The 141,555-nt window shown below is 42.3% G+C and overlaps 5 protein-coding genes and 1 long non-coding RNA gene across 15 annotated transcripts; 4 read left to right on the forward strand and 2 right to left on the reverse strand.

Annotated features, from left to right (window-relative positions):
- Positions 1 to 1,770: 1,770 nt before the first annotated feature.
- On the reverse strand, positions 1,771 to 20,503 carry URB2 (URB2 ribosome biogenesis homolog). 5 transcript variants are annotated; one of them, XM_074863104.1, is made up of 10 exons: positions 20,460 to 20,503; positions 20,009 to 20,168; positions 18,639 to 18,815; positions 13,558 to 16,936; positions 11,457 to 11,617; positions 10,155 to 10,265; positions 8,991 to 9,233; positions 7,832 to 7,922; positions 6,049 to 6,188; positions 1,771 to 2,519 (listed from the first exon to the last, which is right to left on the reverse strand). In XM_074863104.1, the coding sequence occupies exons 2-10, from the start codon at positions 20,132 to 20,134 to the stop codon at positions 2,322 to 2,324; spliced, it is 4,626 nt and encodes a 1,541-aa protein (XP_074719205.1). In that variant the 5' UTR covers positions 20,135 to 20,168; positions 20,460 to 20,503; the 3' UTR covers positions 1,771 to 2,321. The 5 variants fall into 5 exon arrangements, with proteins under 5 accessions (XP_074719205.1, XP_074719209.1, XP_074719207.1 ...); XM_074863108.1 differs by lacking the exon at positions 20,460 to 20,503 and adding an exon at positions 20,421 to 20,438; XM_074863106.1 differs by lacking the exon at positions 20,460 to 20,503 and adding an exon at positions 20,336 to 20,401.
- Positions 20,504 to 20,707: 204 nt separating this feature from the next.
- On the forward strand, positions 20,708 to 43,077 carry TAF5L (TATA-box binding protein associated factor 5 like). 4 transcript variants are annotated; one of them, XM_074863115.1, is made up of 6 exons: positions 20,708 to 20,859; positions 25,783 to 25,927; positions 30,770 to 30,874; positions 33,710 to 34,434; positions 40,443 to 40,908; positions 42,971 to 43,077. In XM_074863115.1, exons 2-6 carry the CDS (start codon positions 25,786 to 25,788, stop codon positions 42,976 to 42,978), a joined length of 1,446 nt encoding a protein of 481 aa, XP_074719216.1. In that variant the 5' UTR covers positions 20,708 to 20,859; positions 25,783 to 25,785; the 3' UTR covers positions 42,979 to 43,077. The 4 variants fall into 4 exon arrangements, with proteins under 4 accessions (XP_074719216.1, XP_074719213.1, XP_074719214.1 ...); XM_074863112.1 differs by lacking the exon at positions 42,971 to 43,077 and having other exon boundaries at positions 40,443 to 42,450; XM_074863113.1 differs by lacking the exons at positions 20,708 to 20,859; positions 42,971 to 43,077 and adding an exon at positions 21,137 to 25,316 and having other exon boundaries at positions 40,443 to 42,450.
- A 25-nt stretch (positions 43,078 to 43,102) lies between these two features.
- On the forward strand, positions 43,103 to 79,021 carry ABCB10 (ATP binding cassette subfamily B member 10). 3 transcript variants are annotated; one of them, XM_074863110.1, is made up of 13 exons: positions 43,103 to 43,180; positions 61,607 to 61,807; positions 62,160 to 62,362; positions 64,032 to 64,166; positions 65,815 to 65,961; positions 66,732 to 66,867; positions 69,308 to 69,403; positions 73,838 to 74,047; positions 74,334 to 74,413; positions 75,746 to 75,926; positions 76,170 to 76,213; positions 77,754 to 77,788; positions 78,396 to 79,021. In XM_074863110.1, exons 1-13 carry the CDS (start codon positions 43,111 to 43,113, stop codon positions 78,685 to 78,687), a joined length of 1,830 nt encoding a protein of 609 aa, XP_074719211.1. In that variant the 5' UTR covers positions 43,103 to 43,110; the 3' UTR covers positions 78,688 to 79,021. The 3 variants fall into 3 exon arrangements, with proteins under 3 accessions (XP_074719211.1, XP_074719210.1, XP_074719212.1); XM_074863109.1 differs by lacking the exon at positions 43,103 to 43,180 and adding an exon at positions 50,833 to 51,184; XM_074863111.1 differs by lacking the exon at positions 43,103 to 43,180 and adding an exon at positions 51,334 to 51,508.
- Positions 79,022 to 82,992: 3,971 nt separating this feature from the next.
- Positions 82,993 to 119,778, forward strand: NUP133 (nucleoporin 133). The gene is made up of 26 exons (XM_074863116.1): positions 82,993 to 83,232; positions 85,696 to 85,814; positions 86,618 to 86,721; positions 87,774 to 87,881; positions 89,598 to 89,729; positions 92,288 to 92,458; positions 93,078 to 93,233; positions 93,323 to 93,393; positions 93,954 to 94,101; positions 94,940 to 95,087; positions 95,767 to 95,924; positions 97,051 to 97,142; positions 99,498 to 99,661; positions 102,547 to 102,641; positions 102,772 to 102,996; positions 103,951 to 104,073; positions 104,520 to 104,619; positions 105,609 to 105,851; positions 107,068 to 107,201; positions 108,773 to 108,931; positions 110,338 to 110,473; positions 112,314 to 112,432; positions 113,916 to 113,996; positions 115,986 to 116,050; positions 118,394 to 118,482; positions 119,530 to 119,778. Exons 1-26 carry the CDS (start codon positions 83,048 to 83,050, stop codon positions 119,664 to 119,666), a joined length of 3,462 nt encoding a protein of 1,153 aa, XP_074719217.1. The 5' UTR covers positions 82,993 to 83,047; the 3' UTR covers positions 119,667 to 119,778.
- On the reverse strand, positions 112,245 to 120,493 carry LOC141941056 (uncharacterized). Its single transcript, XR_012628195.1, has 2 exons — positions 120,406 to 120,493; positions 112,245 to 112,490 (listed from the first exon to the last, which is right to left on the reverse strand). It is a non-coding gene; the product is annotated as an uncharacterized LOC141941056 (long non-coding RNA).
- A 3,353-nt stretch (positions 120,494 to 123,846) lies between these two features.
- ACTA1 (actin alpha 1, skeletal muscle) lies at positions 123,847 to 126,370 on the forward strand. Its single transcript, XM_074863117.1, has 7 exons — positions 123,847 to 124,136; positions 124,216 to 124,356; positions 124,494 to 124,818; positions 124,957 to 125,118; positions 125,333 to 125,524; positions 125,625 to 125,806; positions 125,953 to 126,370. Exons 2-7 carry the CDS (start codon positions 124,228 to 124,230, stop codon positions 126,094 to 126,096), a joined length of 1,134 nt encoding a protein of 377 aa, XP_074719218.1. The 5' UTR covers positions 123,847 to 124,136; positions 124,216 to 124,227; the 3' UTR covers positions 126,097 to 126,370.
- The last annotated feature ends 15,185 nt before the right edge of the window (positions 126,371 to 141,555 follow it).

The raw sequence follows: 141,555 nt of genomic DNA on the forward strand, positions 1-141,555 counted from the left end.
TGTCCTTTTTATAGTAGGAGTTTGTTATTTTCATCACCCCTGTCCATGTGAGTCAGTTATACATTTTCATTTCCAAGCTGAGTCAAAATGTATAAAATTTTAAAAGTTAATATTAATGAAATAAAACAGATATCAACTCAAGTAGTTTATCCCCTGTAAAGCAATGAGTAAGATATTATTTACTCTGTGGTCTACACTGAGAAGCTTTTGAGCTATGTGTGTGGCTTGCAACCATATGGCTACATCAGGGGAGCCCTGACATTTACACGCCAGCGATGCTACCTCACTTCCTTCCTCCCCTACTCCAAACCTAGCTTGCCTTTTTTCACCGTTCTTTCCAGATACTCTCCCAGTGCTCATAACCTTCCTTCATTTTACTAGCATATTAACTGTCTCCACCCTGGAGACCTCCTTCCTTTGGTGCCCATTTGCCTGTACCCAGCTCGCAGACACTTCCCTTCTGGGACCTATTTCACTGTCCCACTGCCTGGTGGGGCAGCAGTAATTGCCCTTCCCAACGCTGGCCCACATCAGCTTTTCAGCTTTGAAGTCAAATACAGAAATGGCACAGTGGTGTAGAGGGTCCAGCTTGGATGGAGTTAACTTGCTTCGTAGCAGCCCATATGGTGCTGTGCTTTGCATCTGTGGCTAGAACAGTCTTGATAATATGCCACTGTTGTGGCTACTTCTGAACTTGCACAGTATCAAAGCTTTCTCTCCAAGCTTCTTGTTCAGGACATGAGGAGCATCACCTCCAGTGTAAAGGATGAAGTTTTGCCAGCACAGGAGGCTCCACATGGCAAAGATGGATGAGGTGAGCAGGCACCAGCTGGAGTTGCAGAAGTAGCTGCCCCAGGGCCAGGGGCAGGCACTGCCCACGAGCTGCCAGTGGACACCCCTGCCAGGGACCTGACACCACGGCCCAGCCAGGGTCCCAGCGGAGGTCAGCCATGTGCCAGAAGTGCCCTACCAGGGCCACAGACAGCGGGACGGCACAGAAGGAGCATCAAGACAGCGCTGCCATGCCGTGCCATGGCCCTGCCCTGCCTGCCCTGAGGTCGAGGTCCAGCTCCACTTGCCGCAGCCCCCCCAGAGCCCTGCTCACCTCCCTCAGCTGTGCCATGTGGAGTCTCCTGCTCCAGCCAAACTTCCCCCTTTGGACCTTGTTATGAGGCAGATGGACCCAGTAAAAATCCACATTCCAGGCTTCCTCTGCCCACCCCCTACCTATAGATTTAAGCAGATAATCACATGAGAGTACTGAGTTCTTACTACTAACCTGCGTGCATGTGTGAAGACTGTTTTACCACTTACATAAAAGTTTAGATCTTTAGCCTTTATCATTTTCAAGAAAATAAACTTCTTTAGCTAATGAAAGGGCACTATTTGATAAAGCTTCTTACAGACTCAAATGTGATTAATTTACCACAGCTTATTAAATTACTGTCAGCTGAGCTACAATAAGTCCAGGGCTTGCTCTTAACCTAGAGTGAATGCAAAGCAACAAGGCTCAGCTTAAACCAAAAAGGTCTCAGATAGGTCTTGGTACTTAGCGTTTGTCACAAGCTAAAAATGTACACTGAGAGCGACCACAGCTCAGATGACTAAGTGTAATTGCTTAATGACAGTAAATCGACCAGAGCTCTAAGTAGTCAGTCTTTCTGATTATCAGGAGATCACAGGATAATACAGTGGGGAAGGAAATTCAATATAGGTCAGACCAGGTTGCTCAGGGCTGAACTCAAGAGCAAAACCAATCAAGCAAAGAGATACAAACTTTCAAATTTTTTACTGTATTTTCAGTTTTGCACAGTAACCTACCGTGCAGGTGTATAACATTCAGAAATTTCTTCAGTAACAAAATGTACAGTAACAGGGTACAAAAATAAACACTTTACCTGCTTTAATTCTGCTTACCATGTAAGCGAGAGCAGAGGAGTTATAACCCTCACCGGCTTTTACACCAGACTATTATTTCCCCAGAAAAGCACCATGATGTGCCAAAGCCTGAAGTCTGATACCTGCCAGACTGCAGCGAGCTCCCCAGGGCTCCCAGCGAGTTTGCCGGGGGCCAGCACCAGCGCAGCAGTTTTGCCCTTTGCGGCACGCAGCAGGACCAGATCTGACAGCACATCCTCCCTCCCCATTCCCCTTTTTCCCCATTATGAAGGCTGGCTGTACAGAGAGAGATGTAATCCATGTTTAGAGGACCCTCTTTGGATTTGATCTTATTAGTCATCCCAAACCAAACAGCAACTGAGGATTTTTTGAGCACTGCAAGATCAATTCATAAATGATTATGCAGCATCAGGCAGGATTCATCATGCAGTATACTTTTCCTCCCCCTGTTTTTTTGCTTTGTGGTAGTGGTTGTAATCATTATACAGATCCTTAAAGACCTCCCTTACACCTGCTGGTAGTGACACATTTAAGAACTTGATGTCCCGTTCAATGCAAAGGTCAAGGATGTGATATATTCCTTCTGTGAGATGTTTCTTCACAGCCGGATGCAAAGTCACCTATAAGAAGAACAAAACTGCATTAAACTTGAAGACAAAAAGGCAAGAAAATACCCTTTCCACAGTTGGTATACATTAAATGCTGACAATGTGTTATCCAGTGCATCAGACCATCTGGAACAGACCATTAGATAAAATCCAAGATTTTGACTTGTGCAATATTTACCTGATTTTTGCAAATATGGTTTGCAGAACAAGGATGGCCCTTGCAATAAAATCCACAAGAGTGCTACTATATACATTGCTGCGGAGGCAAAGACAGTGATCATCCTGGAATCACATGGAAACTCCTCAGCAGAAAAACTGTAATTAACAAATCCTAAAATACTTGCCCTGGATTACACATTTCAGTAGATTCTGTATGTCTCATATTAGCTGTACACTACTGAGCCTCAGTTTCAAATGAGCACTTCCTTTACGCTACACTATCATTTACACTGGGTAGTCAATCAATTTTAACTTATCACTTAACAACTTGATATTTATCAGCAATTTGTAGCCAAGAACTTCAACATACAAGCCTTAGTAAGAGAAGCCTTCAAAAAGCTCAGGAGATGAGCACTGCCTTGATCTGTTTTAACATCAGGAATCAGGTACCTTACCTGAAGTCATGCAGAAAGCTGAAAGAACACAAGGAAGGACTCAGTCTCAGTGCCCTGCTCCTGCCGTTACCCCTCAACCCCACAACCAGCACAACTGCCACCACAACCAGGAACATCAGCGCTGACTCTGGAGTCCTCTGGTGCTCCAGGGTAACTGAAATTTGTCCTGTGCTCACAAATCACTTGCTAAATACTTCACTGCCTGAAGCGGTGCTGGCCTCTGGCATAATCACATTATTTTTGCTGCAGAACCACTCTTATCTTTGCTGAATCCCAAAATTAGCTTTACGCCTCCAGACCTAAGCCTCTGCACTCCAGGCCTAATGAAAATTACATAAAAAGCTGTCATTAAAATTCAGACTTCTTTCTTCCTGAGGCAACTAATAAACTTTCTGCTAATGAAGTGCACTCCTAATCACTGTGACAGGCTCCTGCTCTCTTTCTGCCCTAAATGCAAAACAGCTAATATATTTTATTAGACCTGCTAACATAGCTGGGAAAAACATATAGCAGACATTAAGGCACATACGCTTTTCTTTGGATCTGTGTCCCTGAAGAGTTTGCGTGTCCAAAAAGTTGTCATTTTTCTCCCTCTATGTCAGTTGATCTATCGTCTGCTTTATAACAGGTGTTATTTCTCCCTACACCATGCACTGAAGTAACAGAAGAGTTGAGCATCACAGCTCCCAGTGAATGCACTGGGCTGGGCTCTCCCTTCATAGGGCAGAGAAATGCCTGAAGAGAACAAGGACAGGAAAATCCACAGCTATTGACAAGATGGACCAGATGTCCTCAGATACCTCAGAGCTGCAGTTAATGGAACTGCATCCCTCACACCACAAATTAATCTGGACCCATGCCTTATTTGGGCCATTCTTGCTTTGCAGCGCAGTTTCCCATAAACACCCTCCAATAACACTATGGGAAGCAGAACCAAAGATTTAAACAGCTGCCACTACTGGCTGGCAGTTAATTATGCTTGTAAGAGTTTTATGGTCTATATAGTTAACACAACCAATTTGTCAAGCATTACAGAGCTCTTGAAGTGAGACATTAAATGTGTGAAGAGGTATTTCAGTATTGCTGAATTAAGCAACAGCTCATAGACAACGAGGGAAAAGCACTGTCAACAGTATGAAAGAGGCTATAGATGCCACCCACTCCAGCAAGGAATCTTTCTAGATTAACACAAAATAATTCATAAGGGTATTTTATTTCCTGATATAAGGAGGAAGCACCGAGAGAACATGTTACACAACTACTCTAGGAGTAAGTGACTGTTCAGGCCAGTAGCTTTCACCAGTTTTAGTTTGCAGGCCCTTAAAAGGGTTCCAGTAAGTCTGCAGATGCCCATCTAAAGATTTCAATCTACCAACATGTTTTTCTCAGTTACCTTTGATGGACCCCCAGGGTCTTCAGATCACAGGCTGAAAGCCACTGATCTGGACTCAGAAGAGATGAATGGTTAAAGGAGTTTTTCTCTCCCTCTGCAGAGCAACATGAAAGATGTGTATGTGCCTCCCCTAAGACAGGCGTGCTGAGGCCTCCCCTTCCTCCAATATCCATCAATTCACACCAGTCTAATGAGCAAATAAATCATCACCTACTTGTGATCTATCTATTCTGTCAGACAGAAACACCCCTTTGTCAGAGCCTCTAGTGGCTCACTACACCAATTCTCCTTTCCACATCCAAAGGCTCCATGCATACATTACTGATCTGTGGTTTCAGCTATCATCCATCACTTTCCATTTCCCAGTGAAAGTACTGCACAAAACTTTCCTAGAAGTCTCATGAGACCTTGTGCTCCTGCTAATACTGAGATAAGTGTCCTTTCAACTTGAAAAGGTCATGTGACAATTCAAGTCAGGCTTTCTAACTTACATTCAGCGATTTAGATTACAGAGTTCAGAAATAGTTAAATAGAGCAGAAGTAATATTAATAGTAATTTGTCCCTAGTATTTGCTGAACTACTACATTTACTATGTAAACAATAACCAGTTTACCGGGAACACTAAATAACATGGCTAAAAACTGACATATCCCATTGTTTTGCTCACAAACCTTGCAAAAAAGATGGGCAATAGAGAAGACAGCTGAGTTTAAACTCTGTTGCACTGGTTACACCATAATCCTTCAGAAACACAGCACCAGTTAGGATACTTTTGTGGTAAGAGAGCCTCAAAACAAAGACTAAAATTCCTTTCTGTATTTCAGCCCATGCCCAGGCCAGAGTCACAAATAATCAATTTGCAGGTACTTGCAACACAAGCAGCATTCAAACCCTGGTGAAATCTAAATCCATTAGGCTGAACAGAATGACAGTTTGAACTTAGGTCTGGATGTGAGAAGCTACTGACCTGGCTCTGGCACCTGTAACAGCAGGAGTAGTTGTTTTCTGTAAAGATCTGAATGGTATCTTTGGTACAGAATGAGAATTACTGAAAAGCTAACAATTCTCCAGCTTAGCAACATTTTTTCCATTCACTTACTTATTTAGACCAGATTAAAAAATAGTTTTCTGGAGAATTTTTCTCCATTACTCTGCCAGATGGGGCCCTAACTGCTATCAGTCCTGGACAGCTGAGACTAGCTGGAAGAACCACCTAACTGCCACATGAAAAAAAAAGCAACAACCAACATGACAGAAAAGCAGAGCAGTTCTGTAAATAGGCATTGCATTGTTTTGCCTTAAAAAAAACACAGCCCGCACCTTCAGAAAGTTTTCAGGAGCTGGATAAGAAAGATTCTCAGAAATTCTTGCTCAAAATAACAGGGAGTCTGGATCAAACCTGTATCCCCATGACACACAGCAATTTTTATAACTTCACAGATTTTACAAAACTTAACACAATTGCCTTTGGAACAGGAGCTCCAAAGCCAGCACAATACCATGGCACTTTCAAGATGGATGAGAACACATTACCTTCTGCAATTCAGTCACATACTGAGCCACAATGAAAGCAGAAAACACAGTAAAGTCCTCCATTTCTGCAGCAATATGAGTATACATCCGTTCCACCAAGTGCGCACACTTCAGTATAACTTCAAACTCATCTGTGTTGCCTGAAACAGAAAGTGAGTTGCAGCCTGGCATTTGAGGCTTAAAAACACCAGGAAAAAAAATCAAAGAATCACCCAGTCTTCCGTGATTCTTGAACTAGATGAAGCCAACACCAGCTTGCCCATTTTATCTTCTTTTCTTATCAAGCCACAGCTGAGAGGTCCCCCACACCCCTACAATACACCACATTCATCTTTTACAATGGTTATTTTGTAAGAGCACACTGATTCCAACTCCACGTGCACTGCAAAGCAAAAAGTATTTGTTATAGATGCTGAAGTACTAAAAGCAGCAGCTCTGATCCCTCCCACGATTCAGTCCCAACTAGTGCTGTGGAGGAGAGAACAAGGAGACAGGAAAATTACATCCTCTACCTACAGAAAATCAGAACATGTCTCTTAGAAACAGCATAGTAGGAAAGCTTGCTGATGAGATCTATTATGTGGAATATAGCAGCAAAAGCCACATCACTGGAGATATTTAAAGTGAGACTGGAGACATCACCTGAGAACTCACTCTGCAGGCAGAGAATGAAGAGAACTAATACAAATGAGGGAGAAGGGAAATCTATAAATTACTTTCATGCTATCTGTTATGAAAATAGAACAATCCTGCAAAGATAAACAGCATGTTTTTCAACTTAAGGATGCCGCGTACCTGTAATTTTCGTGTGACCCTTGCCTTAGGTAAACATATTGCAGAAGCAAGCAAATTCTCAAAGTTTGGCCCCAGTTTAATGCACCTTTTCCTCTATCACTGAGCCTCTGTTAGTATATTCCTCAATGATACACTTACATTTGCCCGCAGTTATGGGCAATGTATCAGCTGAGATAAATCTGAACATGTCATGAGCTGTAGGACATCAGTGGAAAGCTGGGATACAACCAGTTGCAGGCCAAGAAGTCAACTTGTCTCAAAACATCACCACTGGTAATGACAGGGTATTTGTGTCCTCACCAGCATAATGCACAGGATGACTACTTAGTCACCGAGAACATCTTTGACTTGGCTACTTTGACAACACAAATTCTTTAATAACCTCGAGTAATTTATTTTTTTTTTTGCTCTTCCTTTTGAGACAATTAACTACACTAATTCCAAATCCTTAGCCATACAGATGTATCATCTAATTCCAAATGATGCTTCAGATATGTGTAATGTTCTGGCTTTATGCTTAGCATAGAATGGTGACAATTCAGGTCTGTAGTAAACATAGTTTCAGCCTCAAGAAGCTCCATTTAGTAGGACTGATTTGGGGCTATAACTCAGGCATACTAGCATGTATTACTAGCCAGCATGCTTTCAGGCACAGGGGTTGATAGGAAGGGCAGAAATTGGGCCCAGCAAGCCTTACCAGTTGCTGTCTACTTGCCAGCCAGTCAGTGAAGAATACTTTATTCACCTAAAGCAGTGCTGTCTGCATGCAGCTCCACAGGAGCCCCAGTTATCTTTGTAAGCCCACGATACTACAAAGCTCATCCTCTATATTCCATAAAGGACAGATAGGGCTAACAGTTTTAATGCCACAGCTAGGTTTTGAAGACTTTGCTTCTGGTGTCAGGCTGCCCTGTTCTGCATCTCCTCTTCTAGAATACACAAAATTACAGTGTGTATATATAACATAAAAGTGGAAAATATATGGTACCTCTGTCTCCTTTCTGACGTCCTTCGTGCATCACAGAAACAACTAGACGATGGAAACTGTTCAAAAAAGATGGTGCTGCTTTCAACAGTACCTGCAGAGACATGAAATAAAAACACCTGAGATTATGCAGTAAAGGAAGTGGAGAGGGTGAAGGTACACCACCCCATAGTCTGAAGGAAATCAGTTCATGTGAAGGAACCTATTATAGAGCTGTCAGGAACAGAGACTATCTTTTCATTCTGCATCCATACAGTACCTAGCACATGAGAATCCTGGAGCAGGATGGCAGTCCTGGCCATATTCAAACATAAATAACAAGTAAACATCATATTAGAGTTACTTCATCTCTCCAAAGCAGCATTTGATTTAGTACCCTAATGTCTAGGGAATCTGTTCTTGCTGGTAGAGAACCCGTGTAGCCAGACAGATTCACAGAACACAGGGTTCAGTAGCACTACAGATCACTGCGTGAAAACACAGATCACTGTGAAAACAGCCTGCATGAGCAGCTTTCTACCACAGGTTTTTGCAAGGGCATTTTAGCAATGCATACTGCCTTGCTTTTCAAATTTGCTATTTCGCCATCTTTAACTTTCTTCGCTCTCAGTCCTAATACAAGTGCATGAGGCCCCTTTGCTTTTTTCTTCCACCTCTGCCTACATATTCCATGTAGGAGTATCTCCAACCCTGTGCAAGTCCTGGCACATCTTCACCTTCCCATGCCACAGGGCTGACAAGAACACCAGGATGGTACAGTGTTTCAAGGTCACCAACTTCTAACATGTCTAAGCCCTATTTTAAAAGGACTGAAGAATCTTGATGTCCAGTGAGAATGAGGTCCTAGAGCCTGAGCCATTTGTGCTTCTAGAAATCAATCACTAAAACCAGGGAAAGTTTTATGCTAATCTAGCATCAGATGTTGATAAGCAATTTGCTGCTAGAGACCCAACAATGCAGGCATAAAATGAAGGAGGAGAGCAACAGAAATGATGGCATTTTGAGATTCCCAGCCTTTTAAATGACAAGCAGTACAAAGCACTTTCATAGTATCAGGACAAATTATTTCAAAACTGCTATTAAAAAGAAAAATTCTCATCATTGGCCTCTGTGTTGGTTCTTTCTACCTTTTCCCCCTTCTCCCACCCCTTCACAGATATACCTTCGGATGACACTGCACAATAGAGAAGAGCACTTCATGGACTCCCAGGAAGACACTGCGATACTCTTCTGTCTTCACATGATCCAGAGGGACTGTTAGGAGAATGCTGAATGCCAATGACACATGGTGTGGATTCAAGAGAACCCCTTCTCCTTGCCTTAGCAGAGCTGCTACTGTCTCTAAAATAGGTACAACTATTGTGGAAATCAGTGACTGGTCCTGACAGGCCTCTTTGGTTTGCATCTACAAGAAGACAGGAAACAGATAAGGAGTGCATTAGCCACATAATCACTAGCATTTGCACACCAGGGAACCATAATACTCTGACTTGAGTCCATGGAACTAGACTGGTGCAAGCTGGCTTGGCAGGGAGACGCCTGCACTTCAGCCATTTTCATGCAGCTGTACCCTGGTCGAGGATGCATATGATACATTTCAAGCCAGCACTGTTGTGAATGTGGAATTGTAATGACTCCCCAGCCCCCTGACAACCAGCACCTCTTTGCACCTCCTCCCATGAATCAATTGATGCAGTTATCTCCTTTACAAGCATGCAGACCTATCAAAAAAAGGCAGTAATTGCATGCTCACGATTCCCAGGCATGCAGAGCCAACCTCTGACAAATTCTGGTCTACAGACACCGTCACCATGAGAGAAGAAAAGCCTACATCACTGTGTTTATATGCTGTACAAATGAAGGACAGGAAACCTGGGTTTGGTCATTTTCAGTTAAGTTTCCCATTCATAATTCAGTGAATCGATATTATTATTTTTTAATATGAGCACTTTTTTCTTTTTGTTTTGCTGCAGGTGGCTTCTGCTGCGACATGTGGCTGACAGTTACCTTCTCGTTTGGACAGGAGGAAGGACGGGAGACTCTGACTCTCTTCTCTGCAGCCTAACAAGTTTCTCCCAAGCTCCCGATTACATGGTGCAGTCCCAGAGAATTACTGATAGTAAGAAATGGATGACCTACACACTGCACTCACAGGATGAGATTTACTTGATGCAGGAACAGAGAAAGGGTCTAGACAAAAGGTGAATCTGGTATGTATCCACAACTTTTTTGTTCCTGTATGCCTCTGTGCATGTTAGATGTAACTGATACAGACTCCAACAAATAAAAGGGACAGGTAATGAAGTTACAATAAAGAGATACTTACAGCTAAAGCTGTGATTATCTGTGGGCTGGCAAACCAGAAAGCTTTCTCTTTGTCTCCACTTAATGGGCAGCTGAGCAACAATTTGGTTAGCGTAACAGCTGACAATACTTCCTGCAGAAAGCAGACTGATGATCAGTCACAGGCACAAGATACACTGGCTCCTTTCAAGTACAGAAGAGCTCTTTTTTGAGCATCACCAGAGCCTTGACACATGAAAGTCCTCCCACCAACACATCTCTGTGGAAATTGTGAAGTAAGCAGCAGCTCAACAAAATTCAATATGCTGAGCAGCACTGGCCCAAATGTACTGCACGCCACATTTATTTTAGAATCAACTTACTGTACAGAAAGGCTTATGTGATTTTTAAGAAAGGAAAGCCTTCTCCTTCAACTACCACTAGATAACAGAGGGAAGCAGAAGGAATACAGGAACACCAGTACACGATATGCCACGAACGATGCATTTGGCAGAAGGGCTTTTTTTACTTGCTGGCTGTTATGACAGACTGATAAAAGAAACATATTACAAGCTATACTCAGGTGGCAGGAATGATATGCACAGTACAGGAATTCCAGATACACTTACGAAAAGACATATCAAGAATTGATGCAGCATATCTGTGTCTATTTCTGACAAGTAAGACAGATCCAGATAAACCCCCAAGTTTAATCCAAGTTTCATTTTCAAGTCACTGAGCTTTCTAGAGAGGGTACAGCTGGATTTTTTGCCAGAAGTGTTCCATATGTCACCACTGCTGCTTAAGCTGCTCTGCAGAAAGGCATTGTATTTAAAAAGCTACTGAGTGGTATCTGGTTACTACAGAGTAAAAGCCTTTATAGAGACAAGTAGCAAAAGCACAGGTGCAGTTTTGGTTTTACTTAAAAATGCCAGCATTTCTAAAAGTGCCTTTAACCCTAGTAAGAAGCGCCACAGGCAAGCAAGGGTTAAACTCACTGACTGCTAGTATGTGTTGTGCAAGAGTTCTGATCAGCAAGAAGAAAAAATTTCAGCATGGCTTGGAACATCACAGCTGTGTGACTTCTGTTGACAACACATGGAATTAAGACTGCTGAGTCCTTAAACTGAACAGAAAGTTTTTCCAGTAGGTTTCCATGATCTTTCCACCTCTCAATTTATATCCAGAATGTAACTCAGCACAGTCACCAAGCCCTTAACCAGGTAAATGAATTTGACCTGACCACTGAACATAAAGCAGGAAGAGAAAAAAAAATATTCCAACAAAACTTTTTCAAGACACAGAAAACTGAAGAAGCTGACAATAAACTAAGCTCGTGCCTTACTTTAGCATTCTGTTGCCAAACATTCCTCATTTCAAGTCCCTGCAGCACCAGCCTCATTATGGTATAAAACTCCTCTGCAGAGCAGTTTCCCAGCAGCTGGACAAGTACCTCTGTCAGCTCCTCCTCCATGCTGTGGATCACCTGGGTTGTGATTGCAGGACCTGCATATTCAGGAGACACAAGCATGCCTTAATCAATTCCCAAGACGGGGACTTCCACAGGTAAGAACAGGGCAAATTGAACCTTAAAACAGCTCTTGGTACCTTTTTAACAATCAAATGCATAGAGAGCCCCATGCTTTCCCTTTACCTCCTTCTCTAATAGTGCAATGAACTGCTGTTCTGAAGTATTTCCTACCCTAGGGTTCACAGAGCAGTCAAGATACCAATAAAAAGCCTTCAGCAGTATGGAAATACTACAGGAAAGTGCGCACAAGCCAAGGGAGTAGGCTCAACAAGCCACAGGGCTTTAATACAAATGCTGGCCAGAAAGCCATCACAAGTCACAAAAGCATTAAGCCGACAAAGTTTAGGTCTCTGCTGACCGTATGTCACACTCCACACTTACTCAATTATTAGGCAGTAGGCAGTCCTAGACTAGCTTATATCTTAACTGATTCTGAAGGCTCATTTTTTAGTTCCACAAGTATCCACAGGATCTGTGGCAATACCAAGTCTTCCTCAACAGGAATCCATATTTCATGTTACTGAATACTTATTTATCAGAAATTCTTACAGCTTTTTACAATGATTAATTATGTCTCCAGGCTAAAGCACTTTACCAATCTTACAATACTAAAATGAGGCATAGGATGAGAGAGAAAAGAGTCAGCAGAAAAATTACAGCAATTGAGACGTCCTCACGGTCCCTAGTTTTAATGTGAAATCCCTGCTCTTGGTGCCCGTACTGAACCCCACAATGCTGAAGGATCAAAATGCAGGCCGGGGAAGAGCCAGACTAAGCCTCTATCTATGTGTAAATTCTAGCTCAAACTCAACTGCGCAAATTCAAGATCATATTTTCTGCGGAGAGCTGTGTTCTGTTCTTAACTACCTAATGCCAACATAAACATTGAGAACATGACTGTAGTTCACTTGAGCAGTAGCCTCCAAAGTGGGGTGCACACAAGACAATCCATCAGGGTGCAGGAATTATAAATAAAATATCTTTAATAAATAAAATAAAATGTAAAAAGTGTTTATTTCATCTTTATCTCATGCTTTTTAAACTTTGTGTATGCTTTGTAATGTACGTAGTAGACTAGTAGAGTAGCACACGCATATAATTTATAAACATATATTGAGGCTGCATGCTCAATTTATTTTTTTTTTTACTGATAGGTGTGCACAATCAAAAATGTTTGGAGACCACTGCACTAGGGCATGCTAATAGTAAGTTTGACAAATTCCATCTGTCTGAAGAAGTCAAAGAGAACAGTTACACCTGTGCTGCATTTAGTTCCTCTCTCTTTCTGAATGAGACAATATAAAGGAGCCATTAGGTCACACAGCTGGCAGGAGAGGTTTTTCATATCATTTCTAGCCCTGACTCTTTATTTCATGGGGGTCAAGGGCCTGGTCTGCCAATCTCATACAGACTTTATCAGAATTACAGGTGTTCAGCATCCTTAACAGTTAGGTGAATTTCATTGTTCTATAACCTCACTTATGCGGTACAAAAATAGATTAGTATTTTACTGTAAGGTCCCCCAAGATCCTCGGATGAGACATATCAGATCTGACCTGGCACACATCAGCTGCTTCAGCGGGGTCCTACTACACTAACTACACGAGTAGGACACTGCACCTTCAGCCCTATGTCCAGAAGTATTACGTGTCAGCTACTGTCAAAATGCTCTACAGGGATGAGTAACTCAGGACCTCAACTTTATTAAGGTGCTTACATCTTCCAGAAGGTCATTACCAAATTAGATGGTGGCTATGGTCCAGGTACTACAACACCGGCTCCTTGAAAATTTTCCTGTTATGCATTTATAAAAGGATACCTACTACTTTAACACAAGTAAATAGATACAGACTTTACAAAAAGCTGTATGTTTTGCTAAATTAGCAAAGAAAGTGGAGAAAGGGAGTTTTCATACCAGTGAGAAGCTTTTTTATAGCAAAAACAACCACGAGCGCAGTTTCTTTTCCAGGATACAGCTCTGGCACGGAGCAGAAGACTGTTAGGAACTGCAACGCAGACTGAAGGAACTGCAGATTACTTCCTGCACAGGGCAGCTCTTTCAGTATCTGAGAGTAAAATTTTTGGTACAGTTTAATACGGGGTTGCTCCAAAAACCCACTGGGCTCCTTCTGCCAGCCCTTCCTGACAGCACGGCTCAGATCTGCTTTGAGAAGAGTAGTGACAGATGGTATGAATGCTACAGGCAAAGGCTGGTTTGGGGTGTTACTCTGAAGACCGTGTTCGACAGTTCTGACCATCTGCAGAACTACTGGCTCCAACAGAGCAGACAGCACATCCGCAGACTGCAGCTTCTTTTCTGGCAGCTGCTGAAGGTAGAGCGTGACGACGTGACACAGTGTGGTGAATGCCATGAGCAGTAACTGCCCAGCTGCAGGATTCCAGTTTTTCCCACCTTTGCTTTTGGCTGCACCAATGTCTGGCTTGCAGCTCACCAGGAAAGACATGAACTTTTCTAAGTTGAGCCTCACACTTTGCCTTCTTTCAATAATCATCTGAAGAAAGTTTTCCAAAAAGGCTTGGACTTCCTGGAGATACTGTGCCCAAACAGGAACAGTCAAGACATCGGTGAAGAATTTGCTAGCTCTAAGCTGTGAGGTCATGACAACCTCAAGAACATCACTGGCATGAAACACCTTAAAAACAGAGCTGGCATTCCTGCCAGCTTGCAGGCACCTCAGGAGGTGAAAACAGGTACTTAAAAACTTCAGCAGTAACTGCTTGCTGCAAGAGACACTCGCCTTGGTATTGGCTAGCAGGGACAGCAGCACCAGAAAACACCGGGTACAGTCAGAGGGAAGAAGACTGTCTAGTTTCAGAAGAGAAGCAATTTCTAGCAAACCCAAGCAGTTTTCTAGCTGACTTTCTTTCAGGATGACAGGGCAGCCATTTTGTGCTAACAATACTATACACTGGGCAACTTTCTCCAGTGTTTTCCACGGCAAGCTGAGCTCATCCTTCAGCAGTTTGTTTTCTGACAGTGCTTCCAACGGGTCAACAGGTCTGAAAGGAGCCAGGATTTCTTCATGCCAAGGGATACTACCTGCAGACAGCTGCTGAAGTGGCAGATCTACTGAATCCCTGGCAGCAGCAGGCAGCAATCCAGTGAACTGACGAATAAGACTGGTCAGAAAAGCACAGTGCAGGACCTTCATTTCCGGGAGAAAGGAGCTATACATCAAACCAAGAGATACATTTCCAGTGCTGATGGCAGACTCCTGGTCTGTGGCAGCTTCCTGAGCTTTGGCCAGTACTAATGTCTCTAGAAGTACATTTGCAATGTACTCTACATCTTTCAGGGAAATATATGGCAACAGGATAGTTAGGTTGGAGATGACAAGGTGCCAGTGTGCCGTGGGGTAGGTAAGATCACTTATTGCACTGATATCTTCATCCCATGGTTCAGATTCTCCCCTGCTCATGCTGGATCTCCCAGACTTCAGGATAAAAGCTGCAGCATGCTGCAAGGCCTGTAGGTCAGCTTTGGTCTGCATTAAGATCATCTTCATTTTCTGAAGTGTGAGTAGTTCTAAGCAGTATTTACTAGTGGAGGCAAAACTATTTGCAAGTTCCATGACTCTCTCCCAACACTGCTCCTCCACACCAGGGAGGAAAGCTGAAATGCCCCAGTGCCTTGCAGCCAGTTCAGTAACAGCACCAGCCATTTCAGCGGTAGGAGACACATATTTACTGCAGCTAACACCAAACAAAGTGTCTACTTCAACCCAAGTGTAAACAAGGAGGAGAGCAGAGTCACTAGCCTTTCTTAGCCAAAGGTCTGACTTCTCTTCCTTTCTTCTAGGAGCCTGCAGCAGCTCCATCAGCGGCTGAATTATTCCCTTCTGCATCTTTGCCAGCAGACTCTGAGTGCGAAGGACCACAGAGGAAGGAGTGACATCATCTAAGCTCCTCATGTTGAACAGAAAAGCGTGCAGCACCGAGCTCACCGACAGCAGCTTCAAGGCTGTGTCAGCTGACCCTTCAAGAGCAGGAATGATAAGGGTCTGGCATTTCTCCACGAAGAGACACAAAATGTCCAGAATCTGGTTGGGTGGCAGTTCAAGGAGGCACTCACGAAGCTTTACTGTCAGGCCCGCAGAGAAGACGGGCAGCCTCAGTTCATCAGCAGCTGGCCGGCAAAGGACTGTCAGCACCTCCTCAAAGAGCCGTGGGAACTGTCGCAACTTGGAGTAAGTCTGAAACATGGTGCTGATGAGGGCCTCCTGGGGCTTCTTTGTACGCTGCTCGGAGGCCTTGGCATCAACCCAAGTCGAGGCCACTAAGTCATCCAGGTCTGGCTCTACTATAAGGTGGTTTAACGACATCAAGAGTTTGAGACATCTGAACCATGCAGGGATGGAAGCTTGGGAGTGTCCTATCAACATCTGGGCGAGCTTGCGGTAAAACCCAAACTGTACCTCCTTGTGCCGGATACGGTCACTGGCAACATTATAGATATCACTGCTAAGCACCAAATTCAGAAGCTGTTCCAAAGCGAGCAGCTCCATGCTCCAGTCCGCAGGGGAGAGCGTGTCCTCCCTCATGCCCTGCTGTATGCCAGAGAGCCTGAGACAGCCAAAAAGCCTGCTGAGCATGTGGAAACACACAAGGTGATTTTCTGCCTTACAGTACGCGTCCAGAAAGAGCTTATACAGCAGGGACACCGAACCCGCCACGACAGCTCCATGGAGGGCAGGTTCACAAAAGCCACTGCCCAGCTTGGTCTGCACTGTCTTGACTGGTAGCAAAAGACTCTTCAAAGCTCCTTTCTTCTTCTCCTGGACTTCCTGTTCTGGCAGCAGTTCCTCTTTGTAGGATGAGAAAAGCTCAGGCGGGAATAATGCAGCCTGCAGCAAAGTTTCTACTTGGTTTCGGATTTCCCTGCTCAGGTGCTGACGCACATGGTTGTCATCTGCTTGTGTCCAGCTCCTCGCAGTCAGCAAGTGCCTCAGGAGCAGACATGGCTGGAGCAAGTGACTTGACACTTGCCCAAACACACGATTTGGGTTGGTTTGCTGCCTCTGGATCAGGAGGTACTGAGCAAAGGTAAGCTGGAGGACGCTGAACAACTGGGAGCCCACAGCATTGTCAGAAGCCAGCTGCTGACATGCCAGCTTGGACAGCTTGCTGAGGAGATCAACCAAGAGCTCACACTTTGCTGTGTAAATGATGGAGAGCGAAGGAGTAGAAAGGATGCCACTGGAGCAACTCAGTACTGTGCCAATGTTTTGCTGTGTTTTTTGAGAACAGGCTTCTGATAACCTTTCATTTATGACCTGAAGATTAGAAAGAAAGGAAGGGGAAAAAAAAAAAAAAGTCAATTTTGCACACAAAGATAAAGCTCATCATAATGAACCAACACCACCTTCTGTGAGCTCTGGCTGCAAGAAGGAAGCAACAGGGACCTGCCAACAGCTGCTGCTGGGCCTCTCACATTGTAGGTCTCAAACTAGAAGTTCCTCTGGCCAGAACTGTGTCTCTGCATTTGTCTGCACCACAGGATGAGTGGGGAAGCCCTCGTTCAGTACATGTGCTACTGGCAACACTGTTAAGACTGACCATACTCAATCCTAATAGTTGATCCTGCAGAAAGGGAGTAAGGGTAAATTTCCTCCCATCTCGCAAGGTCCCCAAAATTAAGCTCCAAACAAAAAAAACCCAACAAACCCCACATAACACATGTCCCACCTTTGATCCAGGAAGCTTATTCAGTAAGAATATCCATGACTATATGTCATCTTTATATTTTAAAAAAAGCCATTTTGCCGTGTTGTTATCTGGAATGTGAAGAACCATTCTCTATCCTCTTTGAGGGATACACCATTCCAAAGAATTAACATTTACTTGAACTTGCACTTCCCTTTCTTTTCTCAAACTTTATGTCAATTTCCTATGGTTTTCTACTTTGACCACCTTTTTATTTGCCACTCCAGCTAATCTTGTCAGAAAACAAATTCAGTTGCAATTTACAAATCTGCCTCTATACCAGAGTTAAAAACCTCATCTGTCTCCTTACTCCTTGTAGTGGGTGGTCCATCTCCTCAGCTCAAGCCCCACTGGACTAAAACAAATTCTTAAATTCTTTCCAGTGGACCCTCTACCACCTCTCTACTTGGTCTTTAGGGTATTCTGGCCTGTACCTCTCACCTAATCTTCAACCAGACAGGTTTTCACACCCAGACCACGTTTACATTTTGCAGACTTTCTGCGTAACATCTCTGAAGCACAGATTTCATCCAACCAATTCTCTGTACTTCACAACTTGATTTCTGCAGGTAAAGGCAATCTTCTCCTGCTTTCTTCCAACCAGATCACAACTAAAAGGGTCATTTTACCAGTCATTTTGACTGCCTTTACAGCCATCTGCTAATTCTGCTCTTTCTGTAACCAGGAAGCTGAAGAAGTTATACTTTCTGGTTCAGTTCTAAACTCTAACTGAAGTCTCCCCCATTCACTCTCAGCTGAGGGTAAAATAATGATATGACTAAGATCAATAAGATTCGGTGCCACCATCAGTCATCCTAAGAAGCTGCGGGACCTGCTGAACAGCACGCCACAATGCACAGGTTCTCAAGCCAAACACAATGATGAGCCCCACAGTGGGGGAGAATCTCTCCCTCCCTAAGACTCCCAGGCAAAATGTCAATATAAGCAGTAAATAATACAGAAGAGCAACATACGGAACTGAGCCTTTACTCACCTATTGAAATACTTAAAACGCTTCACTCTCTGATAGTTTGAAAACACCGAGAGGAAGATTATTATTAGAATGCCTTGCCATTTTCAGCCTTAGTGCTGCACAAATACAAACTGTATTACAAAGCAGAAATAAAGGAGTTTTTAGTAGAGGTCCCAAAAGCCATCAGAGTAATTATTATATATTTCGTGAAATACTCTATACTGTGAGGAAGAGTCATGTACTGTAGAAGACACACACTGCTATCCAGCATGTTACAAACTATCCACAGTTTTAGTTACCTGTGCAATCGAGAAACTGAGACCTATTGTCTTCCCGCTCTTTAAGAGATTCTGTAGTCTTTTACTATGGATAACGTTGTCTAGATAGGCCCAGAGCTTCTCAACAACTTCATCCTCTAGTTCAGGTTTCTTATTGTAGTATGAAACTAACGCATGGCTCACCCAATCGAGTAATACCTGTTAACAAAGGGAAAAGAAGTAATCTTTAATAACCCCCATGCGAAAACAAGACAAAAGTAGTACCTATTCACAATTACAGCAGTCACCTTGAGAACTGCTCTACATCCAAGCAGAAGAGACTCTGAACGAGCAGAGAAGTCCACCCCTGTAGGTTTCAATTCCTAAGAGCTTTCATTCTAAATCCAGTGTCAGCCCTGTGCTCCCCTGTATCACCCCAAAACAGGTTTCAGGAGTCAACATCCTAAGGCCCTTTCATCAGGACATAATTCTAACAGTTGATACTGAATAGCAAATGTAGTCTTTTAAATCAAAACTCAAAAGAATCAGATGGCTTTAACTTCCTGACAATTGCTATTCCTTTCACATCCTCCTCTACACATGTTTGAATTTACTACCTAGAAATTCAGGCCTAGGAGTCTGGATGTGTGCGAACTGGAAAAGCTTGAAACCTACTCATTTAAATTGTTGATTTTAAAATAAAATTACAGTGTATGGCTAGGTTTAATCTTCTAAGTAACCTAAATAACAAAAACTCAAAACAGGGATCTCGAGTGGTGCAAACCCTAGACCCCACAAAACTGCTAGGCTGGAGGAGCAGCACAAGACACCCCTCACTTGGGGAAACACTAATCAGACCTTCAGGAAACAGGCTCAAAAGAAAAGACTTGAGGGGAGAGGGTGGGTTCCCAGCAGAGAACACCAAACCGCCTTTCAAGGAGAAGCCCGTGAATCCACAGGGCCCTCTTTGTTTGGACAAGTTTAGAGGACCAGAAAACAGGCATCTAGCTACAGTCAGTTCTCCCACCCTTAAGTTGTTCTTAACTATGACTAGAAGCATCAGACTTTAGAAGGTCCTGTATAGGATGTAATAACCAATGCTAGTGACAGCTCTCATCTATCTAGGAGACAGAACACAAGTACCACCCTCTCCGTAAGAAAGACCTTCTTCCTGCCCTAAAGCAGATCTTTCTGCTGAAGCAACCTGAAAGACAGCGTTATGAAAACATTTCATATAACCTCACCGAAATCAAGAGCTGCCCACAATTCCACACCAGAGGTATATCTGCACTGCTACCTAGGATCAAATGCTTAAGCAACTAGATCTGGATTTTATGACTCAATTCGTCCCCAGCAGCAATTAACTATCGGGATCTTTTTTCTTTTGCTGCTTACCATTTAAAAATACTTACTTGCTCCTTATTAGGAAGCACACACTGGTGAGAAATCCACGCAAAACGGGCTAGTTTGAGTTTGTCTTCCCAGGAAGTCTTGGCGCTTTTCAGCTTCAGGTAAATCCCAGAGTAGATGGCTGCCATGGGGACAGCACACGGGAGAGGCGCAGAGACACGACTGAAAGAAAGGTCGGACAAGGAGAAGGCGGTCGGACGGGAAGGTGGCCCCGCACCCCACCTGTCCCGGCGGCCGCACGCGCCCACCCGCCGCTCAGGGCCCAACCGCCTCCCCCTCAGCAGGCCACGCCGGGGCCCCGCACACCCCCGCTCTCCCCTCTCCCCGACCTCTCGCCTTCCCCCCCTCGCGGGGATCTCACCCCCGCCCCCCGCCGCCGCCGCCGCTCCGCTCCGCTCCCGCCCCGGCCCTCACTGTCCCGCCGGGCCGCGCCGCGCCTCACGCTCCACCCACCCTCCCCGCCGACCTCTGTCCCCGCCAGGCAGCGCCAGCCGATCGCTGATCCCCAATCGCGGGAGGCGGCGGGGGCGGGGAGCTCGCGCCCATTGGCGGCCGGAAGGCGCCTGCGCGCGGAGCGGCCCCGGCCCCGTTCCCCCCCCCCCGCCCCCCTCCCGTGACCGCCCGCCCGCCCGCCGCGGCGTGTGTCAGCCAGCCATGGAGCGGCCGCCGCCAGCCGCCGCCGGCCCCCGGGCGGCACCGGCCGCGCCAGCGCCACCACCACCGGCACCCAGGGGAGGCGGCCGCGGCGGCGAGCCCGCCGGCAGCGCCTGGCGCCGCTGGGCGCAGTGACAGCGCCCCCCCGGCCCCGCCGGCCCCCGCCTCCCGCCGCCGCCGCCGCCGCCTGCGATGCTCAGTGAGTGGCGGGCGGGTGGGGAGCGGGGACCGGCGTGGGGCTGCAGCCCGGGGGCCGGGGCGGGAGGGAGCGGAGTGGGGGGCGACGCCGGCCGGCCGGCGGCGGGAGCGGGCCCCGGACGCCCCGCCGGGCCGCCTCGTGGCGGAGGCCCGCAGGCCCGGCCCGGCCCGGCCCGACAGGCGGCTCCCGGGAGGCCGGCGGGCCCTGGGGGGGGCGGGTCTCGGGCACGGGCGCGGCCCTCGGGGCGCCCCGGGTGAGGACAGGGCCGGGCGCCGTCCCTGCGCCCGGAGGTCTCGGGGTGGGCTTTTCTCATTAGAGTCTTTTTTTTTCTCCCCCGAAAAGTGCGTGGGTTTAATTAGCGGCTTCTTATCGCACCATTTCTCTTCCTTTTTCTTTTTTCCTTTTTTTTTCTTTTTAAATCCTGACAGGGGAAGACTTTCACTTTCGCGTTCCTTCATCGAGCGCCCCTCAGCTTCCCGGGCGGCAGCAGCCCGGGACGCGGCCGGGAGGGGCGGGCGGCCCCGCGGGGCTCCCGCCGCCGGCCTCGGTGTCTCTCCACCAGGGCCTGAACACTAGCGGGGCTTGGCCGGGCAGCTCGGCTGCGGGGAGGAAGGGCCGGGCCGGGCCGGGCGGGGTGGCGGCGGCCGCCGCTGCTGTGCGCTGCCGGTGTCCTGCGGGCCGGGGCGAAGCGCGTCCTGCCCGGGTAGCGCGGGGAGGATCGAGCGGGTGAATCGCGCCGCTCGGCGCTGCCTTCGCGGGGGGGAAAGAAACCCCAGCGTTGTGGAACTGGCAAAGCTTCGTCCGTGGACGGTGAGCCAAATCTAGGTTCAGCGCAAGTGGATGCAGGCTCTGCTAAAATCACAGCTGTTTCTTCTCTGCCTCTTCGCGCGAACGCGGCTGCTCGGGCAAAAGCCTCCTCCGTAGTTCCTGCTGCCTGCAGCACTTTTCCGATTTTGCACCACCACCACCCTGCCGCGTCTCCATGTCGACTTGTCATGTTTACTTGCATTTTTACTGAATTGCAGCCGCTGCACCTCTGAAGTCCCTCAGCTCAAGGCTCACCGTTATATTCGTATCGGTTTATCCTAACCTTGTTCTGAAATTTTGTAAATCTTAGATTAACTTTATGTCGCAAAATTAAAAATGAGGTGATTTGGTATTGTTGGTAGGCTCCAAATTTCACCTGTAGTGCTAAGAGATAAAAAATGGTGCCTCTCTATCCGCAGTTGAGGCCTGAGACAGTTCTTAGTAGAGAATATTCAGAATGTTCTTTTGTGCGTTGTTTTATTGGTTTGTTGGAGGGGGTTTTTTTCAGGATTGCTTGTCCTTGGTGGTGCTCTCTAATGCTCACAGGTCTTTCCTTGGCCTGTTGGAAGGAGGAGACTGCTGTCCCAGCATCAGGACAGGAATGCAGAGTCTTTAAAAGCAGTGTTTCCAATGCTCGTGTTCAAGCTCTTTTTCATATGTCTATACTGGTAATATTTCAAGACCGTGGAATCTGCCTAAACCTGTACCCGAGATGGAGCATAGGCAGAAATTAATTTCCTTGGCCCAATGCTTAGTACACAGCTAATTTCCAGCTTTTTTAGGAAAGAGGAACTGGTGATGTGTTTTTTATGATCGGCCTCTCCTCTGAGTTTCTTCAGTGGTTTTTGGTTCCTCAAAAAAATTTAACCTAATATTCTTTTTTTTTTTTGTGCTCCAATTTGTGACGCTGCAGAAGGTGCTGCATTGTAGCTGTGCAGACTGCTGATGTGATCTATCTTCTCTTTCCTTATGTATTTTGCTTATCAGTAAAAATAGTTAATGGCGTTAGTGTTTATTGTTCTGTCTGGCTGTTTGAGAAGAATGAGGCAGCTGGGACTTCTGAAAAATTGTTTCAAGCTTTCTGCAGGCATGGACAGGGATCGCGATATGCTTTCATTTTGTTTCATATTTTGGAGATTATCTTCAGTGATGAGAGCTAGAGTCTTAAAATTGATTGGAGGTTAAAATGCCAGGCTTGTCTTTTTTGCCTTTAAATTCTTCATCATTGACCTGTTGTGTACTGGCTCAGCTTGAATCCAGTTAAAGGCATTTTGGCAGACCATCCGTATGTTTATTTTATGATATACTCTTAATTTTGATGGTGTGATAAAGAATGTTTGTAGGAATGTTGGTTTTGCTCTTCTTGCACTTTTCATGGATGCTTTCTCTGCTCCTGTGACACTGCTCTTTGTAATGCTGAGGGTGAAGTATAAAGGCAAAGTGAACAGAGAAACAAAGACCTGAAATGAAAGTGGGGGTTATAGTGTGTCTGATGCCAACGGGTGTTTGTTGGTGAAGATACATTTCCTGCAAGGTAGTTCCTGTTCTGTCACCTGGGAGTTAGGAAAAGAGATCTCCTTAAGATACTGCTCCTAACACCCACTACTGTGACTGCTGGGAGGAGTATACAAGGTATGTGAAGAGAGCAAGAAACTGTACAGATTGCATAAAGCAGCTGCAAACACCACCTTGGTAGCCTTGGAAGAAACTGGGACTTCAATGTTATCCCCAAAGCTCTGAAAAAGCTCAGATTTGAATCATCTGCCAGCAACTCGTCTTTCCCAGGCCCTTCTGTCGTGCTGCTGAAATGTCCAATCCTGATGTTAGACCCAGGCTACTGGGTTTTCTGCCTATCATTTAAAATATATCATTTTCTCTGTTGGTCATCTGCTCGTTCAGCAGCTTGAAAAGGCTGATCTCAGTGCTCCTCTTGTTTGTCCCAGTCATTTCAGGGGGTCCTCTGGAGTTCTGCATCTTTCACATGCCAGTTCTCGGTTTCTCCAATCCAGTGCAAGTTTATGAGGAATCATCTGAACATGAATGCTGTGCGATAATAAAATAAAAAAGGGTTTTCTCACCAAATCTAACCTAGCACAAATTGATCCTGTAACTGAAGCAAAAAAAGTACAGGCAAGGATATTTCTAGATGCTCTCTCTTTGCAATTGAGCCACAGACCTGAGGCTGATTTGCACAGTTCTGACTGGCTAAACCACTTCAGAAACATTTAGTTGAATCTGTTCCATGCCGTTTTGGGAGTGAGTTTCTTTTGCATTACAAGCCAAATACAACAATCTTGATGCAAACTCTCTGAAACAGTTTCTAGACCTGAAATAAGCATCTATGAGAGCATCTCAAATATAATTAAGTTGCTCCCCAGACCTAAACTGTTCGGCAGACTGCATGCAAAGGCATTAGTGTGGACCTAGGCAAGTCACTTGTACACGAGTCCATGCTGCTGACTGAAATGCAGAATGGTAACATAATACATTGCGAAACTTAGTTAAGGGTGTTTTTTAGGAGGGTGCCAAGATGCTGGTCCATCAGTGTCCACCGTTTTTCATGGTCTTCATTAGAATTCTGTCTTTCCTACAGTTTTGTGCAGCAGAAAAAGTGTTATATTTGAGACTTACACTATCTCAGATATAATTTCTTTAATTGCAAGGAAGATGAAAAGGAAGTTTGCTTTTGGAGTGAAAAAAGTTGTGGTTGAAACTCATGATTTTAATGGGTCTATCTGGAAATGCTTTGAAAACTCCACACCTGTTGATGCCCCTTCCACACCCTCAACAGTTATTTCACCTGTGATGGAAGTATTTTTAAGGTTTTTGCCAAGGTGTATGGGTTTGCAATTCCACCTATCTGTTTAAAGTAACTTTTGCTGAAACGTTGCATCCCCCTCCGCTTGGAACTTCACAGAGGGTTTATTGTTCTAACAACGGGATAAGCACTGAAGTGTGCATGGGTATTAGAAAAGGCTCACTTATTATCATATTTTTACAGCTGTCATTTTGTTAGAAATACAGTTCTTACAATGGAGGGAATTACAAGGGCATCCTTGTCTGTCTCTCTGAGAAGTTGTGTTTCATCGGATTTTAACTACTCAAACCAGAAAGCATGTGCAGTTGTAAAACACATGCAGGTCATTGGTAGTGGGGCTGTAAGGTGTGTAACTATCTTGAGGCTGGCTTTACCAATTATTCTGGTTGAATAAAACTCTTGCTTAGTTCTGCTTTATTTAAAGCCTTTCAGGTTATCTAAACTTCTGTGTAAAATCGATGGCTATTGCAGAGGATTGGTGGCAGTTAGGGACTACTCAAATAGCAAGGGAGCTATTGCATTCATCTTACTGTGGTTCTTTTATTACAAGCCAGAGGCTAAAAGCTAGCATCGGGCTCCTTTTGGTTTTGAGATACTACTAAGTGGTGTTTGTGAGGACAGCTTTCAAAATTTATATAAAGGAAACTTCAAAGGATTTTCTAAAACTTCTGTAGGAGGCAAGTCTAGATACATGGGGGCAGGCAAAAAAGGTAGAAAGCTCTTTTGTTTTTAATTTACCTGTTTTTTTCCTGGGGACTTACCTGACTGAAGTGGCTGAAGTCTGGCTCTAAGTTCAGGCGATAAGCTATTGTTTCTTGGACTCCCCAAACAGGTAAAATAGGTGTGCTATTTAAAGCATGATGATTCTGAAATTTCCTTCCTGTATATTATTTTTTCTTTCCCTTGACTCTTCTGGTATCGTTTGGTTGGTCAGTCAGAGGAATCAGAAAACGACTGAAGAATATCCAAACTGCTACTCTAAAAAAGCAAGGAGGAGAAATGTTCCCTTTCTGTGAGTTAGTTTTTAACAGAATCCAAGACATAGCTCACCACTTCAGTTTTAGTCCAGAATCCTTAAAAGTATTTTGGATTCCTTGGTGAAATTAGTAGAATTAGACAGCAAAATATCTTCATGGATCTGATTCAAAGTATCTAGTTACGCCTTAGTACTGAGAGGCACATGCGTAAAGATTTTCTTTCATACTTCAGCAATGAAAATACTGAGCCATTTGTTCTCTGTCAGGCTTAATGTATACCTACACAGTAAGAGCCCCATCATGTCTTTCTTTCCTTTTGAGGTCATGAAACGCGTACGCACAGAACAGATTCAGATGGCAGTGTCCTGCTACCTCAAGCGCCGTCAGTATGTGGACTCAGAAGGTCCCCTAAAACAAGGGCTGAGGCTGTGTCAGACTGCTGAAGAGATGGCAGCTAATCTCACAGGTAATACCATCATATTTTCCATGCATGTTTCTTGGCAGAGTTGTGACAAGTGTGATTATGTATAATGGTAACTACATGAATTTGTCTGCACATACGGACAGCTCTCCTTTTGAACTAAAGAAATTTCCCAGTGCAAAGTTGGCGTGAGTTATGAACTTCTGAAGAATGTAAATGTGGATGAAAGTGTAACAAGGTGAAATTCATGGTCAGTGAATCAGCAGGCTGAAACACCAGGTCATGTGGAAAATGCATGTGTTGTATCCCAAAGAACATGAAGTCTGGTGAGCAGTGGTGCTTTGGGATAGATGTGAGAAGAACCTAGATGAAGAATTAAGCAGAAGCAGGAAAATCTGTTGTACCTTTGTACTCCAGAAGAGCTATATCATGTGAAATGGAAGTGATGCAGGCTGTTTCTTTGGCCTAGTCAGCTTTCTAGTTGTGAAAGTTCAGCTCTTGTCACTTGAGGAAAAACCCACCCCTTCAGTGGATGAGACTGATTATTTCCCTGCATGCCCCTTCTCCTCCTTCTTAAAGGCTTCTGAATCCTGCTACGCTATTTGCTGTTCAAACCCTGTCTGTGACAGTCTTCGTTGTAATTATTATTTTTGTTGTAATAAACTGAGCTACTGCTTGAGCACATATAAATATTGATATGGATGCAAGCCACATGGAGGTTATAAAGATTAAATTTACTTGTAGAAGTAATAGAAAATATTGGGCTGATCTTTGGGTAAAGATGCACGGAGGAAATGTTTTCTGATAATGAAACTGATTAGATTGTGACAGTATCCCAGGCTAAGAGTGGGTGGAGACCTTAGTTACTTGTGATACGACTCAATTTGACAAAACATTAGTTGCTGTATAACTCTGTGCTTGTAGCTAGATAAGACTGGATGCCAAAAGAGCTCTTTCCACCTCTAAGAGTATTTTGTCATAGTTAAAATCCAAAGATGAGTGACTTGTGGGTAAATGTCCTGAAGGAACTTGGATAATATTTCTTTATTAGAAGTGAGTTACATTTTCTTAGTACTTTTCATTTCCTTGCTGTTTTCAGAGTAACTATGAGAAGTTTGTTGAACTCCCTGAAATAATACTGGGGGAGATGGGGAAGAACAAAATAAAATGCTGAATTGTTTTTGATAGGAGATTTTATGGGAGAGGTCAGTACCAGGTCAGTGTTGAAATGGGATTAGAACTTGGGACAGGAGGACACAAGAGATGAATTGGATTGCAGGCCCTTGCATTTGCATATAGCATCATGCAGAAAAAAGTGGTTTCAGTGAAGAGTGTGAATGAGTGTGTGATTGGGTTTTGTCTTTTTACTGATCTCCCACCAAGTGTTATTACTAAATTTCTTCTTATTAGTCTGTATCCTCTTGCCAGTGCAAGGGTTTTGTGGCTGGTGATTCAGAACTTAGTCATCAGTTTTCATTAGGACTGAAAATGGTCTGCTCTCATGTATTCAGCTGCTTACTACTTCTTGTCAAACGTGCTCATAGTAAGCTGTCAGTGAGTATGCTGCAGTTCCATGAATGACTGTCAAAAAGAAAAACCCAGTTTGTACTTACCCCGAGTACTTACAACAGAGGCTTCTGAAAATACTTCCTGCTGCAGTCAGTTTTGCAAACTGAATAAAAACTGACTAGCTTCTAAAGCCTGCATTGCTTTATTTTGGGGAAAGCTATCGAGTATTTTTTTCTGAAGATGTTTTTACTCATTCCTTAACAAAACTCACCTTGCTTTTTCTATTCAGCTCTTTTCTTTTGTTTAACTTTTAAATTAACCAGCCTGTAAATGGGAGAGTTGCTTGCTTCTGTCTCCAGTTCTGTGATTTCTTCTTTCACATTGAAAAGTGTCCTCTGTTTTTGGTTTTAGTTTTGTTTCTCAGTTTTACCTCAGCATTTCTTTTTGTCTTCTTCCAGTTCAGCCCTTCTCCATTGCTTCATGTACTTGCTATATCTGTACAGCTCTGTTTTCACAGAATCATAGAGCAGCCCAGGTTGGAAGGGACCTTGAAAGATAATCTGGTCCAACCTTTCATGGGAAAGGGAACCCAGATGAGATTACCTAGCACCCTGTCCAATTGCATCTGCAGTAAAATGCAGCACAGAGCTTCCTCGTGACTATCCCATAGTTCTGTAGAAAACTAGAATAATATTTGAGAACAGAATGAATGACCAAGGAACAGGTTCCTCTAATATTGGTACATAGGACTATCTGAAATAATGTAAAATTATATGTTATCATGCTGACATAGAAAAGGAATTGGTTGCTGTTAAACAGCGTTTACAGTAGCCCCACGTTTGTTAGCTGGAAGCGATGCTGCTTGTAGCCAACACTCAAGACCAGGAGGGTACTGTCCATATCCCTGAGTTCCTGACTTAGGAGCAAGTTCCTTTGAATTTGCTGTCAGGTTGCATAGCTAGCTGCAGTTACTGGAAGTGAAGCCAAAGAGCAGGTGTTTCCAGCAGATGTTCTTATGACCACTGGGGAAGGTGGAAAAGAAACTATGGTAGATTTATTAATGTATGAGAAGGATTTGGCCAGTGGTTTATTTCCATCAGGAGGAAAATAAGCCTGAAAATTTACTCTTGTTTTGGAATCAGTTGAGCTCTTGATCTTTTTTGCAGTTCTGGTTGGTGTAAAGTTTTGGGAAGGGAAAGAATTAGAATTTGAACTTGTTATAACTGTCTGGTATGTAGGGTTCATTACCATTTGCTAGATGGGAGCAAGCTCTAGCACCATTACTGAAAGAGTAGGGCATAATGATTTTCCACTCAGACTGTTCCAGAGTAGGTAGCCAGAGATGACGCTGCCCTCTCTGAAACATGAAGTACATCTTAATTTTGGAATTAAATTGCTTATGTAGAGAAAGTTGAAAAGGTGGCACGGAGGGAGCAGTTCATAAAGCCAAGGACAGTAAGTTGTACTTGCATGGCACAAGCAAGGTGTCAAGTCATTCCCATTGCTGCTGAAATGAGGCCACCAGAACTCTGTGAAGAGTTGATCTTTGTATGAAACCCTGTGACACAGCATAAAAGACAGACCCTCATATTTCTGTTTTTCTTTGCTTTTACAATGAGTAGTACGGGTGGCATTAGAAAGTGTCACTAAGCATTTTTGAGTTACTATGTGTATGTGCATGCAGTTTACTTTTTCTCATGCTGAATATTTATTATATTAAATTTTAAGTCCAAATAGCAGAGTTTTTTACTTTAGCCATTAAGTAATTCCAGTATGGGAGCCTGGAGTTCTTAATTAGCTTTGAGATTCTGAAGCAGCCAGGCTGTAGAAAGCACAGCCTTTCAACAGGTTATATTTGTTTATTTCTAAACTGATTTGAGAGAAGATAGGGTATTGGTGCTGGAATCTGTATTTGTTTTTTCCCATGAGGGGATGATAAGCACAGGCCAGCTCTCCGTTTCCAAAGGTGAATTCAGCTTGCCCTGGTAAACAGACCTCCTGTATTTCCACAAGCCCCAGGAAGATAGACCAATGTCTTACGGGGGGGGGGGGGGGGGGGGGGGGGGGGGGAGCGGCAGAGAATAGCAACAGGCTGCCTGTACACCATGTGCTGATCTCTTTCTAATTAGAAGCATTGAGAGGAGCTGGAGGCTGGCCTATCTTGCTTTAGCATGTGAACATTTGATGATGTTGTTTATAGACTTCCAGGGCTGTCAGAGTTTTGCCTCTGTGCATGAGCCAAATACTGGAACAAGAAGCGATCAATCAGGAGTAGGAAGGCAAAGAGAGAGGATGGAAAGCGGTGGGGGGCGGGGGAGACTGAAAGAAGTTGAAGGAGTTGAAAGTGAGAGTAATGAAAATAGGTTTTGTGGAGGGGAAAATAGTTATGAATTTTAAAAAAAGTAGAAAAGGAAAATCGTGAAACTCCTTGCCCTTTCATGCTCTTAGAAGAGCAGGTGAATAAACATATTGGTTATAATTCTGTAAGTTGTGTTTCTAATCACTGGTATTTGTATATGCTTGGGGTATGTTGGTGGGTGTCTATAAACTAGCACAAAGTCCCCTGTTGGATTCTGAGAGGTTAGCAGAAGAGCACAGGTTTGGTGCCAAAGAAGGAGAACCCAATCCTCTTTCTAAATAGTTCAGAACCACTTTTACCAGAGTTGATACTGGTTCTGAAAAATCAGTTTAATACTGTCCCAGGAGACCATAACAACTGGGTTTGTGATCAAATACCAGCTGCCTTTTAACCTAAAATCCCCAGGGAGGAGGAGGACACATTTTGATTAAAAACTACTTAGAGATTCGATGTGTTTTCACCACCACCTCTGGGAGACTAGTAAATGATAATGATTATCATTTGTTGTAAGACAATGATTGGGACAAGGAATTTGAGACTCTGAGGTATTGTCACTGCAGACCTTCTGTCCATAATGGTTGGTGGGTCCTGCTGAAAAAGAAGCTTTGTTTTGGAGAAAGTTTGTAGATTGCACTCAGAAAAGATGAGCACAGCAGAGTAGTAAAACTACCGAGTATCTTGTAAAACTGTGAAGGAATCTGTGACAGTGTTACTCTGAAATTCTTGGGAACTTAAGGTTGTATTTGAAAACTTAAAAATGTATTCTGGGGTGAGCAGGTGGGTTGCTGAGATTTTTAGGGTTGGGTTTTTCTAAGCTTTCAGTATACTGCCTCATTCATGATCTGTCTAGGTTGTTAATCCCGTGCTTGGATACTTCAGACTATGTCATCCCTGGACAGTTTAAAAGATGAAATGTCATCTTGGTGACTGCATTACCTTGGATTTTATGAGAAGTTTTGTTTCCAGATACACATGCAAAACTCCTTAAATCCCTATCTAATTTTTACTTTATTCCACAGTCCAATCTGAATCTGGTTGTGCCAACGTTGTGTCTGCAGCTCCCTGTCTGGCAGAGCCACAGCAATATGAAGTACAATTTGGACGATTACGCAATTTTCTCACAGGTAAGTATCAGGAAGCAAGGAAGAGGAAAGTAACTTTTTTTTTGTCATTTCAATGAGTAAAGGACAATATAATAAAATTTCAAATCATGTCTCTAAAATCTTGATTTCTAGCTTTGAGATTTCAGTTACTACAATTAGATGCATTTAGTTTTTCTTTTTTGTTGTTTAAGTGTCAAGTACCTTTGGCTTTTGTAGGTAGCTGACTATTTGCTCTTGTTCAAGCATTTGGCCTTTGTACATCTTATAGACAGCAACATACATATACAGGACAAGAAGGAAGATTAGTGTTTTATGTGAAAGGCAGGTAATTTAGAAATGAGTGTAGTTATTTGCTGTCTCCTAGTTTAGGCTTTTTAATTTTATTCATAATTGGCTTGTTTTTATGATGGTCTAGATTTTTAAGGGATAATTTGTTCCCTTAAATTTATCTGTACTGGCTTTGAGACTGGAGGTATATGACAAAGTAAAAAAAAACTCATTCTGTAGTGTGATGCAGAAGACAATCACGATTTTTCTTTTTTTATTTTTTTTTTTTTAATAATTAAAGGAAAAGGTACTCCTGGGAATGTCTTTATTTCTTCTGTGAGTCTCAAAGGTGGGAAGAAGCAAGCAGGTAGGAATTTTAGAGAATAGTACCAAGGAAAGTGAGGTTGCCACTCCTCCTGCCTTCAGGCACATCTACATTTGTACAGTGTAGGGATTTGATCCCAGTGTGCATAACACTAGGATTAATATTTCTGATAGTTGTTGAAGGGAAAGGGAAGGAAGAAGACAGAGGCAGAAAATACTGATGTCTTAGCCTTGCCACCTAGAGCAGTTCAACACCATTGCACTTTAGTATTGGAGGTAAATCTGTATGGTTTAAGAGATTTTTGAGAAGTATGATTTCTCTGTTCAGTGTCTTAAATACCACTTGGAGAAGTGCTAGGCGTGGTTTTGGTGTTCAGGTTGACTGTTTTCATCTTTTTTGTCCCTTTTGCTCAGTTTTGATTTCTTACACATGTGAACTGCTTGTTTCTGCAAGGGAGAAACCTGCCAGCCAGCCGCAAGGCACAGCAGGACACTTCCTGTTTCTGTGATGCCTGCCCCCAGGCGTACTGAGGACTGGGCAAAGGGACTAGGACCACTGAATAATTTAGGAATTGCTCTACAAGTCTCCAGTTCAACCAGCTGCTCAAAGCAGGGCAAGATCAGAGTTTGATCAGGTTGCTCAGGGCCTTGTCCAGCCAGGTTTTGAAAATCAGAAAGTGTGGAGATTGCTCTGCACTTCTGGGTGCCAGCTGCAGGTTGGTGAAAAGCGATTTGATGAAAATTTCCCTTGCAACAGTTTGCCTGTTGTCCTTTCACTGAGCACCTCTGAGAAGAGGCTGGCCCCTTTTCCTACATAATATCCCACTGGGTACTGAAGGCATACCCTTATTCTTCTTCAGGCTAGACTGACCCAGCTCCCATAACCTATCTTCATGTGTTCCTGGGGAATGTGTTCTTTGGTCCTGTTTCTGCCATCCCACCTCTTTCCTTTTCCCCCCACTGCAGCATGAGGTCCTTCCCCTTGCATTTCTGGACTAGAGAACCTGCAGAGAAAGGAGCATCTGCTGGCTGCTTAGAGCTTTTACTACATACAGACCACTAGTTTCACTGGCTTTGGCCGCATTTTAGTGGGACAGAAAGGAGGATGATGCTTAAGTATGCAAATATGTATGTATACACTGCACTGCATACACACTCTGTAGTTACTCATATAGAAATGGGAGAGGCGCACAGTATGGACCAGAGAAAGTCTGGAAGAGTGTTCCTGAACAGGAGAGGAAAAATAAGCTAATGGAAAGGGGAAAAAAAGAATATGCATTGCTGAGTGACAGGAGGGAAGACCAAGTTGAAAAGAAACAATGCTGTTTGAAGACAAGCAATGCTGTTTGAGGATTAGCAGTTCCTGGTTTGTTCCAATAATTTGGACCATTTAGGTCCTCCAGTAGTTTGTTGTTGTGGCCCTGTACGTTGCTGTGGTGTCCTGCGGCAGGGCTCCACTCCTTACAATTCCCTGCAGCCATCTGAGCATGGGGAAACAGCCCCCGGAAGCTGGTGAAGGAGGGGTGGAGCTGTTGCACAGATTAGTCTCTGCAAGGTACAGTACAGCCTAATCAGGAGTTTGTTACACTGTGTACTAGGAATTACTGCTGGGATTTGCCTTGGCAGAGCGAGGAGGAGAGAGAGAGAGAGAAAGCCTGCATATGAGCAGGCACAGAAATAAAACAAGAGCACAGCATATTGCAGTACATTTTGGAAACTGTAGCTTCCTTTCCACTGGAGACAAATCAGTTCTATCCAGAGCACCACATGCAAGCTTTATTGAAGCTGAGAGGGGGGGTGAAAAAGCCACCAAAGTTCAGGCCCGCACAAGCTAGGTAAATAATTTTGACTTAAACATGTTAAGTACTATATTAAATATGAGTAAATTTTAAAGTCCATTTATTGCAATAGACAGAGGACACAGTTTTTCTTCTTAAGTAAACGGGAAAAATTCAGCCGTCTTTTTATGAGGTGGTATTCTAATAGTTGGCCCACACCTAAAACCAGTTTTGAAATACCTGCATTTTGTTCTGACAGGGTACCTCACCAACTTGAAAATCTCTGTTCAGATCTGTAGTAGGTACTGTGTATCCCCTTGAGGTGACAGAAGAGGTTCACTTAAATGTGCCAACAAAAGTCTCCTCTTGCTTACTCTCTGATGCCATTGTCAAGGCTTTTTGCAGTAATTGTCCTTGCTCTGTTTTATTCCCAGTAGAAAGTGGATTCAGAAATCATTTCAAAGTTTGTTGCTGTTTTTTTATATAGATTCAGATTCTCAGCACAGCCATGAAGTGATGCCTCTTCTGTATCCCCTCTTCGTCTACCTCCATCTGAACATGGTCCAGAATGGCCTAAAAAGCACAGTGGACAGTTTTTACAGCCGCTTCCATGGCATGTTCTTGCAGAATGCCAGCCAGAAGGATATCATTGAGCAGTTGCAGACTACCATGACTATTCAAGATATCCTGTCCAACTTGAAGCTCCGGGCTTTTCTGGACAACAAGTATGTCATCCGCCTTCAAGAGGACAGCTACAACTACCTTCTTCGCTACCTCCAAAGTGACAACAACAACGCCCTGTGCAAAGTCCTGACCTTGCACATTCACCTGGATGTGCAGCCCGCCAAGAGGACTGACTACCAGCTCTACGCCGGTGGGAGCTCCTCACGCAATGAGAGCAACGGCCTGGAACCCAGCGATGTGCCGGCTTCCATTCTGCAGAACGAGGCAGCACTGGATTTACTGCAGGATAGCATTAAACGTGTCAAGGATGGGCCCCCTTCCTTAACGACCATCTGTTTCTATGCCTTCTATAACACGGAGCAGTTGCTGAACACTGCAGAGATTTCACCAAATAGCAAGCTGCTTGCTGCTGGGTTCGATAATTCATGTGTGAAGCTGTGGAGCCTTCGTTCCAGAAAGTTAAAATCTGAGCCCCACCTCGTTGATGTGTCCCGCATCCGTCTGGCTTGTGACATCCTGGATGAGGAGGTCTGGATACCTCTTCCCCCCCCCCCCCCCCCCCCCCTTCCCTTTCTGCTGAGGTATTTTGGGCATGCATTGTGGAGTATCTACTAATGTCTTAGGGGTCTGTGAGGCTCTTCTGCGACCTGTCTGCTTTGACATGCAAATTTTATAAGCCTGCTCTTGTCCTTGTTCTTTCCTGCAGCCGCTGTAAATGCTGCACTAAGGTGCAATGAGTTTGTGCTGGGGTCATAGTTTGTTAGTCTGAAGTGCTGATCACCCTCCTCCAGCTGTCCTTGAACAGATGGCAGTACATAGGCAGCCCAGTAAGGACAGGTAACTAGAGAAGGCTCCCTTCCCTGAGGAGCATGGAGCCTTCCTATGGATGGGAAGATGAAACAAGGAGAACCTGGCAGTAAAAACACTGTGGTGAGTGAAAACTAGAAGGAAAGCATCTCAGAACAACCAGTCAGAAGGGTGGAGAGAAGGGGAGAGATGCAGGAAGAGAAAAAGACAAAGTAAGGAAGGAGCCAAAAGAGTCTGATCTGAGGCCTCAGGAAGAAGGAGGGATGCCTAAGTGCAAAACTATTTCAGGAATCACCTTAACCTGAGGTGAAGACTTAGCATGGAAAAATTATGTAAAATGTCTCTGTTAAGGAATCTGCAGTGTAGAAACTTCAGAGGCTTCCCACTCTGGAGTGCTGGAGACAAGGAAAGGGATGTGTGCGCCTTCACATGCCAGGCCGGATAGCATCTTCTGGTTTACTCTTTTCTTGCCTTCTAGTCACGCCCTTCCTCCCCTCTCGATACAGCTGCCCACGTAGCATCTTATATCTCGTTAGAGATCAGAATTTGTGACTCTTCCTTTGTTTAATCACTCCCCTCTTGAAGAAGAAAAAAAAAAAGTCTCATTTGTTCTTGTGTTGAGTGTTTAACAGGAGAAACATCCTTTTTTCCCAATGTTTTTTCTTCTCATAAAAAATACCTAGTGGCAGGGTTCTGTTTATTTTGGAAGAGTGCAGAGAGCTTGCTGTATGCAGAGATCTGTAGTTAGGGATTGCTTTGTTAGGCAGCTTGAGAACCAGAGGCAGGCATCCAGGTGAGGTAGCACAGCAGCATGCCCACTGCTTCCCAGGTTAACCCCTTCTGCAGAGAGCAGATAAGTGGGTCAGACTAGCCCAAGATGGAGCTATGGACTTGTTTGCTTTATAAGCTGCAGGAGTTCATAGGACACGTGACTCTGTATTGCCTGTCATGGAAACCAAATGTCAATAACCTGCAACAGAGGACAATTTCTCTGGTAAATCAGCAGGTCACCTCCTTTGGCTCCAGACTATAGAAAAGTGAGATATTGCCAGGTTATCAGGAGCATGTATTGCCTTTTTTTGGCACGTAAGCACATACTTGTAGATCGTACGTGTATTATGAAACAGCCGTGGAACCTTGAGTACAAATGGCTCTTGCTGGCTGTTTAATATTTTGTGTATTGTGCAGTATTTGTGCACAGGTCTAAAACCAAAAACTGGTCAAAGACCAGCACAGATCAAAGTCATCATTGCCCTGAATAACTTCCACCACTGACAAAACAAATGGTGACCTGATCAAGAGTTCAAAGTTAAGGGAGGATAACCAGCCAGAACACACTGCTGGTTACATGACTCAAATGCAAATGAAAGCCTATTGACTCCAAAGAAATAAATTCCAGTATCTGGGAGCCATAAGTGAAAATACACAGGCACCTGTGGGGTCACAAGTGGGAACAGACCAGCACCCACTTGTGTGCCATGGGCACGGAAGCCACAGATAGTAAGACAGACCAAACAAGACCACCCTGGCTGGGCTGCAGTCATCAGTAATGTGGACAGGGGCTGTGTTTCAGACTGTCACTGCAGTCTGATCAGCAACAATTCACAGCGATAAATCTGATGGAAACTTTGACGAACAAAAATTCTGAATGTGTTTGGACATTACTTCAGTGAGTTCTATAGAATAACTTGTGAGGATGTTAAACTTGGCTGGGTTTTGTAAGGGTTCTAAATTTTGTTTGGTTGATTTCTGTGTTGTGTAATTAGCTTTGGATACTGTATTTAAATAGTAGTGCCTGAAATAATTAATCTGCAGCTTGGTTCATGATTTGCTGCAAGTATATAGGTCCTTCTGTTTATGAAGATACAGAAGTCTAAAACCATGCTAGTTCCAGTGGATCTTGTTCAGGGTGGCACTAAAACTACACTATTGGGTTTTTTAACTCTTCTTGTATGTGTGTGTGTGTATATATATAAAAATGAGGTTGAGACTTGGCAAAAGCTTTAGGGAATGACTTTTTTCCTAGTTCATGTAAAGCCTTTGTGTTGCTATAGTCAAAATTGTCTGCTAGGTGTAGTTGTGAATTTTGATCAGTGTGATGCCCCAGTGCACTTCACCAATGTTGTCTTGCTTCTTGGAAATAGGAGAAGATTCCCATTTTGGGATAAAGTAATTCTCTTTTCTTTATACTAGCATCTCACAAATGCCACTTTAGTCTCTCTTACTTAAGGTCCAGTATAAAAATGCAGTTTTGCAGCTGTGCAAATGGGTGTATTGTTTGTCTCTTCACAATTTTGCCATGCTCATCAGTGGTACTACATAAATCAACCACAGAAAATAATACGCTCTGTTCCAAGCCACGAGAGTGGCAGCCTTTAAATTCCCTGAAGACTAAGACTTGACCCCATTCAGCTCTGCTTCTAAGGTCCTGCTTTTAAGTGGCAGTGGTCCTTCAAGTGGTAACGAGCAGGGATGATGCTGACCTTGGCGGATGGCAGATGGGAGGGAATTCTGGGAGGAGCAGTAAGAAATGTCCTGCAAAGAGAGCCATGGTATCTACTCCCTCATCTTTCCCTGCTAGGAGATCCCTACTGTAGGCAGGTAAGAGATCTTCCCTTTTGACATCCTAAGAGCACTGCAGGATGAGAGAAACGATGACACCCAGGGAAACCTGTTACTAGTTAGAGGGAAAAAAAAAAAAGGGGGAGAGGGGCTGAGATACATTTTTATTTTGAGGTTATTGTTGCTTTTTGAGGCTTACTCATTCCCTTGAGGCTTGTGCTGGGTGGAAGATCAAGATAATTTTTGTCAGCTGGATAATGTTTGCTGCTCACAAGGTTAAATGCATCAGCAGTAAATTTTTCTGGGTCCAAATGACTGGCATGCGAAATCGATTACTGATGTAAGTAATAGCTGAGGAGTTGGGCAGTCTGTCCATAGGTCTATCATTTGGAAGGTGTCCTGTGTAACAAAACATGCCAACATTTTTCTTCTTCTCAGTTTCTCAAAAATGTCATTTGGGGGAGTCTTGTACTTTCTCAGGAAGATTTCCTGTTCACTGTTGAAGAGTAAATTTAATTTTTTTTTTTAGCTCATTTTAGTAGTGTTGGTAGGTTTGCCAGTTCTGTTCTATTACTTAAAATCTGGTTTGATAGTTCTTCTTTACAAAATTGATAATTCAAATAATAGAAGGTAGCTTTTAGTGTGTATGTGTGTAGGTTACTGATTAAAATAGACTTATAGAACTTAGTTGCTTAGTTTCTTGTCCATTCCAAGGAAATACAAATCGTTCATGCTAACCTGCAGCAGCAATCACTTCAGAAGGAGCTAATGGATATCTGGGTAGTGCCCAGGTATGTTATATCCAGGCAACATATTCAGTGTGTGAAATTGGAATCCTGAAAAAATATTATGAAGAGGGGTTCCCTGCCTCCCTGCTGACTTATAACACAGGTTGTAACCTTTCTGTAGCTGCTGCAAATGCTCACCTATGTGGTAGTAGCTGTGGGATGCAAGGAAGAACGTGCTTGATCTGACAAAGACATGAACCTTGGTTCTGCAAGGCAGTAATTTAGTGGCTGTGCTTCCAGCTGCTTTGTTAATCTGGTCAGCAGACTAACTTGGATAGGGAAGAAATGGAAAAATTTAGTGACTGAGAAGCGTTATAGGTATACTGTTTTCACTGAGCTATAACAGCAGTATGCAGTTGTTATGCTAAGTGGGTGTCAAACAGAAGTCAAAGATAAGATTTGCTACCTGTTACGGTATATAAGTGTGGTTTTGAATGCTGCAGAAGGCATTGTCAAATAAGCTGCAACTGTAATAAAAGAAAAGAAGGGTAAGTGCTTGTAAGAGAGAAAGAGTATGTGCTTGCAGACAGCCCAAGTAGCCCTGTATGAATTGGAAGGCATAAAATTAAGTACCTGGACTTACAGAATTTACAGAAACTATGGTACAATACAGGTAACTTGAGTGGGCTTCCACTGGGAACTTGTCAGGAATCTTATGGTCGTAATTAAGTAGTATAAAATGCTGCAGGTATCAGCTTCTCTCCTTTAATGTGGTAACATAGCCTAGAGATGCTGTGGATTCCAGCAAGCAATGCTCTATCTGAGGTAGAAAAAGCAATTTGAATAAGAATGGGGCTTTGCATGCTAGAGCCTGCAATTTCTCTCTGCCTCACCTCTATAGTAGAGATGAAGTTGGCTCCTAGCCACATCATAAAACTCCCATGGGCACTGACTACTCTGAAGAGAATTAGCATTGCTAAACACAGCTTGCTGCCTACTACTAAACATGAAGTTGAGATGGAGAAAGGCAGCAAGCAAGCTAGCTAAGTCAGTATTTGCTCACCTCTGATGTGAGATTTGAAACCACTGGAGGAGAAGGGCTTTCAGAACTATTAAGACTACTAAGTCTGAAGCAAAACTGTCTGTGGGTCCTGAGGTCAGAGGGTTGGGAGATGCCGCGTCAGCTAAGAGAGCTGCTCACCAGCACAGACTTCTGCTGGTCGTCAGCAGTCCGGCAGCCCTGGGGAATTGGGTTTCCTCTCGGGGCAGGAAGTGCTCCTTTGGCAGGAAACGGGCCAGTTTGCGATGATAAAAGTTAAAGGGGCTGCTCACAAACAAAAGGGCGTTGTGTTGAATTAGATGTGCAGAGATTGTCGGTGGATGAGTGTTACTGGTTCACTACTGAGGTAAAGTGTCTGCCTGACAGTCCTGAGGAAGGGTGGTCTTGAGCTACTACACAGGTGCACCCCAAGCCATGGCTATCTTGCACTCTGCCAGTGAGACCCCAGCTTGTCAGGCAGGGGCACTCTCTTGAGTTGAGATTTGTTGATACTTGTGCAGTCTGTAGCCTTTGAGTGTCGAGAGGTGCTATTTGACTAGTCTTTCAGAGACTCTTACCCTCCATTAGGAGATTCCTTTAGCACAGCTTACTGAACGTCTTTAAATGTGAAAGCCTTCACTTATTGACTATCTGCCCTGCTACTTGAATTGGAGAATTACGGGCTAAAAAGGTTTCCAGTGCCATCCTTTTTGTGATTATTCATCATCTTCTACCCCAAAATAGATCCTTTGACCTAAATAAGCTGCATACATTTGCTGTTCTTGAAGGCTGTTCTTGAAGGGTGAGGATATGAACTTGCATGAAGAAATAGATATTACGGCCTTACTGGGTTTCTGTTCATGTGTGGGGCTGAGAAAGAATGTCCAGCAGACAGCTTGTCAAATATGCTCTGTCTTTCCATCTCCTGCCTTTTGTTTAAAACATCTGTTTCTTTTTCTCTACTGTGAGATTCATTTCCAATAATGACCACACCAAAAGAGCAGATGCCAAGATCTGTTTCAACATCTTAGTCAAAAGTTTAGTAGAGTGGATAGGGAATAAGCATATGTTTTAGCAAGTGGAAAATGTCATAAAATACTTCTTTTTTGCCCCTATTTGCATACAGTCCCAGGTTAAGGTGCCTTCTGGAGCTAGCAGAGGCTGCCCAAAATGAAGATAAAATCTTTATAGAAAGTCTTATCTCGCCATCTCTTTCAGCGTTAACTTAGATGTAGCAAATGTGCTAGCAACATTTGTGTCTGGAGTTGCACAAAATGTGCCACCTCTAAAATAACTTCTTCTGTATTAACACCCACCTGTTTTCCTCACAGTAGTTCCTGTGTTTGTTGAACAGATAAACATACTTTCCTTTTTCGTTTCTTTTTCTCCTCCGTGACCAGGAAGAAGAGGACGACAGTGCAGGCACAGAAATGAAGACCCTGAGAGGACACTGTGGACCTGTGTATAGCACGAGGTTCCTTTCAGACAGTTCAGGACTCTTATCTTGTTCTGAGGACATGTCCATCAGATACTGGGACCTCGGAAGTTTTACAAACACTGTGTTGTACCAAGGACATGCCTATCCTGTCTGGGATTTGGATATTAGCCCCTGCAGCCTGTACTTTGCCAGCGGTTCCCATGATCGCACTGCAAGGCTCTGGTCATTTGATCGGACGTACCCGATGCGAATATACGCAGGCCATTTGGCGGACGTAGACTGTGTCAAGTTCCACCCCAATTCCAACTACTTAGCAACGGGCTCCACAGACAAAACTGTGCGCTTGTGGAGCACTCAGCAAGGCAACTCGGTGCGTCTTTTCACCGGGCACCGTGGCCCCGTGCTAGCGCTTGCGTTTTCTCCCAATGGTAAGTACCTGGCATCAGCAGGTGAAGACCAGCGGCTAAAGCTGTGGGACTTGGCATCAGGAACTCTTTACAAAGAACTGAGGGGGCACACGGACAACATAACCAGCCTTACTTTTAGCCCTGACAGTAGTTTAATTGCTTCAGCGTCAATGGACAATTCAGTCCGGGTCTGGGACATTCGGAACACTTACTGCAACGCCCCTGCAGATGGGTCTTCCAGTGAACTGGTTGGTGTATATACCGGACAAATGAATAATGTACTGAGCGTACAGTTTATGGCCTGTAATCTTCTTCTAGTGACTGGAATTGCACAAGAAAATCAGGAACATTAATTTTTTTCTTAGGGAAGCGGGTGGGTGTATTGAATGCCAGAGTCCATTGCAAGCTGAGATTACTGACTGTGAAACACTTCTCTTTCTCTGCCCCCTTGAAAGGCATGCTCAGAGTGATGCAAATGCTTTAAAATGTCTTGCCCACAAAAAGATCTGTGCTGTTGAACAGAATGAGGAAAAAAGGAGGAGTGATGAAAATACGTATACATTCTGATCTTGTACTTGTAGGGATGGGGAAAGGGGGAGTAAATCCAGTAGCTTGGGGAAACCAAAAGCCTGGTCCAGACAAGTGAAACTGCCAACCAGATAAGCTGCTGACCTGCACTTAAATATCCTGCATTGATTGATGGGCACATCTTACCTACTGTTAACTGAGGCTTGAGTGTGTGGAGAACTACTGGCCCAGTGTTTTTTGTTCTGTTTTGCTTTTGTTTTCCTGGTATTGCAGAGGACCAGCATTTTAAGACCCTTCTATTAAAAGAACATCATGTATTTTCTACAGTGATAGTGGTCTTAAATATTACAGCTCCCTTATAGCACTTCTGGAATATTTTGGACTAGCTATGTAGAAAATATCATCTTTTTTTTTTTAGTAAAGGGATGGAAATCTGACCTCAGTTGGGGCCCATCTCTGCGTTGTCATTTGGGTTTGGTTCCTGGTACTAGCTGTGATATTTGTATTTATGTTCCATTAATTAGGAATCTTTCTGAATCTGGTTGCACTGTGTTTTGAGGGTGGGAGGACAGTGGGGGTAGAGCAGTGGCTTTAAGGGTAATAAATGGCTTGCCTTGTCTGGAGGGAGGGCACAATAGAACTGAAGCAGCTAAGTTTGGACTCCTAATGGAAACGGGGCATGTCAGTCCACCACTGTACCCCACAGAAATATTTCCGTAAATGGAAGTTGGCAGTCTAGGGAAGGGGGGATAGGGAGAGACAGACACACAAAGTGACATGGGAAAGAATAGTATTACTAAATTATTGTGCATACACAGAGGCAGCTCTGCCAGTGTTGGATTTTTCTCAAAATGTTGCAATATCAGTTTCATGAACACTTTGTGAGATAAATCATCAGCATTTACAACAAGGATCCGCGGAAAAAGCACGTTCTAGTTTGTCATTTGGAGAGATTAAATATTTCTGCTTTCTGGAAAGAGTTATTTTGTATTTTGTTTTCTATTAAAAGCATTTAGTTTAAAAAAAAAATAAAAATGGCTTGGTCCCTTTCTGGGAAACTTGCTCTGACTTGCATGGGAAGGAGAAGGTAGGAGCATGCTTCTCCTACACTGCTTGAGCCAGAGCCCGCTTGGCACTTGGAGGCTGAATCTGGTGGTCCCGCTCACGTGGTGCATGCTGTTTTGATATCCCCCTACTTGCTTTCCACAGAGCTGACTTGGCAGGTCATGGAGTATGGTATTGACACAGCTTTGTAGGTCAGCTGAAATGCATGTGGGCAATCTGGGTACCCTCCCGGAGGTTGACGCTGTGCACCAGAAAGCCTCATTCTGTAGCACTGCATGACCTTTACTTTGTTGTTTGATGTTCTAAAATGCCTCTTTTGAGTAAAGGCACAATCCTAATGTCTTCTAGACAGGCTGTCAGTATTAAATGATAATTCCTTTCAGCTTCCCTCAGACCTTTCGGACTTCTCACGAGAGAATTCTCTTGAGAACATCCAAACAGTCTAAGAGTTTAGATGATAGCTCACAATTGCCTTTTTCTGTCTGCTTAGGTTGGTAAATGACCAAAACGTTGTATCAGAAAAGTGTTTGACCTTTCTGAGATTAGTAACAGCGTGTGCTGTGGCTCAACTCTGTGAGTACCAGAAACCCCTCTGTACGCTTGGAGTTGAATGGAGCTGCAAAACTTCTGATGGCTGGATATCAAAAGTGTGAAGCAGCTCAACAATCCCAGACCAAGATTAGGCATTTTGAAAAAAACGGTATGGGAGATGGTTGTATTGCTGATGCTTTGTGCTATGCAGGTCTCTAGAGAGACCTTCTTCAGATCTGTTGAGCTGATACTGCTCACCAGACTAAACGCGTTGCATTCTTCAAACTGCAGTAATCTCTATGGTTTTTGAGTGGTTTTGCTTGATTCTGTAGATTCTAGCTCAAAGATTTCATTGTGAAATGACTGCTCTTGTATCATAGCAAAGTTTCGAACTGCTTGGCTGAATGCCTGTGTGAATACCTAGGAAGGATATGGCTCACCAGTGTTCACTGGAACTCATTTGCTGTTTGTTGCCATATGTCCTGAGCAGTGTTTAGAGAGCAGCTGGACTTTTGGTCCTGAAGCAGAGCAAATAGCAACCAAAAGTGGGGGGGAAATTAAAGGTGAGATGGGTAGACAACAAAGTTTCCCTTACTTCTACAGTGGAGTTGGACTTTTTATTAGTTGGGTTATTCTGAAGTATTTCACATACAAAGTGACAAGTAAGAGTAAAGAGACTTAGGAAGCAAATCCTGTTATGCATACATAGGCTAAAAAATGTGATTTCTGAGGTGTTAGAAAAAAACAGTATCGCTAATGATGCACTTAAAACCTATAAACTTTTATGTACTGTGTGGACAGTTTTTGGTGCTTGTGGAATGTAAATGTTTGAAGGCAAGAAACCAGGAAACAATCTAGACTATGAGAAATGTCTGAAATTGATTGACAGGCTGAATTTCAAGGCAGAACTGGGAGGAAAGTATGAGTGGGAGGAAGGAATACCATTAAGTCTAGCAAAATTTGGACCATAATCTCTATTAACTGTGTAGTTCAGAAATGTCTGCATTTGCCCAGACCCCTTCCCTATTCTATTTTAAATATATATCATAAAAACCACAAAAGCATTTGAGTTAAACACTCAAATATTAATAAGCGTCATAGCAGGGACTGTTGCTGCTTGTGAGTCTGTGTGTAACGCAGTTCTCAGTCACATAGCTGGGTACTCCTTCCCCCGCAAAGTTCTGCTCACTTCATGCACCTTCTGGACGATGCACAGTGCACTGGGCACTGCATGTGACTAACGGCCAGTGACTAACAGGAGATGCTCGGAGAAGGAGGGCGTATAGCCAGCGATCCTTCCATTGTTTACACACTCCTATCTTCTCATAGTTACTGTTTATTGGTTTGGGGTTTTGGGTTTTTTTTAAGTAGACCTCCAGAGCTGCAGGCTATGTATCTGCAATAGCTGCTGATGGATTTAGTTTCCGTTAATTTTGTCTCATCCCTTTTATTAATCAGCTCTATGCTTGTAGCTTCCACAATTTGCTGCAGCAAGAAGTTCTACACCTTGATTTTTATAAGGGGGAAAAGTATTTCCTTGGTTTTAACATCTGTTATCTGATAATTTCATTCTGTTCCCTAACCTCTTCAATTGAAAAAGGCAATCAACAGCAAAACACCCTTTCAAAAAGTGTCAGGTAGATACAGACAAAGCTGAGGTACACATCCATGGGTAGTTACTGAATACTGATGAAAGAAGGGTATTTGCTCTAATAAACAAACTGCTACACCCATTCACAGGTCTATGTTAGAGTTGCCCTTCCCACTTTCAACACTGGCATCTCCTAAGCAGCATGCTGCCATGCTGTTCAGTCTAAACATCTTAACTTCCCAAAAGGTGAAATTCATCCTATTCCTCCCCATTCTGGTTCCTTTGTGAAAAAAGCTATCTCTTACAAGTGTCTTTTAAGTCTAAAAACATTTTACACAAATTATATTTCCATTAACAGATCCTTTGGGTTTGCCAAGAAAAATAAAAAGGACTTCAGGCCATTTTGCTAACCTTGTTTCAACTGTTGCTGACTTTGTTAGTCGTCCAGGCTCAGTGGGTTTTTCAACAAAGTCCTGAAATGGCCTTCATTCTGGGTGGTGTTTAGTTGCTCACAGTGAGCCAGGCTCTAAAACTGTACCATTACAAGACACCAATGTGACAGTTAAATTAACTGCCTGGATGTCCCTCGCCAAAGACCATCCCGTCATGCTGCATGTTAGCTATGAGGTTTTTTTTAGAAGTACTGGATAGGAGCCCAAACTGACTGAAATAACTCAACAATGCTCTACCATGCTCAATGTATTTCAAGTATAAAATACTGGCAAAATTTGTCTCCAGACTGATCATGTTTTTTAACAATTTTAAACATGCATCTAGCTTTCTGTTTCCTGTACAGTGCTATACCACAGCACTGAGCAGCAGTTGTACAGAGAAGGTGGTATATTCTAACTGCCCAGTTTAAGACAAGGCATTATCCACTATGTCTGTCATCCTGCAGAAATATTCTCTTGAGACAGTGAAATTCTCGAGCAAGGCAGCTCTGGAAGCTATTTCTATAACTTGATATCATAGGTGTTGCTCTATAACTAAAACATGCATCCTGTTTTCAGACAGAAGGGATCAGCTGCATTCAGGTAAACGAGGAAGAAGAGTTCTTCAGAAGATGGCTTCCTTGGTAGCCCAGCTTTCCTACTTAGTCCAGGTCTTTGCAGTTTCTTTTAGGATAAAGTTGTCTTCTCTTTGCAGAGGTTTGTGATCTTCAGTGAGGTCATGATCCTCTGTTTATGACAAGCCTGATAACAAAAATATTTTAGCATATACAGCCAGGGGATCAGCTAAGAACAGGGCTTTATGGTGTCTGGTGCTCTACAAGCATATCAGCACACGGGCAGTGCTCCTCTGATGCTGCCTGAGAACAGGAGGAAGAAACCACCAGAATCCCTCTACTGAGCTGTCAAAGGGAGAGGTGTACTGGTATCTCCAGCTCTGGAGAAGAGGATGGGAGGTAGCACGGAAGCTATGAGTGTCAGTGTATGAGACTAGGATCATGATGGTGTCTGCTTCTGTTTCTTTGCTATCACTTCTTCCCCGCAACCAGTAGCGATGCTTCTGTTCACACTGCTACACATCATGCAACACCACCAACTCCAGCAGCTTTGGAAGGGTAGCAGGGCTGATCAGGCAGCTGTTGAAATAATGAAGCTGCCTTCCTTGCTCCTAAATTCTTTGTAAATATTTCCTTAATCAAGCCTGGCTTTTGTTTTGGGTTTTGTTGTGTTTTTCTTCCTGTGGCTTAAAATTGTTTAACAGAGGTAGGCTGTAGCATACTGAAGTACCTGTTTCCATCTGAGAGAAGCCTTTGATCTTGGCGTATTCAGGGAATATCTTGAACCCCCTGCCCCTAATTTGGAAGGTGCCAGATCAAACTCTGTTTTCTCTTTTACACTTAGACAAACGAGCTACCTAGACAGCAGTGAGCGCCATAGTTCTGTTCAGTGGCACAGCAATGCTCTTGCTGAGGCAGCCAAAGGCTGGGTTGCACATGAGTCTCAGGAAGTTCCTAGAAGTGATGGATAGAGGAGAGGAGGGTGGACTCTACAAGGAATGAGGCCTCTAGATAACAAACCGCTCTTGCCAGAAGGAGTTTTGTTGTCTCTGGACAGCAGTGATAGTGCCTGTCCACTCTGATATCTGCTTTAGGCCAGCCCTTGGACCTGGCTTTGCAATAGCTAGTGATGCTTCATAGTTCACCGAGAGGGAAAGGACAGTGCAAATAAGGGCAGAAACTGCCATGTGCTTGCTGCAGTGATAAACTGGGGTCACGCTGTAAGACAACCCGAGGCAAACTAGTGCCGAGTGCATCTGGAGGATGGTCATTTGTTTAGTATCCAGGAAAGCACCGCAAAACCCGTGTAATGACAACTTGCCCTTTAAAAGTAGCACAGATCCTTCTGGATCTGCATGTAGTTCAACACCAGACAGCAGCCAAGCCCAAACCATTAGCTCAGGCATCCTGAGGTCTGGAGTTGAGAGAGCACATGCAACTTTGTAGTATTTTAGGTTAACACATCACAACTTCAACCCATTGCTAGAGTTGAAATGGGCCATATTTGCACAGCTTTCATTCATTTTTTTGTATTTGCACAGCTTTTGCTCTTTTTTTTGTATTGGTAGACAGCTTAACTGGAGACTTAGGCGCTGGACTGCTGTTGCTTTTGCCATTTTTGCTTAAGGCAATAGCAGAGCAATCTGCATGTGGTAAACAAACTGGAAAAGAATAGTCAGAATTTTAGGTGCTCTCTTCCCTCCTGGCAACTCCACTCCACTAGTGCAAATACTTCATGGCCACTTAGGATGACTGTTTAGCCATCTGTGAGTCTAGGGGTTGTTGGAGTGTTTTACACTATTTTTTCCCCACAAGCAAAGCCTAAACCAAACTGGAACGTAAAGCTCTGTTGCAACTTCCCATCACCTTTGTCAGTCAGATCTCCTCGTCCTGAAGGAGGTAGGGGGTGCTTGGCTTTCTCCTTTTTTTTTCAAATTACTTATCCATAATTCTTTATTACTTCTCCAGAGTCTCTCAAGAGAAAACATCCTGTGTTCTCCAACAGCCTCATCCTGCAGCTAGAGCAGGAAATACACAAGTGCAGAGAACTTGCCTTCCTGAAGCACTGATAGTGTCTGTATGGATTGTTTTATTGCGAGCACGTGGTGCTTCTTACCTGCAAAATTTTATCGAGAGATGACCTCGTGCATCTCGGTGACATCTATGTGCAGGGATACTAGAGCCCCTGCCCTGCACACCTGCGCTCTTCCACTGTGCACCTGGCAGTGGGAACTACATGCTTCAGTCAGGCTTTCATTTCACGATGGAGGTATTTCATTTGCCTTCTAATGGCACTGTGGAAGAACATATATTGTGGGATTTCAATGCTCTGTGTTGCTTTTGTGTACTGCTTGCTTCGATCGATGCAAGGTCTTTTGTCCTGCAGTGCCCAGTTGTTTCTCCTTGCAGATGCAGAACAGGCTACAAAACTATTTCATGCAATAACTAAATATAAATTTAGCATTTGCAGTTTAATCTCCAACATATGACCCTATCAGATTTCATACTCCCAGTCAGATAATCTGGTGATGGCACAGGTTGGGCAGGACAGCCTGCAGCACCTGAAGTTTTTCTGGAAGACATAAACTCACCTCTGCAAACTTTCCTGAGTGTGTCCTCCTTGCAGTGCTTGTACCTGCCTCTCTTTCACCTCTCTCCTCCCCTGCCTTTACTGGGTTTCCCCTTTGCACCTTCTAGCACTCTGCAGGGGAAGAGGGCCCAGGCTGTGGTGGGTTGGGCAAGAGCCCTGGCCCTCTGTATTGCTCCGAGGCCCGAGGTTTGCTCTCTGTACTGCACCCCAGACACCAATTAATCCCCAGCCCCTGGAGGTGTGGGGGGTGCCCAGTCTGGAGCTGATGTGGGCGAGGCGGTGTGTCCCCACGGCCACAGGGAACGGCGCTGGCCCCCGGGGAGCCCCGTGGCACGCAACCTGCAACAGCGTGTGGCTCCTCACAGGCCACAGCAGGCTCAACTAACCACCCCTATTAAAAAAACCGCATGTTATTGGGTCCTTCCGCCTTTTACAGACTATCTCACACAGTTTTGCCCCAGAAAGCCCCATTGTGCGGGAACACGGGTTTGGTCGGGCCAAGGCCGCGGAGGGGCGCTGACCGGGCCCTCTCCTCGCCCGCGGCAGGCGGCAACGCGCTGCGCCGCCTTTTCAAACGGGGAGCAAAATAACCAGAAACACTGAAACCGCCCTGAACCTGGGGACGGGGGGGTAGTTCAGGTCAAGATTCCCGCCCGCCCCCTCACGGGGCGGCTCCGCGCACGGCGAAGCCGAGGTGTCTCCCCCTAAGGCCGCGCCGGGCCGGCACAGGGCGGGCGGGCCCCCCCGGCTCGGCCCGGCCCGGCCCGGCCCGGCGCAGCTCCGCCCCGTCCCGCCAGTCTCGCTCCTCTCCCGAGCGATCGATTGGTTGCGCCTCTTTTTTCGAGGCCGCTCGGGGAAGCGGCGAGCGCCAGAAACGTCCCGCGGGCTTTGGGCGCCGGGAGGCGGCGTGAGAAAGCGCCTCATGCGCTGCCCGGCGCGGGCGCCGTCCTGCCCCCTGGCGGCCACCGCGGCGCGGGGCGCTGAGGAGAGTGCGCGGCGGCCCCTCCCTGACCGAAACGTTGGGCGAAGCGTTGATGGAAACGCAGGCGCTGCTCGCCGGGAACCGGCGATGCCGCTCCCCAGACGCCCGTGGAGCGGGTCGGGGTAAGCTCCCACACGGGCACCGCTCCCAGAGGCCTGGCGTGAAGCGGGGTCAGTTGCGGCCCAGAGGTGCGTGTGCCTGACACCGGTCACCGTGTGCCACCCCGCGCCTCGCTGCTCTGCTCTCCAGGGGCTCTGTTCACTTTGGTTCTGTGAGGCACCTCGGGCGCTGGAAAATGATCACGGGATTTCACTTAACTATACAGTTCCTCTTCGCAGCCTCGAAGGACAGCATTGTAATGGGCAGGGAGGCCAGGTATGAGAAAGGGGGAAAAACAAACATCTCGGGTGAGGCTGCCCTGCCACTGCCCTGGCAGCGTGGGTCTCAAAACGTTTCAGCCGTCACCTGAGGGCTGCGAGGAAGATACATGCTAATTTACTCAAATATCAAGGGAAAGAGCTCCGACAAGGCGGTGGTTTTCCCAGGATGAGGCTCCTTCCCTCAGCATGCTCGCTGGGTGTGCTAACCCCTCAATTTGCCTAAATACTGGGAATTTGGCTATATCATTTGTGGTAGCAAAATACTTTTTCTCCTGAGCTCTTAATACAATTTTACTCATTTGCAGACTTTAAAGCGTGGTTGTTCAAACAGTGCTCTTGCAAAACAAATCTAAAACAAAGCCAATGGTAACTAATTCACAAAGAAGGTTGACTCAAAATTTTAAAAACAAAGCGTAGGTACCCCTATCCCTGGCTCCCCAGTGGGGAAAACAGGACAGCAGGGTCAGTTCCCTGCTCTGGCTTCCAGCACCCCACTGCCTCAGGAAAGCTGCGTCAACCAGTGACTCAGTTTCCTTTCCTTAAGCTTAGGGGCAGCAGATTCTTTGGAAGATGGCTCGTACCCCGAGCAGTAATACGTGAAGACGACAGTATCAGTGAAGGGCTGTTCATATGGATCCTGTAGGCTCTAGTCTGAGCCAGAGTGCATAAGGCCTGTTCGTATGGACCTCGGAGCCACCAGCCTGAGCACGGGGTCGGGCAGGTGGTGCCTCTGACAGGCAACTCTCCTCTGGCTGTAGATTATCTAATGCCTAAACCAAGACCAAACCCCCGCACAGAGGCAGGCCGTGCTGTGTACACGGGACCACGAGGCCGGCTGGAGATGGCCTCCCCTGGCGTGACCCACGCAGGCCTGGGAGGGAGGAAGCGGGGAAGGGAGCTGATTCCCTGCTTCCTTCTCCCGGGGTCGGGGGCCTCAGCTCCCGGGCCCCCCCCAGGTGGGTCTTTGCCGTCACCGCGCAGGGCAGGGCAGGCTCGGGCGCCATTTCGGCAGGCCGCGGCCCCATCCCATCCCCTCCCTGGGCCGGGCGGCGGCAGAGGGCGCTGGCTGGGGGTCGAGGCGCGGCCCAGTGGCAGGGAGGAGGCCGACAACCGACCGCAATCTTATCAGCGCGCCGCAGGCCGGCTGGGGCTCGGGCCGCCGGCTGCCGGCCCATGGGCGGCGGCGCGGAGGCGCCTCCTCCTGTCGCAGACCCGCGCGGCGGGGACCGGCTGCAGCAGCAGCAGCAGCTCCGCCGCCGCCGCGCCGGCCGCATGGCGGGCTACGCGCCGCGCCTGCCCTGGCTGCTGCCGCTGCTGCGGCGGGCGGCGCCGCCCCCCTGGGCTCGGGCCGCCGGCGGGGCCGCCGGCCTCCGCGCTCCGCCGCGCCCGGCCAGCAGGTGCGGGACGCCCGCTCCGCCGCCGCTGCTGTTGCCGCTGGGCGCGCCGTGCTGCCGCCGCCTCCTCCTCCCACCCGCGGCGGCGGGCAGCGCACCGCGCTCCCTGAGCGCCGCCGCGGATGCGGAGCCGCCGCCGGCGCCGCCGCGGGGGGCTCCGGGCGCCCCGCCGCGCTTCGAGGCTTGGAGGCTGCTGGCCCTGGCGCACCCTGAGCGCTGGAGACTGACAGGTACCGGCCGCGGCCCGGGGCCGTCCCGCCGCCGCGCCGGGGGCCTCCCTGGGCCTTTGTCCGAGCGTGGAGGGGGCGGCGGGGCGCCGCGGGTGCGTGGTGCTCCCCGGCCCCGCCCGGAGGGTTTCCTGGGGCTGAGGTGCGCGACCGGGGTGGGGGCCCTGCCCTGCCCAACCGCCTGCCCCCGGCGCGGGAGGCACAGCCCGGAGCGGCGGGGGGAAGGAGAAGGTCGTATTTCCCTCCCGAACCGCCGCATCTGGTAGCGTCTGGGCACAACGTGAAGGCTTTGAGCGGGCATTTGATAACGTGTAAAACGCTAAAAACGTGCGTTCTCCCCCCATCCTCCTCTTGCCATCTCATAATTTGTTGTTGTTTTGAAGAGAAGGCAAAAGTTTTGGAAGTTCCAGAACTCTTCCGTTTTGGTAGTACTGTTGTTAATGCCTCTATGCATGTTCAGTGCTGGCTTCTTCACAGGCAGCCTGCAATCAACTCGGGCCTGAGACTGGAATTAAGTAAAAATGGGAATCCTAAGCTTTTTTTTTTTTTAAATACATTGGAGTTCTGTCTCCCAAGAATTTCTTGCCTAAAATTTTTATAAGATGATTTGAAAACGATTTACTTACTTTTAATGATTATGTGGCAAGCACCATGGTTGTATAAATTGCACCCTAAACAGTGATACCTGATACCTTATCTACAAAGAGTAGAAACAAACTTTTCTTGGCATTGCTTCTCATGGGGATAACAGAATAGTAGTTGTTAGTAAGAAAACAATATCAAATTATTATGTGCTTTATTTTTTTTAAAGCCACCTTTATTGGTGGACAGCATATGTGATATCATGGCAGTGTGAGGCCTTTGCAAAAACTTAGGTAGTTCCCACGGAATGGGTAAATGATGCTCAAGAGAAAAGAGGTGAGGTAGTTAGACTTACAGAAAGAAGTGGTTTTGAGAAATAAAAAATACTTCGCACAAGATTTTATTCACAGTGGGTAGTTACAGAGCTTCATTACATGTTGGCATGAGATAGCCAAAATAATTTGAATCCAAATAAATTTTTTTAAGAAATTATGTCTGTGCCATGAACACCTGTTTTATGCAGCTAATACCACTGTTGGGTGTGCAGAATAAAAGCAGGGGAAAACTGCTGGGACAGGGCTGGATGGAGCAGGGAAAAGGTATAATGTTCAGTAAGGCTTCGGTCTTACTCAGGATTATTTTTCTTCATTGGCTTATAGACTAAAAAGTAGAAGGTCTTTTGCCGGTAACTGATGTTCAATCTATTCAGATTTTGGTGAAGAAGTGAGTATCTGATCGGATAGATTGCCTGCTGATTTTACAACAAAGTTCTTTGTTTTTCCCATTGAAATTGAAACAAATAAGTTGGTTATTTTAAGGACTTAAACTTAATTCACTTTAATGGATACTTGCTATTGACTTGTTTATCACAAGCAGGGTATGGTATACTTGCTTGTAATTATGTTTTAAAATAGGGCTAAGCATCCTTAATTTGTGCAGTCTGCTGATGGTTTTATATAAATCGACTATCAGTTACTAAAAATTAGCTACATGCAGTTTTCTCTTTTGAGATAACAAAATGGCCTGAATTTAAAAAAAAAAAACAAAAACCAACATAACAACTTGATATCAAATCATGAGGATGGAAAAAATACGCAAATGTAATAACTGCTTTTCAAAGTTCTGCTGGTCTTGGTTCTGGGAGAGGAGTGAATTTATGTAAAATTTTTCTTCTTTATTGACACTCTACCTCAGGGAAAACTTTTGTTGTTGTAATTAAGTGGGAGGATGGAAAAGCTAATGAGGAAAATGCTTTGGGACATTACAGAATGCAGCAATAACAAATATGGGTAAAATGCCTTGTAGGTGACTGTAGGGAAATCACATCTGCCCGTTGTATCTAAAAGACGTTTTGTTGCTGTTGCATCTTTGTACTGAGAAACTTAAAAACTCAATATCTCTGTTCTTCCTGCATTTAAAGAAAGAGGAAGGTTAATGGTTTCACTGTATGAAACAATGAACCAAGGGTAAAACATTCAATTTCTTCTTCAAGGCCACATAACCAGTAAGCAAATGCTGTGGGATCTCTTCAGAGGCTTACAGGTGCTGTTTTGTTCAGCAAGAAAGTTGAGCTCTTCCAGATCTTTTGCATTTAATACAACCAGTAGTTGGTAACATAGGTGCATGGCATTACCACTGTGGCGTGAAGTGATACACACCTTTTCTGTGATTCCATGTGGCGTGGGTTGTGATACTCTGCTCGTTGTGGTTGTGCACTGAAATTTGCTGTCACAGAAGGTGAAGTGGTTGCAGCGATGACACTGGAGGCCTGGGGAGCAGAGGATGATTTGTGAGGAAGTTGAGCAAGACTAGGTTCACCCAGTCTTGGTGCAGTGGGGAAGTGGTGTCAGCTGAGGAGGTGCAGGAAGAGCAACCTGCTCCAGTTGTGACTGGCACCAAAAGAGAGGAGGGTTGCATCTCGTTTTACGCAGGGCCTGTTCACCATCTGCTGGATCAGGAAGAAGAACCAGTGTGCTCTGTCCAGAGGTTGCTGTGTGCTGGCATGAAGCACCCCCTGCAGTATTCTTACAGAAGGAGGTTCTGACCCTCCAGAGGCTGTTAGGCATGAAAATAAATGTACCGAAGATCTTACTGCCAAAAAAAAAAGTATCAGTATATATGTTCCATGTTTCATCTTCAGTTACTTCTAGAGTTGGGTAGAGCTGTGAATACATTTTAAACAGGACATGTGTGTTTAATTTTGCTGTTCTTATTAACAGTGGTAAAAAGATGGCTAAATACTATGATGAGAATTCACTCTGTTAGTGGCCACAGTTTTGTGCAGAGAAATTAGAAGCTTGTAAATTCTGTAATACCTCCCAGGTTTACTAAAAGAGGGAGGTAATTTTAGGAATTCTTCAGCTGATCCTGTGCAGTCAGGTCAGGTAAACCTGTGTCTTCGGTTAAATTCAATTCCCAGGGAAGAGGATAGAGCTATTGTTTAAATTATTAAGTCCCGCTGTGTGTGCGAGGCCACAAAAATGCCTTTTCAAAATTATCCCTTTTATTTCTTCCTGCCTCCTTGTTTCTCTCTGTGAGAATCTTTCTGTTGCACTTTATCCAAACCACACTCGAAGGAAACAATAGTTCTATTGAATTGTAAAGTAAGCACAAGGAACTCTGAAATTTTTAATCCAATAGCAAAGTGTGCCCCTTCCCTGTATAACAGTTCATGCGCACTGAGAGAGAAGGTTTGTTTTGTACATGGGTCTTCTCTAGAGATGTGCAAGAAATGTAATTTCAGAAGTTTTATTTTAGAATTTTGGGCATAATTTGTCATAGTTGTTTTCCTATTGATTAAAATTTGCCATGAAATCAGGAGAGCACTGCCTTACTCATCTGATTTTTCTGTACTTTGAAGTTACACCAGGTGATGCACTTTCTCATCTTTAAAGAAATACTGGATTGCTGTAAATTTACCTTTTTTAGTTTTTATAGGTATTCATTCCTTAATAGAAACAATTCTTAAAAAAAGGCATTTTTTAAAAAAAAAAGTACCTAAGACTACCTGAATTTTTTTGGTGTATTCTTTGTAATATAGTTCAGAAAGTATTTTAATAATTAATTTGATTGGGGATGATTGGGGTAGTGAGTGACTTGAGTTCTTTTGTACAAGATGCAGATGGAAATGTAGAACACATTAGCTGTGAGTATTGGCTGCTAGAAAGTCATGCTTTTGGTTATTTATACTTGTACAAGCTGGCATTTCTTATGTCAAGTATTTGAGGGAGTATTTTTGAAAACTTCAGTTATTTTAGGAAATTAAATCGACCAGATAATAGGTATTTAGTTTGTAGTAACATTTAAATGGTTCAATTTTGAAACTTTTGCTCTTCTAAGCTTTGTGGCATGAGTTTGAACATCATCAGACAATCCATGCACTGTTAAGGATATGCTTCTCCCCCCTCCATTTAAAAATTAATTGTAAGCCAGACAAGTGGCATCTCTCTGAAAAATCAGTTTTCATACGCCCACTCCAACCTTGACAGTAAGTCAAATGAATTCTATAGTGTGCATAATGGGAACGAAGCTAGTGGGAGCAGAGAAGGGGCTTATGGGCACTAGAATACCTTTCTCTGGATTGGACCCCAGTCTTGTAAATCTTCCTGTTTCTCTGCTGTCACCCAGTAGCTGGGAAACACCTGGCCAAAATTTGGGTTCATCTGTCAAGTCCAAATACGTGGCCACTGTTTTTTGTTACTGTATTTAGTTACTGTAAAGTGGTTCTCATCTGAAAGCAACTCAAGAACCACACTTAACTTGGATTTTCTGAAGACAATTCTTGTGGGTTTAAAATCGCAATTCCTATATGTATGGGATATGCAGGGGTACTGATTGTTTTCTCATGTACAGTGTGCCTTTTGTAGAAATCAAATAGGCTATATGTTTTTTTGTTGTTTCCCCCCCTGGTTTTTCTTCTGATTTTTGTTAGTGTTTGGTATGAAACTCACAAAAGGTCCAAGCGGCCTTGTAGATTTATCACTAAAAGCTTGCTTTTCTGTGGCTCGTTGGTGACAGTTCTTATTTTAAATTGGTGGTGAACTGTTAATGAAGCTACTTGGGTAAGACATTGCAGAAATGGTAGCTGCTGACCACTGTGATCACTTAACGTGCTTACAGTAATGTTTTGGCTGCACTATTTGTGTAAATTATGAAGACAGAAGGAATACTAGTTAGATTGGTCTAACATAAAGATTGTCTTCTACACAGGGTAAATAGGAACAAGTGTTTCTTTTAAATGCATGGTAAAAAAAAAAAAAAAAGCAGCTGTACTCTCTCCTGCAAACCTAGAGTTATTTTACTACTTTCCAACATTTGGTGATTAGAAACCTGGCTGATTTTTGTGGCTGAGGAGAATCACTATCATGAGAAAATACAATAGAAATTTTAAAATGCTTTGTCTTTGAAAGGAATTTTGGAGTTTAAATATCTTCAACTGAACTCTATGAGTGCATAATTAATAGTTTATGCTATTTTAACATGTTGTGATAAAATACGGAAATTAGTAGTGTTTTCCAACTTTTCTGAGTGAGTGCTATACTTCTGCTGTATCTGAACTACAGACTAGTGCATTGTCCTAAAATAGTAGTCCGGGGAAGCTGTTGAACACTTTCAGAGGATTCTAGCCTGGCTATATGAACCATCCTTTTATTGTGGGTTTTGATAGGATAGTAAACTTTTAGAAATAAAAATGATAGCATTCCCCTTCCCCCCACCCTGAATTGCTTTTGCATTTAGTGTGTGTGTGTGTGATGAGGTTTCCAAATATTTTCCACAATGGCAAAAAAAAAAAAGTGAAAAAGAAAAATTTCAGTGGGTTCTTAAACAGGCCTGTTTGTGTCAAGCTGGTTTTGAGTGTCTTAAAAAGACTAGCTTGTGGTACGGTTTTGTATTGATAGTAACTTGTGAAATAGAGATACCATTGTTCTTAAGAGAAAGTGAAGATACTTGCTTAGAGTCGGAGTAAGCCTCCATCTTTGCTTTCAAGCAGAGGTTTTGCACAGCTCTGCATAGGCCTTCCATCAGGCTGTGTGCCTTGCTACCTCTTCCTCCTCCTCTCTTGTGCAAAGTGGCAGTCGTATTTGCTCTTCCCTTTCTTGGGCTTCCTCAGATCACTGTGTTCTCTGCCTGAAAGAACACTTCTGTTGTTAAATATCTTCTCTGAAAGCTCTTACAACAAACCCTCTATAGCCTAGTCTGCAAAGGCTCCTTGATATTTTGTTTGCTCCATAGCAAAGGACTCCTGGCAGGTCTATCCTGTTTGATCATAGGACCCTCACTGAGGAGCTACCAAGGGCGATTTCTGTCAGTCCTGAACACCTCATGACTCAAAGAACAGACTTTCTTCAGGGTGATAGACTTCTTCCGTAAGTTGCATTGTGTAAATGTTCTGAGCATGAGGGATGCCATCAGCCGATACTCCAGGGCTTGCTCCCGTGCTGGTATCTTGCTGTGCCCTCCAAACCCTGGACATTGGTCTTCATCTTGATATACTGTCTCAAAGGTATTGTTTGTCTCTCTTGTTTAATTCTGTCTCGCAGCAATTTTCTGCAACTTAATTTCTCTAAACTGTTGTATAATCCTGGTCAGTCAGATGGCCCCCAGTATGCCAGCCTTTTCATGAGCTGTCTTGAAGATATATTCAGTAAGTTGTGCAACTGTATTGTTATTGTACCAAAGAATATAATAGTCTTTGCCATTTGAAACCCAAACTGCTCTTTCATGCTTAAAAAATAACAAAAACCACCACAGATTCAACAGCCACATCAATCTGTCTATAGAATACTCCTATAAATGTTTCTAAAAACTGTGATCATCACTGGAAATAGTAACTTGCAGGACTCAGTATGTTGACAATACTTGCAAATTAAGACAACTCCACTCAGAAAGCTAGCAGCTTTCCAAGATGCACCAGGAATGCAGTATGCAACCATGCTGTCAGACATGAACTGTATTTTTTTCCGAGCACTGTATTACAGTTGTTATTAATAATGTAAGGAGGACAATTCTAAAAGGTGGTTCTTGCATAATAATAGGTGCAGTCTGGATGTCATGTATGAATTTACTTTAACACAGAAAGTAAACCACACCAGTTATACCTAACCTAGAACTATACAGAACATCCTTAAGTGCTTACGGTGTACTCTGGAAGCAGATTCTATCTTGAAATAAATATTTGCAGAACTGACTCTTTGCAGGGTTGATACCAGTCCTTCAATCTCCCTATATTAATCCAAAACAAATACCTTGTGGGCCAGGGTTTACCAAACGAAATGGACTTTACCTAACCAACACCTATAAAATTTATCAGTGCATCTTTTTCCCATAAAAGAACAACTGAAGAGTCCGATCCCTAAGCATGCACATGATAGAATGCATTAGACTTTATTCATCGCTCCAAATACTCTTGTGGAAATGAAGTGTTAAACTAAAAAAGTCACTGTGTATTAGAATAAACTGCACAGATAACTAGTTAAGGTCAGACATTCTTGATTACTGGTAGATGGGTACTTCTCACAAATCCAGAGCTTGTTTTCTGACCTGCCAGCACTGATCTTCAAATGAAACCAGTAAAATACTTAAAAGATTCTGGGAGGTAACATTCATAACCTTACTGAATAGTAAAAACTAGATAGTTTCCTGTTGCTGTGTTACCGTGCACTGCCAAACATCATCATCACCTCATTTTTCTGTCCTTCATCCCTGATTCATTTGAATGATCTTAATTCATCTGAGGTCAAATCTTTATGTATTTGTGTTTAAAATAGCCCTTCCCCGAGCATGCTTGCAAGCAATTATTTGACTTTGTACACTTTCACATACTGTACAGGATGAGAAGTAAGAACCAGCAAAATGAGAAACTTTTGCTGTCTTGGTGGTGTTCTTGCATGTAGAAAATTGGTTTACGACTCTTTGGAGACACTTAGTCCATGTTCTGAAGAGAGGTTTGTGATAGCTCTGCCTAGATACTGCTTGTAAACGCCCTGGTTTGTCAGTCGGTGACCAGTTCCTCACCCCTGAATACATCTACATTGAAATGAAGTTGCAGATCTGCTGTCAAGAAGCAAGCTCACATTAGCCTTAACAGAGAGCATGTTGATCTTAATGGTGATAAAGGCATAGCTTTCTGCAGTGATCTGGATTTCTGTGCAAGTAGACAAGCAAAATGTTTGCCTAACATTTCCAAGAGGACTGCTCAGCTGCTCCTGGAGCAAGCTTGCCTTGGCGTCGCTTCTGTTGCTACTTTGATGTAACACTAGTTTTGTAAGTTCCACTGCTCTGCCTCACACCTTCTTTCTTTTCATCTCATAGTCTGCAAAACAGATCTACTCTATAAAATTAAGCTTCCAAAATACACTCTCTTTTTGACATAAAACAGAGTAAACTGTGTAAAACTAATACTCTAAAGTTTACTCTGACCTTTTTTCTGTGAGTAACAAGGCTTCAGTGTCACTGAAGTGTCTTCATATCTGGTAGCTGAACACCTCGTACTCCTCCCTTTTGCCAGTTATCACAAAGACAGCTCTTCTTTGAATGGGGGGAGAGAGTGAGTGTTTGCTGATTCCTATTTCTTCAATTACTCAACAGTTTAAAAAGAAAGAAGAGCAACAGCTTGGCATCTGTGCTATTTTCTAGTTCTGCTGGTATAATAATGAAAGTGAGACTTTCAATTAGGAAACCTTATTTTGCATGTGATTTGTGATTAAATTAATAAAGACAGATATATTGCTTAAGGAGAAAATTAAAAGTTGTATCTGGATTATATAAGCTTTCATCTTCAGGACTGCATTGTTCTGATATATTATTGACACTTTGTCTAATGTTTAAGTAGCTCAGTAGTCTTCAGTTTGTTTTATGTACTAGTATTTGCTTTTAGTTCAGTTGAAGCTGTTGGAAGTAATTACAGTGAAACCCATGCTAGTTTGAATGAAGATGAGCTGAAGGTAAATTCAAGCCAGGAAGGCTGTACCGCTAGACAGAGACATAGGGGATTTTTAACCAAACAGACCTCTTCCTTCAGTGAACATTTATATATGCAGTTTATGTGTCCAGTTCCATCCATAACGGAGAAATTGTCTGGACCAGTGGAGGCTGAGCTGCAGTGCAGCACTGTGCTTATTGCTTTTGTCCATCTCCAGCTGCATTATAGACCAGATTTTCCTGACAGGAGATGACCTCGCTTTTGTTGGATTTTTCCCAGCTGCTTCACAGCTTGAACACACCAGTGCAGGCTGCCTGTTAATAAGGTCACTCATTCTTACAAAGTTTTAGCTAGTAAATAATGTGCTTATGAGATGTGTCTATGGCATGGATCATGTAACTTCGCAGCAGGAGGTCTTTCCCTTTCTACTCTGGTTACTTACAGTTTCTATAGCTTCAAGTTAAAGATCCAAGTCCTTTGTCTTTCACATGTTTGCTGGCCTGAGTGTTACACAACGGTAAGATCCCAAACAGATCTTGAATCCAGGTTGGATACAATGGCAAGTATGAAGCTTGTTTGGGCAGCGTGTGGGGCTCTTCCAGGGCTGCTCAGGGGCGCTGCAGTGAAGGTGCAGAGAAGTGTTTGCTTCAGGGGGTTGCAGGTATGCAGTTTTTGTACCCTGAATTCTTTGTCATAAATGCACAGCTGTATTTACACTTCAAGTGAAAACTGAAACAAAGCTTTCCATGTGTGTGTGGAGGTGGTAAGCAGCATCAAACCATCTGTGACAGATGTTAGAAATACTGCTTACAGCAGTGCACTGTTGGGCAGCTCTCTGCTGTCTTCATCATAGAAGTGATACAAGCTCAGTGGAGTGGAACTAAAACGCAGGCAACTTCAGGATTTCCCATACAGTGTCTTTTTGCCTTTAAAGGCATTACCTACTTGTAGTTCTGTAGCAATCCTATGGATGGTTGCTTTGAGTGTGGGGTTGGCTGTTGGAAAATTACACTGTATAAATAGCATTGTTTGTTGTGGTTCAGTGGTTTTCGTATCAAGTTTGTTCAGTTTTCAATTAAGATGAGTGTTTTTTCTAGCTCTCAGCTTTCCAAGCTTGGCTTGCCTTTTCAGAGTCAAGCTGTGTCTTGGCTCAAGAAATGTCTTTGCAGATTAAAGTTCAAAAGGCTAAGTCTTGGTCCAGTGCAGTTTTCATACTCTGTGATAACAGCGTCAAACCATTACATGGGTTGTTCTGTGGGTGATCTCGGAACTGTAATTAAAGAGCTCTGCTCATCAGCAAACGTACTTCTAATTCAAACTTAGGCTATTTTTCTTTTAGACCAACAATAGTAAAGAGTAAAACAAAACAAAGGTATATAAATTTTGCCAGTCAAGAGTAAATCAAATCCCTTTTTGTTGGTTTTTTTCCCCCGATAAAATTGCATGGTTTAGATGGTTCTCAGATCAGATCTCTACTTCAGTCCATTGCTATCTCAGAAATAGACACTTGGAAGCTCTAATACAGTAACAAGAATGAATAATAAAACCCAAACCAAACAGGAGTTGAAGGACTGTGTGTGATATATGGAAAATTTGGTAACTGTCATGTTCTCTAAGGATGATGTCTGTGAAAAATTAAACTTGTTGGATGGTGGTGTGGAAGGTTAGACAAGAGAAGCAATTCCAGGACTGTGATTGTATACAGAGGCTTTCAGGATCTTAAAATGTGCCTTGCCTAAGTTAATTTATACAGTGACTTAAAATATCCCGTTCAGAACTAGACCTAAAAGAATGCTGATTATTTAATACTGGCACTCGCAAGCTTAATAGAAATTTCAAGTGAAAAATTATTTTGTATGTACTATTAATGAACTTGCCCAATTTGGAATAATTTTCCTTTCCTTTTCCTTGTTGATTTGCAGCTGCTGTTGGCTTTCTGACAGTTTCCAGTGTCATTACCATGTCAGCCCCTTTCTTTCTGGGGAAAGTTATTGATGTTATTTATACAAATCCCAGTGAAGACTTCACTGACAGCCTGACCAGCCTGTCTGCCTTGCTGAGTGGAATCTTTTTATGTGGTGCTGCTGCTAATGCTACTCGTGTCTACCTCATGCAGACTGCAGGTAAAAACAGAAGCAAAAAGTGGTACTGAGAGTCATGTTTTTTTCACAGTGTCAGGATATCTAATGATCTGAAATAAATTCTTGGCACTGAGAGATTCCTCTTGGAATCGGTAGCTTTTTTTACCAGATCAAAGGTAGACCAGTAGTGCAAAGATAAGTATACTGGAATGATTGTTCATTTTTATCTACTGTTACGTGACATCTTAAAGCTCACTCTCTTCTGGTATGTTCTGTAATTCTGGTCTGTCTGTAATGTGACTAGTTCAGTGCTGTGTAATTCTGTGATTGCTATATTGTCAGTGTCTGTGTAAAGTCTTGTGTGCCATGCTTGACTGACTTCTGTTTCTGACAGGACAAAGAATTGTGAAACGTTTGAGAACAACCATGTTCTCCTCTATTCTGAAGCAAGAAACTGCTTTCTTTGACAAGACCAGAACAGGAGAGCTGATAAACCGCTTATCTTCAGATACAGCCCTCCTGGGCCGTTCTGTGACTGAAAACCTTTCAGATGGGCTCAGGGCAGGAGCGCAAGCATCTGTGGGGGTTGGCATGATGGTATGGTGGTCTCTTCCCTGCTTGTCATTTCTTGTAGTTGCAAGTTGGTTTCAATTCTGTTGGGTAATGTGGAAATGTGATTCAGTTCAGAAACTTGTGTGTTCTTGGATACAAGTGTATTTCACTGGTTATCTACAATAACTTCTATGTACTGCATTGCAATACATCATGTGCCTGTAGCCACTTGATGTTTGCTCACAAGCCAGAATACAGAGAATGAAGGTTTGAAATGAGCTACTGTTACTGTCCAAATGTATCGAGCAAAGTATAGTAGGCAAATAGCTTAACTTCTTACTGAAGATACTAATATCAGTGATAATGTTCCCACAGTTGTAGGTAAAATAGGGTGTGAAGGTCCTGATGTAAAAGTAATTTAAGTTGGTTGATTCTGGTTAAGGCCTAGGTGAGCAAAGGCAGCACTGAATATCAAACTACTGCTGAGGATTTTTACAAGTGTTAATCTTTCTGCTTTAGTCTGTCAGTAAAGAATATATTTAGGTAGGAAGCGTGTTAAAGGCGGCTTCAGTGCAGTGCATCAGATAATATTCCTTGGTGGTCAGTTGGTTTACGTAAAAATCTGGCTTCTCTTGATGTTTTTTGTGGCATTAATTTTGTTATGCTTATCTGAGAAAAAATATGTTGGTGGAAGTTATCTTAACTGAAGGTATGGTAATTTCTGCTGTCTACCTGGAGTTAAAAACAGGTAGCAAAAAGTCTCCTCATAAAAATAAGCTTCTAATATTGATGTTATTAGAAACTGTTAAGAGTTTCCACTGTGAAGTTTTAAAGCATTAGTACTTTGTCACTGTTAAGAATGATGGCTTTCTGTATTTATCTAAGCAAATAGTCTCTAAGGTTTTATCTTACCATAGATTAAATGGAATAATTTTATATAAAGTATTCTGCTCAAAAATGCTGCCATGACACAGTGTTAAAAGGTGGATCTGAAAGCTTTCCCAGAAAGAAGAGATTATTATGGAACAATTATAAAGCCTGTCAAATTGATTTTTAATTTTTCTGGAGATTTTTGTTTTCAATACAGAAAGCAAGATGAGATGAAAACACATTAGATGTAATTTCAATAAATCTTATGAAAAGAACCTATTTAGGAGCTTTGATGATGATTGTTACACGTGATAAGGTTTTGCAACAGTAGTTTAAATCCATTATTCCAGGTTATGAGCATTCGTGGGTGCTAGGGAGCACTGATGATTCCATCTGTTGCTCAGTTACCCATAAGTAGTATACGATATTTCTCTACTCAAACTTTCTGTATTACACCATCTGTTTAAAAGTTGTGAAAGCACTTCAGAAACTATATAATAGCTTACGTCTTTCAGCGTGCCTGAGAGATTTCCTGGTAGGCCTGTTTACCGAGGTTAAGATACTTGGCTAAGACCACACAGTGAACCAGTGAGAAAACTAGAAATGAAATCCAGACTGCTTTGCTTATAATCCTTTGCTCTAACCATGGGATACATCTCAAATGCTGTGGAGGAGTTGATATTTTTGCCTGGAAGAAATACAGTGTGATAAATGAAAGCATGGCATCACTAAATTACAGTCCTACTAGTTTTAGAAAACTCTAGTGAAGGAAGTTGCACTTCAGTACTCCAGTGGCTATTTTTAATCTGAACGCTAACCCCTGACACATACCTTTTTCTTCTAGTTTTTTGTGTCTCCTAGCCTTGCTGCATTTGTTCTGAGCGTTGTGCCACCCTTGGCTGTCCTGGCTGTGATTTATGGAAGATACTTGCGAAAACTTACTAAAATGACCCAAGATTCTCTTGCAGAAGCAACACAGGTAATCTTTTAATAGACGCTTTCTAGTTAACTTCAAAGTTGCTCTAGTGTGTTTAGGTTAAAGTTGCTTTAGTGTGTTTAGGTTAATATCTCTGAAGTTACAGATCTTCTGAAGATAATTGTACTGTTCATGGCCCTAAGCCATGCTGAGCCTGTAGTTTTGCACCTGAATAGGCTGAAAGATAAATGTCAGTAACATTTATTCATAGATCTCAAAACCAACCATGCTTTGGTTGTCCATAACAATATAATGTAGAGGTACAAGGCCTTGAGAGTTTGGAAATGTAGGGAAGGTTAAGGACGTTAGGCTTTAGTTTTGTGAGACCATAAAAAAAATCAACCTACGAAGTCCTGTGTAATTTGGTAGCTGGGTTTGAAAGACACTTTTCTTAGGCTATGGTTATGAGTTTGAAGCCATCAGAAGCATCCTAGATGCATCTGTCTTTTAATAAAACTTTGCTAGCAAGTCCTCTGGAATAAATCCTTGATGTTTGACCTTATTGTCAGCTCTTTAATGTTTATGAGGCTTGACATTTCTTAAACTTCTCTGGGTATCTCAGCACATACCCAGATATTTGGGAGGAAAGTAGAGGAAGCTGTTGCTTCTAAAGAGGCTGTTGTAGGGGTCCTTCATTGTGTTTGCTGACTGCACTGAATATTGCAAAGCACTATCAGAGAATAGTAGTGGTAGTGACCTTTTCCTCACAGGCTGAGCATGGGGAAACATCATTAAAAAGCATAGAAATAGAATTAGGAAAGATCTACTTAAAACAGCCACAGTTGTCAGCTGTTTTAAACTTGGACTGTTCTTTGTAGAAATTCTGCAAAATGACTGTGCAGAAAGAAGATTAAGCCCTCTTCTGTTTATCTTCCTCATCCTGTGTTGAAGGGAAGCTCATGCCTTTGTAAACCAGGTGTGGGACTTCGCATGAGCAAGCAATTTTAGTGTTGCATTCAAATTTTCAGGTTGAATGGAGGATGGAAGGAGGAGAACTCTATTTTTTTATATCATATTTTTACTCAGAAAAGGGATCCTTGTTTTCTGTAAGACCATCACAGTGTCTATTATCAACTTAGTCTAATTGGTTACAATTGAGGTAATCTTAGAATTAATACTTTGCTGTTCAGAAGTTAAAATACTGAGTTGAAATGAGACGTTAGTAGTTGAGATAAATTAATTCCCAGTGTTGCTTTGATCAAATAAGTGGAATTGTTTCAGGAAATAACTGCAGGATTTCTTGCTTGATTTAGTGTAGAATAGAATGTTCTTTATTTTTTGTCCTCGCCACATTGTTATTACAAGATATTGTGAATAATAATCTTCTTTTTTGTGGTGTCCACATCAAATTAAGGGGTTTTTTTAATCCTAGTTTTATATTTTTCTATCTCTGCTAAGACTTAAGGCAATCTTGAAGTTCTTTTTAAACTGCCTGGGCATGCAGTTTACTTTTAACTTAATAGAATTAAAAAAAAAAAAAGAAGGGGTGGGGGTGGGGAAAGGAGAGCATGAGAAATTTTCCAGTGTTATCCAAAGGAATGTATTTGGAGATCAGTGTAGTGATATTGCTTTAGCTTTCAAATGTTCTGTAGTATGAACACATCAAATTGTGTGTCTGTGTGTATTTGTTTTGTTCTTTGCTTTAATGTAGTTAGCTGAAGAGCGTGTTGGAAACATAAGAACAGTTCGAGCTTTTGGGCAAGAAGTGGCTGAAATGGAGCAGTATACAAATAAAGTTGATTATGTGCTACAACTGGCTAAAAAAGAGGCACTAGCTCGGGCAGGCTTCTTTGGAGCAGTAAGTATATTTTGATGAAAGTGAACCAACTGTGTTATGCCAAGGGTCAAATATTTTAAAATTCATTAAATACTTACAAATCTGCAAATAAATGAATTGAGCGTAAATTGAATCTACATAAAACTGTGGGAAGACAACTTAAATCAGTCTAAATTGCTGTGAAACTGCACCTCAAGGTACAGTGGTATGATAAAGCCAGTTTAAGCCTCTATTTCTGCCCCACACCCCATAGCTTGGTATTCTTTATCTGAGCCCATACCTCCTCTTCAAGGAACTAAACCCATGGAAACCTTCCCCCAGCCTTAGCATTTTACAGGTTTGGCTTCCTGATGAGATGAGCATCAATGTGAGGGAGGCAAGGAGTGCGCAGGTGGGGGAGGGAGGCTGGGATTGCATTTTTCCATAACAGCTTGCAGTGAGTTTGTTTAATAGTATTCTAAAAGTGCAAAATAGCTGCAGACTATCAACTCTAATCCTTTAATGATAGTTGAGAATAATGTTTGGTGTTCCTTTCCATCTTGGGGAAAAAATCAAAAAAGTTGCTTGCTTTTTGAATGCTTGGATAGGGCACGGCAGTGCCACAGGATGTCTGTCTGTTGGCTTGGTTTGTTTTAGAATTGGTTTTGTTCAAATTTAACTCAGTCCTCCAAAAATCTAGATATCCATAGTATGGGCATTCTTTTAATAGAAGGAAAATTCTGAAACAACATTTTAGAGGATGAAATTTCAGATGAATGTGACAAAATCTGCCTTTTCCTCTTTTTCCTTAGACTGGCCTTTCTGGAAACTTAATTATCCTCTCAGTCTTATACAAAGGAGGATTACTAATGGGCAGTGCCTACATGACAGTTGGTGAACTCTCATCTTTCCTAATGTATGCTTTCTGGGTTGGAATAAGCATTGGAGGTATGGAATGAGAAATTAGATTTTCTTCACTTCAAAGCATTGCATTCAGTATGGGGGCGGGAAGGAAGAAGCTCTTAAAAGATCTGGCTTTCTTAAAAAGTCTCTTCCAAATGATCTTCCCAAGAAATCATACATAATTTTTTTTTCTGAAGAGTTAATGAAAATAATAATTTATAACTTAATATAAGCCTTCCATTTTCCCAAAGGAATACAAAGGTGATATTTTTTCAATGTGTGTACGTGACAGATACATATTACTTTAATTTCCTTTGACTCTAAATTAAAATACTTGGTATATAATGTAAAGAATTAACACTGGTATTATATTTTTTACAAAATATGTGGGTCTGGGTTAAACATACTCTATTTAGAAGGGCATGTGGAATTCAACTGTAATTCAGTGTAGAGCGTCTTGAGCTGGAAGGATAGAGAGTGCCAGCAGAACACTGCACTCTGGTGCTAACCTTTTGTTTTTCCTTACTGACTGACAACTCCTTGAAGCTCAGACTCTGTAATCTACTGGCCCAGAAACAAACTGTTCATCTTTTTGACAGAGCAGTCCTCACTACTGCATACAGGCAAAAATGAAGATAAGGTATTTTGAAATTTGACAGCTGATTGGAAGGTTCTTCTTTAAAATGAGTCTGTTACTTCTGATAGACCAGCAGGGCAATGCAGCTCATTTGTACTCTTCTTTTCTAAGACTAAGCCTGATATCGTGGGAAGCACAAAGATGTGCCTGAGGGCAAAATTCACAAAACCTGCTTCTTTGAATATCAAAATTCCAGTGACACCCACTCCAACTACCAAACCCCTTTCTTCTCTGTGTAAATCATCCAAGTCATCCATCTGTCAACAGACAGATACCCGGAACTTTGAAAACGTGGGACAACTTAAATAAATGAAAAATAAGGTTAGAAGTACTGATAAAATATAATTAACTTCTATTTGCTATAAAAACATCTTTTTAAATTCTACTTAAGATTATTGAAGAATATAGTTCTGCAGGGAGCTTATTCTCATGGGGACTCTGCGTTAAAGGTGTCTTGCCACAAGAGGCCTGCCTTCCTTGACGCCTACAAGGCATATATAAATCTTCGAAGTGCTAAATCTGCTCGGTATATGTTATCATCAGTACATATAGGAGTTCATGCAATGAACTGTGAAGTTCACTGCATAATTTGCAATTTTGCCTCTTTTTGTTGTAACAGTTTGCTGTGTTTTCTACCAAACACTGAACACAGGTTATGAAAATTAAAAACATTTTCTAATTAGCCTTTGCTGTCCATATTATACAGTGTTTTTTTATGAGTGGTTGTGAATTTGCAAACAATGAGTCTCAGTTTCAAGGCACACTGTGAGGCTCGTGCCTTCTCCCCTGTGCCCTGCTCTAGGATGTGGGTGCTTAGGTCTCTTTTCCAAGCAGACAGCTTCTCACCATGGCTAGTGCTTTGTGGTGCAAGCTTTCAGATAGTCCTCAGCAGCCAGGTGATGAAATGCCCTGTTTACACTTACACACTAATGACCTTGTGCTGGGCTTGTTGCTTTGCAAGAATAAACCAGTAAACCTATTTTAATACACCTTGGGTTTTCTGCCCTCCTGAAATCACTCTTAACGCTATACGCATTTTAAGGTGGAAGTGGTTTATTCTGTATGTTTATTCTGTTGTAATTCAGAGATTTTTGAAATCGGTTACTCTATTTTGAACGACACACAAAAAATTAAGAAATAAGACATATTTATGTCTTACTCTATTTTTGGTTCTAGGTGTGTTTCTGTGTTTTATTTCAGCTGGAAAGCCCTTCAGCCAAGATGATTGACACAGCTGCTAAGAGCTGGGACCTAGTACTATATGCAGGCCTTAGCTTTTGCTTTCTCCAGTGATGTTTGAAGCACACTGACTTGGGAGACATATTTCTTTACATTGTCCATTCTCCACATAGCTTCTCAAGCATCAGTTCAGCCTTAGGTTTTGTGCTCTCCCTCCCCTGTGGCTGACTCAGCCAGGCTCCCCTGTAGTAGTATAACCCTGTCTGACAAAGAAGGACATTCAGAGTGCTCCATTCTTCTAAATGATTTTGAATATATAGCTGGTCTTATGCAAGGCTATTTCTCTGAAGTTGGATGCTGTCGTTTCTGATAGATGAATGAAAAAGAGTTGCTTTGCTTTTGAGTATACGCAAGCTTAAGTGTATTAATGTTTTCTTCTTTTTTCTTCAGAATGATTTACTTTGCAGACATAAAGAATGGTGAATAAGGGTTATTGGTAGCTCTCAACTGAGACTAGATAGGATTTAAATCAGCATGTTTGCTAGTGTGTTGGACTAAAAGGTTCCCTACACATCTGGTGCTTCAATGATGGTGATGAAAAGTAAGTTTTATGTGTCCTATGTCTTCCATTCCGTATGAATGCATAATATTGTTCTGTTTTTTATTTAGGTCTAAGTTCCTTTTATTCTGAGCTAATGAAAGGACTAGGTGCTGGTGGACGTCTGTGGGAACTTATTGAAAGGAAGCCCCAACTTCCATTTAATGGTGGGTCCTTGGTTTGTTACTGTTCATAGGTTGATTTTTCTCTTATTGGTCACCAGTACTTCAGAAGGATGTGTGTAATACCTAAAGGTAGTACTGACTTACATTCTTTTGAAAGAAACTAGATACAGTGGTAATTCTTCTGACTTTTGCTAACTATGAAAAAGATGGTGGGAATTTCCTTTAATCAGAAATCCTAGAAGCTGAAAATTTGGTGTTTTTTTAATTAATTCAGAATATGCTTTTATGAAAAGTTATGTGTCTGAGAACATGCTCATTTCTAGATTTTTGGAATATTTCTTTGATGTCATCCCCACTTTCTCTTGGATCGGCTTTAGAGTGAAAAGAGTGGAAGAAAGAAAAAAGCGGGGAGGGAGGAACTCTGAGATGGCTGTATCTCGTATTTCCAGTAAAAGGTTTACCGTGCTCGTCTCTAATGCCTAAGAAATTAGCAGTCTGAAAAGAGAAGCCTTTGAAACCACGTGTTTTTCATTAAGAGTATCTCAAGTTTAAACATTTCATACTGATCCTGTGAAAACAGTTCCTTGGTAAAACATGGTGGTTTGAAGCTGAACTTGCAAGCACAGATGGTTTGAGGCCTTTCAGCAGCACATGCCAAACTGAATTTTTGAGTGGGGTACAGAGGCATGACGGGGGAATGAAAGGAAGGAAGGCTTGGAGCTGAGATGGGGATCTCTGCTTCTTGGGAGAGTGTAGATGTGCAGGTGCAGCAGGTGTTGCTTTTGGAATGATTTGCACCCCTCTCCTCACAGTAGCACTACCCACATTTCTCCCTTCTTTAGCGGGGCAAGGAGCCACTCCAGCACATGGCTTACCTGGTGCAGCTATGGGTCGGGGAGCTGTGGGCCTTCTGCTGCATGAGCAGCCTGCTATACTAAGCAGTCTCCTAGTTTGACGTGTGTAGTGTTGGACCTGGTACCATGTGCATAGTATTTTTCATATAGCTGCAGTGTTCTAAGGATGTGAACAAGAAAGTTTTGAAGAGGCGGTAATGTCCTTTATTAATCAAGTTTGTCATTGTTGGAAGTGTGAGGAGAAACAAGCAATTTTTGTGGCAAATCAGTCATTCTTTTAATGGGCCGCTTTAGGTCTAAAGCTACATTTGTGAGCCTGAAATAAATCTGTTTTTATCAGTATGTTCATAGGTGAATATATTCACCTTTGAGAGGTGTTAGATTTTTATGGAAGTGTGCTTTTTATGGAAGCTTGCTGATGTAGTAGTCAAATCCCAAAAAGAAGATATGCAAACTTCATCTATAAATCTGCATTTTAAACAAGTATTTAAATATAGTAACATTTAAACAAATATTAAACATAAATATTAATAAGCATTAAAATGATATTTAAATGGTATACTTAAATATTTAATAATATTTAATAATATTTAAACATAGTAAATAAAAATGTATTGCCAGCAACACCTTATTTACAGCTTTATTGTTCAGAAGCTAGACAATGCACTCCAGTACTGAGTGTATTTTGTATAAACAGTATTTGCTTGTATCCATCAAAGTAGTTCAGTGAGCTGCTTGTAGGAGGTACTTTCTGTGTGAATTGCTGGTTTATTTAATCAGCTGCATCACACTAAGCAAAAGTCATACATGTGTGTTCACCAGTTCTGTATGATGTTAAGAAATGCGATACAGCAGTGTCCAGGTGAGCTGTCAACACAAATTCTCTTTGAGATTTATATGGTCCTCTAACTGGGAAACTTTGTAAGGGCTACTCTAAGAGGAAGAGTCAGAAAAGAACATCCAATGGACCTAACAGATCTTTTAAGTGAGCTCTGGCTTTAGGGAATGTCATGATTTGAACTTGGCCCATACTCAGCATCCTGTTGGCTTTCTGTGCTGCAGCGGCACAGAAAGAGCGGAGTTTTGAGTTGGTTAATACGGAGGGGTTCTGTTGAAATGTTGTGCTTCAAATTTCTGTTGTGCTTCTGTCTCCCTGTGCTGGAATTCCTCAAGTTCTTAACCTGATGGACACCAAGTCACAGCCTGGCCCCTGTCTTGTTTCTCTTTAGAGCTGCAAGCCTGTCTGTAGGATGCTTTTCAATGTGCATAGACTTCACTTAGGCAGTGAAAAGTGTTACTGTCTCCAGTGGATGGAGGCAGATTTAGAATAGCAGCCATTTGTCCAAAAGGTAACTACTAACTGGCTGACGAAGGGATAGCTACGCACTCTTGTCTTTAGCAGTGAAGTTGGCTTAAACTTCCTGCCATGACATCCAGTGCCACACTGCAGTTTGCTGTGCCCTTCACAGACCTAGTGCAACTGTTGATTTCATCATCATTTGGATGGGATTTTTTTTTTAAAATCTAGATGATTTCAGTGGTCTTCATCTTTACGGTGGTAGCACTGCAAAATAAGCAGTAGTGTTGGGGTAGAAGTTGTCTTTCTCCCTGCAGGTATTGAATTGTATAATCACAGCAACAGTGACATCCAGAAAACAGTATTTTATAGATGAAACAAATAGGACAAAGTTTTAGAAGGCCATGTAGCATAGGCTTACAGAAAGCTTCTTTTAAGTTTCCTTTCAGTATAAACTACATAGGAAAGGATATAAACCTTTGTCTCAAACCCCAAATATAGTTGCTTTCTGGCTCATCAGACAATAAAGCCAAGAGACTATTTATCTACTGTCCAAACCCACCTGAAATATCTACTCTTTTCGCTACTTAGGTTCTATTTTCATGGAACTCCAGCTGTTGTTGGTGATAACAAATATCTCAGGAACAAATTATAATGTCTTTTTTTCCTGTATCTAGAATCCAAACAAGAAACATGTACAATCCTGTATATAGCTTTTAGATATTTTTACAGTAATATATAGAGGAAGGACTTGTGGTACCAGACTTCCTGTATTGCAGTGTTTCAGGCCATGGAATAGACTGTGCAATAACTGGAACTGAGAATTAAATATAAGCGATTAATTGTTACTTTGGTAATAGTAAGGATTATGCTGCTAGCACAGGATTTAGAAAATACATTTCTTTTCCCAAAGAGAGGTTTACAAACCACTGTGCTTTTAACCTAGCAAACAAGTTACAATGTGTATATCCATGTGTATATCCATGGATTAAAGCCAAGGAAGGAGTCTGAAATAGTATGCTCTTGCCTTTACCATTTCTATGCTACTGTCATTAAACGGAAAGCCTGGAGGAGGGAATCTGGGGAAAATGAAAAGCGAAATAAATTATTTGCTCTGGGGACAGCAGGACTAGTGAAATCTTGATGGCTACTGGTGGGTTTCTGTGCTTCCTATCCACAGTTACTGTTTAACCAAACGTGGGCATGTGCTACCACATGCTGTGGCGAGTTGGGGGTTACTTGTGTGCTGTGTCTGAAAATAATTAAGGGGGTTGAGTTGCATGTCTTTAGCATGAACAAACACTACTCGGGTGTTGCTCTGGTGCTGACAGTTTTCACAGAATGTAGGAACTTTGTCAGTGAGACTCTGTCCTTCGGGAATGCAGCACCACTGTCCAATTTGTTTGCTTTATATGGATGGGTGTTGCTGGGATTTAACAGGGCCTGAAGAAATTGTATTTCTTTGTCTTACCTATTTGTAAGCTTTTTCTAGTACTGATACTCTTTTAAAATAATTGTTTAAATCAAATGCTGTGCTCCAGAAAGAAGCTGGTTTTATTTAACTTTGACAGTCGTTCATTCATAATGGTTAGGGTATTTCACAAACTGAAATTTCAGTTTCAGTGAACTTATGCCTTTCAGTGAGTTACGCTTCCGATTGGTCTTTGAATACACTGTTGTCCTGAATTTATTAAATGTACTTTCCACTTAAAAAAAAAAAAAAATCTAAAAAATGGCCATTAATGCAACAAACCTAGCAGCAGCTTTATTCCAGTGACAGCCTTTGTTTAAAAACTACCCAGTTCACAGGTAGTGGAGAGGGAACTGCTCTCATCCAGAGGGGCGGGTGTTTCAGGTGACTTTTGTGGCTTGGTGAAAGGGCAGTGAGTGATCTGCAATGTTTATCTTCTTGCATGTGTTCTATGGCAACGGGACTTTGGCCTTCAACAATGCCATTTTATTTCACTGCTCCTAATTGACAAAACTTAAATTGTTTATAATATGTTTATAATATGTTTTCAGGTAATTCTACTAGAACTGAACATTGCTAGGTGTTAGGTATCAGCAAGATGCAAATTCTCCCTCTTGCTGTAGGTAGCCTACAGGTTCACTGCTGGTGAGCAACCTGAAATTGCATTCAGGAACAAGTGGTGTACCACACTGATTCAGTCGTGGCTGAAATATAACTGCTGTGGTCCTGAACTGTGGCTTGCCCCTATCCCTAGATTTAATGTGGAGATAGATATTTCTAATAGGTGTCTGTAAAGCAAATTCTAGGAGGGCTGAGCTGATTTTTGTTTCTGTATTTTACTCTTTGTCGTACAGAGGGAATCACATTAGACAAAGACACATTCAGAGGTGCTTTGGAATTCAAGGATGTTGAGTTTGCATATCCAACACGTCCGGAAACATCCATTTTCAAAGATTTTAGCCTTTCCATTCCAGCTGGCTCTGTTATGGCTCTGGTTGGCCCAAGTGGTACAGGGAAATCAACTATTATATCCCTTCTGCTGAGGCTGTATGATCCTATCTCAGGTATGTTTTGTGTGTTGCTGTCATTCATGACAGCTGATGCTTTGCATCTTCGATACACCTTACAAACAGTCGGAGTTCCTGTGCTTGAGGCCCTGGTGTGACTGTTCCACTGATGCACTGTGCTTCCCTCCGGGGCGTGTGGTTACCTTGTGGTGGTGCCTGCATAGCTTTGCTTTTCTGATCCACCAGTATGTGATTCCCCAGGGGTCGTTGTTCTCAGCTGTTTTTTTCTGCCTCTTTTCAGTACTTGTCGAACACACTTGACTTTACTGTGTCTTAATTTAAGGTACTATCACCGTTGATGGCTTTGATATCCGTCAGTTAAATCCGCTGTGGTTCAGGACAAAGATTGGAACAGTGAGTCAGGTAGGGAAGGAAAAAAAAATTCTAAGTGAATGAAATAATTTTGTGTGATCAGCTAGCTATGCCTCACTTTTTTTTTAAACTATATAATTTTGCTTCTCAGTGAAATCCCTCCATCTCACCATAACTGCTGTTGTGCATGCTTTGTTCCAAAATTAAGTATTCAGAGCTAGTCCCATTATGCTGTAATATGTTTTTACATAATCATAGAGATTCAAAGCGTTAGGTTAGTGTGCCAGAAAAGTTTGCACGTGGAGACTGAAAAGTATGTTGTTGCAAATGGTATAGGTATGAGTATCTTGATGTTTGCTATGATTTATTGGAAGAAAGTAACACAAAGCTTAACATTTAATCACATTTTGTATTAATGGAAGTTACACCATCCTATTTTACACAACCATTTGAAAACTGACCTTCTGTGCTCTATGTTGTTTCCAGGCAGACACAATTCCACTAGGAAAGCATGAAAATACAGCACTGTTGGCACTTGCTCTTATAATGCCCCCTCCCTAGCAACCCCCAAACTCTGGAAGTACAGAGGGATGTTTAATGGTCTCTTAAAAATAAACTGTTTGACCAAGTAAAATATGTACGTTCCTTCCCTTGTCTCCCTGGATACTTCACAGTGCAGTTAGCTTAGGTGGATGTTCTGGTTAAAAGCATAACGATAACTGGGCATGTTGCCTTTCAAAGCATCTACTTTATGTAATAATGCCACCAAAAGCTTTTGTGCAAAAATTATTTTCCTGTGGGCACATTAACATTTTTCTTTTTGAATTTCTGTATTCCACTTGAATTACCAGTAGGAGATGCATACTGATATTCATACTATAGCATATGCCTGTTTTATAAACAGAGCAGACTTACCTTGTTTCAGATGTTTTCCCATTGTACATCACTTGTCCTATCTGCCAGTCCTCTTCCCTGCTTTAGGCTTTAATACAAATTAAATGCACAAAATGCCATGAAATCTGTGTAGAGTTTAAGAGAAGAATCATCATTGTTGCAAATGCTGATATGTAGTAAAGTCCAAAGAGAGATTTTTCTGATGTTTGAATGAATAGCTTTTTCTGAACTCTTCCTCAAATATTAGGAATTGAGGGTTATGTTGTGTTTTGTCAGTTAAAAAAGCAACTTATTTTTTAATTGATTTTCACTGCCTTAAGAGACTTTTTTGTTTGTTTTTAATTCAGTTAACTCTTGCTTACATATTCTTTTGTATGGATATAAAAGAAATTAATACTGGGTCTTGTAAGTGGGACTTATTTGATATATAGATAATACATGTATGTAATTACAGATTTACCGTATTAGTTATGTTTTTGAATTTGTCAGGAACCAATTCTGTTCTCCTGTTCTATTGCTGAAAATATTGCCTATGGTGCAGAGGATCCTTCTACTGTGACTGCAGAGGAGATTCACAAAGTTGCTGAAGTAGCTAATGCTGCTAGCTTTATCAGAGATTTTCCGAAAGGGTTTGACACTGTAGTTGGAGAAAAAGGCATTTTGCTTTCAGGTACTTCTTTATATTGCTTATTTTAAAAATCTTGATGCTACAGAGTGAAGTCAAAATTCTGTTATTTTTTGTTACCAGTTTTTTCTCCAAGTCATAGCCTGCCATAAGTATTAAAAAAAATATCTCCTTCATCTCCGTTCCCCCTCTAAAGCACATGTGCCTAATTCTGCTCAGCTCAGGCATTCAGTTAAAATTACTTCGTGTCTGTTTTCCTGTTTCAATTTACTGAGCTTTTTCCCCCAGGTGGACAGAAGCAACGAATTGCAATTGCTCGAGCTCTGCTCAAGGTAAACCAGCACCCAAATAGCTATTTAACTACTTTGTGGGGACATGGGAAGGGTTAAAAAGGAGGAGGTATTTCAGTGGGAGAGGTGGAAAAATATTTTTAAAAATAAAATTGTATCTTTTACGTTAATGAGGAAGTTTGAAAGGGTCGAGTGGTTTAACTAAAGACAATTTACTTACGGAAGCGCTTCTTCCTATCTTTCAGTCATGTTTTTTGATAGTTCTTGCCAAGACTGATGCTAAATCATTGTATAATGGCTCGCTTTCATAAGACCAGATCAAGAATGAAGGAAGACTTTAAGAATGTGGTGCTAGTAAACTCATCTATGACACTTCAATCTCTGTGTTCTGTGTTCAGATCTCTATCATTCACAGGGTGATTTTTCTGGGTTGCAGCTTACTAGCACTATAGGTGCCCTGTCTTGGCTTTGAGGGGAGCTGGTCTGGATTTGGGACAGGATACTATTTCGGGCACAATGTTGTGTCATTTTTTTCTGCAAGAGTTGTCATGGGTCTGGCTTTAGGGCAGACTCTGTGCAGCACAAATTTGAGGAGGCTTCTGAGGATCAGAAGGACAGGGAATTTGATTCAGGGACAGCCACGGGGTCTCGCAGGGAGGCAGTTTGGTGCTGATGCACAGCTGGAAGTTTTGACCCTTGCTGAATCCAGCTTGCATTCACATTAAACCACACGGGTCTCTATAGCATTCTAGCGTGCCCGGTTCTGCTAGATTACTGGGAATTTTTCATTATACCAGTTCTCTTTACCACAAATGCTGAAAAGCTGATGGCGTTTCATGTCAAATACAGGTCATGGGAGTAGAGACTTTATTTGGGGAAAAAAAAAAAGTTGTAAAAAATAAATGAGTAGTTGATATAGGTATGTGATTGGGGGGTGCAGTGGAGTCCCTTCTCTTCCAGATGAAGTCTAAAGCTTTTACTCCCAACTTTATCAAAGAAGTTTGAGTTATGTACTATAACTCAGAAGAAGCTTCTTAGGGATTTGAATGCTGGCAAATTTTTTTGGGTTTTTTTGGTTTTTTTAATTGGGAAGAATTCTTAAATGCTAGTTCTTAAGTACGATGTATTTCATCTGTGGGCAAAATACTGCTTGTTGGTAGGTTTTTGTTATTTTTTGTTACTAGAGAGTTACGTATAGCAGACTGACTGCAAGCAGAGAGTAGCTGAGCCACTGTGAAAGATCCACATAAGAGCAGTAAATAGGAAATTGAACTTTTGACCACAGTGCTACCAAGCATGCATTAAAAATCATCACCCACCTTTGGTTTGTATCTTTCAAATAGTTACCAGGTAATAGTGTTCTGTTACTTTAGTTTGGAAAACTCGAAGATGAAAGAGTGTTGTTTCTGTTTTGTCCTCTTAGCATTTAGACTTCTTAAAAGTAATACTTTGAACGACACTCAGTTCTTTTGATGAAGTACACTACTTGGAGTTTTAAGCTGTATGAGTCCTGTTCTGTATTGATATAAATATTCAGATCTTATCTAATTGTTTTTATAATCAATTTTACTTTCTTCTTCAGAATCCAAAAATTCTTCTGTTAGATGAAGCAACAAGGTAAGAAAGAAAATAAACAGAAACTTAGAAATGATCTATCTGTAAAATCAGATCTGGGAGGTGTTCTCTCTTCTTTCTTTCTCTGCATGCCCTTGCACAAATTATCTAGCCCCTTATTTTTCTCTACCCACAAAAAGAATGTGTTTTCTAGAATGTGTGAATTAGTTAGGAGACCTGTATTAAAAGCTGTTTATGCAAAGTGGAAAGGATAGCTGGTACACAGTGCTGTAATTTTTCATGGAGTTAAATTTGTAATATGTAACTTGATTTTGAAACATCTATTAAAAGCTTTTTTGTATCTTTAGTTTAAATGAAGATATTAGTGTAAAAAAGAGCTGGTTATACTGCAGTATAACTTAATTATATCTCATGCAAAAATATGCATGGAGAAATAACACTAACAATATGAGATACGTGATGCCTATAACTTGTATGTGTGCACTAAGCATATTCACGAAACTTTCCTGCAGTTCCATTGGCTCATCTTCAACAACAATAGCAAAGGTTTGCAGTTTTAGCAAAACAAGCCTAAAGCATATAAAACTAACCTGTCTTAAAGTAACAAACACCCTCCTCTCTCCGCTCCCTGCTCCCTATTTCTTACTAGTGCTTTGGATGCTGAAAATGAGTATCTAGTGCAAGAAGCGCTGGACCGGCTGATGGAAGGGAGGACAGTCCTAATTATTGCTCATCGTCTGTCCACTATTCAGAATGCTGATTTTGTTGCAGTCCTTGGCCAGGGTAAAATTCTTGAATGTGGAAAACATGAAGAACTACTTGCAAATCCAAACGGACTTTTCAGGAAACTAATGAAGAAACAAGCTTTTCTTCAGAATAGTGATACTTTTGCATTAGATTTACAATCTAGAGAAAAGGATGTATTAAAAGAAAATGTATGAGAGAATGTATGAATAATGGAAGCTTACAAAGTACAAAGAATATAACTTATGTTTCAGTTATGTAAAGTAAATGTTATATTTTTCCAAAATGTACAAAATATTCTTTTGAAACTTGAATGTGTTTAAACTTTTTATTGAAAGCTTTTTAATAATTATTGCCACTTTTAAAAACATCTATCACATTGAGATAATTTCAGTGTATAGATTTTTCTGCTTTGTGTTATTGAGACCATTTAGAATCTTGTTTGCTGTAATGCACTGTATGATGATTTGCTGCATTCTCAAGTAAGTTCAGTCTTTTAAGGGTAATTAAATGACAATCTTACCATTTTCATATCATTGTCTCTGCCCTTTTCAAGGAACTTTTGCTTGCTGTGCTTGTCAGTAGTCTTAAAATGCTGGAATTCAAAAATGCGTGATGCTAATGTACTCTGAGAGTTCTGTCTGACTTCCACTGCACTGTCCTCTCAGTTACCTTTTGTTCTGAAATCTGAAAGTTGATTATGATCACCATCTACAGTTACTGTAGAGAATTACATATGAGAACACATTTTAGAGAGTACGGAATCATGAGTTGGAGGAAGGTTCTTTTAAAAAAACACAAACAAAAACCACACAAAACAGCTCAACCAAACAAAAGAATGGAGTTTACATAAGGACAAAGGAAGCATATTGGTATATTAAGTCAGCATAGGAAAATCTAAAATTTGCATGCATTTTCTTCCCTTCTCTATTTTCCCAGCTCTTTAGTTTCATTTCCTTTGTAAGGTGACATCCAAAAGAACATGCTCTTATATATGTAAGGTTTTGTCCTTTTTTAAGGCATATGTAAGTTCTTTTTATTGTTACTTAAAATTTCATTTATAGAAATCCCTGGTTTTGCCTAGTTACCTTATTAGGGACAACTAGTAAACTACCTTCGCAAGGACAACTAGTAAAATAATAGCATTACATTAATTTGAATAACTGCAGGAGGGTACATTTGGCAATAAAGAGTAGGCTTCGTGTTTCTAATTTAAGAATCTCTTCCCATAGAATCTCTCTAGACTTTTTGAAGATGCAAAACCCCACAAGATAATTTTAAAAAGGTAGAAACTTTCCAGGTCACATTAAAACTCATCTATGCTAGGAAAACTTGTTGCTGGAAAACTTTATTAGCAATAAATGACATACCTAGTGCTGGGCAAGCTTAAAATGTGCCATTAACGGCCCTTTGTGGAACAGTGAAAACACTAAAGACATCCCTGTGCTAGGGAATGAAAATAAAATTACATCCAGATGTAATTTTATCTTCTGATATAGTTTTACTAGAAGCAGATATTGTACTAACAATATGCCAAAAATACCACTGACCCAGTGTTTAATTTCCGTGTTGACTACCAATTATTGTCTTTGTAATGTGTTTAGAGGGACTTGAACTTTAGTCTTTATTCATGTAATCCCTCCGTATGTGAGATGTAGCGAGCCCCTTTGTTCATGTTTTTACACAGGTACAGGAATTACTTACAGCCAATTTGAATGAATGTTTTATGTCTTTTATTAGTTGTTCTGGCAGGGTTGCAGTCTACAGAAGAGTGTGAAAAGCTATAGAAAAGCTCTAGTCTGCAGAAAGGTGAATGTCTGTCACAACAGGTACATTGGATAACAGACTTTATTCAGGTTAGAACCACTCACAATACTCCTTGGAACAAATCACAGACCTCAACAAGGTGAGAAAACAGTTTCTTAGTAACCTGCAAGTAGAAAGCCTTGCTGGACAACTTCAGGTTCGTGGTTTACACACCTGCAATGTATGTGATGTGTGCACATGGCATGCTGCAGACTTCCACAGGAGTGCTACTCAACACTGGATATAGTTGCATTTTGAACTGTAGGAGCCCTAGTAGCTCAGTGAGGAAAAAGGTGTGCAAAAGAGAAAAATTTAAGTATCGCATTCTTTTTGTTGCAAGAGTTGAAGACCTTCCTGTCTAAGGTGGAAACCGTTGGTGTATCTCTAACAATCCTGTTAGGCATCTTCTGCTAAGGACCACTATTTCATGCCACTGCCTTGCGTAGCGTGGACCATAGGACAAACAGGGGCCTCTATCTTAAACTCACTGACTGTATTTTCCATCATGGCCCCCTTCAGTTTTTAGTAATCCTGTGTATCTGCTATTTGTTTTGTTTAAGCTACTGTTAGTAGGAAGAGATTCAGTTCTATGAGGGATGGATGGTATTACAAGCTCAAAACAGCTGTGCTACTCCTAGTGTATTCCAAAGGAGAAATGGTACTTAGAAATGCTTTTGATTACACGCAAATACAGTTTAAGTCAAATTAAACTTACCCAACTTTTCCTGAAGGCCAGACCTTACTCAGAACTGGTAGAAGTTTCAAAGTGTCCTTGTAGCCCTGGTGCAGCACATTATATAAGGCCAACTCTGTTTTAGGCTGCATATGCTAGTGTTCAGCTTTGGCCTAAACATATCTTCTCTGTGTAGAAAAGTAGTAAAGATGGTTTCCCAGACATTAAAGAATGAATGTAATTAATTTCATGTGCACACATATAAACATTTTTCAGCTTCTATCACTATTTGCCATATTTTAGTTGATATCTATGGGCATCATTTTGAAGTCTTTTATTAATAGTGCCTTTTTCACCTCTGCCTCGGAGGCCAGAACTATTTCCTTAACTTTCGCTTCTCAGTCATGACTTGCAGGGCTTAAATACTGTATCTAATTGCTTTCAAAACTACCTTGCTAAATTGAATGTATTAGTTAGAGTTGAGTATTTGGAGACTTCATGAAGGGTCAGCTCTCGGTGTACGCTTAATCCCTTTGCTGTATTCCTAATCAGTTTTCTGATTCTTGACAGCATAAATGTTTTTCTGAGAAAAATAAGACACTGAACATGAAGTGTCTTGAGTAACTTCTTAAACTACTTATTAAACTACTTATTTTAATGCTGAAATAGTGTACTGATCACAAGAGGCTCACTGCAGCCAAAGATTGGCATCTCAGAAAGAGCTAAAGGTCTTTCAATTCAGGTGTCAGGTAGTTAATACAACTTTTTGCTTTAATCTCCTGATACAGAGAGCCTCCTTTCTGTCAGTACTTTCATCTTTGAAAAGGGAGTGGACTCCGGTTAGGGGAGTAACCGAAGAGACTATCCTGCCTTTGTGTTCACTGCCAATTCTGTCATCGCATTTCCACTTGCTCGACATTTTCAGCTGTCTTGAATGGGGAGAATTGTTTCCAGTTGCTTAAGGGCTCTTAAACTCATGATGCAATGATCCAATAGATTGATACTCTGACCTTTTAGGGAACTCTGAATCTGATGAAGAAAATGGAACTGATCTTTTATGATATCTTTGTTTAAACATCTGCATAGTCCCATAAGGCATATTCAGTTAACCAATTCATAAGAATTTTGTTTGCAGATGATGGAGTTTGCTGCTATCCTTTCAAACTAATTTTCTTTCTAATAGGTAGGTAGCTATTTGTGGCTAGTCTACCCAAGCAGTATTTTCTACACTGTTTTTCAATCCATTGATCAATAAATAAACAGAAGTAAAAAGATTATCAGTCCCATATATTTTGAAGTTGTGACTCTAATATAAGTCCACTATTCCCATTATCCTAGGTCAAGTCCCCATTAGGTCAGTGTTGTCAAAATTGCCTGCTGGACATTCACCTTTTCATGCGAAAAACAAATACCACATGAGACCCAGTTCAAGAACTGGTTAAGACTCTAACCGATATCAGCATAAACTGTTTTTGTGTTGAGATTTAAAGGTGTTGTATCTTTTCTCCTGAAGATGGAGCTCTTAACACGGGGCTGGGACAGCAAAAGGCAACCGAGTAATTTTCCCTGAGGAAGTGTAGCAAAGAGAATACAGGATTCAATCAGCAAAAAGCGACAGCTCACACTGCATCACTTTAAGATTTTAGAAGCGAGGTGTGGAGCTTTCAGTTTTTGAAATAACTTGAATGTCACCATTCATGGATGTTGGGAAATGTGGATGGCAGCTTCAGTTTTACTCAATTTTCCCCCATTTCCTTGTTTGTGCGTGGATTTTGGTTTTTTTTTTTTTTTCTTGATGAAACAACAGTAACATGATTTAGCATTGCTGAATGGAGTATAACAGAGAAGGCTATATAGAAGGATGCTACATTAATGTAGCAAGGTGCAAGAAGGAGGCCCGGGCAGGCGCACAGGGCGCGGCTACGGCCGGGTAGGGCAGCCGCCTCAGAGGGCAGCTGCCGCGGGGCCTCCGCCTGTCCCCGGCAAGGGCCCCGCCCACCCCACCCCGCCCCGGCGTGACGCGCTCAGTCCGCGCCCGGCGGGAGCGCAGAGCCGGTACCGCTCCTCGCTCCCCCGCCATGTTCCCCTCGGCGCCCGCCTCCCCGCGGACCCCCGGCGGGTCGGCCCGCAGGAACCTCGGCAGCGCCGCTGCCAGCCCTCTTGCCCGGCCGGGTGGCAGGAAGAACCTGGCCGTCGTGGCGGCAGCCAGCTCCCCGGTGCTGTTCTCCCCGGTGGCGCGGAGGAGCGGCTCCCTCTCCGCCCGGTGAGTCCCGCCCCCTCCGCCCGGCCGGGCCGGGCCCCGCGCGGGGCGCGCGAGCCGCCTTTTCCCGCCGGGCCGTGGCCCAGCCCCGCCCTTCCCGGCGCGCTCTGAGGCTCCGGGGGCCGGCGCCCCCCGCTCCCGCCCGCCTCGGGCCGCGCCGCTCGGCCCCGGCGTTTCCCCTGTCCCGCCCTTCCCCGGTTCGGGAGCAAACCCCGAGCCGTCCGTTGACCGGGTTCCGTGGCGGGCGCCGCAGTCGGGGGTTGCGGGGGCCGCCTTAGGAACACAGCCAAAACCCGGCTGCAGACACGGAGGCTTTTCGTTAGATGAAATCATCAGGCCTTACTGAGTAAAAGGAGGGAGAAAAGAGTCATTTGGTCGTGTGTAATAGTCAGCATTTACATTATATTGGTCCTGTGCCTCTGTAACTACTAAGGCACGTTTCTGAACGAGCCTAATGAGGGCTCTGCTGGGAAGCTCTTTCACCTACACAAGAAGGTTTAACAAAATACTTTGCCTCTCTTTGCAAACCTTGCCTCATTTTTATATGCTCAAGACACTGTAGGCTACAACATTCCTGTTTCCCGAATATAGTTTTACCATTTGTTTTTCTGTTGGATGTATTGTAAGATACTCAGTATCTGATCATCCTTAAATCTCTTTTCAATGATTTTTCTACGACATCTTTTTGAGATGTGTGTGCGCTAGGTCATCCTAGTACTCAAGAAGTTGTATGTGGAGTTGTCAGGATGTTTTCTGTTCTGCCTTTTATTCTGTATTTAGTCACTCGAATGTTCTGTTTGCAGTTTGACTGTCCTAAATAATACTGCACTGTCAAGGCACTGCCGCTCTGATAGTTGGCTTCTTTTATGACTGTGCTGAAGATTTTAGACACCAGTACAGATTTATAGAATGGAACCTTTCCTGCAGTGTGCAAATTAGCCATTATTTCCTCCGTATTATTTTTGCTTATTGCTTTCTTTTATACAGGGTTTGGTCTACAGTAAGACTTTTCCTCATATCTCCCAGCTGGATTTCTTCAGGAATCTTTGATAAGGGATCTTTTTGAAAGATTTGGGGAAATTTAACTACTTAATATTGCCTGGATTGTATTCACTGACTTTTTTTCCAGCATATTCTGATAGAACTTCTAGGCATAACTTTTTTGTATGAAAGGGAAAGAAAAAAAAAAAAGCTGTGAAAGTTACTAATCTATGTTTACTCATTTTGTTCATTTACTTTCATACAGGAGTAGTAAGACTATTAGTCTGTGGTTTCTTAGGTGCTCTCAAATCATTTGTAGGATATTTGATATACTCACTTCTCATGGTAGCGAATTTTGACTGAAACATTTTATAGTTGAACAGTTTTAAGGTTCTTTAAAAGTATAAATATACAATACTACATGTTCAGTGTTATAAATATTTCTTATTAGCATTTGAATTTGAGTGTTCCTCAGATGTATCCCTAATATAGGAAAAATATGAAAATAATAAGAACCTCTGTATTTAAAAAGTAGATAAAATAGTAAAAGTTTAGGCATTTCCCTACCCCTCCCTGCCCACTTACCCTCTTTCTCCCTTCCATATGAATCAAAACTCAGATTTAACATGAGCCCCAGATCAACTTCAGGGACTCAGAATCTCTTTTCTCAGGGACAGCTAGTTGTTTATCACAACAACAAGATTGCCCATTTTCAATTTGGGGGAACTTTTACTTCAGGTCTATTTAATATGGTGTTTTTCCATACCGGGTGTCAGGCTTGTCTTCTAGCAGTGTATCATCATCTTTTGGCATTTCACACTGGGGAGGTCTGTGGAGTCATTTTACTCGTGAGGAGAAATAAAGAGAGGGCAGTGTCTTCTAAAAGCAGAGAAATTTACCCACTTAATCATGTTCAAAAGTGAAGACAGACCTATGCTGTTCCAGAGAGAGAAGGTGGGGGAAGATGCAAAGCAGCTTTTATAAATTACATTGTGAAACAAATAATGACTGAAATGGATAAGAACTGCAGTCTCCCCAGTAAAGCAAGGGCAGCGGAAGTGCTAGCTCATCCAAGCTGCCATGGCTGTTCAGTGTCGCACAGTGCGTCGTGCCCAGCAGCAGTGTCAGAGCTGGGGATGGAAACAGGCCCTGTGGTCAGGGGAGAACTTCTCTTGAGCTTCTCCTGGCATTGTGGCTAGCCTTATTCTGTAGATAACCAGAATACGGAGAAGTTGAACAGTGATGTTGTTGCTGGTGTAGGAATGCATATTTAAAGTCAGTTCTTTAAAAAATAAAGGAATTTGACAGCTAACAACTTGTAAGGAGGCCACCAAATTACTGCTTTAGATGGTGCTCCCAGAGGGAGCATGTTTATTTTACATAAACCCATTTCATCACATCTGTTTCTAAACAGATAATAAGTAAATGTCTGTTGAAACTGATGAAGAAACAACAAAAGACTGTAACTTTTTGTTTTTCTTTAAGAGCAACTCCTACCAGAGTTATCCAGCATCCCTCAGCAAGTGAGACTATCAACTATGATGTTAAGGCTTTTGGATCATCTCTGCCTGTTAAGGTTATGGAAGCCCTGAAGAAGGCTGATGGTAAGAACTGATTTTATCTGTTATTTTTCTTATGAAAATTGACAGTTGAGAGAAATGTTAACACGTTGTTGATGCCATTTAAATGCTGACTTTACAGCGGAAGTGGAAATGTTTGTGCCTTGGTTTGAATCCAGTGTGGTTACCTATGTAACTATAATTGTAATAATGCCCATGTGGGTATGGATGCATGTAAATATCCATCAGGTGCTGTCTTAACCAATATCTCATAAAATCCAAGGTTATAAAGAATAGTAGTTTTTTAGTAACTTTTGCTGATTAGATCTTTCTCACCTTTTTCACTTGTTTTGATTCTGTTGTGTCCTAGAATGGATGTCTAATTTTATTTAATTTATTTTTAATCCACATTTGTTATCACTTCTAAAAGCCCCAGTGATACAAACCTTTCCCTGAGTTCAAGAAATTGGTCTCCTAAGCATTTTTTCCCTGTGGATGAGTTTTCTTTCTATAGTAGATATAAGAGGAACCAAGAAAGTGTATCTTAAAAATAATCTTAAAAATTGACAAGCAGTTAAAAAAATCTATTATAATCTGGTGTAAATTGATGGAAATAGCTTCTAGGATTGTCTTACTTTTCACTCGCAAAAGTTGAGTGTTTGTCAAATGGATTTTTAAACTATAAGTAGTAATTTGGTATCTTGATCAAATGCATCAAAATTCTAGCATGGAATTTAATAGAAAGTTTATTTCTTATTTTCATATGAGAATGAAAGTTTATCAGTTTTAAGGTTACTCTGCAGTGTTTTAAAAATCTGAATGCTTTAAAAAAATTACTTTTTATTTAGCTAATGACCAGCTGAGCGTTCAAGTGGATGAAAGTGGATGGGCCTGGCTAGTCCATAAAGAGAGGCTGATTATTTGGAAGATTGGTCAGTCTCCAGTAGCTAAGGTAACTGAAAGATCAAGATGGAAAAATTTCTGTATGTTATGCTAGTTGCATAAGTTACTCAGTTGTGGTTTTTTCTTTATAAACTGGAGCTTGTCTGGTTCCCCCAAAAGTAGTAGGATTGGTATGGAGTCACACTAACAAAGTAACTGAAACTCAAACTTGTGAGGGACCTTAACATTTTTATATTCCTTTCTTCATTTTTAATTGTCACCTTAACACTAAGGTTAATTCTTTGCGGTTTAATAGGTGTGTCTCATGTTAGATAGTCTTGATAAAGCTTCTTTTAATAGTTAAAAACTAGTTGATACGTTACAGACTGGTTTAGATTATTCTGGGACTGATTTTCAACTTGTCAAAAAAAAAAAAGGTTAGTTTCACATGTGCTGAACATATGTTTTATCTAGGTTTCTTACGTCAAGAAATTTTTCTGCCCTCTGGGCAGTGTTTCTTTCAGCATCATTTCAATGAATAGCAAGTATGGTCAGAGGAAACCTGCAGTTACAAAATCAGTATTTTCCGATTAGTGCAATGTCAGTTACTTATACAGATTCTGCACTTACAGTGGAGTGGCAGATATATGCATTCTGGTACTTGCAGAGATTTCTTCAAGGGATTAAAATTCTTCTGATTGTTTACCTTTGTGGGGGAAGAGAGGAGTGTTTCCCCTCTCCAGTCTGCTTAGTACCTAGTGAGCTTTCTCAAGCAATTCTAGTTTTAATTTTGTTTTACTGCCTTGTTAACATAATCTGTTAAGGAACGGTCAAGTAATTGCACCTCTGAAAGAAGTAATTCAATACTGTAGTGTTGAGAAACACTCAGAAATAACTAAAGAAAAACAGTGATATTTGAAAATACACAAGTAGGTGGTTTTTAGCTCTTTGCTGGTTGTGACAACCTGGCTGAAAATGTCACATTCTTTTGGTTCGTTTATACAGTGTCTGAGCTGGTTGAAAATTAATTTTTAACAGGGTCAAAAAGTCTAAAGACTTTGGGGCAGAGGAATAATTTTTTTCAGTATCATATTTATTATGGCATCTCTTTCTTTCTTACAGTTATCTCTGTGCAAGGAACTGCAGCTGCCACCCAGTGACTTCCAGTGGAGTTCTAGTTTAGCAGCTATATCTTGTCTGAGTTCCTCAGGTGAAGCACCTTCTCTGCAGGTGATCAACTGCTAAATTTTAGTGTTTAAATATACTTTTAGAGTAACTCTGAGTATACGCTATTTTATCAACTACTTATCTGAAAACTGCATTTGCTGGTGTACTATGTATTCAAAAGGTCAGGACTGATAGTTTGCAATAAATATGCTTGAAATAAACAAAATCCTGCTAGTCTTTTCAAATGACACCATTTACATGTTATAGGATCAGATTAAATAGTAGTTTTCTGAAGGATTACTTGGCGTGCTTTCATAACAAACAAAAATACAGTAAACTAAGAAGTACTGCAGTAATAAACACCAGGGCAAATGTTCGGTCTAAGTAAGTGTAATTTAAATGCATGCTGGCTGAAAAAGTTGTTCAGCAGTAGTTTCATTCTGAGTACATGTGAATGAGAAGCAAACACCAGCACCCTGCCTTGGCTGGTCTTTATAAGGAAGCTGGCACTGTGAGGACAGATGATTTAATCTGTCTTGACTGATTACTTTCCTAAGTGCCTTTTTGTAACATACTGTGCTAGAGAGTGAGGTTTCAAGATCAGTTAAGTTTTCTCAAAGTATGTTAATGTGTCTGCTACTATCATTCGTGAACAAAAGAAGCTCTCATTTTCAGCTTGGGTATAGTTTTCAGTTATTATATGTGATGCTTTAATAAAACTGGATAAGCAGTTGTCTTTGGAAGGAAGAAGGAGCACAGAATATGTAATAGGATCTTTTCTTTTGACTTGTTATTGTGTTACACTTCCAAATGCTCTATGACTTAGTCATATCCAAAAAAGTTTGAGGAAATAATACATCTAAACAAAGATTATATTTTTTTTTTTAAATTTCATCTTTCTTCAGTATGTGAGCTATGCATGGATACTGTGATTTTATGGAGGGAAGTATAAATATTAGTGATAGAAAATATTTCACTAAAATGAAAATTGTTAAATAATGGGCAGGAATCACAAAGGACAATGCATTCTGTGGTGATGCTTTGTTATGATGTTCATTAGCCAACTGCTTTCCTTTGTGAAGATCTGTCTATAGTCAAAAATCAGAAAACTCCAGGGAGCTCAATAATAGCTCTGAGCTACAGTTCTATTGTTCTGTGATTTTTTTTTTTTTTTTTTTTTTCTTTCCAACAACCAGTAGATTAGGTACAATGCTTTCTGTCTGAATCTCGACTTGAACACAGTCTCTTACTTCATGCTTTGAATTTGGTATCTGAGTGATTTCCCGAGTCAGAAACCCTAATGTAGGCACACTGTGGGCTTATGTCTTTATGAAGAGAAGAGCCACAGTATGATTTGGTATTTCTCTTAATGACACTAGAGCAGTTTCTTTATTAAATTATAGTTTGCATTTTAAGTCTTCCATAGTAGCTTATAACTCTTGGTGTCTGGAATTCCCCACAGGCTCTTTTCTGTCTTGCAACTGTAAGTTCTGTTTGCATTTCAGTAGCAGACCCTGAATTATCAGGAATAAGAAGCAGTAGAAGATACTATTGTTAGCAAAAGAAGCAAGTATAACATTCCCTGCACTTATTAAGTTACGCTACAGAATCATTTTGCAACTCAGTTTTAGGTTTGTCAGTGTGCACTCATATGTATTTAGTACTTTTTTGTATGTTTGTCACCCACAATCTAGATATGTAAAATAACATGTTTTAGTTAAAGCTGCAGTCTGGTTATTATTATCTTGCATGTTCTGTTAATTATTTTCTCACTTCAAGTCTCTGGCAATAATGGTTGCTACCAGCGAAGGTTCTGTGCGCTACTGGCCCAATCTTGCACATGAAGGTTCCTATACAGAGACTTCTACGGACTTTGGAGGCTCTCTGTGCAGTTTCCTAACAGCAGTAAAGGTACAGTATGATTTATATTAAAATACTGCTTTAATTCCTTATTTAAAAATAAAAAAGCATGTTCCACATTATCAGTCCTAAATCTCCAATAAATGTTGCAAAGCAAAGTATCAGACATCCTGAGGAGTAATTTCAGAGATTGTTGATGATTGGGATGATCTTAAGTAGCAGAGATGAATGGTAGTCATAAATAATAATGTTAATGTTGGCGAAGCATGCAGGATTCAACCACAAGGTTAACAGGACTGGTTTGGTACCTCAGCCTATGAGGAGTATCAGTATTGCTACTGTGATTACTTCCAGTGGTAGAAACGCTGCTGTCACAGCAGAGAGAACTACAGAAGCAGAGAACTACTTCATCTGAATCCGCAGACCACACACTCAGTGTCTTGTGGTACAGCTCACTAGCGACTGAATTTGAGAGACTTCTGTATGAAAGTAGTGAACAAGTATATTATGAATTGTTCTTAGAAATTCCATTTTCTGCTGTTGATGTGCCTAAATGGGGAAAACTCTCAAAATGAATACATCCAAAATTCAATGTATTACAGTATGTGTTATCTGCAGAACTACTTATTATCAATTAAATTACATTTTTATCCCATGACCTTTTCAACATCTGCTGTTCATATCCTGTATTATAAATATTAGAGCATCAGCATGTCATAAACGCTTGTAAACCTAATCAGAAGACAGTGATCTTAATGACGAATGTTAAGAAACACTAATATGTGTCTACCCTATTAGAGCTGAATTGTGCCCAAGTATCAGATATCAGGATGAGGAAAGCAAGGTCTTATTACATCTGTAGTTGAAACATTGACATCAATATGAATTCTTTTTTTTTTTTTTCAGAGCAGAACCCTTTTATTAATCAGTGTTCTAAGGCTGTGTTATTACGTATATGACAACTACTTAATTAGTCATCCTGTTACTGGGCATGTTTAACCTTTAGAAAAATTTTCATATAGTATGATGATGAAAACGGTGGTGGTTTTTTGTGGGTTTTTTGGGGTGTGATGGATTTTTTTATTTATTTAATTTTGTTCTGTGAATGTTTCCTGTACAGGTAAACTGTTATTTTGGCAATCTCCAGGCCCTTAGCATTCTTTTTTTTTTTTTTTTTTTTTTTGAAATTGTTGTACATCTTACAGGCTTTGTTTGTTCCCTGTAACATACAAACTGATCAGTTTTGAATTGAAAGCACCTTTTTTTTAATGCCTTGGTGGCAGGGGGCATGAAGGCTATGTCTATGTTAGCAAGTAGTGAAAAGCAATAGTTGAGAATCTGTAAAGTAAAAATGTTAGTGCTGAGGCAATACCACTATCTACACTGGTCATTTTGGGGAGGGGGTTGTTATTTTAAACTAGTTCCAGCCTAGCTGCATGCAGTGAATGTCTGTTAGTGGTCAGAGCCCATCTTTCAGTTCAGTTTCATTCCAAGGGTGTACAGCTGGTACACTCGAACTGCTCTGCTCTGTCATGTGATGTGATCCAGCAGGTCTGTGGCATGTGGGGACTCACAGAAGGTCGCTTCAGAAACAACTCTTGATACTAATTAAAGTGCTAATGTAGATGCACCCATTAAGACAGGCAAGAGATGCACTAACAGAAGTCTCTGCCTCCTAAATGAGATGTATAAGCACCTACAATGGAGTGCATATTTTGCAACCTGCACAAAACTTTTCACATCTTCTTAGTGCAAAGGTAATGCTAGTTTTTATCATTAGGATTACATCAGGTTTTAGTTCTGTTGTTAAACTGAAATGGAATTTCAAGGATAAAAATATCATGCGATGGTAAGAAAATAAGCCTCTGCCAGTGCTAAGTACTGGTCAGATGTTTGACTTGATGCTAATGTTTATTATTTCTTAAAGAAAGCCAAAACAAAAATAAAAACCAACAACAACAACAAAAAACCCCAACAGAAAACAACTTATTTCTTTGTACATGCACAATTTTTATTAATGGTCTGACACTAGATTTGTGATATCTTTTCTCAGTTATACAGTCACTAATGCACTATTCATTTTCTAATTACCTATCCCAGTCTTATTTGACATAACCAGAAGGAAGATTTGTTATGCAGTTCATTTAGATTAGTGTCCTGTAGGATAGGATGCTATTTAAAAAAAAAGTTGTAGTATGCTTAAAAACACTTCGTTTTAAATGCACACATGGAAGTTGTATGTTAATTAATTCATGAATCAACATCTAAATGTTACATGTAGTGCCTGTAGAGATTGATTAAATATATTTTCTTTTAATATTTTTCAAAAATACGGTTTAAAATTTTAAAAATATGATATGACCTGTACACTGCACTGATTCAAGCATAGAGAATAACGTGGAAAATTTGTTTAAACAGTCTTTATGTGATAAATGCTTTCTTTTTTTTAATTTTCTTTGTTAGCTCTCAAGTACTGTGGATGCCTTGTGTCTTGTTCTTGTTTAGTATTTACCCGTATGAGCTGACATAAAGAATTTTGTGACAATAAAATTGTTTCAGCAATGTGATTTTTATATTTGTTAATATAGTTGTTTTTTTCTTTTTGTTAGGGAGGAAGCTTTATTTTATCATCTTCTAGAGGCCAGCTGGTTCGACTGATACCAGATAGTTCTGGCAAGATTCATCAGCATGCCTTGCCTCAGGGTCAGGGCATGTTTTCTGGAATTGGTAGAAAGGTTTCTTCTCTTCTGGGTATATTGTCTCCTGGACATGATGCTGTGGTAAGCTTGAAAAACATTCATATAGTAATCTGCTTTCATTTCCCTCTATAATTTCTAGCATCAGTGTTTAAGAAAGAAAAAAGGAAAGACTGTGTAGGGTTGTATAATAACCAAAAAAAAAAGACAAGTCTCAACTCATTTATGTTACTTGTATTTCTTTGAAATTTGAAAGACAGAAACAAAATAAATCTGTATGCTTTGTAAAGGAAAATGCTGATTTGCTCTTTAGATTTGAATAAAAGGAGACTTTAAAGTAGTAATACTTCTTGGGCAATACTCAGTGTTTCAAAGTCTTGCCTCTTTCTAGTAATAGTCTCATTACTACTTGAAGAAATTAACATTACCTGTAATTCTGCTTTTCTGATTTAGGGTTGCCAAGGGTTGGTGATTGGGTTTCACTTTGTCAATGTATGAGAAACATACTGTAGATGTTCTTATATCTATAAAATAAGACTTCTCTTGAAAATTATTGTAATACTCTCATCTTGTAACGTTAACTTGTATAGGTTGACCAAGGAGGTGATTTTTTTTTTTTTGTGGACTGAGAGTGGCATAGATTGTTGTATCCAAATATTAAGGCTGCGCTTAACCTTTTCAGCTTTTTCTTTTTTAAATGCAGATTTCTAGTGTTCTTTGGGATAAAGAGAGATCAAGCTTTTATATGCTAACAAGTTCAAACCTAAACAAATGGGAGATTGATGATTCATCAGAACGTTATATTCTGAGCTGGGATATCAACAGGATCCTGAAAGAACATATTACAGATGCAATCTGGGTAAGAACCAGCTCTCCTGGAAAGGGTTTGTGTGTTTGTTTCATCAATAGCCTATTTTATAGTTACAAGTCAGATGTATTGTTTTTTAGGGTTCTGAAAGTAACTATGAAGATATTAAAGGAGGAGTGAATGTACAATACATGGATTTGCAGCAGAATCGGTAAGGAAGTACGTTTGCATCTGATAAGACATTAATGAGATAAATGTGTTCTGTTTTCTTGCAAAAACTTGATGTAAGTAATTGCAATTTAATTTTACTTGAGTGTCACTGTTCATAAAATAAGCACATCATATTAGATAACTAGGTTACCCTATACTTCATGCTGTCATTATCTCTTTAGCATTACAAATTCGTTACCTAAGAATAATTCTTTTCAGTTTTTTAGTGTAATTTTATCACATTTGGGTATTTGTTTTGTCTTGATATTACATAGACAGCAAGTAGGCAGATGCAGAGAATTCAGTATATCTTGTATGTCATTTAATTACATAAAATCACAGCTGCCTTGGGTCAGTTTTGTACTACAGTATGAATACTGTTAATAGAACAGCTTGAAAGAACAAATAGTATAGTCTTTCTTTCTAAAAAAACCCACCACAATATTGGAAAATACTTATTTGTGATTTTACTTAAATATCTGGTTTTGTGAGTGGTAGAGTTTGAGCAAGTAAAATATGTAATAATCATCTCTCAACGGTGTGATATCTGTTGTTGAATAGTGATGGACTGGTGATACTTGCAGCAGCATGGCATCCTGGAGATCATCCATGTCTTGTCTACTACACTCTGATAACTGTAGAAGATAAAGGCTACCAGATGTCTGATGACGTTGTTGTGGAGGTCACACAGTATAATCCGTCTTTTCAGGTATGCAAATAAAGGCTCTGAAACAGTTAAAGCACGGTGTTTCTGAATATTCCTGTAGATAAATCAGCTATCTAATTTTTGTCTAAAGGAAAATCCAGTTCTCTGTCTTAAGGTTCTTGGAAGTACGTATTCATTCTGAGGAAAATGTGTAATAGCATCTTCTAATGTTTAATAGTAACTGTATATAAAATTTGTGCTTTACATTTTTAAGTGTAAGATAAAAAAGCCTCAAAAATAGAAGTCTAAACATCTGATTATTACTGATTTGTTTTAATTTTTGTCCTGTCTGTGAACATTTCTACAGAGTAATTTTATGGTATACTCATGGAATCCATTTCGAACAGATCTCAGACTCTGAGACTCTTGTAGCAGGATGAAAAATTGAGACCTATATTTTGGTCTTTGCTAGACAGCTGGCTTGCTGGGAGGGGAGGACATATGGGTTGTCCTTAGTATACCTCGTTTGTGCTATCTCCTTTGGAAGCATAATCTTGGGCATTAGCTTTCCACTCTTCTCCCTCTCCTGTCTGTAATGGCATCTTAAAATTGAATCTTAAGATGGAAGGAGGGTGTGAGAACTGTAGAATAATTGATCTGTTTACTTACCTCTCCATGTGAAATTAGTAAGAATTTAATATATATGGAAGAAAAAAAAATCCAGGACCTTAATTTTTAGGCCAAATTAAAAGCGGTTGTTTGGCTTTTTAGGTTATAAGTTATATCCATATCTTCTTGTTAAAAAATAAAACAAATTCAGGTAACACAGCCTTTAAAATGTTAGATGTTTGTTTAAGGTTTTTATTATATATGTGATATTGTTCATATGTAACACTTTCAGTCAGAAGAAGAAGTGTTGTGCTGTCTGGTAGTCCCAGATTACTTTAGCCATGCTGCTTACCTCTATAAGGAAGATGAAGTGTTTGCTTGTTCCACTGGAACTGGAAGAATTTCTTTACCACAGGAGAAAATAATATTTGGCATACAAGGTAACATGCAGGGGGGAAAAAATCACATTTCATTGACGTTTTCTAATTGAATGTGTTTACAGTACTGAGATTTCTCAGAGAGGAGAATCATATTTACGTTCATTTTTCTCTTTATTAAATCTTTCAAGTTGAGAGTTTCTCATGAGTGCATGGAGGAAGCACTGACGTGACATCCAGTTATTGCTTACTCAACAGTTTTTCAGATGAAAATGAAGTAGATCCCCACTCTTGGCATATGAAAGGGTGGGGGTTTTGTTTATGGGTGATTTTGCCCTTTTTTTTTTTTTTCCAACATTCACTGTGGATTTTTTTTTTCCTTGAAGTTGACTTTGAGGCTCAGCCTAAAATTCATACTAGGTGCCTGTGTCAAATGTCTCTAAGTATGCTATCCTTGACCTTCAGAGGTGTTTTCAAGTACGTTGTGCACATTGGTCTGAAGGTAGAATTTGAATGACCTGAATCTATCTTTATTTATTTATTTATTTTTAAACTTGCAGTATCTGGAAATCTACATCTTGGGTAGCAAATAGTATCCACAATTTCAAGTCAGGTGTAGTGGTCAATTACTGTTGGTTGGTTCATGACAAAATTTAATAATTGTCTATGAAACTGTTACATTTTTGTTCTTAAAGTGGCATTTATGTGCTTACTTTCTTTTTTTTCCCTCTCCTCATCTTAGGAGACAGCATTTTAGGAGCAGGTTCCTGTACTGGTCTCCCCATTTTCTTTACCAAAAAAAGTGGACTTATCACCATCTTGTCCAGGGAAAACATTTCTGTGCTTCCTGAAGATCTTGAAGATTCCCTGTCCTCTTCTGTTGCTGGACCAAGAAGTGAGGTAATGGTTGTTTCCTTGACTGGTTAAAAACTGAGGGTAGAAGTAAAATGTTTTTCTGGCAGTTTTGAATTTTCACTGTGGAAATCTTAGCTTGTTTGAGTTTCAAAGGTTTGCTTTTAAATAGAGGCTCAAACACTTATCATGAAGACAGTTTTGAAAACCCAGGGAATTTTACAACATCTGCCGGTTTGGATAACTTTTTTGTATTCCTTTATTTTGAAGTCGAGACTTATATGAAATTTATATTTTTTTCATGTAGATGTATTACTATATGTCACTATGCCTGATACAACACTACTGCAGAGACTCAGACTTTGTTCTCACTTTCTGATCAGGACGGTTTCTTCAGTCTTTTGTGCTTGTTTGTGCATATGAGACACTTTTTTCTTATCATGCTGTGAAAAGCTTGGAGGCTAAGCTGAGAAGGGCTATATAGTGGCTGAGTTTCTGCTCTGTTATATATTTTTAATATAGTCTTATAAAAATCTGTTATTTTCTGCAGTGTGCGTTTATTAAGCTCTTATTTACATCAAACATGTTTTAAAATGTATGTGCCCTGGAGATATCCCTGGATTGGGAGGGAAGAATAGAAAGATTGTTACAATATAAATTAGAGGATGTTTCTATGGGGTAATAGTGAGTTTCATTCCTTATTCCAATTAAATCACCTTTTAAATCATCTGTTATTAACTAGTACTTTAGTGGAGGACCTTTATGGTGATTGCTCAGATAGAACTGTATTTTTCTTACTGAACTAATCCTAGTTAGATTTGTTTGCACTTACATTGTTTTTATGGGTGACAGTACTCATACCTTCTAAAGTCTGTCAAAAATGTCGGTTTTGAATGTTAAAGTATTTAAAATAACTATAAAAGGGTGATTGGTGAAATAAGCTGGCATAAGTTCTTATGTGGTTTGGATGAATTCTGCTAAAATGCTTGAGGTCAAACCACTGTGTGACTTTCATTGTAATGTATGGGCTTATGTTTGGCTTAATAAACACAGCTGCTTGCAGGTAGCATTTTTGTTTTAAATCTATGTTGTTGCTACTTAGAAAAATTGTTTTCATTTCATAATGAAGATTGATATCTGTCTTTCAGCTGAAGTTTTTACTTTGCATTTTCAGAGTCCTGTGTTTGACACAACTAGCAGGCTAGAAATTGTAGCTCAAGAAGATAAGACTAAATTACTGAAAGCTGCTTTTCTACAATACTGCAGGTAGAAATTGCACTTGATTTTTGAGGCTTTGTTTGCTGTTCTTGAAGACACTGATATTTGAGTAATAGATTCTCTTGGTCAAGATACTCTTGTGCTGTTTCAATTAAAGCTATTTTAATGACACATGCATATCTTTATTAGGAAAGTGTTAGATACATTTTAAGATAGCGAAGAAGCGCTAAGTGCTAGAAACGAGCAGACTTCTATAATCTCAATGACGTTTTGCTTACTCTGCATAAATTATGTGATGTTTCACTGGCAGTAATCTAACTTTAGACTTTGTTATTTTGACTTCTTTACTCTTTTAGTAAGTGGTGGTGTTAAAAAATATTCTTTTTTTCCTTATTTTTATTTGCATAGCTGTTTTCAGTAATACTTTTGAATATGTTTAATTACTATTTATGTGGCTATGAAGAATAACTAGCATGGTAGATTCTGTGGCAAGATGATACCTTTTTTAGATTGACTGATATGGGGGGAGTGGAAGGAAATACACTGTTAGTCAAACTGCCCTGGTTAAAGCAACCTGACTCTTGGGAGGCACGCAATGCCTCTGAAAAGTTTGATGTCGAGATGAGTGATGTAAACAAAGGAGGAAGAGGAGAGATAAGAAGATAAACAGAGCTGTAGACTTAGATTAATTATCTTTAGAGGGGATTGTTTTAAATGTATATTTATTTTTTAAAAAAACCCACACAATCCACAAACCCTCTTAGGACTAATCTCCTTAAAGAGTCTTAAAACTTGGAAAGAACAGATGTAAGATAACAGGAAGTAGGAGTGCTTTTGACATAGAGCTGCTTGTGAGGTAGAAGATTATGAAGGGGATTAGGCACATATAATAAAGGTTCTCAAGAGAAGATCTGTAAACATGCACAGAATTGAGAAAAAATCTACATGTATTCAGAAATGGACATGTCATTAAACAGGACTGCTGCTGAAGATGGCTGTAGTCCTGAGGCGACTGGAGTAACTAAGGTCTGAGAGCACAGATAACAAATGTGAAAGTTGATATCACTGAGGATGTGAACAAGGGGGTTGGAAACAGGGTCAGAAGATAGTAGGAAGTAATAAGGAAAAAATGTGAAGCAGTATGGAAAGTTTAATGTTATTTTGATTAAAATATGGGTTACATTTATGAAACTAGAAGAAATTGGTAATTTGTGTATAGTATTGATTCAGATTTTTTTCATAAAATTAGTATGGTAAAATGAATGGAGAAATCTTCCACGGAACAGATGTAGCTATGGCCTGTCCAAATGGCCAAGCAGTTGATGCAGAGCAATTAATGAAAGGTTGTGCACCCAGTGGAAATGTAAAGTCCGCCAGCTGTGCAGTGAGCACAGTCAGCTTTACAGACCTGGTGATCTTTATAGGGGATGGGATGTTCTATGGAAAGATCTAGTTGACCCTTTTTGATGTACCGGCTGATGGCACTTCATGGTTTGAAAGAGGTAATAAAGTACCATATAAATTCCTTAGAAACACATGTCCTGTGGAATAGTAAAGATGGGACCTTCTTGTTTAACAGAAGATTCAGTATGTTCCAGTTTTTAAAAGTATTGCTTGCTTTAGTAAACCTTCATGCAATTTCTGGATGCACTGCTGTTTTTATTTCAAGACATCTTGGTTATGTAAACATTCAAACTGAAAGTTTCATGAAAAATATAAACATTTCCAAGATCAGATAATATATTGGAATCACAGTATCCCTTCTCAGTCAGACTACTATAATTTTTTAGTCACAAAATCAAATCAGTGCTTTTTGTGAATGTTGCATACTTCTTACATAGAGTTCAGTACAACCTCGTACCTTGGAGGTTTAAGCATTTGGATGCTTCTTGCTCCTTTACTTATTGACATGAATAGAATAGGATTCTTTGAAACGATAGGAGATAAAAATAATGCATTGTATTTGCTGAAGCGTTTTCCTGAGAGCTTTTGCTCTATGACCATTTGTGGGAGTGATTACATGTACTCTTGAGATGATTTTAAAGCAAGTAGTGGAAATTTGGTGACTTAGCTACATCCAGACTTAGCTTTGTATGATGAATCTTTTCTCTTAAAGAATAATAATAGGGGTAATGGAATAAAAAGTGACTTGAAACACTTCCTGTCTTGGGCTTTTTTGTTTCTAAATTGTGCGGTCTACTTACTTTAAAAGAATCGGAATACTTTTTATCCATAGAATCAGAATACCTTTTATCCATCGTTAGTTTGAGAGCCCAAACAATGGTTGATGTTTATAATCTAAAGCACTTCACAAAAAGCATATCAGAAAATCCTATTGAGTGATTCTTGTTCCTATAATCCTATCATTTTTATTTCACATACTTTGTGTTTCTTTTATTTCAGGAAAGAGATAGTCAATGCACAAAGCATGGTAGTTGAGCTCTTTCCAAGTAACACAGATCTGGATTCTGATGCTGAACTGGATAGGGCAGTGACCCAGATCAGTGTGGATTTAATGGATGATTACCCTGCCTCTGATCCAAGATGGGCTGAGTCTGTACCTGAAGGTAAACATAATGTGTTTGTTGGTTGTTATATTTTGGAGTTTTTGGGTTGTGTTGGTGTTTTGGTTTGTTTTTTTACAAAAAACTGTTCATATTACTTTAGATAAAATTATAATTTAAGTATTGCAAAGGCATAGGTGTCCCTTCCCCTCTACCACCACTAGATATATTTCCGGAAAGGCTAGAAGATGCATCTTACGAGACTTCCAGACAAACTTGTCTACTGTGGTTACCTCTTGACTTCATATAGTAAACACAAAGAAAACATATTTCTGAGAAGGGTGCTTTGTGCAAGGAACAGGTGGTGTCACTTCAGTGTTTCCATGATTCCTTGGATAGGTCTAAATTTTTCCACAAAGAGATATGCAAGAGAAAGAGCTTATTTGCTCATGCTTAGCTCTTTGTCAGTGTGGCTGCATAGATGTGGTAGGCTTGGATCCTGGGTAGAGTGAGCTTGTACACCTCTGGGGCATTGGTATTTGTCTGCCTAAAAGAGAACTAGAGAAATTTATTTTGGAGTATTTGTTGTGTGTAAAGGATTAAAGCAGACGTGTTTTCAGCAAGAAACTTCTTTGGTCATGCTTCCCCCTCTCTTCTGAACAGTTAATATGAAACTGTCCTCAGGACCTCTAGGCAGCAGTTGCCAGTTACTGAGCAGAGATTTATTTTGAAAGTTCATGTAGTAAATAGTTACAGATGGATGCTGCTTCCTGCAGTTGTTTCTGCATGGCAGCCAGTTAGAAGTTGTCAGGCATCAGATCCTTAGTATTTTCTGAGTCAACTTTATTTTTAACTCAGCAGCTTATCTGCATTTATTCCTGGCTAAAGCAAGAAGTGAAAATTGATAACCTCTTGGAAATAGTTTTGCTAATTTTGCTTATAGCGATAGTTCTTCTGAGTTTTGGTATCTTGGTAGTCTTTTGGTTTAAAACACACTTAGAATATACAAAAATTCTGAAACAGGAAAATAACTTGGGCCCTGGAGAACTCTGCTGAGCTGAGATACTTGTGAGGATACTCATGAATCCTAGAATAATAGAACACCAGCTTGGAAGGGACCTCAAGGATTATCTGGTCCAACCTTTCCTGGCAAAAGCACAGTCTAGACAAGATGGCCCAACACTCTGTCCAGCTGAATCTTAAAAGTGTCCAGTGTTGGGGAATCCAGCACTTCCCTGGGGAGATTATTCCAGTGGCTGATTGTTCTCATTGTGAAAAATTTTCCTCTTGTGTCCAACTGGAATCTCCCCAGAAGTAACGTGTACCCATTACCCCTCTTCTTTTCCGTGTGACTCCTTGTAAGAAGTGAGTTTCCATGTTCTTTGTAGCCACCCTTTAAATACTGGAACATGGTGATAAGGTCTCCCCTAAGACTTCTTTTCTCAAGGATGAACAAACCCAGTTCTCTCAGCCTTTCCTCATCTGGTAGGCTTCCCAGTCCCTTGATCATTGTGACCCTTCTCTGGACCCTCTCCAGCCTGTCCACATCTTTTTTGTATAGAGGGAATCAAAACTGAACATAGTATTGCAGGTGTGGCCTGACAAGTGCTGAGTAGAGTGGGATGATGACTTCCTTATCTCTGCTGGTGATGATGCCCTTGTTGGTGCAACCCAGCACCTTGGCTTTCTTTGCCACAGCAGCACATGTTCACTCATATTGAGCTTGTTGTCCACCAGGACCCCCAGGTAGATCCCTTTCCACAGAGCTGCTCCCCAGCCAGGTAGATCCCAGCCTGTGCTGCACTCCTGGATGATGTTTTTCAAGGTGCAAGACCTTACACTTGTCGTTGTTGAACTTCATAAGGTTCTTGTTAGCCCGCTCTTCCAGCCTATCCAGGTCTCCCTGCAAGGTGGCTCTCCCTTCCAAAGTCTCCACTTGCCCACTCAGTTTGGTATGATCAGCAAACTTCACCAGGGTACACTTGATCCCATCATCCAGATCACTTATGCAGAAATTAAACAGTGTTGGGCCCAATATCGATCCCCAGGGGACCCCACTTGTGACAGGTTGCCAGTTTGAAAAGGAGCTGTTTCCCACCACCCTCTGGGTGTGGCCTGTCAGCCACTTGACTCTCACCCACCGCACAGATCACTTGTCTAGACCCTAATGTATCAGTTTCTTTAGGAGGAGGCTGTGGAGAACTGTCTCAGAAGCCTTGGAGAAATCCAAGTAGACAATGTCCACCGCTTACCCCACATCAACCGAGTAGGTTGCTTTGTTGCAGAGGGCGATCAGGTCTGTCAAGCGTGATGTGCCCTTGGTGAATTCATGTTGGCTTTTCCCAGTCACGTGCTTCATGAGGAAAGCTTCCGTCATCCTTACTGACTCTTTTAAGGACCTGATTGTCTGGACAGAAAGGTTAGCTGGCTTTTCATATGCAAACTCATTTGAGGAAGGGAAAAGTAGGGCCATGCTGGGCAACCACTTATGTTGTGCAGTGGAGTTGTGAAGGCAGCACAGAGTCAATTACGTCTGAATGCCTGTTAATACTTTATTTTGTAGTAGCTGTGGTCTAAGGCATAATAAATTTCGCAATAGCTAGTCCACAACGAAGGTAAAAACTTGAATCTGAATCTTACTAAAACTTGAATAAGCTGGTGAGCTGCTTTTTTAGCAGCATAATGAATTGAGTGCTTCAGAATAGTTGTAGTGATCTAAAAATACTTGATTTCTCCTAAAGCCTTTACTTCAGGTATGATAGACTTCAAAAAACACATTAAAAATAGCACAAAGTAATATATAAATGTGTGTGCATATGTATTAAAAAAGGTACCAGTGCAGTTACACTGTAGAAATTTCTAGAAATATGTTTACCTCACAGGCAAAAAAAGAGTTACCAAGAAATGAAGATATCAAGTGCACTGATTTAAGATTTTTCTCTTTTTAGAAGCAGCTGGTTTCAGCAACACATCTCTCATTCTTCTTCATCAGCTAGAGGATAAGACAAAAGCACATTCCTTCTTTATTGAGTTTCTTCAACAGGTAAAATTTTACTGTTCTTTTTGGTATCAGCACACACAGTATTATTTGGTCTTAAAGTAATTCTTCTAGAACACTGTTTAAAGTGTGCACGTGGGGTTTGTTTTTTGTTTTTTTTTTTTTTTAATAAAAGGTTGGTGTATTTGAACGTCTGGGCAGTTTTCCAGTACGAGGGATGCAGATGGCAACTCGATTGTTGCTCTGTGAGCATGCAGAGAAACTAGCAGCAGCTATCGTTCTCAAGAATCACCACTCCAGGCTGCCTGATCTAGTGAATGCTGCTATACTGATCGCATTAAACAAAAGGGAGTGTGATGTTCCACCAAGTCTTACCCCTGCAGATGTGTTCTTTCGAGAGGTAAGAAACCTGTTATTCCTGAATCATTGTATAGTATTGCATATAATAAAAGTTGCAATGCTTTAATGTATGCTTTGAAACTTTTCCCTTTAAAAATCAATTCAACTTCACGCAATTTCCCTTTAAATAGGGATGGTGTGGTAGTATTTTCCTCACTTTAGTGTATGTGCTTTTTTTATGTCTGCAGCTGAAACATGAATTCTGACAAATTTCTTGCAGCAGAAGTAAAGTTGTTATGATTTCCAACTAACCAACATGGATGAGCAGTGAAAAGTACAACTGAAATTCTCTGGCCCATCAGAAAATATATGCTAAATTGTCATTTTTAAGGGGTGAACTGAGGAGTATGAAGCTTTGCAGATAGGAGAGCTGCTTTGATGAGCTGTCCTGGATGGAATTGTATCAATACAGTCTCTCAGAATTTTTTGTCCTCTCTAACATTAGTGAATCTAAGCTAGTTGTCAGTTTATACCCCATTCCATTCAAGCACCCAAAAGATTTATTCTCAGGAGGTTTTTTCCTGTAGAGGACAGTAGTTGCTAATGGAGAAAAATAAATATAAAAGAAAATGGAGATAATAGTCTCCTATTTTAAAGCAGGTATGTTATGCAGTATACAATCTAGCAAAGATTCCACTGTGAAATGTTTCAGAAGAATATGGAGGAATATGCTTAATGAAAGTCTGTGGAGTTGCCTTCAAAAAAGAGAATTTTTTTTTCTTCCAGATTTAAGTCCAGAAATAAGGCAATTCTTGTATTCTAAGTATTGTATGAAATATAAGCTGGTGATTTCATTATCCATTTGAGTAGTTGATACCTATTAGTATTTTTGGCTATTGATGTGGTTTCTACTAATACTTGTTTATTTTTCTGTACAACTCATAACTTGGCATTCAGGTATCAGCTGGTAACGGATATGTTTGTGCTCAGTGCAATTTTTCTTTCTATATTTAAGGTGTCCCAGATAGATTCCATCTTTGAATGCTTACTAGAAGAAGAAGAACAAATCCTGAAAGATATGCCTATTGAGTCAGTTGAGTGGGCCCAGATAGTTGTCAATGTGAACAACATCATTAAGGTATAGAACTGCATTAACTAAAAGCTTTGTGGGAGGGGAAGGAGAATGCTGAAGAGCACTCAACAAGTTGAGTGCAGCACATCTGAGTTACTGATGTGAGAGCAAAAGTGAACGTACTTCTCACATGCCCAGATATATTAGGAAGGAAAAGATGGTCTTGTGCAGAATTAAGGACATTCCTCTTCCTCCTGAGGCACAGCTAAAGAGAATTTGAGAAGTTGCAGCATTGTTGGAAGTTGTGAAAATGTATGTAGCAAAGAGTGAAGAGCTTGTGCTTGAGCACTGAGGTTTCTTGCTCAGTCAGTATGTTGCATACAACTGAGAAAGTGGTGTAGAAAGAACAGGGATATTGGAAGAATATTTCAGAATTATAAAAGATAACGTCTTTTATGGTCTGTGTATATGCAGGTAGACTTTAAAATACTTGTGTCTTTGCCTTTAAATAGGACATGTTACAAGCTGCCTGTCAGTATCGTCAATCTAGAGCTGCTTCATATAAAACAGGAGAGCTCCCAGAAAGAGAACCTGAATATATTCCATGGACAGGTGAGAAATTATTATTACTAGTTTATTAATTACCTATCCTAAACAAAAAGTACTTTTCATGAGTTCCGGAGCACCTGAATTTCAATCTGAATGTTAAACTTACTGTTAAAAGCTGTGACGAGGTTGTCAGTGAGAACAGGAGAAGTTGAAGGTTTCATTTGGGGAATGAAATGGAGTGAATCAACGAACACTTCTTTTGTCCAGTATTGATGATAATTCTTTAAAACTTGCATTGCAAATTTGACTACAAAAACAAAGTTTGGGAAACAGCTAACTTTTCTTTCTTTTTTTTTTTTTATGCACTGGTTGTGGTTGGCAGACTTATGGCATAACTTTAAAATGGATTATAAAATGTGATCTATAACTGTTTGAAAAGAACTGGTAATTTTCCACTCCCTTAAATAGATTTTGTTTTGGTGGTTTAATAACATGAAAAACTCAGAACAAACGTTTGCAGAAGCAAGCGCTTTCCAGTTGATGCTTAAGCTTCCTTGTGGCCTCTACATATAAAACACACTTGTTTAGTGCTCCCAAGATAAAAATCTTTTGAAAAGCAGGATCTATGCAAGCTAATTTGGTGTGTTAAGTCTTGATGACTACATCCAAGTAGTTAAATCAGGTTAACAGAAGTTGCCTTTCCCTTGTGTGTATTTTCTACTTTCACTTGCACGATCTGTAAGCATTCTTTTTTTCTGAAAAATAGCTGGTATTGATAGTTGACAGTGTAGAACTGTGTAGTTCAGGTGGTGGTTTTGTTTCTGGTTTTTTGTTTACTACATTTTGGCCAAATTTAATATGTAGAGGTAGATGGGAGGATGTTTGGTTTGGGTTTTTTTTTTTTTATAGTATTGCTTTGTTTTTCAAAATTAAAATGTTTATTACCTTTTTTCTTTCTATTTTTCTAATTACATGTAGTAAGGTTTTTGTATACTTCAGCATAGAATCCTGTGGTGATAGTATTATTGTTTTATGTTCACTGTTTTCCCAAGCATCTAGCAGCCTTCGTGCGGCAATAATGCATCAGCATGGAATCATTCTGAAGATGGTGTATCCCCAGGTGGACAGTAACCTCCGTAGCATTGTGGCTGAACAGTTGGTGGCACTGCTGGATTGTTTCCTAGATGGCTATGTTTCTCAGCTGAAATCTGTGGACCGCCCTGCCGATCAAGAGCGATACAGCAATCTGGAAATGGAATATGTGCAGAAAAGATCAGAACTCTTGTCACCCCTCCGTAAGTACTGTCTGTTTTCCTTTAATGCAAGGATTAAATGTTCCATTTGATGAGGAAATTATGCAAATGGGTAAATGGCATATGTGTTTGAATTCTATTTGTTCTACGTGTTTGCCTTCGGAATATAAATGACTGGTTTTATGATTTAATGATATATTTACTAAACAAGAACAGATTACAGAATTGCATCCAGGACTGCATTCATACCCATACCTCCCTCTAATAAGACAGGTTGCTGCTTGAATTTTTTTCTTTTGCGAACTTGTTATATTTTTCTGGCAGGAATTTATCTTGTGCTGCTTGGCTGAAAATAGCCTATAAAAGGATTTCTAGATGTTTATATTGTTGCAGGTTGATATAAACTTACATGCCTGAAAAATATATCAGGAAAAAGTTACTTTTTGAATCTTGATTATTTAATAATCAAACCTGTTGTTTTAACGTGTCAGATGTGGTCAAGTCTTTAATGAGTAATTGACAGCAAAGCGCCCTTTTTGAGTGGAAATAACTTGGAGTAAATACATTTTAATAACTTTACAAAGTTTAACTTTTTTAGGCTAAAAATTAATTACATAAGTAGAACAATCTAATAATCACTCCTCCTAACATTCTTAAACATCCTTAAGAAAAGTCCCTTAAACTATCTTTCTCAGTTTTACTGACATTCATGGGCTCTGTTAGCTTGTGAATACATTTTGTATTGTTATGTTCAATCTAAAGTTCATATTTCTTTATAAACAAAATTGAGTATTCCGCTAACTCTTACGTATTTAACTGAACCTAAAAGAAAGAGTTTAAAGTAATACATTTTTAATACAAACCCCATTGTCCTTACTTGTTCTGTTTTTTATCAAAAGCCTTTGCCTGCTGCTTTTTCATTTTCTGTAATTAAGTGGCTATTATTCCAGATACTAAGTCATGGGTTGAATCCCCCCTGCCCCAGCACAAATAGCAGATGATGCTAACTTTCAGAGAAAATAGGATGTATACTGACCATTTAGTATTTTAAACTTCTCTCTACTGGGGGACAGAGGTGGTAGGTACGTGAACTTGCATGTGCACAGGGTATGTATGCAGTTGTCTTGGGAGTGTGCAGGTAGCTCCCTGATGTGAATGCTTGAAACTTACTTTCGTTTTTCTGCTCTCTGCCCTCAGTCATCTTCTTTCAGTCAAAGATGAGCTTGTTTGATAAAACTTCTTTTTCTTGGTTACTTAGTTTCCCTGGGACAGTATCAGATGGCCGCTGCTTTAGCAGAGAAGTACTGTGACTTTGATATCCTGGTGCAAATGTGTGAGCAGACAGACAACCAGGCCAGATTACAACGTTACATGAGTCAGTTTGCAGATCAGGTAACTCTTTTTTCTGTTTCCTTTAGATAGTGTTTTAGAATAAGTTTGCACCTGAAATGTTGCAAAAGTTACGATTTTTTTTTGTTTTTTTCTGTTTTTTTAATGCATATGTATTTACATATACTTACAGTGGTAATTTGGAAAATTGAAGTTAACATTCACTGTGCAGATCTCAATGGAGTATTTTACCTTGAGACCGCAAAGCAAGTCAGCAGAAACACGGGTGCTAGCTGTATGGGCAGGGGCTTTTCATGGGACCTTTTTTGTGCCTCAAACACATTGTGTCACTCTTAACATCTTGCAGCATTTTGTGACTTGTTTACTGAGGTGCTGTAGTCAGTGTACTGTTGTTTTGTTAAAGCAATATAATACAAATTTAAGGATAATTTCCAAGAGAGATGATGAGATTGGTAAATGTATAAATAAAAAATAGTTAAGGAGAGTAGGAATGTAGGGATGATGTTGTGGTCTTTTTTTATTGTCCTGCTAGGTCCTTGTTGGACAATTTTTCCAATGTCTGTTAAAATCTGGTGTGAAAACTTCTAAGTGCGCTGCAAAATTGGAAAGCTTAAGGAGAAGGCATTAGAGACTACTTGAAGGGAGGGGGGGACTGGGACAAAAGTTTCCTAATTTGAGAGTTGGTGAGATCAATTTGTTGAGCTTTCCCCAACAGCTATGGAAAGACAAATCCTGCAGTCTGTAGGTTTCCTAAGAAAGGTTCTTTTAGTAAGAAAAAGCAAAAGTATCAGTAAAGGACAGAAATTATATTAAACGTTTCTAATAGTGAGGCTTAAATACTCACACTTACTGCCAAAGAAGGGGATAAACTCTCTATTTTTTTCTCTTCACATGCTTTATTTTAAAGGAAAAATGTAACACTTCGTGAAAGAAGTTCCTGTGAAAATGTAGAGCGGAATAGATCAAGTCTAATTGATAGAATATCAGACTGATGGTCTCTTCAAACTTTTATTTTTTAAATTGTTAATGCAATTAAAATTTAGCAGTATTCTAAAATTACTCTGAAAATACTACATTAAAGCTCAAACATAAATCCTGATTTCACATTGAAGTTTTTGAGGATAAATTAGTTTTTAAAAAAAGACATTGTTTTTTAACAATGGCTGAGAGAAGTAAGGTTTTAGGTTCGCTTAGAGATAGGAGGGAATGCTTCAAAAACAGTGACAGAGGAAGTAAACTTAATATGAAGGGAAATAGTAAGCACAGAATTCTGTGGGGACCAAAGGAACAGGTAAAGAAAAGAAGACTAGAATTGATGTGATGCCTGTTTCCATATTTGTGGGTTACATGAATTTACATTTAGCACTTCCTTCACTTCCATTAAAGGATCCTGTGTGTACCAGCATCTGTTGCAGAGTAGCTCATGAATTCTTTAAGCACTGTTTGTATCAGGACTCTAAGTTTTCTCATTAACACTGTTTTTGTGTGTGTCTTATTTTGTTAAGCAGGTTCTTACCATGTTCTTACCAATTGTATTTTATGAAGCATTTAGAAGACAAACAAGATATTTAAATGTAACTTTTAAAATGTGATCATATTCCTGTTATCTTCAGAATTTTTCAGATTTCCTGTTTCGCTGGTATCTAGAAAAAGGAAAGCGAGGGAAGCTGTTATCTCAACCTATTGCTCAGCATGGACAGCTGGCCAGTTTCTTGCAAGCTCATGAGCATCTGAGCTGGTTACACGAAATCAATAGTCAGGATTTGCAAAAGGTAGGTGTTCTTAAATACAACCAAACTGAAATATCTCACGTTAAACAGGTCAAGTACATATTCAAGTAGGCAAATTATCTAGTTATGACTCTTCATCATCAAAAGATGGCTTATCTAGATGAATTAGGGGAGAGATGACACAGATTATTTATTATGGAGTACCAAAAGCCTCCTCCAGGCACCATCTGGTATATCATAAGCCACTGCACCCTGTAATGGAAATTAGGGCTGCTTTTCATCCCTTGTTGGTGACTAATATTTTTTTATCAAGGAAGTTTTGTTTGGCCACATGATCACTACTTTGATGGAATTGAGAGTTTACAGTGAGTATCAATAGCATTATCAGATTATCCAGCAAGGGAAAAACTGAAACTTATATCTCAAGACTAACTATTTAAAGCAAAGGAATTTGGAAGTATCACAAAAGTAATAAAAGGTATTGATTATTTTAATCACTTAACGAATAGTTTAAAAATTTGGGGTTTTTTAGTAGCAAACATGTGCATAGATTAATGTGATGTTTTTAAACTTGATCCTTTGTTGCCTTGTATACTGCCCAGTTATCTTTCCCCACTTCCTGCTGGTCAGTCTTTCCTTCCTTCTGCTACACTTATGAATGTATTTCACTTTAGTAGATAAACTATTTCTAAACAAAAATGGCTTCTTTCAATCCATGTGCACATTTATTAAGCATACAGAGCATGGAAACGTTTATCCTGCTGCAAATTATAGGTTGATAATACTGTATGCCCCTTAAAAAAAAAACCCAAACAAAAAAAAAACCAACACAAACCCCACCCTGAGAATATTGTAATATTCTGTATGTGTCAACTGAGGTTTCCTCTGTTATAGCAAAGCACTGTGAAGAGGGGGCAAGGATTCTAAAATATACAGCTAATTCAGCCTGGATAGTTTATTTCTGAGTAAGTGCTCAGAAACTTTATGTTCCTTTGTCTGATAGACAAATAAATTCTTGTCTATATGCTTGGTTACTGCAGCGGTTTTACATATAATTCTGTTTTTTCAAATTCCTGAATTAACAAATTAGTCTGCATGTGAAATTGTTCTGTCAAAGCATATTTGTCTGGCTTTTATTGTGAAGCCTTGAATAGGATCCCAGAGATATAATATGTGAAGTTGCAATTTATCCTTTGATCATAAGATAGTTTCTCTTGATTAGTACTGAAAAGATTTTTTTTTTATGCATATAATTGGAGTAGAGATCTGTGTCTCTTCCTGAAGAGTGTAATGCAGTTTTAATGTGCAAGTTGTATGACTTTTAAAAATAAGGGTTATAGTATTACAAACAATAAATAGCTGTGAGACAGCAGTTCAGATTAAATCCTTACCTGTTTAACTTGATGTTAACTTACAAAACTGATTTCTAACATCTTTATTAACTTCAGGCTCACAGAACATTGCAGACTTTGGCAAATACGGAGACCCGGTATTTTGCAAAGAAAAAAACACTTCTAGGCTTGAGCAAATTAGCTGCACTGGCATCTGACTTCTCAGAAGACATACTGCAAGAGAAAATAGAAGGTAAGAAATGAAAACAGCAAAGTGAAGAATAAACTAATGAAGTTATTGAATTAGAATCACATTAATTTTGCAGATTGTTAATGTGTTAGGTTGAGGACTCCAACTTGATGTGGTAAGGATAAACGGACTGATGATTTTGCTCATTGCAGGAAGGGTAAGGAAGACAGCATAAGGCAGTAACCTCAGTATTCACTTTCACCTCTGAGTTAGGACTATGAGCATGGGAAAATTGTACCTTTCCACTTTTCTAATAATATGCAAAATACTGGCATAAATAACAAGCTTCACAGTATTTTGAGAAGTCATTAGGCAGTTCTGAAGTGGCTGAAACTTGTAAACCATTCACACTGAATGTGTTTTCATGAAGCTGCATTTTATATTTCAGATGTAAGGTAAAAAAGATCTTATTTCTTAAAACCTGTTTGTTGAATAGCTCTCAATTCTGAGTTCTTCTCAAGTCCTCTTAGGCTGTGCAAAGAAATCCAGTAACTATTTTGTATTGTAATGATGTACCTGCAAATTGTGATCAAGAAGTGCTTTTTCAGCATTCTTACTTTCTCTGTATCTAGAAAGGTTACAGTGACAGTGTTTAATTATGCTCTAACTGAAAGGGTGTTAAGAGGCAAAGTAGGAATACCTATTGTGCTTCATTACCAAATGCAGTGGTTCCACTGCTCTGTCGTTACTGTCACTTTGGAAAATACCCTTTTCCTAATACTCTTTATGCAGCACTGGTGCTGTGAGTTTGTGAAAAAGCTGTTCTATGCTAAGGGTTAAGCTGATACTGGCCACCAGGGGGAAGCTTTGAAATATTGCTCCAAAAAAATATTACTACTCAAGCTTGCTTCTATTAACTGCATATTTATCCATGTATGCTATGTACCATTCTTAAAAGAAATCCTGTTGGTTGAAAAAGCCCAGGGATAATTATGATAACGAAGTAAGCTTTACCAATTATTTTTAGGTTGTAATAATAATATATTATCTGCCTTTTAAATTGTAAAACGTGGCATGAAATCTTAAAAGTTTAAATTTGTTTTTCCCACCGCTGTGGGAAAAAAGAAACCTATGCTGATGTGAAAAATCTCATCTTTAAATAGGAAAACTGTAGAAAAATGAGGAAATCAAAGCTCTATATCAATAGACTAATGGACTCTCAAAATTTGGTCTGGACTTTACTCTGCTACATGTTCCTTCCTATATGATACATGACATAGCTTTTAAAACTTACACTCTTTGTGTATCACTTTCCTGTTGATAAAGAATAATTATTTCTGCCACATTTTGTTTATCCATTTAAACAGATAAAATGCTCATTAGAATTATTTTCCCCTTTCTACCATGCACTGGAACTGGGCAGAAAGGGCAGGGTTCACATAGTGTGGCTGAAATTAGTCCATTTGGATTGTTTCAGCCTAATAAGTTTCTAAGCCTGAAGAAGATCATACTGGAAAATAAAACAATCAAAAAAACAGTAATTCGTGAGATGGAGCAGGTCCATGGCACAGGTCTTCAGCCAAAAGGTAGCTCTTAAAAATTGCAACCACCTTACTTTACTGCATAGTGCAACAGCTTCCCTTCAATCCTATGTATTCATTTTGTGGTTTTGAGAAAAAAGTTATCAGTCTGCATTACACTGGGAACCTGAGTGGAAAGTAAGAACTAGTTCACCAGGATGACGATACTGAAGTGGAAGTATTTCAGTGCTTCAGGAACATAGATGAGTGTCCAAGTAGAATGTTTCATAACAAACACTTGTAGACCCAAATAATACTGTGACTTGGAATTTATTATTACAATTTAATAACATGAAACATTCATATCCTTAAATGACTACAAGAAATATCGGAGCAGGAACGCTTTCTGTTACATCAGGAGACACTTCCTGAACAATTACTGGCAGAGAAACAGTTGAACCTCAATGATATGCCAGTGTTGTCAGCATCTCAGCTCATTGATGTAAGTATCTCTTGTTTTCTTCATTGCACAGTTGCACGTTCCAGTATGTTTTCTGCCTCTGTGTGATAAAATGAATGAGAAGATCACAGTTGTCTTCATCCCTTATATGACTTGCTAAGCACCTAAAGATCTGATACATGAGTTGGTTTATCGTTGCTTAGTTTCCACCAGCATGAAATGTCAGAATGCTGGTTTTAATTCAACTTTCTTCTGGTTGAATATGTACTTTTAGAGTGCTGCTAGGAGAAAAAGCAAATCAAATCAGTGCCAGAAGTCGATTTACTGGTCTAAGCCAGTTTTTGGATATGAGACAATTTTTACCTTCTGTTACATTCTCAGTAGGGCAGAACTTGGAAGGCAGAAGGAATAAAATTCGACTTTAGTGGAGAATGATGCTGCAACCAAAAACTAGAAGCAGGACGACACTTTTGGTCACCTGTTGCAAAGAGGCACCTGAAGGCTTTCTGCTTTTTTTTTGTTTTTCAAAAATCAAAAATCCAGCCTGTACTGAAACAAAAACATGAACTGCTCCAGTGCTGGGATCATTAATAGTGCTGACTCCTTTTCCCACACCCCTTTCTGGTGGTAGCCAGGAACCATTAGCCTTACCATTTCTGCCTTGTTGGGAGCATATTTTTACCATCCAGTGATGAACACAAAGCATTAAATGAGTAACAACGATACATTGTAAAACAAATCAGGTCCTGTCTGGGTGTCAATTTGGCAGCTCCTTTTCTGTAATGCTGTAGAAAATCAAAAGCTGATAGTGTGCTTGTTTTCATTATCCTGATTTTCTTAGAACAACGCTAATAGCAGATTCTGAAGTCATTACCTGTATCTTTAAGTGAGGCTATCAGTGGGATTAGGGAAGAGTAGGAAGTGTCACTCATAACTTGGCAAGCGCTGGCACCATGACAGTTTTCCTTCTGAATTCTCTCTATTGTCAAACCAATGTTCAAACTTACTACTTGCAATGCGAGAATGAAACTTGGAAAGTGTAAATAAAAAGAGCATTAATGTTAGTTTTCCTTTGAAGTACTAATTTAGAATTTTGTTGGGGGAATGAAATATTGATAGCTAACTTGCCTGGTTTTAAAAGGTGAAAGGCAGTATGTCTGCTTAAGTACTGCTTTGAGCTTAATTACCAAAATAATTCTGAGAACTTATTTGTGGAGCTGAGCTCTGGCTACAATAGTCCAGGAATGTTACAGCCTTAAATGGCATTTAAATTTGAAACCTAGCAGCCTTATATCCAATATCATTTGTCCACAGACCATTGTCATGTAGGTGGAATGCTGCTCTAAAACCTTAAGTATATTCCTTGCTATAAAAATACTTGCAGTTGAATCAAGACATATTTTCATGAGAAGGTCATGTAAGTGGAAAATACATGGTGGTCTTCCCACAACAAGTTGTCCATGATATCAGTTACATTAGTTTGTAGGCTAAAAATAATTCTCTACGTTAATCTCTTGTATCATAGATGTACATATGTGATGAGAACAGAAGGGCCAATGAGTATGACTTCAAGAAGGCACTTGATCTGCTGGAGTATATTGATGAGGTAGGAAAAGTTTTTGACAGATTTCTAACCCAGAGACTTTTTAAATTTTTTTTTATTATTTCAGCTAGGATGGTGTATCTGTAGTTAGTTAACATACTAGCTTACTGTACAGTAATTAAAAATAACCCCTGATGTGTTTTTTCAGTTTGTTTTTAAGTCACTGGAGACTTAATGCCAAATGTGGTTTAGATCATTTAAGAAAAATGACACTCCTCATTTTCACTTCCCATTTATAGTCTAGAGTTTCTTTTTTAGAGCCTTGCTTCTCTACAGGCTTTCTCCAAACAGGACAAAGATCATCTGTTTTCAGTAGTTTAGTTCTTGCTTCTTCCCTATTGGCAGTTCCTCTGATTGTCATGAGATAATGTGGGATAGTGTCCAGCTTTTTAACATGTAAATAACATTGGACCACAGATTTGCTGTCTGCTTTCTCAGTGCATCTCGTTGTATGATCTAGTATCTTGTCAGGAGTAACTTTCCACTGATCATGAATAAACTTAACTTCTGAGGTGTATCAGACCTGAATTATCAACAGTCTTTGCTAAAAAGCTAAAGTTGTATTTTTTAGTGAAAGTGTTCCTTACCAATTGAAAATGAGAGCTCTTTTCTGATTATTCCAATTCCTGCTAGTCTGGGTAGGGCTCCAAGTTAAAATCCTCACTGTAATAGTGCTTTGTAAACACCATTGTGCCACTTTGGTCTTCAATAACTTTGGTTTGATAATTATAAAAATATTTATAATAAAAATGTTTTTAAAACTTAAATTGATTTTAAATTGGTTTTGCATTTCTTTTATCAAATTTTCTTTTGAATAACGTTTCTTTACTGTTACTAACCGGTGGGTTTTTTGCTTTACATATGAATATGTTTCCTTGTCCTGTGTTTAGTACTATATTATATTTTGTGTACTGATGAAAGAGTATTACTAGAGTAGCATGTTACTCTGAGTTAGCTCTCTTCAGTTTAAAAAAAAAATCAGTGCTTTTCTTCTAACTTTCCCCTTCATTTTGACAACATAAATAGTCCAAATAATAATATTTTGCAGTCAAATAAACTTGAGTGAATTCATTTGGTTCTCTCTTAAATTAGTTTTCCTCTTAAATTTTGTCACCACAATTCATGAACACTGAGATAACTATTGGTTTTTTACATCTAAATAAAATGTCACTCTAAAAACATGAGAGTTCTAATTATTTTTTGCTCAGATATTTGAGCCTCTAACAACTTCAGTAGAGCTATTCAGCACAAATTAGAAATGGTGGCTTAGACTAGAATCTAAAAACTAGTTCCCTAGTTTTCCCTGCTTTTCCCTGGCAAAAGCAAGTGTAAAGTCAAGACCCATCCTCTTGCTTCCAGGCTAAATTCAAGGGTTCATGGTTTTCTGTTATCTCTTATGAGGGGAATTTGAGGTAGGTGTGGTGCTTTGGGACATTGAGAGGTGGAAAAAATATATGGTCTTTTTTTCTGACATTATACTTTAAAAGGGGCTCTGACACCAATTAATCTCAAAGTTTCTGTGCAATGAAGGGACTGCCCTTTCCAAGACAAATGTGTATCTTTGAAGACATTTACTAATCATAAAACATACATCCTACTGTGGACACTAATGCCTGCTAGTTAGCTTGGCCATGCTGAAAAAAGAGCCTTGCCTTCAGTCACCATTTAGCACATCTTAAAATAAAACTTGCTAGAATGCAGTGTTCTACAGATGGGTATTTGTTCACGTGCTTTAAAATATGCCCTTTTTCAAATTGAGGTAGTTGGTCTTCAGTAGTCGTGTGGCAATGTAGGAAGTCTGAGCGATGTTTTCAAATGGAGATGAAGAGTCTTTGGTGTTTCAACAGTCTGATCAGGTCATCAGTTAAAATAGCGTGTTAAAAACAGTGTTCAGTAACTGAAGAATCTAATTCATTGGTATAATCTGAGTGATTACTTAAAAAAAAAAAACCCTTTAACTTGCCTGTCTTTTTCTCCTTGTATGAAATGAAGGAAGAGGAAGTGGATGTAAATGATCTTAAACTTAAAATTCTCTGTAAGGCTCTCCAAAGAGATGGGTAAGTCCAATATAAATACCAATTACTGGGAGTATTTGTGACAGCTTTTCCAGAATTACATATTCTCTAGCTCACTGAAAAGATTGCATTTCATAGTATAAGGTCAGTAAAGGATGAAGTATGTGATCTGAATGTGTCTTTTTATTTGTAAAGTGAAATCCCAACAAAAAAAAATCTGTGGTACTTTGTTCGCTTAGCTCATTGGCAACCCTGCTGTGCATTCTCAGCACCTGAGACAGAAATGTAACCATGCAGCTTTCATTCTTGAGCCCTTTGCTAAGGTAAAAGCTTTTTTTTTCCTTTGAGGCATCTCAAGATAGAAGCTTTTTAAGAGCAACATGTGCAGAGGTCATTCCTGCAAACTTTTATTTCACTTATTTTTTTGGCCATTGAACCATACTGACAAGTTCATGACCTTTTTGAGTTAAAGCTGCATTCTTGACTGTAAGTGCAATGAAAGCTTTAAATACTGCTTAAAAGAGCCACTCTTACAGATGTTCAACACCAAATACAGGCTGAATCCCGACTGGTCAGAAGAATCTCCTCATCAAGCAGGGTTACTGTTCTCTCTCAGGTTAAATAAGTCAAATGGCATTTCCTCCCTTTGTAATTTTCAGAATTTATCCAATTTTCTAGCTCTCATCCATGTTCCAAGAGGACCTAAGGAAGAAAAGATGAGGATGGAATACGTTCCAAATGCATGTTCCATTTGTGATTAAAATGGAAATAAGCAGCATTTGGATTCGTGCTTTTGCATAGGATAGATTCCAGAGGACACTGGTCTGTAGAAAATAAATTCCTAGTTGCATGACAAAGTTATTGTCACATATGACACAAATAATACGCAGAAACAGGTTCACACTATTCCAAGTGCTTTCTTCCTTTCCTATTATTTTCAAGACAGAAGAATCCAGAACTCCTACATGGTATAAGTCCAGTAACTGGTTTGTCCTGTCTACCCTGGGCTGAAAGAGTTTTGGACATATTTAAACCATTCAAATCATACATAATGCTGTCAAGCTTTTGCCCACTCAGCTAGCTAACCAGATGCAATTTGAGATCACTTTGGCACTGAATAGTGTTTAGAAAACTTGATGTCCCAGTTGAGTTTCCAGTCCAGCAAGGTTCACAAAGGCTTACAAAGAGGTTGATCGCTATTTCAAAAGAGGTAGTGTTAACTTTCATCTGTGTGCAGAAGTAAGCATTTGACACGTTACAGTACCTGCTTTTAAGGATGGCATCGGTTTTCTGGCTTAATAGCTACAAATGGTGGTAAGGTTCTTGGGTAGAATGGAGAGCCTTGCTGAGCATGCTCCTGACCTTCTGGTAGGGTCCTCACTATCCTCCTCTGTGCTGAAGAGCGATTTGTTTTCTCAAATCCCCCTTCGCTTTCCTTCCCTCACATTCTTCCCAGTAGAATTAAAGATGAAATCCTAGAAGTTTGGGAGTTTTAAGTGACATCCAGGGTAAAATCATGGTTTCAGTGAAGTAATAGTTTCTCTGGGAGCCAGGTCCAGATCCATTGGCCCAAGGAGGTTCATGTTGGTTTAAGGAGTGATAGGAGAACTGGTTTTGTCTGGCAGTTTTAACATATGGAACAGAAATTTTAACAGCTGAAAGGTTACAACCACAGCAAAAGAAGTGAGGTTGGTGTTGGCTTAAAACTGCTACCTATAAACCTCTGCAAGGATGAAAAAATGTCATTTAAAATCTCTTTCTCTTAGAAAAATCTGTTTGGGCTTTTATCATCACAGATGAGACTTGCATTCATGAGTCTTTCACATTTAATCACAAATGAGACAAACTGTATTTGTTCTGTGTCTGTGTGTGCTGTGACAGGCCTGCAACTTAGATTTTACCGTTTTTATCCTCCTCCTTCCTTTTCTTGGTGTTTGCTTGTTTTGTTTTTTTCAAATAAGTTAGCAAATTGCTGCTCTTGCTCTATTCTATTAGAAAATAAATCTATACTTTCATCATCTCAATTGTAAAATATAATTCCTGAGAATAGGAAATTCTTATCTTGATAGATAATATTTTTTATTTTATCAAAGAAATAATGTGTTATTCTATAGTTTAGAAGACAGGAAGCATTTCTATTGTCCTCCTAACTAGACTACATTATAGCACTGCAATATTATTGCAGCTTTACTCTTGGCATAACAAATAAGTAACCCAGGGTAGGAAAAACCTCTTGCTTTGAGCTGTAGCCAAGCACATAACATTTATGTGTGAGCATGTATTAATCACCTTTGATAATTTATCAAATTTCCTGCGTATTTTTTGTTAGTTTTCATTTGATTTCATCTGTGCAATTATTTCCACAAATTATTCTTTTACTTGCAGATGGTCCAGTTCAGATGGTAAAGATGATCCAATTGAAGCATCTAAGGATAGCATATTTGTGAAGATATTACAAAAACTGTTGAAAGAAGGTAAAGTGTGCTTAAATATAATTGAACTTCTTGAAACTGTTTAGTTGTTTCAAAAGCTGCTAAAGATGAACCGTAATAAATAAGAAGTAGCGTTAATAAATTCTCAGAGTAATAAAAACTTCCATATGCATTCCACTAGATAGTTACAATCATATGGAGCTAATTCTATCTATAAAATGTTGCGGGGATAAGAGATGAGCAGATTTCTTGGTCATGATCTGAGTGCCCTCAAATTATTTGCTCAGTAGGGCAGCTGTCAGATTTTTAGCAGTTCCTTGCTGTACAGTAAAATGTGTCTTCTGGAGTTAAATACATATCTTCTGTAAGATAAGGGATTAATAACTCTGTCATTCAGAAAATCTTAATCTATTTTATCTTGTGTGGTTTTTGGTTTTGTTTTCCCTCCCCAAAAGCCAAAAAAATAATGAAACCCCCCCAAGTTAAAGCTGACCGTGTTAAAGTTAAAGTTCTGGCCATGGAAGTTACAGCTGGGGATGGGAGGGGATGGAAGCAGTTCAGAGTCAGAGTCTGTTTTAAATATTACTGCATATGAACTTTTTTCAGAACAGAGAAAGTTCCATGTCAAAAATACAAAAATTAAGTTCTTCAGAACGGTTCTAGTTTTGTGTGTTCAATCCTGTCAATTTCTTTTCTTTTCAGTCTGTGGTGTGAGAATCTTATAAAATGTTGCAACTGGTGATAATAAGTATTTATTACATGACTGATCTTTATTTTCTCTTTTTTTAAATTTCTTTTAATTTGGTGACATGTTATGTGAAGACTTGGATTTTAGGTTTAAGGATTTTAGGTTTAATCATAAATTCACTGAGAAGCTCTGTTTGAGTAGGAATTTTTTTTTTAAAGCTCAGTTTTACAGGCTACTTGAGCTTTATTGTATTTTTTGACATGTATAATAGAATTAGATCTTCTCGATTCCAAAAGAGTAATTTAACTCTGAGGCAGGCACAGGTGTTTACTTAAAAATGATCTTAACTGCTAATGCAAAGTACTTTTATCAGTGCTGTAATAAAAGGTTTTGTGTTGTAGGAGTTCAGTTAAGTGAATATTTACCGGAGGTGAAGGACTTGCTGCAAGCGAACGAACTTGGCAACCTGAAATACAACGCTTACTTCGAATTTGTGTTAAAGGCAAACTATGAACTCTATGTTCAGGGACAAGCATGATTCTCGCTATTTTTTAAAATATTTTTTCTAAAGAACTGTTAAATTCATGTATACGTTTTTACATTCTGTTTGGTTTTTTGCTAAAACTTTGTAATAAAATTTATATGAGTAATATACTTGGTCTTACATTTATAGACATTGACGCTTTAGTCAGGGGAGGCAGGGGTGTGTTTTCAGGCAAAAGAAGAATAATGGTTTCGTTTTCTGTGCCTTTCCTAAACTTGTTGTTTCCTTTTAAATCTTCATTAGCATGAGTCCTGCCTGTGGCTCAGACACAGACACACACACTGAAATGTGGGACCCACTGCAGAAGGTGGAAACTTTTGCTCTCACTTCACTGGGGCTGTGGTTTCAGTTCAGAGAACATACTGAAAGCATGAATGCTGGGTGACTCTGTTGCTTACTTAAGAGACAAATTATTATTCTATAAGATAACTCTACTCTTTCTTTGTACAACACTTTTTGCTGTAGAAACCAAGTCATTTCAATTTAGCATTAAAGATTACTGGCACAAAACAGATAACTGGGTTGTCACTGGTCACTCAGCTTGTCTGTGACAGAAAGGAATAAAGCACAGTTCTCATTCAAAGTCCCCATGTCCAGTAAATACACCCTTTTTTTCAGTTTATATCTGTAGATTAAACTTATTCAAAACATTTTCATATTTTATCTATTTAACTTTCATTTAAGTTACATCCAGATTTCTAGAACACATGTAAAAATGAAATTAAGGGCTCACCATGCAGTCATTCACAGCAACTGCTTGAACCTAGAAAACAGTTATGAAAGTGTGGGAGTCCAGCATGAGCTTCCTTACTTGATCTTCCTTACTAGCTGATGCTACTAATTTATTTTTTTTCTACCCCTGCTGTCCCAATTAGTGATCTCTGACATGGGAATTAAGAAATAATCCACTTATCTTTTCACTTGTAATTATTGATTGGCAGCAGATTTTAATCTTTAAATAAAAGTTACTTCAGTCTGACATGCTGCACCTTTCTTTTGCAAGTAGCTCGCCAGCCAGAGAGTGAATGCAGAGCAACTTGTGTGCCCTTATGTTTTACTTGTCTGGCTCGATGCCTGCTGCAACAACTTGATCCAACAGCTGAGAAGGTCAGAAGTTAAATTGGTTGAAGAGAATCCAGTTTCTAGTTTTAAAAGCACAGCTCCCCTTCCGTGGCTTCCCCTGCTCCCTGTACTAATACAGTAAGCTGGGCTGAGAGTCTGAACATGTTTGGAAGAATAGATTTATCTAGAGAGGTTCTAACTAATATGGGAAAGAAATGCACTAGCAGTCATCTTCTAAGATTGTTCTGAGAAGCGAACTTTGCTCTTCGGCAGCCTTGCATGGCTGAGAGAAAAGTGCCGGTGTAACTCCCAGCTGCGGCTGCAAAGGAGTGGAGTGGGTTGTTTAAAGCCTTAGAAGAATTCCACATGCTTGCTAAAATGGCACTTTAAAGGTGGTTTCACATTATTGATAACATTTTGGGAGAAAGGGAATAATCTAACAAATGATTGCCGCCATCTGCTGAAATACATTCTACCTGAAATTTTTATTAGATTCTTAAATTTTGCTTGAAGAATCTCTAACTGACTGTCTAATAAACGACTTTGGGGATATCTCATCCCTTCCTAGACTGTCGACCACCTGTATTCTGTCGGGAGCAGCAGGGGAAGCCCTGGAAAGCTTGCTCCAGGAGCAGGCGTTTCTGTCCACCCTTAGCTGTCCATCTGTTTGAGAGCGCCTGGCCTCTCTGCTGGGGTGGGTTTATTCTGGTTGGTGTAAAAGCATTCACCAGGTTCTCGGGAAACGATCAGCCGTGTAGGCTTTGCAACTAATGTTTTATTCTACTGCTGGGTTGGGAGGCATTTGGCATTTGTACAACGGCTTTCCATCCGACCATTGCCAAAACAGAAGGCTACAGGCAGTGAGTTTACTTAAATAAAACCTCATTAAAATAACTTCCATGTCTAAACTGAAGTTTAATGTTCTTGTACGAGGAATATTGAGCTGGTTCACTATTCTGTTGGGAAGCTTGAAGAGGCTGGGATTTGGGGCTATTCCTCCTCTCCGTCCTCTGCCTCATGATGCAATAAGCTGTTCTGGTGCAGAAATCCTGTCTCAGGTTACTGTACAGGGAGGATGCCTTCATTTACCACTGCATGTCAAAGGTCACGCCAGAGCTCTAGGTTGTCTCCAAGTGTAACAAAAACAAATGAACTTGGAACAAAAAAGATTCAGGTTTTGGTTAAAATGGCTTAAGGAGCATGAATAGCTCCTTTTGAATAAGGAAGTATACGTTGCTTCTTAAATAGTTGTTTCCTCAGCAATGGAAAATACACACGGTATGGGATGTCCACACTTCTATCCTCTGTTGCCACCGGAGTAGCAGGAAGGCTTATCAGTTGTCATTGGTGACCAATTTCGGAAGCTGCGTGTTATGGATAGTGCTCTTCTTTGTGCCCAGCTCTCTTCTGGAAACTAACTTCAAATGTGTTCTGACTTGGGCCCAAAACCAAATTCATTTCATGAGTCCAGTTAAATATCAGACCTCCCTGTGGAAAACAATCTTTTACGCAGAACTGTAAGAATTTAACATTGCCATTGGGCATTTTGCTGTGAACAAGATTGGGGCAGAGAAAAAAATTAAAAGAAACGGAAGGGGTAGAGTGGGTTTACACTTGCATCAGGTTTCATTGAAGGATTAGGAATGTTTATCTTTCAGCGATGTTAGGCTTTCTGTTACTTCATTTCTGATTCAACACAACTGTCCATATTTTGGAAACCACAACGGAGCGTTACAGTTCTGTGAATAGATTTGATGGCTGCGATGCCTTTAAGGGCTTTCAGGCTTCCGATTTTTGTACTGCCAGTTGTTGATGACAGAACTGAAGAATACAAGAAGTGGAAGAACAGTATGAGAGAATAGCATGTTTTATCCCCAGCGTATTTTAATACAGTAACTTGTCAGGGAAAATCTTTAGCAGAATGAAATCGAGAGCTGCCAGAGGTAAAGAGGAACGCTGCCAAACTGGAGGATGCAGAAATTAAACAGAGAAGAAGAAAAGTTGTCTGCTTCTTTGTCGACCCATCTGCTCTGCCTTGCAGTGGAAGAAATCAGCTGCAGAAATGCCTTCACTTGTAGGAGACTCCTCACAGCATGAGTGCTTGTGGCTTACTATTTCTTCTTCCTCCTCTCCTGACTCCCTTCTGCTAAATTTTAAAAGAATTTACCCTTGGCCAGTTGTGCCTTCAGAGAGGGTCTTGAAGGTTGATATGATTCTGTGCATCGACTCATTTGGCAGGGCTGCAAATCTGCTTGCGTTACTATCTCTTCTTTCCATCAGTAACCAGGATTTCTGTATAAAATCTTCCAAGTGTCCCATGTGGAATCTCTGCTTAAATATCCATAGCTGAAGGAGATGAACTGTTCCTCTTCACTTGCCCAGTATCTTCAGCTCGTCAGAGATGACTTGCCTATGAGGCTGTGGCCCTTTTGGAAAGGGTGAGCCACAGCGATAGCTGCAGGATGCCGTTGCCCGGCCGACCTCACCGGCCAGCAATGGGTACTCGGTAATGGCACCAGCATTCATGCCTACGTCAGGCTTCTGGGATCATACAGTCACCAGGATTAATGCTTCACCGGGTTTCTCTTTAGCTGTTTGTCTAACAGATGTTACCCCCTGTGTTTATTTTCCATTTTTAAATCACAGCAAAGAGAAAATACATGGCTTAACTCGGTGTGTAAAGCCGTGGCTTTTACACAGGCTGTCGCCGTAGGGTGGTGGTGTGTTCAAACCACAGATCTACCTCTCCACTTCGCCTTCTCCCACCACTCCCCTTCTCCCCCCGGCGCTCACCTGTACCTACAGGCCAGGTCCAGCAGGCCCGTATTTCCCTTCGCAGCCCCAAACTTTGGGGCTGCGGGAAGTCACGGCCGTGCAGCTGAAGGCCCCTCACCTGCCGAGGCCTGCCGAGAGCCCGGCAGGGCCGCGGCCCGCCCCGCCCTCATGCCCCGGTGGGCCCAGGCTCAGGGCCGGGCCCGGGCCCGCTCCGGCCGCCTCCACGACAAGGCCCGGCCCTAGGCCCGGCCCTGGGCCCGGCGGTGCCGACGCGGCCGCCCCCACCTGCTTTGCCCTTAACGGGCCCGGCGGTGCCGGGAGATTATTTCGGCCGCGGCCGCGGGCGGTGGCGGTGGGGGGGCCCGGCAGACGCTCCTTATACGGCCGGGCCCGGCTCACCTGGGCCGCGGCCAGGAGCGCCTTCTTTGGGCAGCGCCGGGCCGGGGCCGCGCCGGGCCCGACGCCCAAATATGGCGACGGCCGGGGCCGCATTCCTGGGGGCCGGCCGCCGCCGCCGCCCGCCGCGATAAAAGGCTCGGCGGCCGGCGGCGGCCCACGACCTACCCGGCGAGGAGCGGGAGGCCTCTCTGCCAGCGGCCCGACGCGCGCAGCCCGCAGCCAGCCCAGGTAAGCCCCGGCCCCGCCGCCTCCTCCCGCCGCAGCCGGCCAGCCGTGAGGCTCAGCCCGCGCCCCTGTGCCCCCGCAGACAGCCGACACCATGTGCGACGAGGACGAGACCACCGCGCTCGTGTGCGACAACGGCTCCGGCCTGGTGAAGGCCGGCTTCGCCGGGGATGATGCCCCCAGGGCCGTGTTCCCCTCCATCGTGGGCCGCCCACGCCACCAGGTATGGTGTCGTCCCCCTCCAAGCCTCCCCCCGAGCCCTGCCACGGTCGCGGGGTCCCGCTGCCTCCCGGCCTGCTGGGGAGCCCTGTGATGCTGCCCGTGGAGAGGTCGCTAAGCCCCCACTTTCCTCCCCTGTAGGGCGTCATGGTGGGTATGGGTCAGAAGGACTCCTATGTAGGAGATGAAGCCCAGAGCAAAAGAGGTATCCTGACCCTGAAGTACCCCATTGAACATGGCATCATCACAAACTGGGACGACATGGAGAAGATCTGGCACCACACCTTCTACAATGAGCTGCGTGTCGCCCCTGAGGAGCACCCCACCCTCCTCACTGAGGCCCCCCTTAACCCCAAAGCCAACCGTGAAAAGATGACCCAAATCATGTTTGAGACCTTCAACGTCCCTGCCATGTACGTGGCCATCCAGGCTGTGCTGTCCCTGTATGCCTCTGGCCGTACCACTGGTGAGTGCAAGTGTCCCGCTGGCCCTTTTCCCCAAGCAAGGACGCCCAGGACTGGTCCCCTACAGTGACAAGTGCTCTGCCCGGCGGGGCAGGGCCCTCCGTGGCTGCGTCTCAGGTGGCTGCTTCTTGCTTCCCCAGGTATCGTGCTGGACTCCGGCGATGGTGTGACACACAACGTCCCCATCTATGAAGGGTACGCCCTGCCCCATGCCATCATGCGCTTGGATCTGGCCGGTCGGGACCTCACTGACTACCTGATGAAGATCCTGACTGAGCGTGGCTATTCCTTCGTCACCACAGGTAAGCACTATTCCCTCCCCCAAAATGTCCCCCCTCGCTTCCAACCCTTGCACCTCCAGGGATGCTGCAGCCTCTGGCCTCACTGCAAGCCCCGTGCGCGCTCTCCCTGTTGGGAGTTTGCGTGTGGTTGGAGTCCTAGCAGACCTATGGAGGAGATGGAAGCGTTCCCTGTTCCTCCTTTGCAATCACTGACGCCTTTACTCTCCCCTGACAGCTGAACGCGAGATTGTCCGTGACATTAAGGAGAAGCTGTGCTATGTGGCGCTGGACTTTGAGAACGAGATGGCCACCGCTGCCTCTTCCTCCTCCCTTGAAAAGAGCTACGAGCTGCCTGATGGGCAGGTCATCACCATTGGCAACGAACGTTTCCGCTGCCCAGAAACCCTCTTCCAGCCTTCCTTCATTGGTGTGTGTGCCCCCCTCCCTCTGTCCTCCCCTGAGTCCTCCCGTAGAGCTCTCACTTTGGCTTAACTTGTGCCTCCTTTTCTCCCCTTCCCTGCCCCCAGGTATGGAGTCCGCTGGGATCCATGAGACCACCTACAACAGCATCATGAAGTGCGACATTGACATCAGGAAGGACCTGTACGCCAACAACGTCATGTCTGGGGGTACCACCATGTACCCAGGTATTGCTGACCGCATGCAAAAGGAGATCACGGCCCTGGCCCCCAGCACAATGAAGATCAAGGTAAGGCTGGAACGTGAAGGACGCAGATGCAGGAGCAGCCTTCTTTTGCCCTCTTGCAGACAGCACGCGGGGCCGTGCACACCCCTGTGCCTGCGCCCGGCAGCGGTTGCTGGTTTACTGATCTCGGCTCTCTCGGCTTTTTCTAGATCATTGCCCCACCTGAGCGCAAGTACTCTGTCTGGATCGGTGGCTCTATCCTGGCCTCCCTGTCCACCTTCCAGCAGATGTGGATCACAAAGCAGGAGTACGATGAAGCTGGCCCATCCATTGTCCACCGTAAATGCTTCTAAACATGTTTACATGATCACTTTGCCAACCACGCTCAGGATGACAGCCTACTAGGTTGCAGGCTGCCGAGGACCTGCAACAGCCATGTAACTTTCTATTTTGTAACAATTTCTGGTTACTGTTGCTCCAAAGCTCCACGTGACACAGTGTATGTAAAGTGTACATAAATTAATTTATTTTACCTCGTTTTGTTTGTTTTTAAAACCAATGCCCTGTGGAAGGAAACAAAAAACTTCAAGAAGCATTAAATCATCGGTCATTCTGTCACACCCCTAATGTGGTTGTTTGTCGTCATTTCCTTGGGTTCTTCCATCACTCACTGACGTAGGGTGTGTCGTCTAACAGCGAGGGCGGTGGGTGGTGGGGCTGCACCCCCCCAGGCAGGAGGAGGGCAGGGAAGGGGACAGGTCTGCAGCCGGAGGAGCCAGCTGTGTGTGACTTGCTGGGGTTGCAGACAGCTCCAGCTCGGCGTGGCTGAGGGCAGCCAAGGCGGGGGGGGGGGTGGCTGCGCATTGCAACATGCCGGTGCAAAGCAGGGGGCCTGCCGCTCTGCAGCGTGCTCCTCCTAGACCCAAGGCGGGGAAAGGGTTACCTGGAGCCTTGGCTTGCAAAGGGTTTTATTTGGCTCAGCCTGCCAAAAAAGTAGCCCTGGCACGGTTGTGCAGCTCCAAGGCGTGATGGATGGAGGCAAGGCTGGGGCCGAGGGCAGGTGGCGGCTGCAGGTTAAATAAAGAGCTTTCCACTCCGCTTATGGGAAACCCGCCTGCAGGGCCGGCTGTCCCTGGGGGGCCGAGGGCAGCCAGGGCCACTTCCTCACCCTGCCTGACACCCTTGCCCTTGCCCCTGGTCACACATGAGGGGCTGCCTGCAAAGGGGCCACCCCCTCCTCTGCCCTCCCAGGGCCCGATCCTTCATGAAGGGACTCCTGGGGAGCCCAGAGGAAAATCCCAGGGGCTTCCCCCTGCCACAGATGTTTTCCTGCTCTTTTTGCCTATGAGGAGGCAGAGCAGGGAGGGAGGTGGGGTAGCTGCCCCTGCCTTTCCTACTTCTCTCTTACTGGGGCGGGGGGCTCTGGGCCCCCCCTTTGCTTCCACTGTGTCCCCCCCCACATTCCCCTGCCAGTGCCCAGCTCCTTCAGGCAGCCACCCTAAAGCCCTGCCAGGCTTGGCACAGCTCCCTGGGTCAGGGCACATGTGCAGGAGCAGGCAGCCTTTGGAGGAGGGCTCCTCCTGGGGCACAGGGCCCTGGCAGGAAAGCAGTGCTTGAGTTTTAGGGTGTCCCTGTGCTGTGGGAGACAGCAGTGCTGGGAAAAAAAAAGATGATTTTCAGTTAAACTTCCAGCCCAGGAAGGAATTTTTCTCTGCTGTGACTATGCCAAGGGTACACTTGGTTTGCATTTTGGCTGGTTTTACCTTCATTAAATTGAGACCCATACGTGAGTACACTTTTTTGTAGCCGTATCCCAAAGGAGAAGCCTGCAGGAGAAGCTGGCCTGATCCTTCCCTGGTATCTGGGGGCAGGGAGGCCTCCAGGCAGCCCTAGGAGCTCCTGAGCCAAGATCCCTCTCTGAGTGGCTGGGGCTGGACTGGAAAGCAGGAACACAGTTGCTTCTTAAAAACCAAACATGAGCCTTTACTTGCCGTGTGTGCAAGTTGCTGCATAGTGGCACATATTTCATCTGACAGCTCTGTGTTGGGATTTGGGGAGATGCTTAACTAGCATTAAGTCTTCAGTACCTGACCCCTCATCTCAGGTTCAGTTGTGGTTTAAGTGGTGGTACGAGATGGATTTTAGGACCTGTTTCTGTTATTTGGTTAAAAGGCTGTTTTAGAAGCACAGATAAAAGATAACTTAGAAAAGCAGCCTCATGGATTAGCCAGCACTCGCTGTGGGGTACCAGCTTTTCCACCTGCATGATTGAAGTTAGGATCTTAAGCCCACAACAGAGGGGGCTGATTTTTGGGCAGAGTGATGCTGAGCCAGCCACCTGCCTCCAGCCTGATCAAAATCAGTGGGAGCAGGGGATGCTTGCCCCCTCTGAATGAAGACCTAGATTTTTCAGTGCCAAACTTGGATTTAGGACCGTTCACGGGAAGAGTGCAATTATCCATCAGCCAGGGCGTTGCACGGGCACTGCCTCGTGCAGGGAGGCTGATGCTGCCAGTGGCATCTCATTGTCTGCTGTCTCTAACAGCAGCATTTTGTCTTGTACTAACCCACAGCATCGGGTATTCTCGGTAGTCTTAGTGTCAATTGCATCCTGTTGAAGTTAAATGCCCAGAAGTGCATTTTTACAGCTGGAAAAAACGACTGGTTTGTCGTTTTCATTGCTCAATAAATGAACTGAGATGCAAGAAATTTTTAAGCCTACGAAACCAAACCTGTTCAGGTTTTAATTTCAAACTAAAGCACATTCCTTAATCTGAAACCAGCCTTTTACTTGGTCTTGGGATTTTCAGCAACTGAAGACACAGATTGTTTGGAAACAGGTGAGTGGGATTTTCACATGGTTGACAAGCCCTGCTATTGGGAAGGTGTTTTGGGAAATTTCACTTGTGCACAGCAGTCTGGGTTTGGTCTTTGTTGTGCATTTCTCAATAATTTAATTATCCTCCCTGCACCTCTAACAGTGCTGTTGACAGCAAGCAAAGGGTTGCCAGGATCAGCATTCTGTTTTGAGAGAGGCAAAGCAAAAATAAATAGAAGGAAGGATGCAGGACACTGATGTGCCATGGGAGGAAGGGTAATGGCAGAATGGCTCTTGCCTGCACCAAGAGCATCCTCTGGGGCCATACCTCACTGCTTGCTCCACAGCCTGCTACACCTGGCTCTAGACCAGCGCAGGACAACCCCCCGTAGCTTGGCTCCGCAGTTGCACCCAGTGGGCAATGCAAGAAGCTGCCCTGGATGCAAATATCACCAAGGGATGGAAAATCTGGAGAAAGAAAGAGTCCTTGAGAGGACAAAAATTATGTGGGGCTGTTTAAATGAGCTCGGGAGGCGCAGCCATGACTGGGTTTTGATGTAAACTTCCCCAGGGACTGCAAATGTCTGGGCTGTTAGCAAAATTATTTAAGAAGCTAAGTAACAGGGAAAACCTGGGTTCTGCAGGACAGGCTTGAGGGAGCGTCTGAGCAGAAGAACTAAGGGAATCATGGAGATGAGGGCACTGAAGGTGCTTCCTAATTTCATTTTGATAGAGATTTTGCTAATGTGATAATCTGTGTTGCACAGAGAGCAGAATGTGGCCCAGGACCTCACACAAAATGTCATGGTTCTGTCCCCTGTTTGGGAAAGGGAACTAGCACCCCAACACACTTCTCCCCTGGGGCTCCAAGACTGCAGAAACAAAAAGCCATTTGACCTACGCCATTTATTGTGTCTGACTTTGCTAGGAGGACCTGAACACCCCCTCAGTGCTGACACCAGTGCAGCTCCACTGCGTACTCAGTTGACTGTGAATCTCCTGATATGGCCCAATATATTTGGCCAATAATGTTTATTCAATGAGATTCAGTAAAAGGCCAAATAGGGGCCACTTCAAAATTACCATTGTTTTTCACAGGAAACTGCAAAGCCACATGTTCTGTGCCGATCTTTAGTTTTGAAGGTGAAGCATTAAAATTAAGTCCTTAAAAGCACAGTTGTTCAACACTTTTTCATTAACCCACAGAAAAATTGAATCAAATGGAACATTGCCTATTAGTCTTCTTTCTTTCTTTTCCAACCAAACAGGCATTGGTCTTTAAAAAATAAGTAAAAGAGCTATTCAGATGTATAGATTTCCATGGTGCATCCCCTGGGACTGGAAAAAGGTGCACGTGAGGGTGACTGTAGCCTGTTGATCAACTGATGGATAACTGCAGGCAGTGCCAGTGTGGAGGGCTCCCACGCGGGACAGGTGCCAGTCAGGGTGGGCAGCTTTAGTGATGGGGCCGTTCGGAGCAACCCCCAGCCTCACGCTCTTTCCTGGGAACTGCTGGCAGCTTTGGGGATCCTCTTCAGTCCCTCAGGGGCAGAACAGCCTTTGAGGGGACCAAAAGGGTCCAGCTTGAAGCCTGGGCAATTAGTTGTAATTGCAGCTGGCAAAGGCTCTGTTTTTTATTTGTTCAGGACCTGAAAAATAAAGCAGCTTCTGATTGCCATGCCGCGGGGAAAGCCAGGAGTATTGCTGGCTCCCGCTGGGCTGTGCACTGCATGGGATGGAGATGAGCAGATGATGGAGAAACCTTTTATTGCCCAGAGAGTCTTCTTCTCCCTGCCCAGGGCATCCTGTCAGCCTTGAAACTACAGTGCCCGGGACAGAACTGGGGCCAGCAGCGTGCAAACCTCCAGCACTGCAGCAATCCTGGGCAGCTTATCCTCTTGTTCTTGCAGGGACCACAGCCGAACCCATGCTCAAGGCCATGCCCTGAAACTAAAGTGTGCGGCTCAGAGGCAGCTCTGGCCGCCGTTGTTCAGGGAGTGCCACAGGCAGCCCGGGAATGAGCCTCTCTGTAACCCCACCTCGGGGAGCTGTGTATATATAGATCCCTGGAAGCAGCTTTCTTCCTTGGCACATCCCTCCCACCCGTAATACCCTCCAAACATGCTCTCCCTGCCCTGCTGTGCCCTCGCTGCTCAGCTTCCAGCAGCTTCTCTCCCTTCCCAGGAAAACAAGGCTTTAAAGCTGAGCAATCTCACTGCTGGAGGGAAAAGGGGGAGGACGGCCTTATAAAAGGACTCTCACACGTGCTCAGAGATGAGCAGCCTAAAGCCAGTGGCAGCAGGCATCAGTCCTCCACCCTGGTCCGCAGAGGCATGAGGACCTGGGTTGTATTTGCAAAGGAGGTCACACCTTGTAGCTCTTCTGGTTAGGTTGTCCTCTTTCACCAAAGCAGGAGTGCTGCAAGTAGGGGTTCAGGTACATGAGTGTGAGGGGACCTCTGTGTGGATGCAGCTCTGTCCTTTTCCCCTGGGAAGAGCTGCCCTGGTGCCTGGCACACACAGGCATGGACAGGGGTGCTCCCATGGGCAGCACTGCGGTGGTTACAGGAGATAGTGGCCCTTCATCTCACACCTGCTGGTCCTTCAGACACAGACATCACGTCATCTGAGTGCAAAATAAAATGAGTTTACATGGCCATTAACAGTGGCTGGTGCTGAGCTTAGGTTGCTGGTGTTGCCCTGGCTAGGACAGCGCTGGGAAGGGGACACCCAGAGAGCAAAGGAAGGGCTGGTTGCTGGCATGGTGCAAGACCCACAGTGCTGCCAGCCGTGCTGGGGAGGAGATGATGACAGAACAGTCCTGCCCTTCCCAAACCTGCCTGTGGGTGTGGGGAGATGGCTGTCTGCAGAGGGAGGGATGGGGGGCCCTGCAAGCGGGAGGAGGTCTGAAGCAGACTAACCTGAAAGAAGCCAACAGGATTTCCCAGGGCATCTGTATCCGATTCTGTAAGATTTTTAAAGTCCCTTTAGCAACCATAATCACAAAGAATGGTTAACGTAACAGAGGCGTGAGGGTCTAAACAGGTTTGAGTTTGCTGGTAATGAACAGTGCTGTCACTGGGCTACCCGCCTGTGGAGTACAGCCAAGGGGTGCAGCGGGGAGCTCTGCGTGCTCTGCACTACACCCCGTGCTGAAAAGGAAGTGTGGTCCAGGTTCTGAGGCCCTCTGCTCTCTTGCCACAAGTTATTCACAGTGGTTGTGTGGGGATTGAGGCACTTTTCAAAAGGCTGCAGAACTGGATATTTCCTCCATAAGGATTTTTTGTACTTACCCCCCAAAAAAACCCAACAGCGAGCTACCAGAGCTACCTAACCCCAATCATTTTGAAGTAGTGAGGGTGGTGTTCCTACCTAATCCCAGCAGCACTGCTACTGGTGATATGCCATGTTTCTGTGACTGCAGGAACCAAGCAGTTTACATTGGGAGGTTGGTTTTCTTTCTCTTTTCTCCTTTCCCATCTAAGCCCATCATGGTTTTCCTCTGTGACCACGAGCAAGTCAACACTCATGTCTCCGTTTGTTGCCAGCAAAGCGGCTTTTCTGTTTTCCAATGCAAAGGAAGATAATGAGGAATAGCTAATGTTCATAAAGGGTTTTGAGATGTTGTCATAGAAGGTGTTTGGAGAACGTGAAATACTCACAATCCTAAATTTAGCTCTGAAAGTCATGCAGCCCAGTTTCCTGGCACAAATACCGGTGAAAGTCTTGAAATCTGAATGTTTTCCAAGTGCGGCCACAAGCCGGAGGCTGCAGTAGTCGCCGGTTGTGCCAGGGATCTCCGGCTGTGTCTCTGGGGAGTCCATTGCCTTGCTGAGAGCTTCCTCCTCAGCTGGTCACACCAGCAACCTGAAACACCCAACGTTTCTGTCCTTGCTCTGGGTGTGATGCCTCCATACTTGGCCTGGAACACCCCTATGGGATAAGATTATTCTTCAAACCTAATAAAAGTGGCAAATTTAGGAGGATTATAGTATTCAATCCAGTCAACTCAGGGAGAATATGAAAAGTCTCTCTTGGGACAAATGTTTTAGGAAAAACATAGCAACTGATTTTAGGTGTACTACTCCGAGATTTACTTTATAAAAATGTACTTTAATTTTTTATTTTCTTTTTTTATTTTCTTTTTTTAATTTGTTTTTTTTTTTTTTGCTCTTCCCTTTATTTTCCTTAGCCCACTGAAACCAGCCCATCCTGGCCAAGACTGCATGGTCGAGGAGTTATGATCCCCCTGTTCACATGTGAGGGATTAAATACCAGACAGGTTAATAAAGAAGATTGATCTGCTTAGACAATAAAATATGACATTAAATGGAACTTGGTGCTAAAATCCAAAGTCCAAGTTAAAAAGGGCGTTATTTTATCCTTGAGGTGCTTAACCTCTGCTGACATCCTGCTTTATTTTTTCTTAGTGCCTGCTGCACTTGTTCCTGTGTGGAGAAGCAACTTGACGTAACTCCTGTCACATCTTGACCAGGATTCAGAGACCAGGTGTAGCTCTGCCCAAACTGGAGGTGCTTGGTTTCTTCATCGGCTGCAGCTTCCCACGGCAAAGGTTGCAGCAGAGCTGTGGGCAGCCCAGGGAGTGCACCTGCTGAACGTGCATCATTGTTTAAAAATAAAAAGGGAAGAGCAAAGAACAACATGGAAAATATTGCAAGGTCAGCAGACGGCTCATGTCTGTGCAGGGGGGTCTGGGCAAGGACAGGACAAATACTGGGAGCCGTGGACACGGAGGCATGGCCACGTAAGGAGAAGGCGTCTGGGATGATCCGTAGCAGAGGAATGATGGGGAAGGCTTCCAGGGGTTCTATATTGACATTACGCTCAGTATTAATTTCTATTATTTGTGCAGGTTAGATTTGGCCTATTTCAGCATTGCAGCAAAGCTTCAGCCCATTTATCCAGTCTCAGATACCCTTTGCTGGGTTAGACAAACCCTTGATTTAATGATTTGCAAATGTGCTGGAGCTGATTCATGCAAGTAATCCTCACTGAAGCCGCTGAGAGGACAATGGATTTGGTTAATGTTTAAGTGCTTGCATGATCAGGTCCCAGATTAAGAAACAAAGTCATAGCAATTAAAGCAATCACATGAGGAAGCAGAAGGGAGAAAGAGGGAATAATTAATATTAGTGCTGGAAATCCAGAACCTGTCATGGCTTGAGGCCATGAAATGATCAGCTGGAAGAAAAAGATTTTTAAAATATTATTTTCATGAAATGTGTAAGAAATATGCATTTAATCTATTGCCTGTTCTGTAGAGATTTTATTGCTGATTCCATAATTCACATCTATTTTTCTCCATTTTCTGTGGAAGAATCAGTCTGAATTAAGGACCAGTGCAAATGAGGGTATAGAAGAAAACTGAAAAGCAGTAATGCCCAAGTCTGGACCACAGGTATTCTGTAGGAGTAGCAGCTTTGACAAATAACGTGTATGGATGAGAAAAAAAGCATTTAAGGAGAAAATGTTTTATGACATAGCTGTCATCCCATTGGCTTTGCACTGGGAGAGAGCGCTGAGTTGCAGAGCTGGAAGTGAGGGCAGGTTTGAGCTTCAAGGAGGTATTTTCCTTTCCAACCCTGGTTTATCTCTAACCAGCAAGATGATAAGTGGCTTCTGAGTAGTTTTAGAGAAATTACCATAAATATACTGACTGCATGTAGGAATGGTGTTTTTATATGGTAAGTGTAACTGTGAGCAGGGTTTGGTATTGCTAAATGAATATTTAAAGCAAATGTCTGATAAGTTCTTCACTGGCAGTTTGACTTGTGAGTCACGTTGCACAGTCCCTAACCATGCCCCTCTCTATTTATAAAGTCATGCCGTGCTATATCTGACTCGCTAAATAAGCCTTCCAAATTGTGGAAGGGATTCTGGTGGTGTATTATGGGACACAGGGAATAATTTAGAAGAGTAAGGGAAGTTAGAAAGGGCACGCAGATCTCCGCATGCCTGCCACCTCCTGAAGCGCAGAACTAATGTGCTATTTGGCTTTTTGACTGTGAAAAGGTTCGGGAGGCAGGGGCTGTTGACTTCAGTCTGCTGGACACAAGGTGGGAAAAGAAGAGCAGAGCAAGGGTTCGTCTTAGCCAAGCCCCGGCTGTGTTTTAGGACGTGTGGAGGAGCAGTGTGAGCTTATCCCAGGGAAGCATGCCCACAGACCCAACTGCAATCAAGCTGGTGGTTCCCTCCCATGGTGCCTGGAGGGAGGGCGTGATGCTGCTGGAGCTGGTCCCAACCCCTGCTAGTGGAGAGAAGCGGAGTCTCAGTGGGGGTCCCCACTGGCATCTGCCCAGGGCCCTGCTGCACGTGGGAGCTCTTTCCGGGTCGCTGCCCGCTGGCTGGCTGCTGGCCCTGGGGTGCCTCGGTGCTGACAGGGCTCAGACACGCAGGAGGGGGAGCGGGCACATCTCTAGAGCTGCATCCTCCTCCCCAGGGCTCCAGCTGGAGCCAGGGAAAAGAGCATGTTACCAAACGCCGGGCTGCAGAAGCCCTCCCGGACACTGTGTCAGCATCCATCCCCGGCACAGGGTCTCTGGCACTGTCTGTGTTGCTCCTGGGAACAGGGAGGAAAAGGGTCCCTGTGCCCTGCCTGCCGCTGCCTTCTGGGGGGCAGAGACGGGCCCCCAGTCCCCAGCAAGGACCCAGCCAGCCCCCTTGTGCGCAGCTGCTGGGTTGTGCAGGGAGTCCCATTTGGTGTTGTCTTCAAATGCCCAAATCTGTGACTCGTGCAGAGTGGTGCACATCTCCCCATCAAGCAGGCGGAGGACAGAGGTGATGAGGCACAGGTGCATGGCGTACGCAGTGGAAATCGTACTGGGGAGCACAGCAGTGATGCCACTAAATGCACTGACCTGTTTTGCCCATCTCCACTCCACAGGCAACAGCAAAGAGGGACATGCAAAGAGCTTTAAAGGGTGGTTTGGATGAATGCATGATCATCTTTTTCCCTGACAGTCATTTTTCCATGGTGGTCGCCTGCAAATGACCAGGCAAATGAGAGACCAGAGCTGAATGTGGGACACACATACATCCTCATCTTCGGAGCTACTGTGGGGCCTGAGGGTCATGACTACCTTTGCAGAGGAAAGGTGGTGCAGTCAGTGTGCTTCAGGAGCAGCCTGTAACCCATGTTTAATAAAACATGGTTTGATAGCATACAGAGACATACACAAAGTTCCCTACACATCGATCAGTATTTAGACTCAATGGGACAGGCAAAGTGTCTGGGATGACTGTGCAAAAAGACACATAATCAAAAGTCCTCTTCAAGAAACCAGATCAGATGAGGCCTTTCTATTTCATTCTCTGGTGGCGCTGAAGTAGCCAGGCATGGTGGCCCTCTTCCTCAGCTGACCATGGAGCCCTGTGTTGCCACAGCTGCCATATCTTGGGAAATGAAATTGCTCATTGTTTATTATATTTAATGAAGGCTCTTTCTACTTGTATCTCTTGGCCAGACTTGTCCGCCAGGCAATGTCCAGGGAGAATCTTGGGTTCATGTGGCCTTGCTCCTCTCCACGGTGAGGTTTGGTAGAGGAGGGATGAGGGGCAATTTCTGCAAGAGATCTACTTCTCTGTCTTCCTTAGAGCCTTAGGGGGTAGCTGTAAAATTATGAATACCAAGGTAGGCAAGTCCAGCATGTTTGTAATCTTCGTTGGAAAGCATATTGGTGGGGTTGCAGAATTGCCTGTTTCTGAGACTTTAGTGACTGAAGGTACTGGTTTTATTCCTGCTTGCTCCTTTCTGTGTGCCTCCTGGAGCTAACCGCTTTCTGGTGGACATCGACTCTGAAGGACTTCACAGGAAGGCAGTTTCTTTCCTGCCCATCTTAGCAAGGCCGGGCTGCTGTAACACTCATTCAGCTTTGCTGAGCACCTTCCTCCCCAGAGGCCTCGGGGCAGGCAGTCGGTCGGAACACCACAGGGACAGTGTACTGAAGCAGTCATGTAGGGCTGTTCAGACAGCAGTACAACTACAAAAGAACTAGTATTTCACATCCAGAGAAGACGCTGCTCAGACCTTGCACAGGTGGGGGAGCAGGAGCGTGAAGATGGCGGGGATGCCCACATGGCTGTAGGAGTGCCAGGAATACAGTCCCAGACTCCAGGTCTCCTGTATCAGGAGTAAAGCCACCCACCTTACCAGCCTCTGCTAGCAAAATGCACAGATCAATTTTGCTTGTGGATAACTCTTGTGTTTCCTCTCAGCAAGTCCGTAGCTCATACGAGCTTCTCCAGTGACAAGGCTCAGTGCAGATTTTTTAGTTCTGTATCGCCGAATTTCCTCACGTTGTCCATCACCCCTGATCCAGGGTGAGTGGCAGTTGCAGCAGGAGTCAATTCTTTCTCTCTGGGGTGGCAGGCGAGTGTAGGTGCTGGGACAGGAGCCAGCAAGCTGCACAGCCAGTTCCTTTACTGCTCCAAAACCAGCCCCCCACAGCGCCCTTAGCCCCCTCAGAAGGGAAAGCAGCACGTAATTCTCCATGTGCAGGCCAGCTGACACTTAGAGAGATGTTTCTGGACACTGATGTTTCATTTTGTGTGGGGCGACGGGGACAAGGGGTCCAGCTTGCCTTCCCCCCTCAATGCTGCCGTGGGCTCAGGGCACCACGGTGGGTCGTGCAGGGAGAGGTCTGGTTCACGGGCGGCTAAGGCTGGATTCACACCAGCAAGCTGGAGAGATGAAAGTCAGCCTAACACCACTCTCCAGAGCCAACAGGTTTCCCGTGCTGAGTAGATAATTCATTATAAACAATATACACAGATGTCAACACTCTCTAGGGGAGCTGCTCACAAGTGGTGCACAGGTTTTTTTCAAGGGCATCCATTTGTCAAAACCATTCTCAAGATAATTTCTGGTGCCCGGGGGGATGCAGTGTTTCAAGCTGGGGCTTTTTCCACTGGGCATGGATTGCACTTGCTCCCTGTTCTCTGAGAACTGAAATCCTGGTGCTAAGTCATGTGATGGCAGATTTGAGGTATCCTTTTTGTAAGGATGCCACAGGGTCTATAGCTGCCGTTGGAGAGTGGCTGTCCTTTTTGGTGGCTGTCCTTGTGAGGAGGCTGCTTTGCTGGAGCATTTTAGGAGGGAGAGCACTAGAGGGGACAAACAGGTGTCTGGAGACAAATATATTAAAATTTAAATCTGGAGAGACCTAGGGAAATGGCTGTAGTGTTTGCTTTTCTGTACTTTAAATCAGTACTGTGTTTTGCTGAGCAGCTAGGTTTTCTCCCAGGAAGTGATGAGGAAGCTCTTAAGAGATGATGGGAGATTCTACAAAGTGCTGAATGGCGTGAGGGGCTGCAGATTAACACCCCCCCCCCCCAAGTCAGGCTGGTGGTTTAATTACAGAAATGGAGGAGACCCATGTTGGTGGGTGCCTGTTGCTTGCTGCCCATGCTGAAGGGACAATGGGGCACAGGGTAATGCCAGACCACAGGCCAGGATGGCTGGTGACCAGCCCTGCTGGCTTTGCAGTGGTGCTGATAGACCGGCTGAGCCCATCCTGCAGCCGGTGGCTACCAGCTGGTTGACCGTTGTGCGTCTCACCCTCCCCAGGGTGCCTCATCTTGCTTTGCCTTGCCTTGAGGCAGCACCACTGCCAGCTCCCTCCCATCAGCAGAGCCAGGCAGGACACTGAGGTTAGAAACCCAGACCCAGCATGGCCCTTTCCAAAAGGAAAACTGCAAAGCTGGTGTCCGGTCAGTAGTGCTTAGCACGTACGTGTGTGCTCAGGCTTCTAGCTGGGGTTTCTACCAAGCCAAAGGAAGGGGCATGGTAAGACTTTAATCTCCCTCCTCATTGGAGGCTAAATGAACCCTGACTGCACTGGCGTTTCCCAGTCCGATAGCCAAATGGCTGATCACGTGTCTCTCTATAGACCTGCACACATGGAATTCGCACATCTGCAGACTCCAAAGGGTTAAAAATAGATCCCACCCTGCTGATGGCACATTTTATGTCCATTTAAAGGTGTGCCAAGCTTTTAAGGCGTTTCCATCCTAACACCCCTCTGTGAGACCTGAGAAAATGCCTTCATGGTGGTGACATTTTGTTCAAGGCTCTATTTTTTTTAAACCATGGCTGCTCAGGCTAGCTCCCCTCTGAAGCGCTATTTCAGCGGGGCTGCAGTTGCCCCTGACTGTCCTGTTCTAAACAGGGAGCTGCAGCAGGAATGCGGGCATGTTTGTGGTGCTTCCTGCTGCTGCCAAGGGGGTGGCTGCCCCATAGTCAGCAGCTCATGAGTTTGTATTTCTGGGCAAGGCAGGGACTTGCTCTCTAAATGAGTAAATGTTTTGCTTAATTTTTCTTTTTTTCTTTTTTTTTTTACCTGATGTGCCGGGGCAGGGAAGACTTGCTAGAAGAGCACCGTCCTTTCTGCCACTTGTTCATGTTGGCCACGTGGGGTGGTGGTGCTACTTTTGGGGGTGGACATCCCAGCAGGTACCTGGCACATGCATGCCTCCAAGTATCCGCCATGTGCACGCTATAGGAAAGAGCTGGGGCTGGACCTGGGTGCACCAGTCACCCCAGCTCACAGGTGACCCACTGCTGGCCCAGCACTCTCCCTGGCCCCATTGGGGCTGTCAGAGTTGACTCCCCCTGTGCTGCCGCCTCCTCACCACTGGTAAGGCAGTGGAGAAACGCTGTGTGCTGGGCACGCTGGCACGGGTAGGGTCCAGCTGCCCCCCGGCATTGCAGGGCAAAAGGGGTCCCATGCATGGCCTCCAGGGCCAAGGAGGCTGCTTAGGATATGGATGGGATGAGGTGATTGGTGTAGCCCACGAATGGGCACTTGGGCAGATTTAGAAGAAGGAAAAACAAAGCAGAGCTGCTGCAGGTCCTGCCATGGAGGGGAAAAACAAGGTGGGGGCTGGTGTGGTTGCACTGGTCTGCACCCTTTGAGGTGTGTGCTGTCACTGTGGTGGCCGGGAGCCGGGAGCAAGGCAGGGTGCCCATGGCATGGGGGTGCCAGCAGGTTTCCTCCGCAGAGCGACACTGGCAGGAGCCACGTGCTGCTTGAAAAGGGGCTTTCTCTGCTGGCATCCACCAGGTCACGCACAGCTCAGGCCATCACCTCGCACCATGTGAAACCCAAGAAAGCCTGGATAATCTCCAAAGGGCGAACAGAATTCCCATATCAAGCAAGCCTCAGTCTAGCTCTGCAAAAGCCCAGGGAGGTTTGCCTTCATGGGAGGACCTGGGTGCTTTTATAAGGGGCTCCATTCCTCCCCCAGGAGCCTCCAGCCAGTCAGCGTGGCTGAGACCATATTAGGGATGCTGTTCCCCGAGTCCAGACTGCACACTCCCATCACATTTCCCACAGGAAGGTTCCCCACAAGGTCCCCCCTACTCTCACTTAAAGAGTCAGAGAATGCAACAGCTTCCAGAAGAGAGGCAGGAAGGATGGGGCCCAACTACTCACCCTCCAAGCCAAGACTCTTCCCAAATGGATAGAGAAGAGGACAAACCAAGGTGCCAGCGGGGAGGGAAGGGGGACCCATCAGCCTGTCCCCAGTCGACTGCTCATGGTTCCCAAGCCTGCCTTTGCCTTTCCGACCACCATTTCCCAGTTTCTTTCTGCTGCCCCTGTGCAATTTTGGAAGAAATTTAGAAGCTCAGCTCAGCAGCTGGGCACTCTTCCTGTTCAGAGCTGAGCCCTCAGTGAGACTGGCTTTATTTGGGACTGAGTCTTGGCAGGGCACAGCACTGCCCTGTCAAGAGGCTGGGACTCCTGCACACCGCCAGGTACTGTTGAGGGCAGGAAAACGCCCTCTCGGGGAGCTCCTCACATAGCCTTCCTCCCGCCCCCTGCCCCATCACAGTGTCCTCCTCCACCCCTCATCCTCAGCTGGAGCCAGCAGGTCCTTTGAGGCTGCTTCTCTAGGTGGGCTGGGGAAAAGCTTTTAACACACAGGCTTTTCTGAACTGGTGCTGGAGGTGCTTCAGAAAAAAGGTAGACGGCTGTGGCAATCTTCAATGGATGATCTCAGAGAAGACGGTTGTGCCACTGTCATCCATAAATGGAATTTACGTTGAGGTGAGGTTTATTCTGTGCTGAAGAGCTACCGTTTCCAGGGGGAGGAACAATGAGATAAGGTTACACAGATTTCACAAACTGACAGTGAAGTCAGCCAAGAGTCAACACTGAGCTGCCACTAATTTCTGGCATTTAAAATCAGATTCAGGAATATGCAGTTCAGCTGGGCTTGTTCCTTAGCCCTCTCATTGCAAATTACGTGAAGTTTTTTCAAGCATTAAATTATTTTCCACAATGTATTTATTATTACCCATCAGTTTGCTTCTTAGGAAACTGAGCCCATCACTGTACGGGCTGGTGTTAGATTCAGGACCAGCACTGGGCCCCATGACAGGCAGGTGCCAGGTTTGCACGTGGGGAATGGTGAGGCGTGTGGGTTCCTATGCTGGAAAAACCTGCCCAAAGCCACAGGAACGTCTTTCGCCCCATCACTAGAGGCAATGCTAGCCCAGCAGTGATGGTCTGAAGCACTGATCTTTCAGAGCTGATCATTTCAGCAGCACTCCCTTAGTGCTGTGAGATGGGGAGCAGGTTACAGAACAGGCGCCTCCATTTCTCCCCCAAAATTTGTGTTCCCCCAGTGACGGATTGGCTCTCAGAGGTGGCCAGTCCATGCCAGAGATTTGTAATCCCTTGCTTGTGGCAAATGCTGTACCAGCCTCTTGGGTGCTGCACTGTGGTCCACGGGTGAAAGGGGGAAAGGAAGATGTGCCTGGGATTGAAAAAGGAACACGAACAGGAGCAACAGTAAAAGTAATCCTGACCAGTGGCCGGATTGCTGTCCCAGAGCTCCAGAGGGAAGGGAGTATGAGCAGAGAACAGCTTTGTGCAGCATTATGAGCTTGAGATAAGGTTGGAGGAAAGTGTGGGCTCAGATATTTCTCCATTACTTGCCTCTCCCTGAATGGGTGCACACAGGCTGCCTCC

The sequence above is a fragment of the Strix uralensis genome, chromosome 3, assembly GCF_047716275.1.
Source record: "Strix uralensis isolate ZFMK-TIS-50842 chromosome 3, bStrUra1, whole genome shotgun sequence".
Classification (NCBI taxonomy): Eukaryota; Metazoa; Chordata; class Aves; order Strigiformes; family Strigidae; genus Strix; species Strix uralensis.

Coding starts and splice junctions, on each gene's coding strand:
- URB2 (XM_074863104.1), bottom strand. CDS start 20,134: ATGGCAGCCATCTACTCTGGGATTTACCTGAAGCTGAAAAGCGCCAAG. Junction 18,816..20,008: donor TGCTTCCTAATAAGGAGCAA/GTAAGTATTTTT, acceptor CTTTGTTAACAG/GTATTACTCGATTGGGTGAG. Junction 7,923..8,990: donor TTGTGCAGTGTCATCCGAAG/GTATATCTGTGA, acceptor ATGTCTCTGCAG/GTACTGTTGAAAGCAGCACC.
- TAF5L (XM_074863112.1), top strand. CDS start 25,786: ATGAAACGCGTACGCACAGAACAGATTCAGATGGCAGTGTCCTGCTAC. Junction 30,875..33,709: donor ATTACGCAATTTTCTCACAG/GTAAGTATCAGG, acceptor TTTTTTATATAG/ATTCAGATTCTCAGCACAGC. Junction 34,435..40,442: donor GTGACATCCTGGATGAGGAG/GTCTGGATACCT, acceptor CTCCGTGACCAG/GAAGAAGAGGACGACAGTGC.
- ABCB10 (XM_074863109.1), top strand. CDS start 50,833: ATGGCGGGCTACGCGCCGCGCCTGCCCTGGCTGCTGCCGCTGCTGCGG. Junction 74,048..74,333: donor GCTGTATGATCCTATCTCAG/GTATGTTTTGTG, acceptor TCTTAATTTAAG/GTACTATCACCGTTGATGGC. Junction 75,927..76,169: donor AAAAGGCATTTTGCTTTCAG/GTACTTCTTTAT, acceptor TTTTTCCCCCAG/GTGGACAGAAGCAACGAATT.
- NUP133 (XM_074863116.1), top strand. CDS start 83,048: ATGTTCCCCTCGGCGCCCGCCTCCCCGCGGACCCCCGGCGGGTCGGCC. Junction 94,102..94,939: donor AGTATAATCCGTCTTTTCAG/GTATGCAAATAA, acceptor TAACACTTTCAG/TCAGAAGAAGAAGTGTTGTG. Junction 104,074..104,519: donor ATGTGAACAACATCATTAAG/GTATAGAACTGC, acceptor GCCTTTAAATAG/GACATGTTACAAGCTGCCTG.
- ACTA1 (XM_074863117.1), top strand. CDS start 124,228: ATGTGCGACGAGGACGAGACCACCGCGCTCGTGTGCGACAACGGCTCC. Junction 124,357..124,493: donor TGGGCCGCCCACGCCACCAG/GTATGGTGTCGT, acceptor CCTCCCCTGTAG/GGCGTCATGGTGGGTATGGG. Junction 125,119..125,332: donor CTATTCCTTCGTCACCACAG/GTAAGCACTATT, acceptor CTCCCCTGACAG/CTGAACGCGAGATTGTCCGT.